Source organism: Macrotis lagotis, chromosome 2, assembly GCF_037893015.1.
Source record: "Macrotis lagotis isolate mMagLag1 chromosome 2, bilby.v1.9.chrom.fasta, whole genome shotgun sequence".
NCBI classification, from domain to species: domain Eukaryota; kingdom Metazoa; phylum Chordata; class Mammalia; order Peramelemorphia; family Peramelidae; genus Macrotis; species Macrotis lagotis.
The window spans coordinates 30,601,163-30,744,950 of NC_133659.1; the positions used below are offsets into that span (position 1 = coordinate 30,601,163).

At 43.7% G+C, this 143,788-nt stretch overlaps 2 protein-coding genes and 1 long non-coding RNA gene across 6 annotated transcripts; 2 read left to right on the plus strand and 1 right to left on the minus strand.

The window, feature by feature from the left end:
- The first annotated feature begins 19,176 nt into the window (after positions 1–19,176).
- On the plus strand, positions 19,177–65,029 carry STIL (STIL centriolar assembly protein). The gene is made up of 17 exons (XM_074221497.1): positions 19,177–19,331; positions 21,110–21,167; positions 25,334–25,441; positions 27,390–27,502; positions 29,856–30,043; positions 31,717–31,964; positions 35,531–35,614; positions 37,509–37,595; positions 39,565–39,715; positions 42,233–42,342; positions 43,789–43,894; positions 44,495–45,499; positions 48,863–49,025; positions 52,273–52,501; positions 60,534–60,756; positions 61,448–61,701; positions 63,449–65,029. Exons 2-17 carry the CDS (start codon positions 21,124–21,126, stop codon positions 64,242–64,244), a joined length of 3,909 nt encoding a protein of 1,302 aa, XP_074077598.1. The 5' UTR covers positions 19,177–19,331; positions 21,110–21,123; the 3' UTR covers positions 64,245–65,029.
- A 33,460-nt stretch (positions 65,030–98,489) lies between these two features.
- TAL1 (TAL bHLH transcription factor 1, erythroid differentiation factor) lies at positions 98,490–118,634 on the plus strand. 3 transcript variants are annotated; one of them, XM_074221498.1, is made up of 5 exons: positions 98,490–98,558; positions 101,394–101,547; positions 107,212–107,685; positions 109,686–109,780; positions 114,264–118,634. In XM_074221498.1, the coding sequence occupies exons 3-5, from the start codon at positions 107,213–107,215 to the stop codon at positions 114,725–114,727; spliced, it is 1,032 nt and encodes a 343-aa protein (XP_074077599.1). In that variant the 5' UTR covers positions 98,490–98,558; positions 101,394–101,547; position 107,212; the 3' UTR covers positions 114,728–118,634. The 3 variants fall into 3 exon arrangements, with proteins under 3 accessions (XP_074077599.1, XP_074077600.1, XP_074077601.1); XM_074221499.1 differs by lacking the exon at positions 98,490–98,558 and adding an exon at positions 98,600–98,679; XM_074221500.1 differs by lacking the exon at positions 98,490–98,558 and adding an exon at positions 98,622–98,687.
- On the minus strand, positions 99,531–101,347 carry LOC141512501 (uncharacterized). 2 transcript variants are annotated; one of them, XR_012475519.1, is made up of 3 exons: positions 100,845–101,347; positions 100,359–100,428; positions 99,531–100,139 (listed from the first exon to the last, which is right to left on the minus strand). It is a non-coding gene; the product is annotated as an uncharacterized LOC141512501 (long non-coding RNA). The 2 variants fall into 2 exon arrangements; XR_012475518.1 differs by having other exon boundaries at positions 100,724–101,347.
- Positions 118,635–143,788: the final 25,154 nt, after the last annotated feature.

Consider the following 143,788-nt stretch of genomic DNA (forward strand, 5'->3'; position numbering starts at 1 on the left):
CCATTTCCGTCCTGACTCTCCCCTGGGGAAGGGGCTGCTCCTCGCTTCCAGCTCCTGGGCCCCCCAAGCCCCACCGTCCTCCCGAAGACTTCGGATGGCCCCCGCCTCCCCCTCGTTGTTCCCTTCTGAGTGTCTGCACATCTTCACATAAAGGACTGGCCTTTTCAGAAATGGACAGGGAGCAAAACCACACATGTCGGAGAAACTATTAGAAAAAGACCTCATGGGGGCGGCTGGGTGGCACAGTGGGTAGAGCACCGGCCCTGGAGGCAGGAGGACCTGGGTTCAAATGTGACCTCAAACACTTAATAATGACCTAGCTGTGTGGCCTTGGGCAAGTCACTTAACCCCACTGCCTTGCAAAAAAAACTAAAAATAAAAAAAGACCTAATTCAAAAGATTCTTGATCCAGTTGGGTCAAGGAAGAGATTGAATTTAGAGCTTGCACTGCCATCTGCTTGGAAGAATAGACTGGAGTCTAAAAAAGTATTCTCTCACCTATTTATTACTTGGAGAAACTGAGAAGGGGGGGAAAAAAAGATTTCACATCTAGAAAAACTGAATGATAGGGGAAACCTAAGCAAAAGAAAAGACCTAGAAGAGCTTGGAAGATTTCCAAACTTTGGGTTTATGCTTTTTTTTCTGAAAAAAAAATATAAATGTAGAGTTGCCTCGGTGGAGAAACCATCAGAGGAGATAGCCAGCACTCACTCAGGAGAGCAAAGACATCCAGGAGAGGAGCCCAACAGTAAATTGATGTTCAGACCATTCCTGAGGGCAGCAAAGTATATCGTGTCCATATTGTGCTGCTTGGGCTCTATAGTTTTCTAAGTGTGTATCCACCATCCCCAGTGAACATGGATGGGAGACTATTTCCTAGTGAAACAGGATAATCTTGCATTGGCTTTTCTTTTGTAAATGTTAACAGATGCCTCAACTCATTTTCTAGAGCTAGAGATTGCAGGTGTTTAGCAACACTTTAACAGAAACATTGTGAGATGATCAACTATGATAATCTCAGCAGTTTAATGATCAAAGACAGTCCTGACAGACCTGTCATGGAAATACCATCCATGTCCCAAGAAAAAACTGTGCAGTCTGAATGCAGAGCAAAGCATATTGAGTTCCCTTTTTTAAAAATTATTTTTCTTTCTCATGTTTTTCCTCTTAGTTCTAATTCATCTTTCACAAAATCACTAATATGGAAATATTAAACATTGTCAACCCACATCAGACCATTCCCTGCCTTGGAGAGGGAGGAGGGAAGAAAGGATAGTAGAAAAATGTGAAACTCAAAAACTTGCCAAAAGATGAATGTTGAAAACAATCTTTGCATGTAAATGGAAAAATAAAATAAAATGGAAGAAAAGGAACATTACATAAGCAGTAAGATGAAGGGGTAGATATTTTCTCTGATCCCAACAATCCTCAAACCTCTCCAAAATATGTCATGCATCACAGATAAAGCAATATCAGTGTCCATGCTATAGGACAGCTGGAATTCAAAAGAAGTTAAAAAAAAAAAAGTCCAAACCCACAAACTGACAGTTATTCATCCAGAGCTCACTTGTGATCTCTCCTCTACCTCTCAAGCCACCAGCTGTAAGGCTGTACCAGCAGATCTAAGGACATGAGACACAACCCTGTAGTATAAGTGGTTGACAGCTGGAACCAGACCAACAACCCTTTAGGACCAATACCTCAAAGCCCCAAGCTGCCAGTGCCAGCCCAAAGAGCTAAGGCACAGAAGAAGCAGGGTAGGACTGCAGGACAGTACACTATTTGGGGAAACATAGTTGTATAAACCCCCCCCCCAAGTCTGAGGGAAAGAGGACAGTATCCAAGTGAAGTCGATTCTGACTGCCCAAAAGTCACTTGGGGTGATCTAGGATGGTGAACAGTGAATTGCTTAGTGTGGAAGAAGACTGAAATACTTTAAGACCCAACCCTTAAGGAAACCACAACTGGGAGGGAATCAGAAAATGAATTATAGGGGAAAGAACAGGAGGGAAAAGATTGAAATTACCAAAGATTTCAGGAAAAAAAGAAAGCATAAAGACCTGTTGTCTCCAGATCAAGTAAATGAGTAGAGACATCTGTTAACAAATACTGCAAAACAAAGGGAAATAATTCAACACTTGATAAGCAGAAGACCCTGTGGAATGTGAGAATATGAAACCTCAACAAATTTCTGAACGTTTCAAAAGAGAAATGAGACTTTTGAGAGTGAAGTTTATGACCTTCACAGCAAAAATAATGGTCAGAAAAGCTAAAACTAGAAGCTGAAATAGCAAGCCTCATCAAAGAAATAGATAATAGACTGAGAAAGTAAATAAACAAAAGTCAAGAACAATCTAGAAGAGAGGCCAAAACTATCACATTAAATGAAAATATGCTCATGATCCAAGTAAAACATACTGATTTCAAAGACAGGATACCTAGAGACAACCTAAGGATTATAGATTTCCCAGAAAATCATGACAGGACAAAAAACCTTAACACTATCATGAAGGAAATGATGATAGAGAGTTAATGCAAAGACTCTATATCAGGGACAGCTAGGTGATGCAGGGATAGAGCACCAGCCCTGGAGTCAAGAGGACCTGAGTTCAAATGCGAACACAGATATTTAAAAATTAGCCACCTGTGTGACCTTGGGCAAGTCACTTAACTCCACTGCCTTGCAAAAACCAAAATAAATAAATAAAAGATTCCATGTTCACCAAATAATTTTAGCAGTGCTTTTTGTGGTAGCAAAGACCTAGAAACCAAGTAGATACCCATTATATGGAGAATTTCTTAAAAGGTTAAGGCATATAAATGTAATGGAATATTATATCATAATGGAATACTGTATCATAAGAAATGATGAGTCCAGTGAATATGGAGAAGTGTGGAAAGACATGAATTGATGCAAAATGTCTTAAGCAACAGTAAGACAATAAGATACACAATAATTGCTATAATGCAAATAGAATAACAACTATAAAATAATTGGAGTTTCATCTAACTTTATGCCCAAAGGGCAGCAAAAATGTGCAGACCCTTTGATCCAGCAATACCACTGCTGGGTCTATACTTGTACAAAAATATTCCTAGCAGCCCTGCTTGTGGTAGGAAAGAATTGGAAATGAAGTAAATGTCCTTCAATTGGGGAATGGCTTAGCAAACTGTGGTATATGTATGTCATGAAACACTATTGTTCTATTAGAAACCAGGAGGGATGGGAATTCAGGGAAGCCTGGAGGGATTTGCATGAACTGATGCTGAGTGAGATGAGCAGAACCAGAAAAACATTGTACACCCTGCAGGTGGCATGGGGGTGGTGATCAACCTTGAAGGACTCGCTCATTCCACCAGTGCAACAATCAGGGACAATTTGGGGCTGTTTGCAATGCAGAATACCATCTGTATCCAGAGAAAGAACTGTGGAGTTTGAACAATGACCAAAGACCTTTAATTAGGGGGAAAAAAAACTGATTTCTTATTGTCTGATCTTGCTACCTCTTATACTTTATGTTTCTTCCTTAAGGATATCATTTCTCTCTCATCACACTCAATTTGGATCAATGTATACCATGGAAACAATGTAAAGACCGGCAAATTGCCTTCTGTGTGGGGTGGGGGGAAGGAAGCAAGATTAGGGGAAAATTTGTAAAACTCAAAAAGAAATAAAATCTTTAAAAAAATAATAATTGAAGATTAATATTGTGAAATTAGAGGGGAAAAATAAACTTGACCCCAAAGAATCACTTCTCTCTACTCCTTTGCAGAGGTCGGGGGCCATTGTATATGACGTTGGTTCTTATCGATGTAGTGATCGGTTTTGCTGAATTTTTTCCCCTCTTCTTTCTTCTTTAGTTTTATTTAAAAAGTTCTTTATTTTAAGCAGGATGGGAGGTCTCAAACCCTCAGGTAGTAGTGGTCCGTCATTGGCAAGGCAACCAGGGCTAGATTCAAAATTCAATAAATCTAGGACATTTTTAGACCTGAATTAATTAAATGTTGGACCAAATATAACCTCAGATGCAGTTATAAATATCCAAATGGCCTTTGGCCCAAAAAAAAGGTTCCCCACTCCTGTTTTAGGAGATGGTTCTCTTGGAGAAGAAGAGAGAGAGAGATACTCAGGGAAATCTAGGTATTAATAGCAAATAGTAGACATTTAATAAATGCTTTTTGATTGTTATGCAGCATTTGCCACCAACTATCTTTCCTTGAACAAATGACTTTTTCTGCAATTTCCTGGTCCTAAAAAAAATCATACTAAGAATTTAATGCAGTTTGGTAAGTAATTTTAGACAACTTTTCAGCCCAGAATAACAACTGCTCTAGGGTAGATGTGTCTAGGAAACTGCTGGTGTGAAAAAGTCCGAAGATTTCTAGTGGTCTGTAACTTGAATTAGCTAGGCAGTGCTAGAGTTAGGAAGACTCATCTTTGTGAGTTTGAATCTAGCCTTAGACCCTGACCAAGTTACTTAAGCCTGGGTGCCTCTATCTCCTCAGCTGTAAAATGATCTGGAGAAGGAAATGACACATCATTCCAATATCTGCCTAGAAAATTCCAAATAGCAGTCACAAAGGATTGGACATAACTAAAAATCACTCAATGGAGTCAGGAGTACCTGAATTACCTAGCGGTGTGGCCTTGGGCAAGCCACTTTTGCCTTGCAAAAAAAAAAAATCACTCAGCAACAACAAAAAATAATTTGAAGGGTCAAAAATGTGCCATGGAAGCCAAGAGAGATTCTATCCCCTTAGGTTCCTGACCAGAGGTGATATGCAAAGGGAGGGCTAGTAAATCACATACTTGAATTCAGAACTTTCTAATTAAACTGAACTCCAGATAGAAGGAAAGGTATAAACAGAGCTATAGGAAGTTAAATAGCAGCCTACTAAAGCATATAAAAATAAATTACACAACTCAAGAGGGGTTAAATCATCAAATTCCAAATTTTATTTTCATGGCGATAACAACTAACCCTTTCATCCTCAGTGTCAAAATATTGGTAAGAACAACCAAGGTCATTTAAGATTTACTTAATAGTACCATAAAAAAGCACTGTACCATCCACTAGGAGAAAGCAGCATTATCTGAAAGGAAGATAGATGCCTGGCTTTCAGTCTTGCCCTTGGTAAATAGTAATCATGGCCTGTTCAGTGTCCCTGAAATAACCACTTTATTACTGTATGGTCACATTATATACATACAGGATATTACCATTCTGTGGTTTGACTGGAGTCTCTGTTTGCTTTGGAGAGATAATGAGATCCTTTCTCCTCAAGTCTACAACTGTCCTAGACCAACTGGTGTCCTGCCCTGTGATTTGTCCATAAATATTTGTCAGACAAAATCTGATTCCATACAGCTGAAAATTCCCTCTAACTTCCCTAATAAATCCTCATAAATTCCATCAGCTTCATTTCCAAAATTCCAGAATTGCCAATCCATTAATGGTGGGACCTACATTTCTCTCCATCCTCACCTTCAGGGAAGAGTCTCTTAACCTTTGTGAGAATAGTTCAGTTGGCAAGTTCCTTTACGAACAAGAACTCTCCAGAGTCAGTTGGATGGGAGATCTATTCTGGTCTGAACAAACTGTATAATTGATAAACTATATAATTACTGATAAACTGTATAATTATTCTCCTTTTACAGCTCAGTAAGCACTTACCCTATGCCTGTTTCTTTGGTAGAGTGAGGGGAAAGGCAGCCACTCCCTAAATTTCCTGCTTAGAGACGACTCTAGCCAGTATATTGTCTTTGGTGAATCTGCGATCCCACAGATGTGAGCCCCACTGCCACCAACCATACTAATCAACCTAGAGCATTTCACATTCTAATCAAGGATGAGATTGGCTTTTGAGTTTTGTAACATGTATTGGAGGTTCCCTATTAGATTTGCTGAATAGCTCTGTTTCTAGAAGCCTCAAATCAGGGTGAGGAAATCACAGGAAACTCATAAAGGAATTTTCCTACCAATTCTATGAATTATTTCAAGTCAAACCCCATGAAATAGTTTTCATTTATCCAACTTCTGTGTGGCATCAGCTTTCTTTATTTGATGGCTTCCTCTTTCTGGTTTCAGTTCCTATCCATGGTAACTGAGTTGTAATTTAAAAAAACAAACAAAAAAACAAAAAACAGAACCACCACCTGCCATCTGTTTATAGCAAAGTCATATAACAGTAAAAAAAAAAATAAACTGAAGAAAACGTGTGTCCATTGGGAGAGTTCAAAGAGTTCAAAGTTCCATTGCATATGGAGTTAGAAGAGCTGAGTCTCTGATCCAGCTCTCCCCATATTGGCTGAGTCTTTTAATGTCTTTGAGCCAAATTATTACTATCAGGAGCTGAATTTTTGCTATGGTAACTACTACAAAGTCAAGGAAGGGTAATAGTGCTCTGTATGGATGAGGGGAGTACCCATGGCGGACTCTGGAAAATTCTGGTTCCTGAAAGTTTTGAAATGAATGCTATTATTATTTACTATAATTAAAGATAATGGCAGTGAGAAACATAATTAGTGGAAAGACCACTTGCCCTGAAAACAGAGGACCTAAGTTTGACATTACCTGTATGACTTGGGGCAAATGATTTAACCTCTCAGGGCCTCATCTGTAAAATGGAAGTGAGGAGTTGTTGCTGATTGTTAAAGATTTAGAGATCAAAGATATAAGATTTAAAACCACTGAAAGGGCAAAGGAATTCACAGCTCTCTGGGATGTTAAAACTGCTCAAGATTTTATCATGGCAAAATACTGTTTCAAAGAACATTGATCAAAATTAGTAAGAAAAGTGGTAAGCACCCTCAGGACAGGACAGGTGAAGTCTGAGCAAGAGAGAGAAAGAGAAAAGGGCAGGCAACCATGGGCTTGGCTTAACCAGGACATTTGGTAAGGCCTACAGGGCTCCACATGGATTAAGGAAGGGCAAGAGAGAGACCCATCCTTCTGGATCGGAGCCAGGAGAGAAGCAAGGAGCTGGAAGGAGCAGTGCTTCCTACTAAATACCCTACTATGGTAGGTTGAACAGAGGTGGTGCTTAGGGAGTGGTCTTATACCTTTGGGCCAGGTAGCTTCCAATGGCAAATTACTTACTGGTCCTTCCTGTTGCAAGGTGCTTGACCCCCAAGTTCAACATATTATTTCCTCTCACACCAGCATCTGGGCCAAAGTTAAAGTGAAGGGGGAAATGGGGGACAAGATCAGTATCAAAGGGAGACAAGTTACAGTCAACAATGAACAAACAAGTTTATATCTGAGGAACAAACAGCCTTCCACAATCAAAAAGATTTTGTCTTTTTTTGTTTTTATTTTATAAGTTTTTGCTAGGCAATGGGGTTAAGTGACTTGCCCAAGGCCACACAGCTAGGTCATTATTAAGTGTCTGAGGCCGGATTTGAACTCAGGTACTCCTGACTCCAGGGCCGGTGCTCTATCCACTGTGCCACCTAGCTGCCCCAATCAAAAAGATTTTAACAGCATTAAGGATACATTCATAATTCTCTACAGTATTTCCCTGCATCAGAGGGATATGACTAGATCCACTTTGTGGTCCTTTCCATCTCTAACTCTGTGATCCTCTTAGATCCTAAATCACTTCCCCTCCATGAGCTTTGGTTTCCTTAGCTATAAAATAAAGGGCTTGAGACCCCTTCCAACTCTTAGATCTATGATCCCAAAATTCCAGTTTATGTGTGGAAAGACACCCTCCCCCTCCACACACACACACACATACACACACACACACACACACACACACACACACACACACGCAAATAATACAAAACAGAAAAAAAGAGAGGTCTAGAAGAATGGTGTACATGCTGACTACAAGTCTATAAAGATCAGCCACTGATAAGTTGTTACTTCTATTTGTGTTTTCTTATAAATTGTTTAAGGGGCAGCTAGGTGGCACAGTGGATAGAGCACCGGCCCTGGAGTCAGGAGTACCTGAGTTCAAATCCGGCCTCAGACACTTAATAATGACCTAGCTGTGTGGCCTTGGGCAAGCCACTTAACCCCATTTGCCTCGCAAAAACCTAAAAAAAAAAAATTGTTTAAGTAAGTTTCTAGTAAATAGAAAAGAATCAAAGAACAAGAAGTGACATAACAAGGGACTGGGCACTTGAGGCCAGGCCTTGGAAGGGGGTGAAGAGGGGGCTGCTGATGCAGTTCCCCATGGGAGAAAGCTTAGAAGTGTGCTTCTGGGAGACACATCATGATGACGTGGAATGAAAGTACCTAAAAGGGATTTGGATCCTTCCCAAGCATCCAGGAACTGGTTACGGGCTGTCAAACACCTAACAAATAGTAGCCTCATTGATTAGCTATGTCTGTATAGCCCAGAACTGGAGCTGGGTTACCATCTTCTTTTCCCCGATTCCTCCCTGGTTCTCCATATCTAATGAAAAACATTTTGACAAGAGCAGAGACCTTGACCCTCTCCTTCTGAGGATGACAGGCCCTGTGCATATGGGTCTCGATTCTTTGCCTTGACATTTGTCCTTTTATTTAAGTGTGTTTGAAACTAAGACCTTTGGAGTTTTTAAAGGTCAAAAGAACAATCCACTTAATAATACCCTAGAGTCTGAGAGTGGATCCACGATGAGTTTTGCAGCCATTTCAGCATCAGGGAGCAAGGTACAAGCTTCTGGACCCAGCCCAGAACAAAAGACTCATTCAACAGAGGAATCACATTTGAAGAAAGGGGAGATAACCATTTAACTCAGATCTTCAGATTGTCTTGGAAATAGCAGGAGATTTTCAGAGCAGATAAATGAGCTTAGACCACATGATTCAAGGAGATTTGGCAGACCATTTCTCATTAGGGAGCCATAGAGTATATTGTGATAAATGAGATAGGCCCCAAAGGGGAGTGGGGAACTACTGATAGATAAAACTGGATAGGCATTATAGTAGGAAAAAACGCTGTGGACTTGGAGCTAGGAGACTTATGCAGACTCTGGGTAAGCTGGACATTTCATTTCAATTGAACATACTTAGTAGGTGTTTGCTATGGTTAAGTCCCTCAATTCTTCAGAAACTGAGTTTCTTCAGCTATAAAATGACTATAGCAATTCGTATACTGGTTAACTCTAAAGGTTGTGATAAAAAGGTTTCATCAGTTCAAAGTGTTCCAGAAATAGGAGAAATTATGAATATTGGTAATACATAGTACAGAACTCCTTAGGAAGTTTAAAACTTACCTTCCTTCACTCAGCACAAGGTCAATTTCTTTCATTCACTCTTTTAAACACCTTTACCTCATACCCTAGTTCTTAATTTATATGTCCTCTTTCCTCATATGCCCTAGAAACACACTCAGGGGTTCTGGGGGGTCTAGGAGAGAACAGAAAAAAAAAAGATGACAGACTTAGGCAACCATTTATGGAAGCAATACCTGGAAAACAGGGAAAATTTCTTGGGGAATCTAGTGCCCAACTGAGTAAGGATCCTTTTGGACTCAGCTATCAGAGCACGTTTAGAAATCAGTCAGTGAGATAGCCCTGACACGGAAGGCAAAGAACCCTTGAACTGTTTCCAAGTGGGGAATCTGGTGCCCTAAGCTGACGTGGCTTGAACCCGGATGCTTTTCAAATTCTTACCTTCCTGAAAGCTGAATAGAAACTTGTTTGTTCTTGGGGCCACCTTGATAGGGAAAATTTCCTAACAGAGATGGCACAAGTAAACTGAGTTACCTCAGTAGCCCAGGACTGCCCTTAGGCACCCATTGGGTTTCATTTTCAATTGTTGCTATTGATGTGACTGTCTGATATCCCACAATAGAATGAAAGATCCATGAGGCAAGAGGTTTGTCAGTGTTTTTAATTTCTACCAGTACCCAATCTAAACAAGGAAACTTGAGTTACAGAGAAAGAAAATAATTATTATTATTATCATTATCATCATTATATTATTATTAATTATTAAGCTCATTTGGGTTACAAGTACAGAAAGGGGATGTGGTATCTAGGTCTTAGGATGCTTTATCTCTTGCATCACAAATGTGGACATTATTATATACATGTCAAAGGCCACCAAACTGGACCTTGCCTGGCTACAGCTATATCCACTCCCCCCTCAGAACAAGCACGTGTGGGGGCACTTGGGTTTTTGAACCCTGGGTTCCATATTTTTCTTGTTTGGTTGGACACACCAGCATTCAGCAGCAATGCCCACCACTCTAGATAGGGCCTTATATAGGAGTCAAAACAAGACCAGGTAAATTCCTAAGATTGTGGGGAAGGATAGAGATGACCACATCCTCCCCACTGGAGTTTCTTCCACCTTAGAGATAAGCTCATTTCTCCCCCTGCTGGTATAGTCACACCCATACACTCACACATAGACTTTCATGCTGATTGTTTTAGAAATGAAATCCTACAACAATCATAATTAGTAAGAAGTCTTAAATCTATGGCAATAAAGTTTTGCAAAGTCTGGAGCAGGTAAGAGCAATATGTGTTCCCTAAAGTGGAGGTCACTCTTCCCGGGTGACAGAGGGCAGACTACTTGTTATATCTGAGCACAAAACTGGTGACAAGGACCCTTCAGGAGTTGAAGAACCATGGAGACCCTGGTCCCTAAGAAGATTATTGTTATTAGAACTTAACAAAGTGGGAGTAAGGAGAAATAATCAAGTGAGTAAATGGGTCTTCCATCTGGTTTGACATCACTAAAGGCAAGATCAGACCCAGAATTCTCTACAGGCTTCCCTTATTGGAGGGGTCCCTTGATCTTCTGTATTGACAGTTTTTATCAATTATTTGGATAAAGGCATAAATGACATCTCTGCAGGATTTGTAGCCAACACACACAAATATGACCATAATTATTCAAATTATTCCATTTCTTTTTCAAGTGGGGAAGAAACTAAGAAGAGAATTTTTTTAAAAATGAAGAAAGGAGGGGAAGCTAGGTGGTAAAGTGGAGAGAGCACTGACCCTGAAGTCAGGAGGACCTGAGTTGAAATCTGGCCTCAGACACTTAATAATTACCTAGCTATATGACCTTGGGCAAGTCACTTAACCCCATTGCCTTGCCAAAAATAAAAAAAATGAAGGGGAAGGTCTCAAAGCTCCGCTGTGACTAAGATGAAGGTGATTAGTCTTACACTTCTTTGATGCTTGGGGGACATGATTGCTCTGATTCTATTGATGGGGGATTAGGCTCACCCCAATACCAGAGTGAACTTGAGCACAACACCAGGGTCTCTGTGGTCCCAGTAAGTTGGTAACCTCTGGCTCCTCACCTTAACCCTCTTGATTCATTAATATTACGGTGAAGCCTATGTGTTTATACACTTAGTCTTTAGAAACATGTAACCCTTCTCCCTTGCAGTATAGTGTGGGCCATGTACTTGGGCTCCTGTTGCAATATCAATCCATAGTCATAGTCCAAAGGTCACAGAAGGTCATGGAACACAACTTTGATTCAAACCTTGCAGGTGAGCTATTATTCCTACTGAACCAGGAAGCATCCCCCATCTGCTTTCTTTTTTGAAATTTTCATTTAATATTTTTTATTCTGAATTTAGCAAATGTTAAAAGAAATGAGTATTTCCATGTTCATTGTAAAACAGGGAAGGATTATACATTAAGTAGCAAATTATATTTTAATTTTCTTTAAGAGTATATATAATAAATTCAACATTTAAGTGTCAGAGCTCACTGCTTTTCCATTATTCCTTCTGACCATTTTTCTCTTCTCTATTTTTGGGGGGGCCATGGTAGGGGCTCTATCTCAAACTTACCTTTCCATCTGATTTCTCCCTCCACAAATTAAAAAAAAAGAATTTGTAATAAAAATGCATAATGAATAAAACATTCTCACATTAATTGTATCCAAAATATGTCTATTCTGCATAACCAATGTGGAAATTTTTTCCTGCTTGACCATATTTGTTCAAAAGATTCCATTTCTTTTTCAACTGGGAAGAGGAATAATAAGAATTTTTTTTTTAGGTTTTTGCAAGGCAAATGGGGTTAAGTGGCTTGCCCAAGGCCACACAGCTAGGTCATTATTTAGTGTTTGAGATGTGATTTGAACCCAGGTACTCCTGACTCCAGGGCCGATGCTTTATCCACTGCGCCACCTAGCCGCCCTGATAAGAATTTCTTTTTAAAAAAGAAGAAAGAAAAGGAAAAAAGGAAAAAGAGTCATCACTGAGATATTTTTAAAAGTGCATAATAGAGAATAGAAGGTCAAAAAGAATCTGACAAGCAGAATAGCCTTGAAATTTGCAAGCTGAATTCATTATATATTTTAGAAGAAAACATAATATGCACTATTTTACATATAATCCCTTCTGTTCCAATTGTCATCACCGTAGAAGATATAAATTTGGTATCAAAGTTCATAATTTTAAAAAAGAAACTTTGATATTGTTATCATATGCAATGTCTAACCTGGTTCTGCTCATTTTACTTTGCATTAATTTATATGTCATATAGCTCATTTGGAAGTGGGCAGGGGAGGAGGGATGTAGGGATAATGTTTCTGAGTCAAGACCAAGAAGAGTTGCTAATTGAAAATGGAGAGTTATTTGGAAAATTCTGAGCCCTTAATAAAGGAAGGCTTTAGGGTAGCTAGGTGGCACAATGGATTGAGCATGAGCCCTGGAATGCAGCCTCAGTCACTTAATAATGACCTAGCTGTGTGACCTTGGGCAAGTCATTTAACCCCATTGCCTTGCAAAAAAAAATAATAAAGGAAGACTTTGAGAAAAGTTTATTATTTTATTCTCCAATCCTCCAATCAGAGGCAAAAGTGGGGTGGAGGAGGATGTAAAGAGAAAAAGAGTCAATAGCATGGTGAAGAGATTTCAAATGATCAGCTTAGGCTGAAGTAGATAGTCTTTATCTTTCATTCTCAAAGAGGAAGATGGTGCCATGATTTGCAAATGAATTGTATTTAAGTGAGGGAGAGTTATGAAAAAGTCCCTGGCTTCATTTTCTCCTCTGGAGCCATTTTGGAGGAGAAGTATAGATCAGAATGATTGGAGATAGACTTGGATGTAGTGAGGGACTCTGGTCTTTGTAAGCTAAAAAGAGATAATGTTTCATGGAGTCTAAACTAACCAGAGCTGTTGATGGAAAATAGAGTTACCTTATATGTGACTTTGGGATACATAGTTCCAAATTGCTTGCCATTGTTTTTCTTTCTTTTAATTCTTAATTTAAGTGCCAAAAAACTCGAACATTTTCATATACATAGTGGAATAAAAGAATAGGATTGTTTATGAAACTACAAATTTCAGTAATGTAGAATCTGCTTTAAAAATAATGATGGTGATGGTGATGATGATGACGATGATGTTTGTTCTTCATTCTCAAAGAAGACCATGACATCAGGAAGTGATGCCATGATAACACATGACCTGGATTTGACTGAGGGGGCCTGTGCTAAGTCCCCAGCCTCACTTTCTCCTCCTGAATCATCTGGTTCCAGTGGTCAGATATGGATCAGGATGACTGGAGCTAGTTCTGGAAGCAAGGTAATCAGGATTAAGTGACTTGCCCAAGGTCATACAGCTAGTAAGTATAAGAATCTGAGACTAGATTTGAATTGAGGACCTACCGACTTCACGCTACTCCTTTTCCCACTGTACTACCTAGTTTCCTTAAAAAAATACACATTAAAAAACTACAATAAAACTACAATTCAACATAAACTTTAAAAGATGTGGTACGTTTATGTTATTCTCTTTTCTATTTTGGAGGTTGAAGGAGAGAAGAGAGAACCCTACACCAAAACCAACTTTCCCTCCTCAACCCAAAATGAAAAAAAAAACCAACCCAAATCTTTGTAACAAATATTTAGAGTCAAAGAAAACAAATTCCCAACTCACAGCAGTAACTCTCCAAAAATGGTGCATTGATGTGATTACTGCAGCCTCACAATACTCCTTTTTTGTATAAGATCTTTGTCCACACGTAGGTTTAAGTGTGCATTGTCCATTATGATGTTGCCTAGGGTGGCACAGATAGATGTTATCCAAAGACTGATTGTCTCTGTGGAGAGTGGGAGAAGCAAAAGCCATTCCTACATTGCCAGCAGGCTAAATTCTGTGAAGGGGAGACAAGTTTCTGTTTCTCCTACAATCAAGAAAAGTACTGACTGGAATTCCTTCTGTTTGCCACGCCCTCCTATCTCTAGTCTAAAGGTACAAGTTCAGCACAAAGACAGATTTCAATAGTTAAAGAAATGTTAATTATTCAATCAAATAAAAATGACAATAATATCTAAACTAATTTAGAAATTTAGTGTCATATCAATTAAACTACCAAGGACTATTTTATAGAATTTGAAGAATCACTAAGAAAATTCCTTTCAAGACATAAAAGGTCAAGAATCTCAAGGGAAATGAAAAAATAGGAGAAAAGAAGAGGGTCTAGCAGATTAGATCTCAGATTATACTACAAAGCAGCAATTCTCAAAACAATTTGGATCTTGTTTAAAAAAAAAGATTGGTCTGTGAAATAGGTAAGTTTATAAGTATACAATATACAGAAATAAATTAGCCTGTTAACCTGGTGTTTGATAAACACAAAACCCCTATTATTATGTTAACTCACTATTTGATTAAAAACTGAAAATTGGACTAGCTAGTATGAAAAAAATTTAGAATTAAATCAAAACCTCAAACCTTATACTGAGATAACTTCCAAATGGATAAATGACATAAATCTAAAAAGTCACATCATAAAAAAAAAATAGAAATAAGAAATTACCTACCAGATCTATAGATAGGGGAAAAATTAATTATCAAGCAAGAAATAGAAAGGATCACAGAAGATAAAAATGGGTAATTTTGATTATAGAATAAATGTAAATGTCTTTGAACAAACAAATCCAATAGACCTAAAATTAGAAAGGGAGCAACTGGGAAAAATTTTTTGAAGTATGCTTTTCTGATAAAGGTTTCAATTTCTAAGATAAGGAACCTATTCAAATTTACAATAATAAGCACCATTCCCAAGTTGTCTCAGATAATTCTGAAGGGAAGAAATATAGACAATCTAAAACTATATGAAAAATACAATTACTAATAATTACAAAAATATAAATTAAAGCAGTTCTAAAGTTTTACTTCATCTCCCAGATTGGCAAAGATGGTAAGAAAAAGAAAGAAACAAAGAAAGAGAAAAAGAAAAAAGAGAAAGAAAGGAAAGAAGGAAGAATATGATACAAAGTATTGGAGAGACTATGGAAAAACAATATTGATCCACTTGTTGATGGAGATGGGAATAAGTTCAGCCCCTGGAGGAAGCAAATTGGAATCATGAACATAAAATTCCTTAACAATAAATGTGCTTTGACTTAACTTTACCACTATTAGAGCTATACCTCAAAGAAATTTTAAAAAGAGGAAAAGATCATATATAGATATAGATATACATAAATAAAGATTTATAGTAATTCTTTTTGTGGTGGGGGAAAAAAAAGAAACCAACCCTGGAAATTAAAAGGTCGCCCATCAATTAGAGAATGACTTGAACTAGTTGTGGTCTATAAATGTGACAGAAAGCTATTGCATTGTAGAAAATGAGGAAAGAGAGATGGAAAGACATGAATGAATTTGTGCAGTTTAAAGTAAGCAAAACCAGAAGAATAACTAGTCCTATTATATCAATGCAATATATAGGAAAAGTTTTGAAACACTCAAGCATTGGATGATCAGTCATGATTTAGAGAACTGATGAAGAAGAATGCTGCTCACCAGAGAAATGATGGACTAATAGGAAAAAAAAAGAATAGTACTTTTGGATATGACCAATGTGGCAATGTGCTTTGCTTGACTATGTTTATAACATACTTGTTCTATTTTCCCTCCTTCCCTCCTTCCCTCCTTCCTTTCCACCTGCTCCTTTCCTTCCAGTACGTAGAGGGAAGTGAAAAGGGAAAAATGAATATTTGAAAACTGAAAAAAAAATTCATTCATAAGGATAAAAGATAGCCATTAGCTTACCGTTTCAAATTTATTCCCTATCAAATGCTATTTACACAGAAGACTATATTCAATTATTAACTGTATGGAAACTCATTTATTCAAGCAAAACAGCAAACAGAAATTGGAGAATTTATATTAGAATAGGAAATGAACTCTCAGTTGAAAATGAGAAAAATCTCAGTTTCTCCAAGGAGAGAGAGGGAATGATGGATCTCATTCAGAAGAGTTCCATTTTGAATAGCCTCTAGAATTTCAAGCACATCTAGGAACATGATGGGGCCAGGTTCCCATGGATGTCTGCCATTTTTAAGTCTCCCTTTCTTTCTCCAAGTATTTCCCCTAAAGAATGTCTGGAACCAGTTTAAATAAGTACATTTTATTTTCTATAGGACAAATCTATTTCAACCAAGAAGTAAATAAATTCTCCCTATCAATTAGGAGCATTTGTAGCACAGCCCAGGGCTATCCCTCCCCACCCAACCTGGGGAGAAGTTGGGCCATATTTTTCACCTTTATTAATCTGATGTTTGAGGTAGAACTCCCAACTGCTGTCCCAATCAATTCCTTTTAGAGGATCAATATCTAGTCAATGTGGAGAATTTGAAATCCAAAGTAGAGATTCAGAAACAAAGACCCTTGTCAAACCTCAATCTGGAATAGCATATTCATTTCTGGAAGGATATTGATAATCTGGTTGTCATGAGGAGGACAGTCTGGATCAAGAAGCTGTCAATTATAATTATTATTAAATTAATATGTTAATATAATATATTATTAAATATTGTTATCATAATATTATTAAATATAGGGTCCCAAAAGAATATTTACTAGATAGTGATATTAAAATCAAATAGAAGAGAGGAACCCTCCAAGAGGATTTTATTAACTATTAGTCACACATTAATTTGGCTTTAAAATGTAATGTTATCTATGTTTTATTGCTTTTATTTGTTTTGTAAAATGTTTTCTGATTACATTTTAATCTAGCTCCAGTTGTCAGTGTGTGTTGTTTGACATCACAAAATTCCAAAGGTGGGTTGGCCAGATGCCTGAGGATCTCTTACTTTTTTTTTTTACTGTTAATCTCTGATCCCTGCTGAATAGACATTACTAATAAATAAATGTAACATATTTATTTTTGTTGGTTTAAAATTTTAGTACTTTTTTGCATATTTTAAAAATAATTTTATTTCCCCAAATAGTTGTAAAGTTAAGTTTTCAACATTCATTTTTTAAGGTTTTAAGTTCCTCCTTCCTTTTCTTCTCTCCTCCCCTTGACAGTGAGTAATCTACTATAGGTTATACTTATTATATAAATATGTTGAACATAGTTTCATATTAATCATAGAGCACATTTAAATTACAAAATAGAGGTAAAGAAAAATTTATTGCAGACAAGCCCTCAATTTGTAACAAGGTGCTACAATAACTAGTTTGCTTTAAGGTTGGGAGGGGAATAGAATGGCTTAGAAATTTGCTTGGTTCCCTCGTCTTTGACTAATTTAGAGTTTGATATTAGATCAAAGGTGAACAAACTGCCTGTCTGCCTTTGTACTGCCCAAGAACTAGGAATGATTTTTACCTTTTTTTTTCCTTTTTGGATTTTTGCAAGACAAAGGGGTTAAATGACTTACCCAAGGTCACACAGCTAGTAAGTATTAAGTGTCTGAGATTGGGCTCTATCCATTGGGTCCCTCACCTAGCTGTTCCATGTTTTTGCTTTAAATAAATAAAGTATCTTAATATTCAATATAAAAGGAAGCAGTGGGCTGGATGGGGGGGAGGGGTTTGCCAAACCTTTGTTACCAGTTAGGAAAATTCCCTAAACCTTAGGCTTTCTGCCCAGCCTCACTGGATACCTGCCTCTCATGGAACCCTGGGGGGGGAGGGGGCTGAGGTCCCAGACAATTTACTGTTACTAGGCAACAGCAGATTCCATGCAGTCTCTGTGAACCCAAGGCATTGATTGGCAGGGAAGCTGGGCTTGGGCCCTCCTCCAAGGGTCCTGTGAGTCTCATGACTGGTCTTCATAGACCCCAATTCTTTCCTCTAAACCTAATCTTCTCTCAGCTCCTCATCTGCAAAGAGAGCTGGAGAAGGAAAAGGCAAAAACCTCCCAGGCCTTTGCCAGGAAAACCCCAAATGGGGTCTTAAGAGTCAGACTTGGACACATATTTTTTCATTCTATTCTTAGGACAAGGAGGGAAGAACCTATTTAATAGCCATTTTAGAATTGAAACAGAGGTCAGGTGACTGGCTCAAACCATTGTCCGGCTCTTCATGACCCCCTTTGAGATTTTCCTGGTAAGGATCTTGGGAGTGTTTTGCCATTTCCTTCTCCAGCTCTTTTTACACATGAGGAAACTGAGGCCAACAGGATTAAGGGACTTTCCCACAGCTAATATTGTGAGGTCAGATTTTTCTTTTTTTTTTAAATTTATTTATTTTGAATTTTACAATTTTCCCCCTAATCTCTCCCTCCCCCCACCCCCACAGAAAGCAGTCAGACTTTACATTGTTTCTTTTTTATTTTAAAGATTTTATTTATTTTGAATTTTACAATTTTCCCCCTAATCTTCCTTCCCTCCCCACCCCCACAGAAGTCAATTTGCCAGTCTTGACGTGGTTTCCACTTTACATTGTTGCCGAAGTCAGATTTGAACTCACAGAGTTGTCTTCAGTGTCCAAGCCTGGGGTGGGTGGGGAGAGGACCAAAACAGACAAAGTCCTTAGGGTGCTTCCTTAGCCTGGCCTGATCCGTAATGTCATTCTTGGGATTCATTGATTCATTGAAAGAAAAGCTGGGAACGCTGGCTCGTCGTCGTGCGCCTGCGCAGGAAAGGGCCCTCCTCTTTGGAACGCTAGGTCGTTTCTAACGCTAGAGTCGTTTCCCTAGCAACACCCAAGCTAGTTTGAACTTCCGGTTCCCTTTGGCTTTTTTAACCTCCCTTCTATCCGCCTCTGCGCACGCGCAAGGCGGCCCGACCGTTGGCAAAGGCCGAGTTTAAAAACTCCCCCCTCCGCGCGCGGGGGCGGAGCCTCGGCTGGAGAGACAGCCCAGGGGGCGGGGCTGGGGGAGAGAAGGGCTCCGGCTGGCGCGCGGACGGAGCGGTCTCCCCGACGGCTTTCGATTGGTCGAGGTCGGGCCTAACTCTAGCGCCGATTGGCCGGCCCTCTCGGGCCCCGCCCCCCGCCGTCTGCGCCGCGTCCGTATCCGGAGCGCCGGAGGCTGCGTCCTCTCCCGCCCGGCGCGGCTTCTCTTTGCCGCTTCGCTTCCCGCCGAGGTCAGAGGTCGCGGCCGGCTCCCAGCCGCCCCGGGTGGTCCAGCCGGGATCGGGGCGCCCCGCAGACCGAGGGGACCAGGGCACTGGCAGGTAGGCGGGGGCCTGCTGCGAGGGGGGCGGCGTGGATGGGGGTGGTCGGGGGGCAGAGCTGGGCGGGGAGGGTACCCCGGACAGGGGCCTTCGGGGGTCTGCGGTCTCGGGGGGTCAGACTCGAAGTCTGACCCGGAGAGGGGGGGCGGCCGGGGCGGGGGCCACGGAGGGAGAAGAAAGCCCTCGGGGCCGCGAGGGTGGGCGAGGCCCCTGGGGAAGTGGGGAGGGGGCACGGCCCCGGCTGGCTCTTTGCCTGGATTGGTGGGGGGCCAGAGGGGCCCCCCCGGAGCGGGTGCCTCCCCCGGGCAGACCCCGCACTGACAGCGGTGTTGTCTGTGCTTTTGCCCCAGGGATCAGGGGGTTCACTTCTCGGGGTCACCCCGCCCGGGCCATCCTCGCAGTTCAGCTCTCTAGAGATCCCCCCGTGTCTCTGCATCACCCACTGCCGCGCCACATTCCCCCCGGATTTCCTTTATCCATCTCAAATTAGTCCCAGTCCCCCCACGGGCACCTAGGACGCTGTCCAGAGTGCCAGCCTCAGTCCACACTCTCAACCTCAGACATCCTTGACGCCCCACTCTTCCTCACCCCACATATCCAGACAGTGATCAGATCATATTCATTTAACCCCAACACTATTGCCATCTCTTGGTTTCCTCAGCCATCATTACCCTTGTTCAGACCCTCATCACTTCTCACCTGAGCCCCTGCAGCAGTGGTCTCTGGGTCTCCCATGCATCTTCCACCGAGCTGGCAAAGTGAGCTTCCTGAAACTCTAGAAGTTTCGGGATCAAATCTGTGATTTCCTTGATAGAAGAAACACTCAGAAGATGACTTCCTCTATCTGGGCCCATTAGTCTTCCTTGGCCTTGAGTGTGGGGGCAGTGTTGTTTATCGCCTTCTCTTGCTGGACCAGCACCTAATGTAGATCATCTATGGCTATTCCCATTGCCCTTTCAAAGCTCACACCCTGAGACCACTCCTGTGCTACTGGTAATAATAACTCCTACATCATAGCCCCCCCCCCCTTCCAAGAGCCTTACTTAATCTCCATTTTAATTGTGGACATCAAGTGATTTGCCCGGCACTTTTCTTTGTGTCCTTTCACTATTAATAACAAGCATTTGAGAAGCTGAGGAGTTTGGCCAACTTTTGCCATGGGGTATCCCTAGAGCCTGCCCTGAATGCAGCCTGTGACTATCCTTGATCACTTCATTGGCCATGTGGAATTGATTGGGGGTTGGAACTCTGAATGTTAGTCTTCAAGTATTTAATTTAGGGGTAATTTATGATACTTTTACAGTGTGGGGGTTCTGTCTCATGGGTTTACCTTATAAAATAGGGTTAACACAAGCATTCTCCATCTCACTGATGTGCTTTGTAAATCTAAGACATGAAAGCTCCTGTTTCTGAGATGATCCTATAAAGTGTGGCTATAAAATGAAACTTCCATAAGCTGGTCATGATAATCATGACCATGGGACATCATGGCTCTTATTCTCTATAGTTACTGGTGATTAGGGTTTAAATAGTATCTCCTATATGAGAAGGAACTTTCCTACTCCTTTGCAGAGAGCATTGTTCTTCGGTCTAGAACCCTGTGAGTTGTTGAAGTTATGGGATTGACAGTTGATTCTACTGATTTTTTTCCTTTTAAAAATTTTGTTACTTAACAAAATAATGACCACAGATAAGGGAAGAGTACCTGTTAAGATACAGCAACAAGAATTTCTTTTAAAATCACAACTCCCATTTGCTCATTTTTGTTTTTTTCTTAGAGTTCAGCCCTATCATGCAGCCGGTATATCTCTCTTCAGGGCTCCAGAAAAATCCCAGGTATGTTTATGTGACCCACATTGCTCCTAGATACTGTTATCATTTGGTCAGTATCTCCAGTGGTGCTTCTATTGCTGTTCTTTTCTCCTGAATCTTGTTCCTGTTACAAGAATTGTTGATTTTTGGATTTGTTTTTTATCATGCTACTTTACAGAAGCTATTAATTGTTCAGTTAGTTCACTTACCTCTTTTCTGAGGTTTCATAAGTAAACCACAGCACCAACTTCAAATAAGGGTAGTTTGATTTCCTTTTTGTCTGTCCATTGTTAGGTCTTTCATTTTTTTTTTCTCTTATTACCATCACTGGCATTTTTAGTACTAGGTCAAATAGCATTGGTAAACAGGATGTTTTTGCCTAACTCTTATCTTGGGAAAGTTTCTTAAGTTTTCAGAGTCAGATCTGGGGTTTGAGCCAACTCTCTGATATGGGGCACCCCTAGAATCAATCCTTGAATTCAGCCTGTGAATGTCTCCACTGGAAATGTATAGTTGGTTGTGGGGTTACTATCTTGGTTGCTCTTCTTAGGGTGTTTACCAGCTTTGGGACTGGAGTTCAAAAGAGAGACAAGGCAAGAATTATAGATCTGGAAGTCATGTGAATATTAAACTCATGGGAATACCATGAAGATCCCAGGTGAGATTATCTATAGAGAAGTCTCAGGATATAGCCTTGCATCATATCTACACTTCTTGTTCATGCTTCATTTAGAAGAAGACCAATGAGATAATGTCTTGACTTCTCAGGAATTGGATTTAAGCAAGGCAGAGTTGTACAAAGTCCTCAGTCTCACTTCTCTGCCAGAATCATTGAAGTCCAGTGGACAGAGGAAAGTCAGGCAGTTGACTATGGCCTGGGATGCAGTAAATAACCTTGGTGTCTTCATTATTTGACCAAACTACCTACTTTAGTTGCCTTTATGGCCACTGGAACAAATTGTTCTCATTTACTCATTCTGCCAGGGAAAGTCTTCACATATTTGAGATAGACATCCCCCTAACTCACTAATGTGTTTGAAGCCTGTCAGTAACCTCCAACCTGGTTTAGCCCATCTGTGGGGATGGTTTTATTGGGATGTGGCCACTGCCCTTGCTCCAGGTTCTTGGAGCCACTTGTGAGAGTTGGGGGAAGATGGACCCCAAAGATAGATGAACAGCCCTGAAAAGGGCTTGGCAGGCTCTCAAACCAAGAGTGTTAGTCTTTCCTGAATACCCCCCATACATCCACAGTTAGGGAAGGAGACTGAGAGGGAGTGATTAAATAGGTAGGTAATCAAGAGAGATATGTATTACCAAAAAACGGAAGTTTTTAGGCAGACAGGATGGACAGTGTCAAATGCTGCAGAAAGATTAAGTAGTGAGTATTTAGAAGAGGCCATTGGATCTACCATTGGAGAGAACAATGATGACTTTAGTGAGAGCAGTTTCATTTGATTGATGAAGTAGAAAGCCATATCGAATGAGGTTGAGAAGTTCATGAGAGGAAGGTGAATCAGAGCCAACATGAGTAGACAGTTTTTCTAGGAATTTGGCTTGGAAAGGTAAGTATGGAATCATGACTCAAAGGAATGATAGAGTCAAGTGAGGGAGATCTGTGCCTCTTTGTAGACAAGGAATGAACTGAAGATTAGGAAGAGAAGAGAGCAAAGACAGAGCTATTGTGGGAACCATTTTTTTTTTAGGTTTTTTTTGCAAGGCAAACAGGGTTAAGTGGCTTGCCCAAGGCCACACAGCTAGGTAATTATTAAGTGTCTGTGTCTGAGATGGATTTGAACCCAGGTACTACTGACTCCAGGGCCGGTGCTTTATCCACTATGCCACCTAGCCACCCCTGTGGGAAACATTTCTAACTAGTTTTCTTAAGGGGATGGGGAGTGAAGGGTACAGGGCAGTTTGTCAAGCCTCATTCCCTATTGCTGACCCTGTCCATGGATTTTCCACGTTACATTTTTTTTTTAGGTTTTTGCAAGGCAAATGGGGTTTGCCCAAGGCCACACAGCTAGGTAATTATTAAGTGTCTGAGGCCAGATTTGAACTCAGGTACTCCTGACTCCAGGGCCAGTGCCTTATCCACTATGCCACCTAGCCACCCCCTCCACATTACATTTTAACCAAAGAAACAAATAAATACACATCCTGGGAGAAATGAGATGCCACTTGACTTTGATGTGAAAAGAAGGGTCAGATTTGTGGAACCAGGCAAGAAATCTCTTTGGACCATCCCAGGAGGAACCCTGCAATTTATAGAGGGAATTTTGGGGGGAGAATAAAAGTTTGGGAACTGTAGAGTGGATTGGGTTTTGTCTATTTTCAGAAAGAGTTCTATCTCTTGGGACTTTATGTTTCTGGGTTTTGTATCTTTAGGTCATTGGTAGAGGAAGAGGGTATCATTGTTTCACTGTACCTAGACTGGGATGGAGCTTTTTCACTATCTCATGTGGTGGGGATGAAATTGACTCTGTCTTTCTGTAGAAGTTCGTTTCTTGGTGGAGGGGTGACCATTATCCATTTAGACCAAGAGAAAGTCAAGAAAATACAAATTCTTCCCATTTTTTCAAAAAATCTGAATCGTGTCATGTATTATATAGCTTAACTCCTAGTGTTCTTAAAAGACAATTATTTCCATATACAGGACAGATAGGAAATTTTTTTCCCCATCTCCTCTTTGTGAGAATTTTTTGACTTGAGTCCAGCTTTGACTCCTTGGATCCCTCTGATGTCCCCGGCCTTCTGGACTCTGCTATTAGCCCTCAATGGGTTGGGAGAAGAAGGAGGAGCATGCCACCTGTCTCTTGATTTTCTCAGTATGTGGGAATAGATGGGGACCAGGTTGATCAGCTGGTTTCTGTCTTTGGATTCTCTTTGTGCCAGATGTTCTTGGTATAAGGTTGCTGAAATGATCCCAGAAGGAGGATCGGTTTTCTTCTGTTCCCCTCAACCTCCATGGGCTTCCTCATTAAAATCCTAATTAGATGTTTTTGGAAGGGCATCTTTGTGCATGCCAGTTTATATCCAACACAAGCTGCTAATTTGTAGAACAATAGATCTGAGCCAGATGAACTCTAAAATTCTGTCCCTTGGGGGCCTGGTGCAGACTAGAGGATGGTCTTCAAATTGTGTTAGAGCAAGGAGTCCTATGTGAGGATGGTCCTTTGTTCCTTGATTCCAACTGGGAAATCCTATGGAAGCCCCCTGCAAGAGAGCCAGCAGTACAGAAGAATTAGGAAACCTAGAACATTCTATCAGTGACCCAGTGTTGAAAGTGGAGATGGAAGACTGCTTCTGGCTTTCCAACCAACTCACTTTTCAGCTCACCTGGTTTTTGTCAAGAAACTTTTTTAGAAATTCTGTTGAAAATTGTCCTACAGACTGAACCTCATTAGGGCTAGCTAAAGACACTTCTGCTGAAAAGTATTAATGCCTCAAATGGGAATTTGACTTGTGGTAAAATGTCCTTTTGACTTGGTCCAGAGAAATTGCCTTCCTTCTTTGTATTTGTCCTTGGTGGTTTTGTCTGTTTTAATGTGAAGAGTTGTTTTTTCTGAGGTTAAACAAAATGATGACATTTGAAGTCCTCCTTGGCAAGCTCTTCTTCACCTGCCCACGATGACAATGGCCCTTGTGGGCCTTCTCCCACCATTCTCCATTGTTTCTGCTGGGAGGGAGGATTTGTCAGGGGATCCAAGACTCGTTCTAAACAATACTTCTAAACAAGTATTGATTAGGGAAAGAAACATGGGAAGGGCAAGGAATACAGACCTCTGTCAGGAGCCTACTATTTTCAAGGACTTACAATTATTACCTCGTTTGAGCTCACAAAATCCTGAGAAGGAGATGCTCTTATTATTGCCCTTTAACAGTCAAGAAAACTGAGATAGGCAGAAGTTAATTGTTTGCCCATTAAACCTCGGAAGTTGCATTTGAACTTAATAACTCTGGGCTTAGGGCTTTATGCACTGTACCATTCAACTACCTATTACAAATCTGCTCTATTTTAGGGGGACTTCAGTAATTTAAACTGTTATTATTTTAGTCTTCCAAGAATTGGTCCTTAGTTGTAGATCAGTACATTTGTTCTATTCATTTTTCTCTTCTTTAGATTAAAAGAAACGTTTAAAAGATAATCATGTCTTAACTAAATCGACATTTATTTGTACTTTGATTATAAGGACTACTTCAGGCAACATGGTACCTTTCAGCTTTCCTCCATCAAAGAGTGTGCTTTGGGATCCAACCCCAATGGGAGATGTCAAATATTTACATCTCAGTTACTACAGGTATGAAACATTATTTTTTGTACTCTTTAATGTAATTTGGAGAAAACCATAATAAAGAGGCCTTCTAAAATTGGTGCATTGGTGCAATCTCTGGCCACTGCTTTCATGTTTCTCCCCTTTTCTGTTTTCAAAGCTCTCAGCTCATTTTCTTCATGTCCCCCCCCAAGAAACACCTCCAGCTCTTCTGTGGCCCCTGCTGCTTGACTCCTGCTTCTTAGACCTCTGCTGGGTTGTTAGTATTGTGTAGACACTATAGAGCCTCTCAAAGCATTAGACATACTCCTTTACCCTCAAGGAACTCAAGGTGTGGAAGGAGGGAAGATGAAAGCTGACCAGGAGGCAACAGAGTATAGTCACAGGTTCATTGTGGGCTTTCTGAAAAGAGGAACAACTGGGAGCATCTCAGAGGGAAGAGTTTGATAGGACTTTAATGAGATCTTCAGGTCATGTGATATGAGGAAGACATTTCTGACAAGAACAGTATTAGCATAGTGCATATGGGACAGTGAGGAGATTTACCTAATTGGAAGGCTAGGGAGTTTGTTTGTTTGGGCTTGGTGAAAGCCCTTTTAAGATCTGGAGGGGTGTGGTAGACCAAGGAGCTTAGATTTGGGAACAGTTTTATAAAATGAAGAGATACTTGCTCATTGAGCAAAGGCTGTGATAAGAGAGCAATATTAGGAAGGTTGGTCTTTTCTGGAGTTGGTAGGCTGGGGGATGGCAGGAAACTGGGCAGGGGATGTTTGGAGTAGTTTAGGCATGAGGTGATTAGATCTGCCCCAGAACTGAGACAATATGGGATGGTGAATGGTGTCAGAGGGGAATGAGGCTATGAGATGCTTCAAGATAACCCTAAGATTTTGAGTCTTAGTCCCTTTTTTTTTCTTGTTTAAACTTTTTTTTAATGTGATTTTGTTTTATTGTTTTCCAGTTACATGCAAAGATAGTTTTCAACATTTGTCTTTTTTGTAAGATTTGGAATTTCATATTTTTCTACTTCTTCCTTTCCACCCCCCCACAACAAGTAATCTGATATAGCTTATAAAATCAAGTTTAATTTATTTCCTAATTAGTCATGTTGTGGAAGAAAAATCATAACTGGAGGGGAAGAAAGTAGGAGAAAATAAAACAAGTTTATTTATTTATTTTTTTTGCAAGGCAAATGGGGTTAAGTGGCTTGCCCAAGCTAGGTAATTATCAAGTGTCTGAGACCTGATTTGAACCCAGGTACTCCTGACTCTAGGGCTGGTGCTTTATCCACTGCACCACCTAGTCGCCCAATAAAACAAGTTTTAAAAAGTGAAAACAGTATGCTTGGACTGCATTCAGGTTCTATAGTTTTTTTTCTCTGAATGTGGATGACATTTCCCATCACAAGGCTTTTTGGATTGCTCTGGGTGAGGTTCCAAATTGCTCTCCGGAATGCTTGGATCCGTTCACAACACTGCCAACAATGCATTAGTGTTCCAGTTTTCCCACATCCTCTCCAACATCGATCATTTTCCCTTTTGGTTATTTTCGACAGTCTGATAGGGAAGATTCTTATTTTTGAATGTTTGGTTTGATAGGTTGAACCCAAGTTGAAATATCCAAATGAAGGGACATGCTAGGTATTTTGGGACAGGAAATAGAGGTTAGAAAAATCATCAGCAGAGAAAGGAAAATGAAGGTCACATGAGAAAGAGCAATAGGAGAAAAATCAAGGTCAGGGCATGAGATACAGTAGGAAAGTCAAAAGGATTGAATTAATGGTTGGATTTGCCATAAGGCCAACTTTGGTCTTCAAGAGAAGATTCTCAGTAAGGATGACCAGAGAAAAATAAGACAAATGAAGGATGGGGAAGGTGAGCTTAATAGTGTCTGAAAATACGTTTCTAATCATGAAGTTAACATCTCATTTAAAATATAAAAAAATCACAGATGGTAAATGCATTTCCATATTTTACAGGAATCCGAAGCTTATGGTGTCTGAGAAGGCTCTGCGGCTTGCTTATCGTCATTCTAAGCAGAATGATCCAAATTTGTCGTGTTTTTTGCTTGGGACTCTCTTAATAGAAGAAGGTAACACACTTAAAATCAATCCAGTGTTTTGGGCTGTGACTGGCATCTTTGATGGGCTTTGATTAACTGCTGAGCTCACTCACAGTCTTTGTCTTTTGCCATCACCTGCACTCATGTTCTGAGAGTACCAGCCGATAACTCCCTCAAGCATGCTACCATCTTAGCTTTTCCACTTTCTCATTCCATGATCCACTTTCCATCCACCTCAGCTTCCACAAAGATGGTCATGCCCTTGAATTTGCTTCCATGAGCAAGGGTTCCATTGTGAATTCTGAGATTGAGCTCCACATCTTCATCTTTTATTATTCTAATTTCCTCTTTGTCTTGTGACCCATTACCCTGTCCTCATCTTCACCATGACCTCCATGCCTTCCATCCCTCAGACCTTTCACAGGTTGTTTCCTCCTGCTCTGGGAATACTCTCCTCTGTTCTCCATCTTGACCACATGATGAGAAAGTCCAGCTGCCACCTTTGCCATCTGTCACCTTAGCTCTTATTGGTTTATTGCTGAGATGGAAAAAAATGATACAATTGTGCTGAATGGTCCTCTGCGATTTATATTACTTCATCTTAGCTCAGCCTTTAGGGTGGTGAAGAGGAATCCTTTTACACCTCCCCCACAGACTGGCCTCCGAGGACTTCTCTCCCCATTCTCTCAGTTGAGAAACTGGTTTCCTTTTTCATTGAAAAAAAAAATGAAGCCATTTGCTGTGATCTCCCTTGGTTCTCCTCCATTCTTTATCACTCAGATGCTTTTCCCCAATATCGTCTTTGTCCCTTTGGCATCTTCTTGCCAAAGCAAACTCCTCCCTAGAACTCAACACCCTGTTTCATCCTAATTTTTTCCAGATATTATTGTCCCTTTTATCCTTTGCATTCTTACTCATTTTCAGTCTCTCCCTGACTATGGGTTTTCTCCACTGCCTACAAACTGGCCCAGGCTGCCCCCATCCTCACAATGCTCTCTTTTGCTCTGTCATCCCCACTATCTCTGTTCTGGAAAGGATGTCTACACCAGGTGACTCTACTTTCCCTTTCCTCATTCCCTTGTCAACCCTTTTCCATCTAACCTCTGATCTCATTTCAAATGAAATGGCTCTTTCCACAGTTCTCATTAATTCCTTAATTGCCAAATCTTAATCTTTTTCCTTATTAACCTCTCTACTTTGAAACTGTTGACTTTCTTCTTTCAAGGTTTTTGTGATACTTCTTGCATGTTCTCTGCTTCCTGGTCTGATCTCTTCTGCTTGTCTACCTTATTGGGTCTTCACCCAAATTATCCTCATAAACCCCGAAGAGTCTGTCCTTAGCTTTCTCTTTTTACTCAAAAGTTTCTTAATTGGAGATCTTATCAGTTTAATTGGGAATTCAAATATAATCTTAGTACAGTTGAGGCTCAGGCTGATCTATAAGCCTAACTTCTCTCCTTATTTCCATTATTGTGTTAGCACTAGTCTATTTGGTTTCTCAAACTGGATGACCCATAGACATCTCCAATATAACATGTCCAAAATAGAAGTTGTTATCCATTCCCCAGACTTTGCTCACCATCATCTCAGTCATCCAGGCTCCCAGTCTTGGTGTCCCAGTCCTTTACTCCTAGTATCCCTCATAGCAATATTCAGTCTGTCCCCAAGGCCTTCATTACCACTTTCCTAATGATGCAACACTTGACTTTCCAGAATTCTTACACCTCACCCACTCGCTGCCCCACCCCTGCCCCCCATTCTGTGGCTGTCACTTGAACATATTACATCATTACATCTCCATTGCTCTATCTCCTGGGTCCTTGGCTGACCCTGAGAACTGAAAAGTTCTCCCTCATTTCTGTCTCCTGACTTCCTTTCAGTTGTAGATATGATCCTAACTTCTGGAAGAGGTTCCCCCTGCCCTCCCCCCCCCAGCTGCTCATACCTTCCCTCTCAACATTCCCTTCCACCTCTCTCCTCTCTTGTATGTACAAGAATTTGTACATGTAATTGGTCCCATGTTATTTCCCCCATTGGACTGTGAGCTCCTTGAGAGCAGGGACTATTTTTGTTTCTTTGCATCCTCAGCACTTGGGACAGGATCTGGTCCACAGTAGGGACTTAAGAAATACTTTTTGAGGAGGATAAGATGACAGTACTCTGGATTACCATTATTTTTTTTAGAAAGATTTTATTTATTTTGAGTTTTACAATTTTCCCCCATTCTTACTTCCCTCCCCCCACTTCCCACAGAAGGCAGTGTGTTAGTCTTTGCATTATTTCCATGGTATGTATTGATCTCAGTTGAATGTGATGACAGAGAAATCATACTGGATTACCATTATAAATAAATATTCTGTATGTTTATATTTGGATTCTTTAGGTGAGGAAGGCATAAAGCTGAAAATAGACCGCTTTGATCCTGGTCGAGAAGTACCTGGATGCCTCAGAAAAGTCCCAACTGCACCTTTGCCTGGAGACTTTGTGATTCCATGTACAGTTAATACAGAGGGGCTGTGCTCCACAGACACAGTCATCCATGATGCTGAAGACTTTAGCTCCATCTTTAAGGTGAGCTGTCCTTGATTAATCTCAGTTCAGAGAGAGAAAAGACCAAAATAGAAACTGTACCAAAAACAAGCTCTACCAAAAACAAGCTCTCTGCCAAACTCATAGCTAGTTAAACTTAAATTGAAGTTGAATTTGATTTCTTAAAAAATTTTCTTAAGTAATCTTCATTGGAAAAGTTGTAGATCTTTGAAAAGCTATTTTCTAAAACTATTTTCTAGAGAGTAAGTCCAGTACTTAGTGTGGCCCTCTGACCCCTGAACCCTGTGAGGTGAGTTCTGGAGTTATTGTCAGCAGTTTTTCAACAAGAACTAGGACTATCCTTGCCCCCCGTCCTTGCCATGCACATCCTGGAACCCAGGGAGCCAGCTAGCTACTCTTTTTTTTTTTATATTTATTTAAGGCAGTGGGGTTAAGTGACTTGCCCAAGGTCATACAGCTAGGTGATTAGTTCAGATTTGAACTCAGGTCCTCCTGACTCCAGGGCCGGTGCTCTGACCACTGCATCACCTAGCTGCTCCCCAGCTACTATTTTTGTAGCTTGACCTTGTCCTTCCTAGCAAATACCTTCATCTTCAACTCAAGATGTTCACTAGTATTCCTTCCTTTCTTGATGCTGATAGCAGCAGCCCTTCTCCCACTTAGCATGTGGTCTTTGTGAGCCACTGTGACTGAGAAGATCTGTGGCTTGGCCCCAGACTTGGCAATGAACCTCTTTCCTAAGAGAGATGTCCTCTGGGAACAACAGAAATGTCCAGTCTCCTACATCTTGATCCACCCCAAAGCCTTGGTTGGATTTGCCTCACTGTGGAATCTGAGACCTCAAGTGGAGTTTAGAATTTCTTTTAAAATGGTGTATGTTCTCAAACTTTGGTAGCTTGGTAAGAATGTGAGATCCCCTGCCCTTTCTATTTCTATTTATTTGTTTATATAGTTATTCCTCCTTCCCCCAAAGAGCTCCTTGAGGGCAAGGACTGCTTTGTTTTTGTTTCTTTATCTCAGCTTGATAAACCCATTCAATCAATGTGTGCAATTGAGCTAGGATTTCTAGGAGATGGGATTTCCTTTGTCTTGGAGGGGGACTATTACAGGCCTAATAACTGCTTGGAGCCAGAAAAAATAGAAGGAAGGTACATTTGGGAAGTGGTTTGTCTTTCTGAAAGAAGACTGTGACATGGGAGAGGTGATACCTTGACATACTTGTGAATTGGATTTGAGTGAGGTGGGTGCTGTACTAAATCTACAGCTATCTGAGTCCAGTGATCAGATATGAAACTGATGATAGCCTTGGATGTGGGGCAGTTAGTGTTATCACACAACCAGTGAGTGTCTGAGGCTGGATTTTAACTCCCGTCCTCCTGACTTCAGGGCTGGTGTTCTCCCCACTTTGTCATCTAGCTGCTAGTGGTGAATAAGACAAAGAACCAGAAGGGGCTCTAGAGGTCAAGTTCAATCTCCAATACTATATAAGGAAAGATTTCCTCTCAGCAGCCTCCCTGACCAGTGATCTGCTTAAACATTTCCATGAATGACATGGTAGGCCCAAATCTCTTGGTGTTTCCTGATTGTGCTGGGAAATCATCCTTTGCAGTCTGGTGGGGAGAGCAACTCCTAAGTTCATGGGGCCATTGTCATCTGTCCTGGTGCAAATGCAATGATGTATTTTTTTCTCATAGGCTCTCCAGCAACACTTATGTAGTAAAGACTCTCTGGACTTCTGCAAGCTGCTCCCCTTGAGAGCTCAAGTTACTTTGAGGGAGCACCTGGACAACCTGCAGTTTGATTTCCACTGGGCAGCAGTGACTCCAGCCAATTCTTTTCGATGCACACCTGTGAAGCCTCTCACCATTATTCCAACAGCTCTGGCAAGAAACTTGAACAGTCACATGAATATTGCTCAAATTCAGGGGACCTGTAAGTGGGGGTGAGTAATAAGTGTATTCATCTGAAATACTACTACTGCTAGGCCTTCGGTATCCAAGAGGACCACACCAACGCACCAAGTAGTGATTGATGGCATGAGTTTTGTGGAGTTACATTTATTATAGTGAGGGGTATGCTGTGCAAGACATCCTTCTCACTTGCCTTTTACCAAAAATTGACCTGATTTGTAGGAAACAGGACTGTTGGAGATGGTCTGACTGCTGTGGACCTCTCTTGGTTTTGCTTCCTCCAGGATCAGGGAGGCATCATGGTGCTACACCAGTGCGGCAATCACCAGCATGTGATAATTTGGTGACAGAATGCTAACCTGTCTCTCAATGGATTATTGTCAGAATGACCATTCCTCCTAGACCTTCCACCTTTAAGCTACTCATCAGTATACCCATAACCTGTCCCTTGATGGACTCCTTATCAATTTGGCCTTAACTTTTTTTTTGTTTGTTTTTTTGCAAGGCACTGGGGTTAAGTGACTTGCTCAAGGTCACACAACTAGGTAATTAAGTGTCCAAAAAATGGATTTGAACTCAGGTCGTCCTGACTCCAGGACTGTTGCTCTATCCATTTCACCATGTAACTGCCCCTCTTTTTTTAAAAAATTAAGCAGTGGGGTTAAGTGACTTGTCCAAGTAGGCAACTATTAAGTGGCTGGGGCAGATTTGCACTCAGATCTTCCCAACCCCAGGACCAGTGCTCTATCTATTGTGCCACCTAGCTGCCTTTGGCCTTAACTCCTAAACTTTCTTAGGTTCTCTTTCTCCTATATCAGCAAGGCGTGGCTCACCCCCAATACTGGACAGGCACCAGTATGTGACATCCAGAAATGTTTGAATTGTGACAGGCTACCAAAATAACTGGGACAATTTTCTTATAGTTTAGGCAACTGTGAAGGGAACTGAAGAGATATTACCTAAATTTGTAATGTGTTTGGTCCTTTTTAACAACTTTGCATTTCATTTTTCCTCCAAGAAAAGTCAGGGAATTTGTATTAAACTATTAAATTTGCATCCAAATAGACACTGCTCATGTTCTGAACATTATAGACTTAGACTAAAAAGCTAGATTTCATTAGTTCATTAGTCCTGAGTTCATTAGTCTAGCACCCTTAGCACCTAAAGGTTTGTGCTGTTGCTCAGTCTACTTGGCTCTGTTCTTGATTGATATATTCAGAGATGCTTGGGCTAGACCAGCCCAGGCTCTAATTTGCTTAGGCCATTTATCTTTTTTTTTTTTTTAAGATTTTTCAAGGTAATGGGGTTAAGTGGCTTGCCCAAGGCCACACGGCTAGGTAATTATTAAGTGTCTGAGGTTGGATTTGAACCCAGGTACTCCTGACTCCAAGGCTGGTGCTCTATCCACTGCGCCACCTAGCCGCTCCTAGGCCACTTATCTTAATAGTCAAACCAATGTCAATGTTTGGGCTTTACTTTGAATTATATGATCATCTGGGGATAGGGATGAGGAGAACACCATCTGCTTGTTCCTTTTTATGGCAGTGAGTAAATTACAGGTAATTTTGATGCCATGAATAAATAATGGGACTGTGTTGTTATTTCTTGAGATCCAGAACTAAAATTAAGATGAGATCATCTTGTTTCTAACTCTCCCTCCCTGAACCCCCCCACCCAGACTCTTTACAGAGACTCCTCTGACCACCAATGGGAGTTCTTTCTACTATGCCTGTTTGACTATATCTGTTTGACTCATCACCCCTGAATTTGTAAACCCCTTCAATCTGATTTATCAGGAAACCAAAGAGAGGCAGGGAACTGGGGAAAAATATGAATAAGTTTCATTTCCATGTTATATAAGCAACTCATTCAAATATATAAGAAGACATATTATCTAGTTTTTAAATGGTCTGAGAAATAAAAGGCAAATTTTCTATGGAAGAAATAAATTCAAGCTCTCAATAGCTATTTGACAAAAATACTCCAAATTATTGGAAATAGAGAAATGCAAATTAAAGCTTTTCTGGAGTTCTGTTTCACAGCAATTGTTTTGGTAAAGTTGTCAAACTTTAAAAACCTAAAAACAAAAATTATTGGAGAGGTGCTAGAAAACCAGCCCTTTTGGTGAAAGCCTTTAACTTTTTCTTTTATCTCTTTGGAATACAGGTCTAGTAGTGGTATTGTTGGATCAAAGGATATTCTAGGTTTGGGCATAGTTCTAAATTATTCTCTGGAATCGTTGGACCAATTCACAGGTCTACCAACAGGGCATTCATGTCCCTATTTTTCCACCTAAATTCCACTATTATGATGATTGTATTATCTAAGATACAAACTTAGAAGAACAGAATGACTCCAAAATGTCTACAATGAAAAACACAATTTGTATACAAATTCAACTAAACTTTCTGTAAAAATGAAGCAAGAGTTTTTTTAAAAAGGGGTGGCTAGGTGGCACAGTGGATAAAACATTGGCCCAGGAGTCAGAAGTACCTGGGTTCAAATTCGGTCTCAGACACTTAATAATTACCGAGCTGTGTGGCCTTGGGCAAGCCACTTAACTCCATTTGCCTTGCAGAAACCTAAAAAAAAAAAAAAAAAGTTTTTTAAAAAGAATTGAAAATTGATTTTATAAAAGAAATGACAGTGTTAAAGGAAAGAACTGGAAAAAGAAATGAGAGTTAGGAAGGAAAGATTGGGAAAATTAAGAACTTAGCACAGGGTACCAAACCAAGACCCACGTGATAGACTCCTGGCCTTTTATGGGCCAGACATAGTATTAAGCCTTTTAAAAATATTCTCTCTTTAGGTCCTTGTAATAAATATGTAAAGCAGGTGTTGTTATTATCTTCATTTTATAGTTGAGGAAACTGAGACAGAGAGAGGTAGAACTAACAAGTATCTGAGGTGGAATTTGAACCAATCTTCCTGCTTTCTCTTATCCACTGCACCCTGGATAATTAGGATAGCCCAAGTGGAAGTTAATAATTTCATAAGAAAAAAGAAATATTAAAGAGAAAAAAATGGAAGAAAACATAGGTATCTGATATTTAAAAACAAACCAAAAACCATAATTTGGAGAACAGATTAAGGAGAAATAATTCAAGATTTATTAGATTACCTGAAAGTCATGACCAAAACCATGACCCAAACATGTTATTTCAAGAAATTGTAAGGGAAAATTGCTTAGATCTTTTAGAATCACAGGACAAAGGAAAAACAGCTGACCTCCCCTGATCAGCTCCTGAAAGAAATCCTAAAATGAAAATCCCCCCAAAAAGAGGAGACTGTAGAGATTAAATGATATTCCAGGGTGAGAAGGCAGTTTGGCATGGTGGAAGCAGAGCTGAGAGAGATCAAAGAAAAAAAATACTAGAAATAGCCAGAAAAAAAGAAGTCAAATACTAAGAAGTTGTAGTGGGGATCACTTAAGATTCAACAACTTATGCATTAAGGGATCAGAGATCTTGGAATACAAGTGTCTGGACTTGGAGTGGCTATTTTATACTCCTCTATAGTTTGTTTCTCTTGTAGATAAAACTAAGTATTCACGGTACAGTAGCTTCCACTAAAAAGGAAATCACTTCTTCTGTTTCAGGTTTCTCACAATGGATGAAACCCGTAAGCTGTTACTGCTGCTTGAATCAGACCCCAAGGTTTCTTCTCTTCCATTAGTGGGAATGTAAGTGCTATGTTATTCATGGAAAGTGTTTTTATGCAGATGGGCTTGCCTCCAATAACGGCTTCAGAAGTGCACCTGAGCTACAGTCAAGTCCCAGTAAGCACATGAACTGGATCTGAGTGAAGGGCACCAGGCTACATTCACTAACAGTCTACCAAAAGATTGCCGTTACCATTTGAATGGTAATTACAAAAACCTACCAAACCCAGAGAGAGAAGTCTTTATCAAAGGTTATTTTAAGGGATGGCTAGGTGGTGAAGTGGATAAAGCACTGGCCCTGGAATCAGGAGTACCTGGGTTCACATCCGGTCTCAGACACTTAATAATTACTTAGCTGTGTGGCCTTGGGCAAGCCACTTAACCCCGATTGCCTTGCAAAAACCTTAAAAAAAAAGGTTATTTTAATCTTCCTCGGTTTTATATTGAGATTGGGGTTAGGGCGAGTCTCACAGAAACATATGTGTTCATTCATTCACTCTTTTTCAGGTCATGTCAGCTTGTGGGAGCATACATAGCATACATACTCACTCCTGTGAGTTTACGTAGAGGAGGATACAAGACACAGTCTTTACTCTTGAAGTGATTTATGGAGGAAAATGAAAAGAGAAAAAGAGGAGACAAGCATGATGTCAGGGGAAGGAGGGTTTAGGTCTTGGAGTCAAGAGACTTGGGTTCAAATTCTGGGCCAACCACAAACTCTTATCTCTCAAAGATGTCTAAATCTCTGCCCTTCTTTTAAAAGATCCTTTTAAAATTATCAGCTTGACAAACATCAACAAATATAAGCATTTCAAGATGAGGAAAAACCAAAAAAGAGGATCATATGTGAAATTGTGAATCTCTATTATGGACGAGTTGGGTTTTTTGAAAGTTTATATTAAATTTAACGTGGTGTTTCTGACACTATCCTTCTTTCTCTGTAGTTTAAGAAATTCCAATGATACCTTTTTTTCCCTTTTCTTTTGTTTTGGAGGCCTATCACTATTGCTTTTTTCTTCTGTCCATAACTCCTCTCCTCCCAGAAAGTTCTCCTGTATAACAAATAAGTATCACTAAGCAAAAACATTCCTTTATTGACGATGTTTGATGGTATATTTGTCCTTCTGATGGTTTTGGAGGAGAAAGTGAGTCTGGTTACTTAGCACAGCATCCCCCTCACTCCAATCCAGTTTGTGTGCTTGTCATGGTATGACCTCACTGAGGTTATGGTCTTCTTTGAGAATGAAGGACAAACATTACATGTGCCTTCCAAGAGTGGAAACCCCAATTTGGGGACTGTTGAAGAATGTGTAGAGCTGCGCCCTCTGGTGGCCCCCTGAGACAGCTCCAGGTACTTCGTTCACAATGTCAAACTGGAACCTGGGCTGGTCAAATTCCATTTCTCTGTCTAGTTCAGCACTTTCTTCTTCATTTGATCCTTGCTCTTTCAACCGTTAGAGGCCCCATACAAAGGCCTCCTGCATCCTCACTGTCCCTTCCTCCCTCTTTCATCAGCAGAAGGAGGTTCTAATATTTTCTTGTGCTGATGGCCTCTGGGTCTTTAGTACTTAAAGATAAGTGGTTTTGTAGTTTGGGGGATTCCATCCATCCCTGAGGGGTTTGAGAATGGCATGACTGAAACTTCATCCCTGGACAGCTAGAGTGAGGAGGCCACTAGACATGGAGTACAAACAGCTCTGTGATGTGATTTTTATTATTGTTATTTATTGCATTTTCTTTTGTATTTATATGTGAGTGATAGCCTTGCCTCACCCCCTACCTCACCTTGCCATGTGGAAAGGGACACTGTAACTGTCTCTGGGGCCCCAGCACAGGGCTTTGCACATTCTTCAACCTTTTTTAAATGTTTATTGTGCCTCCTAGGAATTCTTTTTTGCTCTTTCCCCTTTTGCAGTTGGCTGTCTGGCATCACTCACATCTATAGCCCCCGGGTATGGGCATATTGCCTTCGTTATGTGTTCAGTGCTGCAGTTCAAGAAAGGTAAGGGAGGTTTTTTTCTCTTTGCTTTTAATGACATAATTTGCATTGGTGGTGACCTCAGATCATCTGGTCCACCCTGAGTCACTCCTTTCATCCAGAACTGGTGCTGACAGTCCTATGAATTCCCCACCTTGTTGTTCTTCACTCTAATATGCTAATAACATGTTAAAGGAAATTAGGACAGAAGTTACTAATCTGCTTAGAACTAAAACTTTGGCTTATGTATTGGAAACCAGGTACCCTATCTTTCATGTAATTGTGGGATGGCAAAGCAATGGCTCTGCTGTACAATGTTATTTGCAAAAGCCTGCTGGTCCCTTCTCAGACCTTTGTCCAGCTTGCCTTTGTTGCATACTCAGCCAAGTGGTCATGTGTGCCAACTAGTCACTCTTTCTTTAGATGCTTAGTCTCTGATTAAACTTCCAGGTGACATTATTATTGTCAGCATCCTTTCCCCTATTCATTTTTTCAATTTTGGTCTCAATAACATATTTAAATTGTTTTAATTGTGCCCCCCAATTTTTTCTTATTTTTATTCTAATTTTTTTTAGCAATGTTTAACTTTGCCCTAACAAATTAGCAGTGTATCTACACAGAGAAATGATTGAAGAATGAATCCCATATCAGGACCCAGTTATTTCCCTATCAGTTTTTGGGGTTTGTGTTTGAATTGTTATTCAGTGTTTACCATGTCCATTTCTTTGAATTCATTTTTTTAATTAAATTTTTTGAGAGTTACATTTTAAATTCCAAACTGTCTTAGAGCAGGCCACTGTTTGCTGTGGTCAAAAAATTCCTCACCAAGAGTCCATGCTGTTAAGGATGTGTCTCTTTGGACTTAGCCTGAATAGTCTTTGAGATACAGTTATCTTGTCCCAGGGCCAAATGTTGATTCAGTTCTACTTGAATTTGCCTTATGTATAGTCTGTTATGTGGCATAGTGGCCGACAGTGGGTGGATGACCTGAGATAAGATGCTTCTTTACTGGTAACTGTGTGAGAAAAACTTGGGGAATTTAGTTGACTAAAAGATTGATTGGTTTATAAGTAATTGATCCACCAAGGCAAGCACCAAAGCTCATGTGGTTCTTAAACCAGTTTAAGAGAGCCAGTGTTTCCAGAAGTGGGAGTGCTAGTTCCTTGTTCCTCTGCCCTGGTCAGGCCCCAGCTGGGTGGTTGTGTGCAAGGCCAAGCCCCACTTTCTAGGAAGCTAGAAGAAGGCTACGAGAGAAGTACAACAAGGACTGTTTAGCCTAGAGCAACAAAGACTCAGGTCAGGATGGAATAGCCATCTTCATTGTCTGGGGAAGGGAGACTGGAGTGGGACCACTGGACCCTGGGGGACGAAGTTGGAGAGAGAGATGAGGTTCAGTGTAAGCCAAAGCTCTTAACCCACTTAATTCAAAAAGTGCCCAAAGGAGCTTTGGTTTGTCAATTCATGGGATATGGGAGCTGTGAAAGGACTTAATCCCTCGCATTTTACAGATGAAGGAGCTGAGGCTACAAGAGACTTTGAAAGTAATTTTTATGTTCTTTCAATCACTTTGTTATTGGAAATAAGGAGGTTCAAACTTATTTGTAATATGTCATATGAATGGTATTTCTTCATCATAAGCATCATAGGCCATATTTCTTACTCAATTGAGAAAGATTAGAATTATGGCCGGTTTCTTGGGTTCAGTGTGGGTGTGAGTGGATATTGTCCATGGATGTCCACTAGGCCTTAAGAGGCAAGCTTCAGGATAGGCATTTAAAACAGTTTTAAGTTGCTGTTATTTAGCATATTTTTCAAGGTCTGTTGAATGATGTTGGTTGAATTCCACTCATGAAGAGTGGAATAAGTATAAAAAAATCCACCTTGAGCTTCAAATAAGATAATATTCAATCAGTCTTCTTTTTCAATTGGGCAACTACTTTGGAAGTTTTAAAAGCATATTTTAAATTCTAATCATATAGTATGTTATTTGTAGGGTTTTTTCTGAATCTGGGAGTTTTGTTGTCATTCTCTACTCCCTAACTCACAAAGAGCCTGAATTTTATGAGTGTGTACTCCAGAGTGGCCAGGGAAATGATCTTCGCTTTCAGCTACTCACCAGCAAGGAAACCTTCCATCTTTTCAAAGTAAGTGATTTGGTTACTTACATTGTTGTTCAGTTGATTTCTGTCATATCTGACCTCCCTTGGGGTTTTCTTGGCAGTGATACTGGAGTGGTTTGCCATTTCCTTCTCCAGCTCATTTTCCAGATGAGGAAGCTGAGGCAAACAAGGTAAAGTGATTTGCCCAGGGTCACCATGTCATTTAGTATTTATGGTAGCAGTTTAGCAACTTGAAGCTGATGTTTTGACCTTTTAGAAATCCCTTTGGTATTAAATCAGTATTCTTGACCATTCAGGACTCATTTTAGTATTGCTAAGGCTGTCTGTTGACTGCCATTGATCCCCCATTCTCATCTACTCTTCCTTACCTGCTCTAATTAGACACTGCTTTTGTCTGAGTGGTTTAAATTATGCAAAGTAATACACTGACCTGAGTGGAAAAATTTCAATTCCTTTAATTTGATAAAAGATTCCAAGACTGCCAAAGTCATAAAAGGGCAGGGCAGTAAAGGGCCTGTAGCCTTTCCTCATTCCTCATTCCTCATCACATATACATATCAGTGGCCTGTTTTTTGGAAAAGCCAAGCTAAGGGTCTATGGAGATCTCAAGGATACTCTATTAAATTGACAGCTTTAGCAATAATGAAATGAGTCCTGAAAGGCCAAGAATATCGACTTAAAACCAAAGATATTTCTAAAAGGCTAAAACTCTGAAATTGACTCCCAAACCAATGTGAGGCTGTAACAAGTGACTGTACAGGAAGGCATCAAGCAGTCCATGAGAAATGGATCCCCTCTTTCCAGTCTCTGCTGATGACCTCCTCTGCTCCCATGGGTCTAAGCATCATCTCCATGCTCAGGGCTTTTAGATCTCTGAATCCATCTCTCTTCTCTCTTGGGAGCTTCATCTGTGTTGTCATCTGCCTGATGGAGCTTTCAAACTGCACTATACCACAGGTACCTGAGAGTCACCTGGTCCAAGACAAAACCCATTATCTTTCCTCCAAAATCCACCTCTCCAATGAAGTACCTATTACTCTCAAGTGTGCTGCCATCTTTTGAGACTCAAAACCTTCTGGAGCCATCCTAGATTCCTCCCTCATTCTTCCTCACCTTACATATCCAGTCTGTTGCCAAATATTATAGAAAGTACATTCTCCTGAATCTCTCACAGCTGTCCCCTTGTCAACATACACATACATCTATACCCACACCCATATATATCATTTCCCCCCCAAGTTCAGATCCTTGTATTCTTGCCTGGACTTTTGTATGCACCTGTCAGTCTCCTTATCTCTAATCTTTCCTCTATTTGCCAAAGCCCAGGTCAGACCACATCACTGCCTTGCTCAATAAACCTTAGTGATCTTCTGTTATCTCTAGGATCAAATGCAAACTTTTCACCAAGCATTTAAAACCCTTCCTAACCTGACACCCTGCCATCTGCCTTGCCAGCCTTATTTCTGCTCCTTCTGGCCCAGCCTACTGGGCATGAGCTCTCTGGTTTGGCCTCTCTCTGCTGTGCCTCCCCCATGGCACCCTTCTGCCTGCCCTTGCCTAGGCTGGCCTCCCTCATGCTGGAATGGACTCACTCCTCGCCTCCTTGAAATTATCCCTGCTTTCTGCCAGAGCTCACCTAAGCACCATCCTCTATGTAGGAGGTGCTCAGGGAGCCCCACAGTATTTAGAGCCATCTCCAAGAAATGGTATCATTGTCTTCCTCTTCTTTTTATCTGCAATCCCTAATCCTGTCACAATCCCTGGAGAACTCTATGAAGAGACTTCTGAGGAGATCCCTGGTGTCACCTCATAACTCTTGTAGGAAGAAATTTGGAACCTCTTTGTTGGTCAGGTTCTGGGGGGGATGATCTTGAGTCATGCACAGTAGGCCAACTTGTATTCACATTAATGATTTATTTTAAAATTTGAAGCTATTTTTTCTTAATATGTGTCTTTCTTAATCCTGTGATAGCTAATATATAGCTTTAGAATTAAGCAGATCAGATCAGTTGTCATTTTATTTATTTATTTTTAAGAATTTTATTTATTTAAGGCAATGGGGTTAAGTGACTTGCCCAAGGTCACACAGCTAGACAATGATTAAGTGTCTGAGACCAGATTAGAATTCATGTCCTCCTGACTCCAGGGCCGGTGCTCTATCCACTGAGTCACCTAGCTGCCCCTCAATTGTCATTTTAATGAACTGTATTATATATTGGTGGGGGAGGCTTCCCTCTTGGAACAAATGAATCAAGAAAACAAATGGATGTGCTTACTCATTCTGCTCTCCCTTTAGTTCTCTCCTCTGCCTCTATCTCTCTTCTCTTATTTCTGAGTGGCCAGTACATGGCTACTTTTGATTTCTTGGCCAGATGAAGCCTCAGACACATAATGATGAAGCAGGAAAACTTGTCTCCTTGAATCCTTTTTGTGGGAAAGAATGTCAGTCATTTGTGTGCAGATCAGGAGACTTTAATTTAGAGGAGATATGGATATGACAGCATTCAGTTCCTCTTATCACCTCTGACTTTTCCATTTCAGAATGTTGAACCTTCACAGAAAAGTTCCCTCCAGTTTGAATTGAGCTCTGAAAATCCAACTGCAGAAGCAACATTCTTTAACCAAGTCTCTAGGACTCATGCTATGAAGAGGTAAGAGATGTCTTTTTAGTTACTATAATATTAAAATTTCACATTGAAAAGTCAAAACCCCAATTCCCAATTTTTCCTGTAAACATTTCAGTTGAAAATGTCCCCCATTGGGGCAGCTAGGTGGCACAGTGGATAGAGTACCGGCCCTGGAGTCAGGAGTACCTGAGTTCAAATCCGGCCTCAGACACTTGATAATTGCCTAGCTGTGTGACCTTTGGCAAGTCACTTAATCCCATTGCCTTGCAAAACACAAACAAAAAAAAAACCCAACAGCAAATGGCCCCCATCACCTTGGAACTATTTTGTGAATATTTCATCTATACCTTTGCATGTAAGTAGATTTCTCTTGGGGCTGGGCACTAGTGTCTTTGTGTTGTGTCCACTGCCTTCTGCCACTGTCCCACAGATGCTTAGTGAATGCTAAGTCATGAATGGATAGATGAATGGATTGACTGAAAAAAAATACACATGAAGGAATATTTCTAGACTTAATTTTTTTTTAGCAGTTCCCATTCTAATAGTGCCTTCAAGTTTAAATTTATTTTACTTTAAAAAATTTTTTTTATTTAAGGCAATAGGGTTAAGAGTGACTTGCCCAAGGTCACACAGCTAGGTAATTATTAAGTGTCTGAGGTTAGATCTGAACCCAGGTCCTCCTGACTCCAGGGCTGGTGCTCTATCCACTGTGCTGCCTAGCTGTGAAGGCCCCATGCCTTCAAGTTTACAAAGAATCTTCCTTGCAACAGAAACGTGTATATTGTGTCTTACCTCTGTTTTACAGAGAGGGAAAGTGAGGGTTAAACAGCTTAGTGACTTGTCCGTGGTCACACAGCCAGTAAGAGATAGAGCTGGGATTTGAACCCACCTTATCTCAGTCTCAATTCAAGGTCCAGGTTCTTTCTAAAATAGGTATCTCAATATATCTATATATCTATCAATCAATCTATCTATATCTACTAATATTTATATGTAGATCTGCATATATATTCACATTTACATGTCTATATATTTATATGTAGTTATGTATAAATATATCTCTACTATATATATATCTTTATATATTCCCACTGTATATGTATGTATAGGTGTGTGTGTGTGTTTGCATATTGTGTACATTTGTATGAAATATAGCTTTTCAATTTGACCAGGAAATTAAGGAACTTCCTTTGCCTTTCTTTGTATGTATCTAACACTACCTCTGATATACAGTAAGCACTTAATAAATGTTTGATGACAACTTCTTTAGTAGGTTCTGCAAGTTCAAGTAAGGCCTCTTTCCCAATTCTTTAAACATCACCTACACCTGGTCCTAAGGCCTATTAGTTCCATTATACAACTTGCAATGAACAGTCAACAGAAAAAAGTTTCTTGTAGCTTATTTGATCCATCCAGGAACCCCTGGCCATGTAGGACTGATTGTTCTTTTTCATCCCTTTCTACTGTCAGGGCTTCCCAGAAGTTACCCCCGGGACAGCAGCTCTCCGTGAGTGACCAAGATTCAGGGGTGGAAGATGAAGATTTGTCCCCCAGACCAATCCCCAATCCTCATCCAGTGAGTCAGAAGGCATTCTGGGCAGGACGTGGGCTTGGGCTTCCACAGGGAGCCATCCTTGTTGGAAAGGGCATTAAAGAAGAGTCCAGGTCTTTGTAAGCACAAGCATTAAACACCCTGTGGCCCCTTCTCCTCCTCCTTCTGCTTTGTATGACCTTGGGTAGCTCATTTAGCTTTGTGGTCCTCAGTTTCCTCATCTATAAAATGTCATGAATTATGTCATGTGGTTCTTTGAGAAAAATCCTTAAAAGAAATAAAAGCTAATTAGGTTAGAAAGGGTTCTTTGGAGAAGGCAATGGGGATGGACATCAAGGACTAAATTGCTCCACCAAGAGGTTGGTTATTTCCTCTTTAACAGCTTTGCTTTGTCAGCCACTGTCTTGACCCCGATGAAGGTGGTCCTGGTGCCTAGTAACCCCGTCCTGAGGGAGGACAGGCAGTACAGCACTATTCATTTAAACCATGCCAACCCCAAGCCCTGTGTAGGATTTTTGTGCTTAGCTGCTGTTTAGCTCTAAGTAAAGTGAGGGTTCCTTAAAAAAAATGTTTATTCTGTCTCCACTCCACTATACTCACTCTCCTCTTCTTATTTATTTCCAGGTTTCTTCCATCCATCCTTCAGTTCCTGAGCTCTCTCTGGTTTTGGATGGTAGTTTTATAGACTCCAGCCCACCACCCAGTGATAGGAAAATGGCGAATTGCAAAACCAGCCCTTCTTTGCCACAGTATCCAGGACACATGAGTTCATTTCCTCAGCATTGTGACAAGAAACAGAACCCCATTCCTGAAGCTGAGGACTCTTCTTTGGGGCGACTCCGAAGACCACCATGTCCAGGAGCCACTTCTTTGAAACCACTCAGAAAAAAGCAATTGCCTCCCCACCGACAAGCTGGTCCCCCAACCAGTAGTTCTTCGGGGCTGCTTTGCTCATCTCCACCATCTTCCTCAGGGCTTCCCAAACCGTTGTCTCCTGAGACATCAGTGCAGAAACCAAAACAGTCCCCCGAAAACCATAACACTTATTCAGATGGAGACACATGCCAAGGGGCCCTTCCTGTACCATGCTCCCCAGTGGATTCCAGACAGGCCTCTCCTTCACCCCAGTGGCTCCCCCACAGTTGTGTTCTTTCACCCCGGAATTTTGGCCGGGTCACCGAACTTCAGGTGCCCGCTACCCCAGCCCCATCTTACTTTCCCACTAATGTTTGCAGCTGCTGTCAGCATCATGGGCATCTGCAGTGTGGTCAAATAAATATGTGGCCAGGGATGCCAAAACATGGGCCCTTCCAGGAAAGCCAGGTTAATACTTCTCAGGAGGGTGCCTATCCATTTCATCCAAATGTCTGTCCAAGTAGATGCCAATGTCCAGTAAGTTCTTCAGGTAGCCCTATGATCCTAAGACAGCAAGGGAGTATGGGAAATTGTGGAACAGTAGACCTCCTATCTTCAGGGAGGCTTGCCTCCTATGCCAGCAATCCACAGTCTTGCCCAACATGCATGTCCACACCCAAGATGCAAATTGATGATGGAATGATGGGATTATCTCCAGATGCCTACCGTTTCCTAAAAGAGCAAGACCGACAACTGAAGCTACTTCAGGCTCAGGTTGGTGTTATTTTATAATGAACTTAGAATGTGAATGTGATGTTGACTTTTGGTCCTTATGTTTTTGTTTTTAAGAGATGTCAAACTTTTTGGCATTGCTCAAAAGAGTTTGGGGAATTAAAGGAAAATTGTTTTAAGATTTCTTTCAAATTTTGAATACTCTAGCTTAACATTAACTCTTTTTGAAACATGAACTCCCTCCCTGTTCTGATCACCATATATTAGAAAGAATATTGATAATCTACAGAGTATTGAGAGGAAGACTCCTATGGTAGTCAAGATTCTTGAGCTTGTGTTTTATGGGGATGGGCTGAAAGAACTAGAAAGATTTTCCAGGGAGAAGACCAGGGAGACGGGATCCACATCTTTAAGTATTTCAGCTTCTTTTAAAATGCCTTCATACTCGATGCTGGGGATCTAAATGTAAAAGTCCTTGTCCTGTAGCAGTGTAAAGTGATGTGATGACATTTGTCCTTAATTTTTTTTTTTTAGGTTTCTTTTTTTTTTTTTTTTTGCAAGGCAAACGGGGTTAAGTGGCTTGCCCAAGGCCACACAGCTAGGTAATCATTAAGTGTCTGAGACCGGATTTGAACCCAGGTACTCCTGACTCTAGGGCCAGTGCTTTATCCACTATGCCACCTAGCCACCCCTGTCCTTCATTTTCAAAGAAGACCACGATTATCAGGGAGGTGATGCCATGACAAGCACATAAACTGGATTTGAGTGAGGTGATACTGTACTAAGTCACCAGCCTCACTTTCTCCTCCAGAGTCATCAGGGTTCAGCGATTAGATATGAATCAGGTCAACTGAAGATGGTCCTGGATGTGAGAAAATCAAGGTTAAGTGACTTGCCCAAGGTCACATAGCTAGTTAGAGTATCTGAGTGAGATTGGATTCAAATTCCTGTCCTGACTCCAAGGCTAGACCATCCACTGTGCCACCTGGCTGCCTGCAAAAGGTGATATAGCACCTTGAGGGATGATGACCATCCAAGGGAGCTTTGGTTCATTGACTGAAGGGATTGTAGGGGAAGCCACCATGCCCTTGTCAGTAATGATGGTTGTTTTATTTGATCATTGTTTCCTGAGCAGAAGATGGTGGGGGGAGGGAAGCTTGGTAAAATAGGTGATCATGGGGCAGAATGCAAGATGTCAGAGGTGGATAAGCCCTGCCCTTGAGGGGGACAGCTGGATGGACTGAAGCCTGTCCAAGGGCTGCCTAAAAAGGTCCCTGGTGGAGCAGTTCTGTGGGTGAGTGGAGTGAGTTCCTGGGATGGGCAGGCAGTTTTCTGAGGGTCTTGGTCTTTGAGGATTGCCCTTCCTCGTGGGAAACAACTCAGGCAGTGGTAAAGGCCCATGCCAAGGTTTCCTTCCTGACTAGTGTTTGAAAGACTATGGGATGGAAGGGGGTGGAGATGAGGTCTGCAGGCTCTGAAGACACAGTCAGGAGTGATAGATGAAGAGGAAGGGGACTGGGGCGGTTCTAAGTGCTTTACAAAGATCTGGTTTCAGTGGGAATTGACCAAGTGGTAAATGTAGGTTGGATGTCCAGAAACTCTTGCTGATGATGAAAGCTGTTCCCTCTGCCTTGGGGCATTTGTGTCCTTCTGGGGAGCATAAGGCGAGAAGCTCCTAGATGACCCCCTCACAAGTCTGCATCATTGCTCAGGGATGGATCCACCTGATGGCCACTAGAAATCTCCCCCCAAGCAGGAGATTTGGGCTTCCCTAGATACTTTGACAGCAAAAACACAGTCTCTTCCTTATGGATGTAGTTTTTGGTGGAAGTCCAGAGGGGAAAAAAAATAGAAGATAGCTTATTTAAAGATTTATACTTTAGGGTGGCTAGGTGGCACAGTGGATAGAGCACCAGCCCTGGAGTACCTGAGTTCAAATCCGGCCTCAGACACTTAATAATGACCTAACTGTGTGACCTTGGACAAGCCACTTAACCCCATTGCCTTGCAAAAAATTAAAATAAAAAAAAATATTTATACATGTCAGCTCACATTAGTAATGTATACAGTGCCTGTGGATCTTGGGAAAGAGATGAATCAATGTAACAATCCATTAAAGTTAGTAAATAAAAGTCTTTCCGAATCTAAAAGGTTTTAATGTAAGATGATCCTTCTGTAACCAAATTCATGGTAGTAGTAGGAACCGGCCTTGTTTGGGCAGAAATGCTCATGATTTGGCCAGCTCTCCCCCCTTCTCCCTCTGGCTCTTGGCCCATGGAGACCCCAGGTCTAGGATATGCCCTCTCCTCACTTGCCCCTGGAGGATCCCTGATTGGGCTAAAAGCCTATTCAGGGGCCACGGTCTCCTCAGACTTTTCCTGACATTGCAAAGAACTTAGAATGAATATCAAGATGGGAACTGTTGCAGGAGAGCTGAGCAGCTGGACCAGAGGAAAAGGGAGAAAGGGCTGGCTGTAAGTCTTGGCTGGCGACCACTGGCCAGATATGCTGGAGAGGTAATTCCTTTCAGGGGCTGCTGGGGACCCTTCCCACTCTCTGAATTCTGGGATCCTTCAGGTACATACAGTTATGAAATGACTTTGTGTTTACTTGTCTACCTGGGCTTATTCCTCCAGCAGAATGTAAGCTCCTGGAGGGCAGGCCCCTCTCTGTTTTCCCTGCACAGAGAACAATGAACTGGCATACAGTAGGCACTCAATACATGCTTGTTAAACTGAATTGATTGTGGTCAGTAGTGTTTGTAGAAGACAGAATGTCACACTTGCAGTTGGATGACTCAGGTTCCAATCCCAGGTCTTTGTTGGGATGACCTCACTCCATTTCTAGTTCTAAAGCCTGCCACCCTATGTAAGTGTATCTGGATACTTGCTCACAGTATAAAGGAACAAGAGATTCATTTGGAGACGGCTCCCATGATCCAGGGCCCGTCCATCAGCACCTTGCTCCAGTTAGATGGGCGTCTTCTCTGTAACTGATTTGCTGGGGGATTGAGAAATTAGGGTCTTGAGAGTTAGTATATTGCAGACTCAGGACTGGGCCCCGGGCTTCTGCCCCTGAGGCAGCTCTTTCCTTGGCACCTTTTAGGTTAAATAAGGAAAAATATTAAATTGTTCTTCCAACCTCTCTGTAGAATTGGTTGTGTAGGAACCCCAACATGATCATATTCTCTAGGTTTTGAGTTCATTCTGGGGGAAAAAGAGTTGGGTTCATAGCACTTTGGAGTAGGAGGAGCTCTTGGGGAATCAATGTGTTTCTGGGAGGGTCCCTCTGGAGGTGGGATGCCCATCTTGGAGAAGGGCTTCAAGCTTCAGTTTCTTTTTTGACTCAGACTCATGGAACTGTTTTGCCCCCAGTTAATTCATTTTTGTTTTCTGCTTTGTCCAGATTCAGCGACTGTTAGAAGCACAGGCTCCTTCCTCCTGCCCCAAGACAGCTGGCATGGGGGGTGCCATGCAGGCTGAGCAGCAGGTGGAAGTTGTTTCGATGGAGGCCCAGGCACCTCCTGGCCTGCACCTTAGGAACAGTGTGAGCATCGCTGTGGGCACAGGTAATGACCGCCTCCCTTTATGGCTTGGTGTTTGCCCAAAAATATGATCAGAAAGAACCCAGGTCAGAATTTGTCCCCAGGTCATGATCTGAGTTAATCTTTTCACGTCCAGGTTAAAATTTGGGTTTTGTTTTGTTTTTTTTTTGCCCAAGGTCACACACAGCTAGGTAATTATTAAGTGTCTGAGGCTGGATTTGAACTCAGGCCCTCCTGAACCAGTGCTCTATCCACTGTGCCACCTAACTATCCCACCCCAGCTGAAGGAAGTTCGGACTCCTTGCCAGCTCAGAGAATCCTCTTCCTTTCTTCAGCCTCAGTTTAATTAATAGTAGATGCTTAATAAACGTTTATTGAGACAACTCCTTGGTCCAGAACCCTTTATCTCATGGCCTGTCTGTACCATACAGGAAACTCTTCCTACATCTTCAGCAAGTCAGTGAACTAAGGCCCTGCAGTGTGCCAGGCCCTGGGCTGTGTGCTGAGGAGAAAAAGGAAGTAGTCCCTGTCCTCATGGAACTCACCGTCTAATGGGGAGATAAAATGCCACCAGCTAGGGAGAAGTATGATGATGTGATTCAGTCGTTTCAGTCACATCTGACTCTCTGTGACCCTGTTTGGGATTCTCTTGGCAAAGGTATTGGAGTGTTTTCCGTTTCCATCTCCAGTTCTTTTTCAGATGAGGAGCCTGAGGCAAACAAACAGGGTCAAGTAACTTGCCCAGAATTGCACAGCTAAGAAGTGTCTGAAGCCAATTTTGAAATCGAATCTTCCTGAGTCCAGGCCTGAGGTTCTGTCCACTGAAGCACCACCTAGCTGCCCTAGCAAATGTAGATAGGATAAAGTGGAGATGAGAGGGAAGACAGGAAAAAAGAAGTGAGGGGAGAAGGGAGAAAGGGGGTGACAGACCTTAACTGAATGTGCCTTAGAGGCCTTCAGGGAGGGGGAGGAGACAGTCTATGCTGACCACTCATTCCCCCAGCTCTACTGGTCCTCTTCTCTTGCTTGGCCCCTCAGACTGCTTCTTTCTCTTTTTTGGTTCCTCTTCTTAGTCCTGTCATGGGCATGGTCTCCAAGGTCTGTCACTTTTCCCTCTTTCGGTGCCTACTTTCTCTGCCCTGTCTGTGGTCACCACTTCTGTGCAATATCTAAACCTGGGAGTCCCAAAGCCTTTCTTTTTTTGTTTTGTTTTGTTTACAAGACAGGATGAAATGACTTGCCCAGGGTCATACAGCTAGTAAGTGTCAAGTGTCTGAGGTCAGATTTAAACTCAGGCCCTCCTGATTGCAGGGCTAGTGCTCTGTCTGCTGAGCCACCTAGCTGCTCCTCCCCAACTTCTAGGCCCCTTTGGCTCACCTGAGACTGTGCGGAAGGTGGTTTTCCTCCTGACCGTAGTTCTCTTAGTTCTCCACAGCTCACTTTGGACCTCCTCTAGCTTGTATCTCCCCTCTCCCTTCCCTCTCATGCTCAACACCTGGTAGAGGCTTGGCGAATCTTCTACAAAGCCCCCACTTCTCTCCCCTCCTCTGTTTCTACCCCAGACCCCTCTCCTGTCCGAGGCCTGGGTCAGCCGGCCTTCCTCAAGCATCTCTTTTAGACCCGAGAGAACCAATCCCTTTCTTCCAGGAGATTCCTCTCCTAACAGGGTACACGGCATCGTTTCGACACAAGGAATCAGAATAAATCATTTGAAGAGCACTTTGAGGGGAAGGGTGTGAGATACTGGCAGCATCAGGAGAGGCTGGCAGTTTCCTCATCGAATCTTCTGCTTCCTCCCCTCCCTCCCAGGAATCCTCAAGGTGGTTTTTAATGTATCTGGAGCTGCCACACCACCTGGGCAGATCAGACCCTTCCAGGGCCTCTGGGGCTGCCAGCTAAGGCCAGGGGGCTTTGGAGAGAGTGATGTCTTTGGAGGCAGAATGGTATTTCCTGTTCTGTTTTTTCCTCAATGTGTGTCCTTGGGCAAGTCCTGCTCTTCAGGCCTTGTAAAATGAGGTGGTGGAACCAGAGGACCTCTGAGGGCCTGTGTGCCCATAGTCATCATCTAACTTTCTGTGCTCTAGATGTACTAAATGACCCTCTGCCAGGCAGTAGGAGGGCAGTCCCTGGGATTGGGGAGCAGGGTGGGTTCTGGGTGGGTCTTGTGAATGGACACCTGAGGTGACAGGTTGTCTTGTCATCAGACACCAAGGAACTGTGTCTGGGAGGAGGTATAAGGCCTGTTTTGATGTCTGCTGATCAGGTTGTGGGCTGAAGTGGGACTCAGTGAGAGCCCAGCCCCCAGGACTGTAGGCTCTGCTCTTGGCTTTTGGCCAACTGAGTGGGTCTGGCTCCACAATGGGCAGGACAGGTTTAGGGCCTCATGGCTCAGGCTCAGTTTGTGGCAGATTTTTCTGTTCCTGGCTAAAACTCAGTCTGAGCAGCTGGCATAGGGATAAGGTAGTTGAAGGTGGCACATGGAGCCAGAAGACCCTGATAGCTGAGGCTTGGGTGGTGAGTAGCAGCAGGGAATCTTGTGCCCCTTCCCCACTTCCTCCCTGGATCTGGTGAGTGGACCAGTGGCCCTGGTTCTTCTATTGCTGTCCTGAGCCAGACAAGACTGTTGGTGATGGGCTTTATACTTATTCACTAGGACCTGAGGGGCACTCAGGTACTCTCCCTCCAAGATAGTATATTCAGGAAGGGTAACACAAAGGACACAGTCTTCCTGGACATAGAGCAGGAAGACCCGAGTTCAAATCCAGCCTCAGATAGTAGTGGCTGAGTGACCCTGAGTAAGTCCCTTCACTTCTGCCTGCTTCAGTTTCCCCAACTTTACAGGGATAATACTAGTGGCTCCATCCTAGGGTTGTGAGTAGTTATGAATATTATTATTTGCATATAAGTTTTTATCAAGGTTTTTCAGAATTCGTTAAGAACAGATAAAATAAAAGCAAATGAGTTCAGAAGTGAAAAATCATTGGTCTTTTGTAAACTTTCATTTTCCTTTATGACCACAGGCTGGGCTGTTATTTTCCTGCTTTGGGGGGTAGTGTTCTTTTTAATAGAGTAAGACAGGTAGGACACCCCGAGCCAGCAGGGAGGTGTGAGGATGACCACTGTTAAAAGAGCCTCAACATGAGGTCCTGATGGTATCACTTTGTCCTGGCATGATTTCTATGGCCTCAGTGTAATCGCATCCTAAAGTTGATACATTGAGGAAGATGTTCAGAGAAGCCCTTCTTGGCATTGTCCATGTCTTTGGTTCCAGGCACCAGCTTGTTTTGGGACCCGCCATATGAGAGTCAAGAGTTGGTGGCTCCACCCAAAGAGGATGACTCCAAGCTCTCCAGCGAAGACATCCATTTGTCCGTTGATATCAACAATGAAGTAACAGATCGCACAAGTATTGCGTCGTCATTAAAAGTGGTTGACATTCCAAGTTTTGAGGAGAGCAGTCATGTTGAAGAAGGAACGAGTCCATCCTCAGCTTTCTTCAGGTGAGATCCTGATGAAACATGTCTGTTTGCCTTTCCAGTTGATATTTCTATTTCTTAATCCATTGTTTGGTGTTGGAATACACTTTTTCAATCATTGCTGGCCAAAGGCAGGACCCACCAGGTGGAGGTCTGCTGAGGGAGCGGAAAGAAACCTTAGTTATTTATATTATATTTTATATTTTATGTTATGTTATATCATAATATATTGTTTATAATATTATATATTATATATAACTATATGATATATATTATTATATATTATGTTACTTATATGACCCTGGCTGAGTTACTTTACTTTGTTGTTGACTGCCTCAGTTTCCTCATCTGTAAGATAGCCTCATAGCATTATTGTTTTTTGTTTTTGTTGGGTTTTTTTTGCAAGGCTTAAGTGACTTGTTCAAGGTCACATCGCTAGGTAATTATTAAAGTCTGAGACCGGATCTGAACTCAGGTCCTCCTGACTCCAGGGCGGGTGCTCTATCCACTGCATCACCTAGCCGCCCCCTCATAGCATTATTATGAGGAAAATGATAACTTGGCCCAAATGTGAATTGTTGAAATAAATGAAAAACAACACTCTCTCGCCCCTGTATGTATACAGGACGTATGCAGAAATGTCATAATAATAACTAATATTTAAAGGCATTTTAGAATTGGCAACGTTATGTAAATACATCATCTCATGATCCAGCCCCCTGGGAGGAAGGACACCCCATTTGTAGTTAGATGGGTTGTCTATGGTCACAGAGTGCGTCCTGAGGGTGGGATTTCAACCCAGGACTTTGTGATTTGGAGCCTAATGATCTCTTTACTGCCCTGCTATACCTGGGGACAGCCAAGAGTTCCAGACATAGGGAGATTTCCCTTGGTCAGGGTGTGGAGTGGGGGTGAGTCAGAAGGGCTTCATGGGAAGAGGAGTTCCCAGAGTGACTCTGAAAACCTTGTTTCTGGTGGACTTCTGCCCTTTCTTCCAGACACAACCCCCCCAGAACAGCTTCCTTGGGATTCTTCTGAGAGTGTTCTGTTGATCCTTGGGACCCCCTCCTTCCTTCTCCTCCCCACCCTGCAATGATCTGTCCGCTTATCTGTTGAGGGGGAATGTTCCAGGGTTTCTGTTCAAATGACACAGCCTGGGGAACTTTTGAGGAATTGTATTTATATCAAAAGAAACACAATGGTTTTAAAAATTACTCTCCACATTCTTAATTCTGATTACTCAGAGAGGGTGAGGAACAGCTTGTGTCTGAAAAGGAGGTGAAAGGAAATGCTATTGAGGCTTAATTAGTCCAGTTGTGTTCCTTCTGCCACCAACTCAAAAACACTATCAATTGTGCCTTCCTGCAAGGCCTAGTCTTTGTATGGGATAATTGGGTGGGTTGCCCAGAAGAAAAGATTTCCATGTCTTCCTTCAAAACAAGTGCCAGGCTGAAGGGCAGGAACTCTGATGTTTTGCCTTCTTCAGAGGCCATAGTAGCCAGCCCCCTGATTTTACAAATGGTGAAACTAAGACCCAGGGGCAACAAATACAGAGGCGCTTCTGCCCTGGAGTTCCCCCTTCCCACCACTGCCTTCCTCCATCAGCCTGTAGCCCACAGGACCCAGGAGCAGAGCTGAGAGATGAGGGTTGGGGGCTTTTGTTCTTTTCACATGACCCCATAATAGACTTCCATTTTTTAGAGGCTGCTTGCTTGTGGCAAGAAGCTGCATCTTATCAGATTGGATAGCTGGGAAATGCAACTTAATTATTTCATGAACCTCTGCTGAGAGGTGCCTCCTTTGACCAAGGAGGACAAGTATCAGACTGATACTGGGGTCTCTCTTTATTTGTCATAATATGTGTATGGAGAGACAAGAAAGAGTTCCCATTGGCCTTATTTCTCTTACCTAATTTGATCCAAGAGACTGCAAACCTTTTTTCCAAAGGAGCTAAGTCAACTCATACTGCCTTCAATTTGAATTAAGTGTATGTGTAGTTTTTTACTTAAGATATTTGTTCTGTAGTCCTGTTAAAAGAATACCGTTAATTACTTCTTGGTAGCAATTCATCACCTGTATAGATTTCTAGTGGCACACTTGGTAGGAAATCTAATCGCTCCCAAGTCCAGTGCATTGATGGGGATCTTCAGTGTGAGCCCAGTGTTACCCATGTATGTTTTGGGGCTCCTCAGGGGAGCAGGCCCAGGGCTGCTTGGGTTTCCTCTGTTATGTGTACATAGATGACACCAGGATACGTGAGCCCCTAGTGACCCTCCATAGGCTGACTATGCCCCCTCTGTTTTCCTGGTATGAAAGCATCCAGCCTCAAAGCTTGATTGATTATTGATTGCATTTTCCCAGCGCAGAAAGAGGGCTTAGTGTTTAGAGACCCGTTCTTTCTCGTTTTCCTTTAGAAGCCTTGCTTTGACAAACAGACTAATATTTGCCAGAGTTGGAATTACCTTTTGAATTTTTTTTATCTTGAGTTCTCTTGAGGCTTCAAATATTTTCATTTTCTGATTCTTCTGTCTTTTCAGGCTCTAGCTTTTGTCTGCCCAGTCATACATCAGAATGTATGTTTTGTATGTCCAGAGGGTGTTTTGTTACCACATTCTGAAAAACCTTTGCACGATCTGTACTTGGATTTCTTTTTTTTTCTTTTCTTTTCTTTTTTTTTTTTTAGGTTTTTGCAAGACAAACGGGTTAAAGTGGCTTGCCCAAGGCCACACAGCTGGGTAATTATTAAGTGTCTGAGGCCAGATTTGAACTCAGGGACTCCTGACTCCAGGGCTGGTGCTTTATGCCACTACACCACCTAGCTGCCCCTGATGTCAAAGGTGCTCCTTGTCATTGTCTCATTATGGGTGACAAGCCAGAATTCCCACCCCTGCTGCTCCATGGTTGTAGATTGCTGTGGATTTTGTAGTTTAGAGTAGAACATTAGATTCTCCAGCCCCATGAATGTTTCCTTACTTCTATTGCACAGTTTGTGTTGGGTGATTTAGTTAGTTATCGGTGATTGAGTCAATTGGAAGCATTAGTTGCCACGAGTCTGATTAAAGCACCACAGTTTAGACTTGTGTCCAGGACTTGCTTTGTCATTGTCACCTTCTCCTCCAGGTTAACTAGTTTACTCAACTTAAGATAATATGGAGTCTGGATTATTCAGTCAAAGAAATTCCTAGCTGTAACTGCATTGTCAATCTGGGGATGACTAAAATGGCTAATTCTGCTAATAGTTTCATTTAACTCTTTTTGCACTTATTTTGTTGTCATGAAAACACAACTTTCAGGGGTAAATCGGTAGCAGAATTCTTCAATGACAGGGAAACCCCCTGTGACTCTTAATCCTTAGACTGGCAGATCATTCACTCCCTAAGATGTCTGATCCCCAGGCTCCCAAGCTTAGAATTTATTGAAAGAAAGTTGAATTCCCAAGAGACCTTTATCTTAGTGAATTCTTCTCACTTGATATCTAGGTTTTCTTTGCTTTTCGGTTCACCAGCTGGGATTGAGCTTCTTTAGATTATCTTGGGTAAACTTGGGTCTCTTCTCCATTTATGTGATCTCTTCATGTTCTTGATGCTTATGAGGCCAGGTGGGCAACTCACATCTCAGGACAAAGCCATGGAAAAGTTCAGGGTGTAAATGAGAGGATTGTAGTCTGTGGACCCTGAAAAGACTGGGGAGCATTTGGTCTAGTATTATCATTTTGCAGATGAGGAAGTAGAAGCTTAGGAATCAAGTCTTGTCACAGGAGCCAAGACGAAGTGCCCTGGGTGACCTCCACAGTGGTTGGGCTGCTCTGGAACCGGACCTTCCAGCTCTTGGCTCTGGCCTCCTTGTGGGGCCCAGGCCTTTGTCAGCCAACTGGAGCTTGGGGCATGGCGCCACAACTGCTGGCTGGTTGCTCTGTGGGGGCTGGCCACTGCTGTCACTCAATGACCCACCATCAGCGTTGGGACCCAACATTACCCAACTTCAATCCACCATTCTCTCCGTTAGGCTATGCTGCCACCTTGTGGGGGAAATGGGATTTTTGGGACCGGGTTTTTAATATGCTGAGCCTACATAACTTTGAGAATAAGATTTCAGGCTGGAAGATCCATTTCAGAAAAGAAAAACTTCCATTTTAGGTCAGATCAATGGCCCAGCCAATCAGTCTTCAGTCTTTGACAATGGCTCAGGGGAAGTTTTCTGGACAGGTGTGAATAGTCTTAATTCCTCTTTTTGATGCCTTGTTATGAATCTGTGGCTCCTTCAAAGCCCTTCATGAGCCTTGTTTCCATTTTCAGCTTCTGTAACCTCATTGAACTTATCCCATCTCCAAGGAATTCTTGGTGGGTCATTGACTTTGATGGGTCATTGGGCCAGTTCAGCATACCAATGCCCAGGCCAGGCCCCTGACCTTAGCACTGGAGACACAGGTATACAACCACCATGACCAAGGACGGAGAATGGAATGGGGGCTAAGGGAGGAGCCCGGGTGCCCTGGGACAATCTGAGGGAGGGGCTTGGACAAATTTGGGAAGGCTCACTGAGGTTTCAGGAGGTGGAGACATCCAGGGAGCTTCTTCTGAGGGATGGCTCAGTGGGATGGTCAGAGGAGGCAGAATGAGAAGAGGAAAGGAGCAAACATGTTGGAAGTGCTTCCTGTATGTTTGGCAACTCTGCTACATTTAGCCACACAAATGTCTCATTTGATCCTTACAACAATCTGGGAGGGAAGTACTATTAATAACCTCATTTTAAAGTTGAAGAAACTGAGTTGGCATCAGTTAAGTGACTGGATTGGACTGGAAGCCCTTAGATCTATCCACTCCTCCAGTGTTTGATGGTGTGAGACTGGACAAGTTGCTGTTGCTAAGGCCCTTGAGCTCTCTCTGCCAAGCTCTGAGGAATGATGGCAGTCCAGGTGGCAGTAGGTTGACTTGCCAGACATGAGTTGCATCCTGGCTCCCCTTTAGACTCCTTGTTGCTTCAGCTGGATTGTCCTGGCTGCCCTGTGGGTGACAGTTTGTTGACAGTTGATAGGGATGGGTAGTTCCATTTCTATGGGAGTTGCTCCTCCCTATGATGATTGTGGGACCCGGAGGAGTAGGGGGGGCAGGGTGTCCTTAACTCCCAGGGCTCTCAGTCTATCTGCATATGTTATATATATAGGAGGGAGAAGGAAAGACCTGGTGGTCCTAAAGGGTGAAGGGAAGTAAAGGAGGTAGAGGGCAGGGAGCCCTTAAGAGTGCCTACTTAGAACAGGAGGCTGTGTTCAGTTCTGGAGATTGCAGCCTATAGCCAGGTGGTAAGGATACCATGACAGGGCAGTGAGTAAGGCTTAGAAGGAGAAGGGATTGATTGGTTTGTCTGCCTGGTAGACCCACAAATCTTGGGGTGGGTTTGAGGATTTGAATGGAACTGCATCTCCAGGCTCCCTATCCAAGTGGCAGGAAATTCCTGAAGGGGTTGGGAAGGAAGAAGAGGATTGGGGTGAGGGGAGAGATGAGATGAGAGACTGAGGCCCGATTAGGGACCTGAAATACCGAGCTAAGGAGTTGTCTTTTTCCTATAGATCAGGGCTGTCCAAAATACTGCCTGCCTGTCTTACTAAATGTTTTCATAAAGAAAGTTGAACTACTGAAGAGTTCTCATTAAAATGGCAAATCAAAATATATTGTCTATTGTTTCAATAAAAACTTTTAAAAGTAAGGTTGGATAGGCCTGCTATAGATAATAGAAAGATTTTGAAGACTTTGGAATGGGGAATGAGACTTTACAACTTGGACTTTCACTGATCTTAGAGGCTCAGGATCTGAGTTCAAGTTGAATGGGGAAACTGAGCCCCAGGTTAAATTGGGCTGGGGTGGGGCAGGCATACCAGGGAATCTTCAGGGTCCTTTCCAGCTCTAAATTTTGTATAACTATGAAGAATCTTATCCAATTCTGTGTCTCTCTTACAGGATTAAGTAAAGGCTTCACTTTGGTTTGACTCATGAAGCCCATCTTGATATGTTGTCTCTACTATTTTTTTCTCTACTTTTTTTTCATTAGCTACACCTCCCTTTCTCACCCCCACAGTTACTCAACCTGGATTTCCTGTTCTCCCCAGGGTCTGGAATGCCCCACCTTTCTCACCCCCCCCACCCCTTTTGTGTTTGCCTGTGTTGTGGATGGGGTGTTGCCTCTCCCCCATTGGAATTGAGGGTGGGAACTCTTTCATTTTGTCCTTGTAGACTCATCACCTGGAACTCAGAACAGTTCCTAGCATACATTAGGTGTATAATAAATGCTTTTATTAGCCTGGAACGAGTCAACCCTGTTCTTCGTTTCTCAGGCATTTTTAATTATGTCTGACTCTTCATGGCCCCATCTGGGTTTTTTTTTGGCAAAGATACAGGAGGGGTTTGCTAACTCCTTCAGCTCATTTTTACAGATGAGGAAACCAAAGCAAACGGGGTGAAGCCATTTGTCCAGGGCCACTCAGCTAGTAAATGTCTGAGTGTCTGAGGCTGGATTTGAACTCAGGAAGAGGGGTCTTCCTGACTCCTAGCCCAGGGCTCTATCCACTGTGCCTAGTTCTCATTTTACAGAAGGATTTTTTTTATCGTTTTTGTCTTTTTCCAATTATGTGCAAAAGACAATTTTTAACAATCATTGTTACAAAATTTTTCTCCTTTTCTCCCTTCCCTCTCCTTTTCCTAAAACAGTAAGCAATTTGATTTGAGGTTCTATGTGCAATCAATGTAAAGCACATTTCCATATTAGTCTTAACATGATGAAACATGAAGAAACAGAGCAAAAGAAAAAAAACCAAAAAATTTAAAGTAAGACTATTATTCTTCGATCTCCATTTGGACTCCCATCAGTTTTTTCCTCTGCATTTGGATAGCAGTTGCCATCATGAATCTTTTGGAATTGTCTTAGATCATTGTATTATTGAGAGGGGCTAAGTCATTCATAGTTGATCATCATACAGTCTTGCTGTTAATGTGTACAATGTTCTCCTGGTTCTGTTCACTTCACTCAGTATCAGTTCGTGTAAGTTTTTGCAGGTTCTTTTTTTAAGTTTTTGCAAGGCAGTATCCGTACTATATGGTTATATACTGAGGCCCAGAGCTAGGAAGAGTAATTGGAATAATTCTAATAATAATAACTCTAGTAATAATAAATATAATAACCCAAAACTCAAAATCCAGCTTTTATCAAGCATTTTAGGGTTTACAAAAAGTGTTGGATGCGTGTTTTCACTTGATTCTCCTAGCAATCCTTTCAGGTTGGCCCTATTCTTATTATTATCCTAATTTTATAGATGAAGAATGGAAGTGACTTGCCCAGGTCACTCAGCCAGTAAGTGTCTCAGGCAGGATTTGAACTTAGGTCTTCCTGACTCTATCTCCCACACTCCTGTTCTACCCAAGGCTTCTCACAGGCCTCATGACCTCAGTCTCTAGTCCAGTGCACTTTCTTCAAATGCTATTGACATCTGATGATTTTTCCCTTTCCTGTTCGAATTCCCCCCGACAGCTGGGACCTGAAAAGCTTGCATTTTGTCGACTTCCTCATTGGTTTGTCTCTGAGACCTTAGCAATGATCACTTACCTTCTCATTGCCTTGGGGAAGAAAGCATTTGGGTTGGAGCTGTGTTCTACATTCTGATTTTTGGTCTGGGTCCCTAAAAGTATTTGATGACATTGTGAGAGGTTGAGCTTTTAGCTAAGTTCTCATGCAGACTTTGGCTCCAAGGTAAAGGGGGTGGGGGGGTGGGGGAAAGCTTGAGACCCTTTGGAAATCATCAGGTTAAGTGATGGAAGCGTCAGGTGTAGGTTCCTCAGGTCTTCCTTTAATAGAGGACCTGGGATGTTTGACTGGAACTTCATCTACTCTTTGCTGGGGGCCTAATTGCAAAGGCCTACAAATTGAGGAAGCCAGACAAGTAGCCCCTCAGGGCCCTCCCTGCATTCCAGGGAGCAACCTCAGCTCCAGAACTGCCGCCCTGGGCTGGGCAGGGGGCTGGAGACCACAGGCTTGCTAACATTCCACTCGGGGTTCTCCTTTCAAACAGCATTTCCCCAGCAGTAAGAAAGGAGCCAGATGTACCAGTGTTTCTTCCAAACCCCATGTTGGGAGAAGGTATAAATGGGTGCTTACAGCCTGAACCCACAGAGGAGACTGACAGCCAGTCCTCAGCAGCAGCAGCGGGTGAACCCTTGGCCGAGTCAACCCAAGTGAGAGAGCCCTTGCTACCTCCTCCGTCGGATGATCACAAGTTTTACCAAGATTTATTGGTAAGAATGATCTCAAATGCTGTCCTGTGTGGGATGGCAGGCACTTGTTTTGTCATAGATTAGGTGATGACAGACTTCCCTCGGTTTTGTTGTAGCAACAGACGCCTGTCTGGCATCGAGTCATCATTTACACTTTGCCTATAATATGTACTGGACAGCTAGGGTCAGGAACTTCTTCCCCACAAACTATTTTAATTATCTAAAATGTGAATTTGACTTTTATAAACTGGAACCCAGTTAAACAAAATCCAAAGCCGGGGGGGATCCACACATCTATCAGAAACAAAGCACCCCAGAAACTTGCTTGTAGGGTCTTCTTGACTCTGCTTTTTCAGTTGTGAAATGGGGCAGACAACACAGGCTTCACTGGGAGTTAAGGGAGCACTTGTTACTTTTGCTTTTGGATTGTTGGAAGATAAAATGCTGGCATTCCTACCATGTCACACTCACCAAGTGATGTACAGATTTCTAGGGTTTAGGAGACATGGGTGGAGCAAAGGCCAAGTCTTTGGCTTATGGCTGTGGCTGCTCAGGGCTTCTGCTCCTCAGATCTTTGAGGTCCCTGACTTATTCTCTCAGCCTGTGTGGGCAAATGAGCAAGTGAAGGGGCCACCATTGGGTTTTTTCCTCTTTTTCTGACAGCTCTTTTGAGATAAATTTTTTTGAACTTTGAATCTTTTGTTTTCATTAGAGTCAGGTAAATCACCTGTTGAATACTTCTTCCAAAGACCCTGAGACTGCATCCACAAGAGTAGCAGTGACTCCTAGTAGTGATGGTTCTGGGACACAGAATGGGGCTGATGGAAAAACCAAAAGATCTAACTCCAACCGGATGGACAAGGACAGTGTCCTTCATGCTACTCTTAAGCAGCTGAGAAACCTTGGGGTAAAAATCGACTCTACAAGTAAAATAAAGAAAAATTCACATAAAGTGGACCAAGCTAGGTAATCTTTTTGTGTCTTAAGATGGGAGAGCAATCCTGGGATAAAATTACCAACTTGTCTTTGATTGGAGATATCGGGATATGATGATCATTTTAGAATTTTATAGCCAAGAACTTAGCTTCCTCCTCGGATACTCTTAGGGAAAGGAGGACTGTGAGACCAAGCAGCAACAGTTTGTGGACTGGCTTATTCACTGTCCTCTGATAAGGTTTGTGGGTTGAAAAAATGGCCTTCATTTTGATAATCACCTAACCAATATTTCTCTTCTATTTCCTGGAGGTGTGGTCTTGCTTTTTGGGGAGGAGAAAACAAAATGTAGCAAAACCTCGAAGATGCCTTAGTAAAAGGATTCCAATTCTTTTATTTTATTCTCAGCTCTAGTCTCATAACCCCCAGACTACCTCAAGATCATAGTCAACCCTTCTTCCTTGGGTTCTCTTTAGCAACTAGGGCTGGGAGTGCTCTCCTCATTCAGCTCCATCTCCAGGTGTCCCTTGGCTTACTCCAAGGAGACCACCTCCCCTCTCCACATCTGTTTTTAACTTGTGTCCCTGTTTATTATTCACCTGCTGTCTTCTCCCATCAGAATAGGATATCCGTGAGGGCAGGGATTGTTTTTTGGGGGGCTTGAGGTTTTTTTGGGGGGTTTCTCTTTGTATCCCTAGGACTTTAACATTGTGTCTTGAACAGAGTAATAATGACCAACTGAATTTTACTAAGTTTGAGTTGTCCCTAACTTAGAAGAGGTTGTGTTTCACAGGTTGGTTTGTAGATCATTTCTTTTTCACTTTTGGCAAATTATTTTATCTTAATTATCTTAATGTATCTTAATTTCCTCACCTGTAAAAGGGCATGGACTAGGAAATTATTGAGAGCCCTGCCAGTTCTTATTCTGAAGCTCAGATACATTTCCCTATAAAATAAGATTCTCAGAATCTGGTGGAAGTAGCTTTACCCTGGAGAAGACAAGATGGCTACATTTTTAAAAATTTAATTAATTAATTTGTTTTGAATTTTAAATTAAAGGTCTTTGGTCTTTGTTCAAACTCCACGGCTCTTTCCTCTGGATACAGATGGTATTCTCCATTCCCCAAATTGTCCCTTGTTGTTGCACTGATGGAATGAGCCAGTCCATCAAGGTTAATCATTGCCCCCATGTTGCTGTTAGTGTGTATGGTGTTCTTCTGGTTCTGAAGATGGCAACTATTGGCAGAATAAAACTGGGCACCTCCTTGCCTACCTCTGGGCTGAGGTGTATTAGCAGGGAGAGGGAAATTCCCTCCACTGAATCTTCCGCAGGTGGGGAGGGTCCACCAGTCAGTTCCTTTCCCAGCCTTATGGTCTCCAACCATACCTCAAAATGGAGATTTGATTGGGCAGCTAGGTGGTGTAGTGGATAAAGCACTGGCCCTGGAGTCAGGAGTACCTGGGTTCAAATCCGGTCTCAGACACTTAATAATTACCTAGCTGTGTGGCCTTGGGTAAGCCACTTAACCCCATTTGCCTTGCAAAAACCTAAAAAACAAATGGAGATTTGATCTGAACTGAAACTCTGAAAAAGTGAGCTGAGGCTCTACCCCTGTTTTGTCTAGGTGGTGAAGATCTGGACATTTTGGGGACAGTTTCCCCTCTGCAGAATGAACACATTGAGTTAGGTTTCAAGAAACTCGATGTTCTTCCCAAACATCCTTTTGACCATTAAGCATGAGGTGCAAACTGACTAATGGCTTGGCTTTGTGTCTTTCAGTGTCTTGGCATGCATCAGTCCTGAAGCTGTCATCTCTGGATTAAACTATATGTCCTTTGCTAATGTTGGTATGAGCGGCTTAAGCCCCAATGGCGCAGATCTGAGCATGGAGGCCAATGCTATTGCTCTCAAGTATTTAAATGAAAATCAGTTATCACAGCTTTCCTTCAATCGAGCCAACCAAAATCTTTCTGACTCATCCTTCAGCCTTCTCCACATCAACACAGACAAAAACATGGTGGGGCTTAGTTTGATCTCACCAAACATGTCATTTGCGACCAGAAAATATATGAAGAGGTATGGGCTTATGCAAAGCAGTGATAGTAGTGGGGATGAGGAAGAGATTCCAAATACAACAGAAGTCCTGGAGAGTGAACATTCATTGGATCAATCCTTGGCACCTGGCCCCGAGCAGTTTAGCTGTCAGAAGTCTGACCCTGAAAGAGACTGTGAAATTCTAGATAGGAAATGCTACAATCAGGAACCGGTGGACCACTGGCTACCAAAGCCTGGTGGACCTGTGTTGAGAGACATCACGAATGCAATGGCCCCCTCCTCACCTGAGGATGAGTCCTCTGCCTTCATCCTGAAAGACTTGAAAAAAAATCCCTCAGTCAAGTTACTGACTGGCAGGGCTGAGTTTACTCAGCATCCTGAGAAGGAAAATCAAAGGGACTTTCAGGTGTTTCCTGAAAACTTGCCATCTTCTGACCCTCTCAGAGAGATGAATAGCATGAATTCAGTGGGTACATTCTTAGATGTCAAGCGTCTGAGGCAGTTGTCCAAATTATTTTAGGTATTTAAGTAACTGCCACCCTTCCTGGATTGGGGTGCAGGATTGAGCCGAGGGTTGACCCTTGGTGATAGGGAGGTGGGTCACTGAATTGGGTAGCCAAGGCTGTTCCAGAACCCTCTCAGATCCATCTCTACAGTAGCCAAGGGCAGAGGGCTGAGCTGGTGGCCTTATGGCCCAGAAATGACCCATCGCTGGGGCTGGAGCACTGGCTCTCTGCAACGATTGCTCTGCAGTCACCAGAAGGATGGCTCTTCATGCCTGGAGTTCTGAGGAGTGGATGCTTGGCTGTGCTCTTGGCCTAAATTCATCACATAGATTGGGAAGGAAAACCATTTTATCCAGTGTCTTGGTAAAGGTTGTTTACTGTGTCAATTTGTGTTAAAGTTCACCCAGTCTCAGCTGGCTGCCATCTCCCTGCCCATGCTCAGGGTTACTTTGAAAGCCTCATGGATTAAAGGAATCTGGCCTTAGAGGAGCAGAAGCAACCCTTTTAGAGTTAGAGGATTCAACATTTTTTTCCCCAAAAATACATTTTATTTTAAGGCCCTTCTTTCTATTTCTCCTCTCAAGATGCTTTTTTGTTTAAAAAAACAATCTTGAGGTGATTAAATTATTGGGATTCTGCTTGGCTGAAACTTGTGTGACAGTGTCTCTTCAGTGTGCTGCTGTAACTATCCCAGAACAATTCATTTATGATGCGTGTGCTTTGTGTTTGAATTTAATAAAAATGTGCAGGTTGTCTGCCTTGATCACCTGCTAGAACAGCCTTAGAAATCTTTTTTTCCTTCTTAATTTTAGAAATCTCTTTATTGGCAAATAGCATCCTTCAAATTGGTTTTAAGGAGTATTCAGCATTTTTGAATTGGTTAGTGAAAAAGTCCTTTCTCATGACTTGCATTCTGCTCTGTTTCTTGAGTGTGGGCTCCACCTATGCTGGGCAGGATTGGAAACACCATAAATATAAGTGAACAAACAACCCTTCAGTCCTGTTCTGTCTGATAGAACAAAACCTTTCCAACTTTTTTTGTCAGTCTTGACCAGTGAAAATGGAACTTCAGACTTTACAAGCTTGACTTCATCCAGGGCCTATCATCATCAGATCCAAGAGATTTGGGGACTTAGGACCCTTTCCCCCAAAGTCATGGTATTAAATAGCATGTCCCTGCCCCCAGCCCTACCTTACTGGGGATCATACAAGTGAATAGGACTTGTGTTAAGTGTTTCATCAAAGAATGATTTCTACTGTAGGAAATAGATTGTGATGGGCCACCACTGACCGACCCTTTGGCACCCTAAGAGGAAGCCTGGGAGAACTCTCTGATTGTCCAAGGGCTGGCAAAGGGGAGAGATTAAAATGCTGCCTCTGAGGCACAGCCACCAACCTCAGAGTGTCTGGTGGCTCCCCTGGCCAAATGGAATGGACCTTTCAGGTCACTAAGACCCAGTGACATCATACATGCGCTATCATGTATCACAATATTGAAACATTGCCCTTTACATTCACTAGTCTTTGCCTCAATACCCCAACCTTTTTTTCAGAATCTAGCATACCCTCCCCCATTTTGTATTGGGATACGTGGAAATTTTTTTTGGGGGGGGGTTAGGTTTTCGCAAGGCAAACGGGGTTAAGTGGCTTGCCCAAGGCCACACAGCTAGGTAATTATTGTCTGAGACCAGATTTGAACCTAGGTACTCCTGACTCCAAGGCCAGTGCTTTATCCACTATGCCACCTAGCCACCCTGAAATTGATTTTTTTTTTAATTCCTTTTAGTTTTTGCAAGGCAGTGGGTTGAAGTTTAAGTGGCTTGCCCAAGGCTGAGGCTGGATTTGAACTTGGGTACTCTTGACTGCAGGGCTGGTGCTCTATTCACTGCACCACCTAGCCACCCCAAAATTGATTTTTTAAGCTAAATGTAATCCCCTAATGCTGTCCTCAAATATTTCATAACAATTTCTCACTTTATCAAAGGGTCCGCTACAATTTTCCTAATAAGTAGTGAGACTTCCCCACTTAATGCTTTCTCCTCTACTTACTGAATGTCTCCTTGGATATCCCATTATTACAGAATGTCTCCATTTGAATATACCATTATCAATTCAAACACATATCTAAAATCAAACTCTTCCTTGGTAGTCCCGCCTTTCTGATTTCCCTATCTTTTGATGGCACCACTAGGTTTATTCACAGAGACTTGAAAGCTTGGAGTTATCTTCTAAATCTCCCCAACTTCATCTGTAACATAACTATCACTTATGTAGTATCTTGTAAATGTCTCATTTGATTCTCAAAACAACCCTGGGAGGGGTGGAACAGTATTATCCCCATTTTATAGATGAGGAAATGGACTGAGAGCTGTGGTATCTTATCCAAACTGTCTCCCAGTTCCATTGATGCCTCTTTGCATTCCCATAACCTATCACCTAGTGCCATTTTTTCTCCCTTTTCATCCTGTTCAGACCCCAGACTAATCTTCCTAGATCACTCTTTCCATATCTCTCCAGATCAAGTCCAAATGCCTCACTTTGACTTTCAAAGCCCTTTGTGATCTTGGTTTATCAAACCTTATCTCTCATTGTTCTCCATACAGACCTTCCACCCAGACTAATTTCCTCTTTGTTTTCTATTTCTCTCTCTCTCTCTCTCTCTCTCTCTCTCTCTCTCTCTCTCTCTCTCTCTCTCTCTCTCATTCCTACTTTTCAATATTCTTTGGCATTTCCTTTCACTTAATCTCCCCTCATCCAAATCCACCTCAACTCCAGGAAGTCTTGGCTGATCACCCCAATCCAAAAACAGCTAATTTACCCTTCCAGATTTCTCTCGATCATGTATTTGGGTACTTAACTATCATTTAACACAGCATTCTATTCTGCTTGTTCTCCTTTTTAACTTGTCCAGTCCATTGTACTTGTCTTCAGGGATGCAAATCTCTCCCCAAAGATTCTGAGCTTCATGAGGCCAGGAGTCCCTGGCCTCTTCTTTCCTGTTCAGCAATCCAATTAACATTAACTACCTGCTGGATGGGGATGACTACAAGAGAAGGTGAATTTAGATTATAACAGAGCAAAGCACTTGCCTATGCTAGCCCATTGGAACCCCGCCAACAATCTGGAAGGAGATAGATGTTATCATTATATGCATATATACATACATACATATATATGTATATATATACACATATATGTATAATAGATATATTCAATGTGCTGATGAGAAGGCTTAGAGAATTTGAGTAACTTGTCTGCAGTTAAACAACTGATAAGTGTTCCAGGCAAGACAGGAATTCTAGTAACTAGGTCTCTGGATGTTGCCACTTCTAGTGGGGACATACACAAATGTACTAGAAAATGGCCTAAGAAGAGGCAACCTCAAAAGATCGGGGTTGGAATTCTATTTCTGAAACACACGAACAGTATATTCTTGAGCAAGTCATTGTTGGTAGAACTGTGAACCATCCAACCACATTGGGAATCAATCTGGAATTATGTCCAAAGAAATAAAACTGCCCACACCCTTTGGCCCAGCAATACCACTATTAAGACTATTCCCAAGATGATTAGGTAAAAAGAAAATGAACCTGTATGTTTGAAAATGTTTAAAGTAGCTCTCTTTTTGGTGGAAAGAACTGGAAATTGCGGGGATGCCCATCAATTGGGGAATTGTTGAGCAAGTTTCTAGATTTCTCAATATCCACTTGCCCCCCCCCCCAACTCATTAAGATTAAGGTACAGAACAGTTTAGTTACTGGGAATTCAGACCAGTGAAAAGAGGTCTAGCAAGGAACCAGGGGCATTAGGAAAGGCCTAAGGATGATCTGTCCAATGTGGATTTGAATGAGAATCCCCTGAAATCATAGTTCATAAGTTTGTGACCCTTCAAGGTTTTACTTCACAATCATCTTGTCTGAACTTCCCAACAAACCCAGTGACTGAATATTATGTCCATTTTGAAGATGATGAAACCAAAACTCATGGATGAAATGACTTGCCCAGGGTCATAAAGCTCATAATTCTCCAAAGCAAGTTTCAAACCTAGGTCTCATTCTGAGTCCAGCTGCCTAGACAGAATAGCCCACAAACGGGTAGGCAGGCTCTGCTAGAAGATCTTCACTGATGTCTCTTCCCTCCCACCCCCTTCTTTCCTCAACCCCATTGACCCCAGTCCATTTTTGAACACCTTTGATTTTTTTTGCCATTTTTCTGTCAGAATTGGCCTTTCTGAATTTCTCCCCATCGCTTCTGCTTCTGTTCCCTTACAGTCAAGCAGAACAAGTCTGGACCCCCCCCCCCCCAAAAAAAGAATTAAACAACAGACCTTTAGAACTTGAAGGCAGAAATCCTATCTTCTCCATGTAGAACATCTCCCAGGACCAACAGCAATCCATTAGTTCTAAAAACTAAAGCAACCTCAGATCACATCGAGGCAGCTAGGTGGCACCACAGTGCCCATAGCTCCAGGTCTGGTGGCAAGAAGACTCAGCTTGAGTTCAGGTCGCAGATACTGTGTGACCCTGGGCAAGTCACTTCACTCTGAGTACCTCAGTTTCCTTGTGTGTAAAATGAGCTGGAGAGGGACATGGCAAACCACTCCAGTATCTCTGCAAAAAACCACGAGTGGAGTCACCAAGAGTTGGACACACCTGAAACTGGATAAGAACACATTCACTTTTTTGGTTGCTGAAACTGTCCATTCAAACTCCTCAGAGCTTTTGTGCCAAATTCCTTTCTAGCAAAACCTTCCCCATCTTGGATGTAAGACTTTTACATCTTTCTGCATGAAAACCAGTAGCATAATGATTAAAAGACTGACCTTGGAGGGGCAGCTAGGTGGTGCAGTAGATAAAGGACCTGAGTTCAAATCCAGCCTCAGACACTTAATAATTACCTAGCTGTGTGGCCTTGGGCAAGCCACTTAACCCCATTGCCTTAAAAAGACAAAAAAAATAGTTGCCCTCCAATATCTTTTATTTTTAACACCTTACCTTCCCAATATCCCCCCCTTTTCCAAGATAGTTATTCCCTATAACAAAGAATAAAAAAGAGAAAAAACAGTAAATATGTTAACCAAATCTAAAATTATGTTCAGTGATCCTTCCTCATATTCCCTACCTCTGCAAAGAAGGGAGGGAAGTAGACTCTCCTAACTTCGTTGTTTTTTTTTTGCAAGGCAATGGGGTTAAGTACCTAGCCCAAGGTCACACAGCTAAGGCAAGTATTAAGTGTCTGAGGTTGGATTTGAACTCAGACCCTCCTGACCCTAGGCCTAGTACTCTATGCACTGAGCCACCTAGCTGCCCCAGAATCTCATAACTTTGGAGCCAAATTTGGTCATGATCATTTCATAGCATTCAGTTTCAAAATGTACCTTGTAGATATTGCTTCCCTGATTCTGCTTACTTTACTCAGTATCAGTTCATATAAGTCTTCCCATACTTCTCGATATTCTCCACATTCATCATAACTTATAGGGCAGTAATACTCCATTGCACTCATGGGTCACAATTTGTTTGGTCATTCACAATTCACAATTCTCCCAATAATGGGTTAATGTTCCGTCTTTCCATAACCCCTTCGACAATGATGGTTCATCTCTTTTGTCATTTTGGCCAATCTGGTGGATTTTTCTTATATTATCATTCATCATAATCTGACCCACCCTTTAATTATTATTATGCTTGTTAATTATTAATTGATTGCTCTGTCTGACATCACAGTTTCTCCTTTAATTCAGTGGTTCTTTATCCATGAAAGGCTCCCTAACTGTGGGGTCTCCCAAAGCTCTATCCTGGGTCGACTTCATCGACTTCTTTGGATTCAGTGATCATCTCTGCCATATCAGATTCAACTATTCAGCCCTAGCTTCTGTTCTGAGGTCTTGTGTGGCTTTATCATTGCCTTCTGGATGGCTTGTGTTTTTCTTTTACTACCTCCTTGGAATATAAACTTTGAAGCAAGTCTCTGGGCCAAAGGCTATGGACATTTGAAGGTTTTGTTTTAAAGTCTAATAATTGTGATAGCAAATAGTCATAGTCTCACATTTCTGTAGCACTTTTTAAACAAGTTTATTTTTCCAACTGCAGCAAAGATAGTTTTCAATATTTTTTTGTAAGGTTTTGAGTTTCACATTTTTCTTCTTCCCTTCCTCCCCCCAAAGCAATCTAATATAGATTATACATGTATACACACACACACACACACACACACATACATATATATATACACACACATACACACACACACACACATACACACACACACACACACACACACATATATATATATATATATGTCATTATTAAGTGTCTGAGACTGGATTTGAACCCAGGTACTCCTGACTCCAAGGCCAGTGCTTTATCCATTATGCCACCTAGCTGCCCCTATACATGTATATATTTAAGCATATATATATATTTAAACATATATATTTAATCATATTGAGAAAGAAGAATCAACAAAAAAGGGGAAAAAACAGGAGGGAAAAATCCACAAAACATGAACAAATTTTAAAAACTGAAAATAGTAAGCTTTGGTCTACATTCAGACTCCCAAGTTTCTTCTCCAGATATGGAAGAGATCTATTATTTTACTGCTGAGATGAACAAGTCCATCATGGTTGATCCCACCATGTTATGGACAATGTTATAAAGCTTTTCCAATAACAAAGTGATTTATTTCTAACTATTCAGTCAAGTTTGTTACAATATTATTTTTCAGTTTAACAGATGAGAAAATTGAAGGGAACTGAAGTGATTTGTCCCTTGTCAAAGCACTAGAAAGGAGCAGGGTTGGAACTGAAACCTGTCTTTTGGCTTCTAATACTGACTTTTGGCAATGTCCCCATTATTAAGATGGCAGTAGTAGCAGTGGTCATAGCTGGGGAAATTAGCTGGAACAGTGCCAGATCTGGAGTCTGGAAGAACTGAGTTCAAATTGGACCTCAGTTACTTCCTACTAGCTATGAGACCCTGGAGAAGTCATTTAATCCAGTTAACCTCAATTTCTTCATCTGTAAAATTAGCTGGAGAAGAAAATAGCAAACCATTCTTTTTTTTCCCAGAGTGATTAAAATGGTTTTTATTAAGAAATCTTAAAAAACCAGCACATCTCTCAAGGTGGGAGAGAGGGGCCAGACCATTCTAATGTCTTTGCCAAAAAACTTAGGGTCATGAAGAGTTGGACACAAATGAAAAACAATTTCTATAGTGTTCGGTTGTGAAGCACTTTCCAAATTTGATGTCATTTTTGTTTTGCAAGGCAAACGGGGTTAAGTGGCTTGCCCAAGGCCACACAGCTAGGTCATTATTAAGTGTCTGAGACCGGATTTGAACCCAGGTACTCCTGACTCCAGGGCCGGTGCTTTATCCACTGTGCCACCAGCCACCCCAAATATGATCTCATTTGATCTTCCCAAGAACCCTGGAAGATAGACACTATTATTATCTCTTTTTTTCTAGATGAGGAAACAGAACCAGACAAAGGTGAAGTGACTTGACTAAAATGGGTACAAGGGTAAATACAGGGATAAGAGGGATCTCAGAAATGTTCTAGGAGTAATATGAAGTCAGCTAAATTAAACAAATTTCAGTTTCCTTTTTTGGTAAGAAGACTGGATTATAGGATCTCCTTTTAGCAGCTCTAGTCATTTCTGAGCTTGGCTACACTGATCCAGAGCCAAGGCTCTCCCAGTTTTCTGACTCCAGAATGGAAATGCTTTGATCAACTTCCCCAGGAGATATTTAGTGCTGTAGGAGCTTCAAGGGAAGCAGCTTGTGGACCTTCTTGGAGGAACCAGAGCAAGGATTAGGCTTAGAAGAATGGGTGGCATGTGGAGGAAGGGAGGGGGAAGACACTTGAGAGAGTGGCCTGGCATTGATGAAAGCTACTGCTGCTGCCACCCCCATTTCCTGGCACCCTGAGTTTCTGGTTTAGGATTATGACTCTGTGGTGTTCCTATATTCCTGCCTTTAACTCCCCCCCCATCTCCTGTAGAGGGGCCTAGAGATCACCACTGTGAGGGAGAGGAAAAAGAGGAAGAAAGGATGAGGAGGAGGAGGAGGAGAAGGAAATCCTGTTTTTTCCATTTCCTGACTGGGGCGGGGGGAGTCTGCCAGAATGAAGAGGGGAACAGCACAGTAGGGGGTTAGGATTAGAAGTAAGAGAAATTTGATTCAGATTCCCCCTCCCCTGAGCTTGTCAGGAGGCTGGAGTCCTGAGAGGTGGGGGAGGGAGCAGACTGGAGAAAGTCAGAGCATGATGACATCAGGTCCCTGAAATGTCAGAGCTGGGAAGTGGGGGTGGGGAGGTTGTTAGAACCATTGCCCTTGGGGTCAAGAAAACCGGAATTCAAAATCTGCCTCAGACACTTAGCTTTGTGGCCTTAGTCAAGTCACTAAATATCTCCTCTGTTAAATGAGGATAATAAAAGCATCTACCTCCCAAGGTTGTTGGGAGCATCAAATACGAAAATAGTTGTAAAACACTTTGCCCTTTTTCTAGCTCTAGAAAGTAATTTTGGGGAAGTTTGCTGGGTATGGCACTGAATGGGTAATTTAATTTAGGTACAATTGTCATCTTCATTGTATTCACTTCCCCTAAGTAAAGCACTCTGCAAGGTCATGTCATGTGGGAGTGGAAAGAGGGATTTGAACATAGAATATGGAATAACTGATCTGGGAGAGACTGTGAAATCCTTGTATCAAGCATCTGTGTTTTCTGATGAAGAAAACCAAGGCTCAGAATGGAATTGTTTGCTTAAAGTTACCCAATGACAGGGGAGTGGAGGTGAGATTAGAACCCAGGCCTTGTTTCTCTACCCCTGCAGTGGGGACCTCCATTGAAATCACTTTCTCTGATAGTGTCTGTACCAGCAGTTCTGGGAGATGCAGTTAAAGAGAAAAGATAATCTTGCCTAGGATGGCTCACAAACTCATGTTTTTTATAATACAGTCACATTAGATTTTCATGGATATGTATGATCTAAACACACTAATTCTAAACACATACACACACAGAGTTCTAAGTTTTGGAGTCACAAAATGGCACATCTCAGAGCCCACATGATGGTCAAGGAATGGGACATGAGATCTGAATGGGGGAGGGACAGGTTTACTCAGGAGGTCTCCCTGGAGGTGGGGAAGTTGGAGCCTTAGGGAGCTGTGGTTTGGGCAGAATCCTAATCAGGGTTATGCAATATGAGATCCCTCCACCAAAACTCAGCATAGGGCCTGCTGACCCATTGTAGCTGCTTAATATGGGTTAGTTGTTTGACTCATCCTTTTGATTCAAGGGCAACCTTCCTGAGGCCTCAGCTGCTTCTTTCTGGAAAATTGATCCTTCCTTCTCTTCCCACCTTCCTCCCAAGGACATGAACTCAGAGGGAGCCTGGTCTTGTACCTGGCTAGCCTAATGTTGGGCTGCTCCAGGAAGTTGCAGAGACTCCAAGGTTGTGTAATCAGCTCATGCCACAAACCCTTATCTGCCCTTCACCAAAGCCTTGCAGGATGCGCTCCACAGTCTATACAAGGCTGCCTTAGAGGGGAGGGAGAGTCATCTTTAAGTTTCTCTGTCTCTTTCTCCATCCTTTCTCACTGTCTCCTTTTTATATTTCTTTCTTTTCTTTCTTCTCTCTCTCTCTCTCTCTCTCTCTCTCTCTCTCTCTCTCTCTCTCTCCCTCTCTCTCTTATCACCCCCTCTTTCTGTCTCTGTTTTTCCTCTTTCTGTCTCTGTCTTCTCTACCTCTCTGTTTTACTCTGCCTTCCAGTCTCTTTCAGATACACTAATTCTGTAAGATGGGAGGAAGCGCAGAGGTAATCGAGTCTCACATGTAGCTAAACCTCGAGTCCCTATTCAGCATTCTCAGCATGTAGGTATCCAGTCACTACTTGAAGACCACCAGCGATGGAGTACTCACTCCTTGTTTAAATAGTCCAAAAAGCTCTCATCATAAGGCATCCTTTCCTCTTGCCCCAGGCCTGCCTCTTTATCTCTTTACAATGTCCTCACATCATTTTGGGTTCTGTCCCCTGGAACTGGACAAAACAAAACCAATCCATCCTTTGCATCACAGCCCTTCAAAGACTTCAAAGCCACCCTCATGTCGCTTCTTAGTTCCCCCTTCTTCAGACCACATATCCCTAGCTCCTTCTACTGATCCTTACATCTCTTCCTAAGTTGTATTTGTCTACCTCTCTGTCTCCTATTCTGGGTCAAATAAGGGAATTACAAATACATACACATGCATAAGTGATTAACCTAGTTCCTGATATAGTGGACACAATATAAATGCCTCTTCCATTTCACTTTCCCTGTGTGTGTCTCTGTCTCTTTCTGCCTTTATTCTTTCTTTTTCCTTTGCAAGACAGTGGGGTTAAGTGGCTTGCCCAAGGCCACACAGCTAGGTAATTATTAAGTGTCTGAGGCCGGATTTGAACTCAGGTACTCCTGACTCCAGGACTGGTGCTCTATCCACTGCATCACTTAGCTGCCCTCTGCCTTTCTTTGTATCTATATGTGTATTTCTTTTTCACTCAGTCTTTGTGTGAAGGCCATCTACTTTTTAATTGGGGGGGAGGGATAATCACATATATGTGGGAATCTCTATGAGAGTATAAGGCATGCTCATAAAGAAGATAAGTTTCTTCTGTGGCCTGTGGCCTCAGCCTCCTCCCTTTATAGTCATAGGGCTTCTGTGAAGATATCCTTCCCATGTCCTGTGACTGTGTGTGAATGACATAGACAAGCTCTGCCCATGATTTCAAGGCAAATATTGCCAATGCTCATGAAGTGCCAGTGCTCATAGTTGCTGCTAAACTGATTGGAGGAACAAAGACCATGAGGAAAGATACACAGATGGAGATAGATAGGAAGAGAGGGATAGCAAGGGGAAGTGACATCAAGAAGATGGAGACAGACAAGGAGAGAGAGAGAGACATTGAGATGGAGTCCGAGACCAGAGATAAGACAGATAGGGTTAGAGAGATAGGAGGAGGGACAGAGAGATGAGAAGACATAAAAATGGAGACAGAACCTGCAGATATGCAACAGGGATACACAGAGAGATGGAGGGAAGGAGACAAGTTAGAGGTGAAAAGTGAAGATAGGTAACAAGCATAGATATGTCCTAGAGAGACTGAAAACCATAAAGAGACAAACATGGTGGGAAGTGAAGACAGACAGGAACTTAGAAACGTTTAGAAACCCAACAGAGAGAAAAAGACAAAGAAATGGAGACAAAAACTGGAGACAGGAAATGGAAACAGGAAAAGAAGGAAAGCCAGGAGAAAGACATAAAGAGATGGAGCCAGATAAATGATAAAGAACAATGTTTTTCCTTAATTTTCACACCAAGGTGTTTTCCCATCTCTTGGTTTCTCTGAGACCCAGTCTTCCAGCAAACTTGGAAAATTACAGGATATTTAATATGAGAGCTAGAAAGGACCTTTGAATAGAGAATAGAAAATGTAAAGGATAGGAGGGACTTTAGGACTTGGGGCAGAGATCATCAGAACTGAGAGGGACTTAAAAGACTGAACCTTATTTTTTTTTTAATAAAAGTAAGATTTTATTTATTTTGAATTTTACAATTTTTCCCCTAATCTTGCTCCCCTCCCCCCCCAGAAGGCAGTCTGTTAGTCTTTACATTGTTTCCATGGGATACATTGATCTCAGTTGAATGTGATGAGAGAGAAATCATATCCTTAAGGAAGAAAAATAAAGTGTAAGAAATAGCAAAATTATAATTTTTTTTAAATTAAAGGTAATAGTCTTTGGTCTTTGTTCAAACTCCACAGTTCTTTCTCTGGCTACAGATGGTATTCTGCATTGTAGATAGCCCCAAATTATGCCTGATTGTTGCACTGATGGAATGAGCAAGTCCATTAAGGCTGATCATTGCCCCCATGTTGCTATTAGGGTGTACAATGTTCTTCTGTGAACCTCATTATTTTACAGATGAAAGAACGGAGAAGAGATTTGTTTAAGGTCACTCATATCATTCCAAGCTTTTTATTCCATCAGTGTTGGGAAAAAACTAACCCTATCAGCTCCTATTTAGGGCTGAGCAAACAGTGAATTTTAAGTTTAACATTTTTTTAATTTTTCTCCAGTTAGATGAAAAAACTATTTTAACATTCATTTAAAAAAAAAATCTTGAGTTCCAAATTTTCTCCCTCCCTTTGTCACCTCTCACCTCCTTGGGACAGTAAATAATTTGATTTAGGTTATACATTTTCAATCATGCAAAATATATTACCACAGTCCAGATTGCTCCAGAGAAGAAAACGAGGCTGGAGACTTTGCATAACTCTTCATCATTGAAGTTCACTTGCCTGAGGGCTTCACCTTCCTGATGTCATGGTCTTCTTTGAGAAGAACAACCACTACCATACTAGTTTTGTGAAAGACACAAACCAAAAGAAAACTCCCTCCACAAAAAAATGAAGTAAAAAAAGGTAGTTTATTTAGATCTCCATTCAGATTCCATCATTTCTTTCTCAGGAGGTGGATAAATGCTTCATCATAAGTCCTTTGGAACTCTTGGATCATTGTATTGCCTAGAATAGCTAAGTCATTCACAGTTGATCATCTACAGTATTGCCTTTTCTATTTATATATTCTCTTGGTTCTGCTCACTTCACTTTGCATCAGTTATTTCCAGGTTTTTTCCTGAGATCCATTATAACACAATAATATCCCATCACATTCACATTTGTTCAGTCATTCCCCAACTGAAGGGCAATCCCTCAATTTCCGTTTTTTTACTACACAAAAAAGCTGCTATAACTATTTTTGTACAAACAGATACTTTCCCTTTATTAAGGGACATTTGAAGAATCATAGCAATTCAGTCAGAAGGGTCTTTGAAGGTCATTCAACCTGGGCGTTTCACATAGGAAAAAGTGAGACCTGGGGAGAAGGGACTTGTCCAAAATCAAGCAAGTGGTAAATTAGGAGTTTAAACTAGAGTTTCTTATGGCTTATCCTATGCTTTTCAAAATATGCCAAAGTTTTCCTTACCCCAAGTAACTAAGGAAAAGCTTTAATTTAGACAGATCCATTGTTGTACAGTGAAAAGCTAGCATGTCACCCTCCTTATCATCTGTGCCCAGGACAGAATATCATAGAGGTGGGTGCCTATCTCTACAGCTGTGGTATGAGGCCTTGCTGGCTTAGGGCTCCCTTCCACCATTCTCTGGCTGCTTGATGAATATACACAAATATAACCTGAAACCCAGACTTTTCTAATATATAGATCACTTTTAGCTGATTTTTCTTATTCTCCCCCACCCCCTTTTTGTTCTTATGGCTCTCAGGGATGGGAGGGTGTGATATTGGGAGATATTATGGTGCCATAAAAAGCTAACTAGGTGGCATAGGGGAAGCTAGGTGGTGCAGTGAATGGAGTGCCAGACTTGGAAGATCTGAATTCAAATTTGGTCTCAGTCACTTAGCTGTGTGACCTTGGGCAAGTCACTTCACTTTGTTGACTTGAGTTTCCCCATCTGTAAAATGAGCTGGAGAAGGAAATGGGCAAATCACACCAGTATCTTTGCTAAGAGAGTTCTGGCACTAGTGAAATCCCAAGTCCTTGACTTGCTGGCAGTTGATTCTTTAGAGATAGTATGATTGTAAAATTCTGTGATTCTAAGGTCTGAAGTGAAAGATTGTTACTGGCTGAGGGGAGAGTCCAGGATGAGCTGCCCCAGCACTTCTTCTGCAGGATTGTTGTGAGGATCAGATGAGGTGATACTTGAAAGAATTTAGCACAGGGCCATAGAAATGCTTATTCCCTTTCCCTTCCCCCTTTGTAAGGGGGAAAGCTCCACCTGGATCTCTGAGAGACTGGGGCTGCTATGAATGCTGCCTCCCAAACCTGCAGCTTGGAACAGAGCACAGGAAACCCCCATTGCCCAGAGACTCAAAGATTCCCGGGAGACTGTGACCCAGTCTAGAGAGGCTTTTTAGGGACACTGTGATAATTTGTTAGGAGCTCTCCCAAGAAACACTGAAGGCAAGGATTGCTCATCTGGTTTGGGTCAGAATGCCCAGATGCCAGCACATTGCCTGGCATAGGACAGGATCTTGATAAATGTTTGATGGCCCTCTGTTCACTGGGTGATTCTTGAGGACTGAGAGGTCAACTGCCTTGCCTGAGGTCATCGGAACTGAGGGTGGGAGGGAGGAGACACTGGGAGAATTGGAGAGATCCTGGGGGGACAGCTCCTCAGAAAAGAGATCAGCTACCGGAGAGATGTAGAGGGCTCTGGGTGTCGGACCAGATGGGAGGTTTGACAGGATGGGGCCCTGACCCTCTCTAAACAGTTCCCACTTCCGGCTGGCCTCAGAGATAAAGGCGAGGAGGGGCTGGAGGAGGAGAGGGGAGAATTGGGGCTCTGGTTCCCCCTTACACACACACACACACACACACACACACACACACACACACACACACATACAAACACACAATTAGACTTGCTTCCGTCTGCTGGGTCATGTCCGGGGTCAAGCTGCCCACTGGTATATCCATCCTCTCTCTGTTCCTGTCCTGTGTTTGACTTCCTGTGGTCCACCTGGAGAGGGGCTGGGCTGGGAACAGCTGGCTCTGGGTACCTCCAGGAGCTGAAGGGTGGTGGTAGGCAGGGCCCCATGCCCTCAGACTTTACAGATGGGGTGGGGGAATGGGAGTGGGGAGGTCACCCTTTGTCCCCCTCCACCTCCCCCTGCTCTTCCTCTAACCCTCGCCTCTGTCCAGGGTCCTGTGGAAAAGGGAGAGGGGTTCAGGTTTCCTGGCATGCCCCTGGGTCTCACGTCACAACCCGCTGCCCCCCCTCCTGAGGCTATTTTTGGCTACTCTGCAGGGAACCTGCCGGTGTTTCCTTTTTTCCACTAATAATGGAAAGTGAGGAGGGGATTAGGTGTCGTCACGGGCCCCGGAAATGACTGAGAGAGGAGAGAGATGGACAGAGACCTGGCGGTCAGACTGGGTGGGGGAAGGGGGAGGGGCTGATGTGGGAATTAGCTCCTTAGCAAGGAAGGACTTTGTAAGGCACAAACAGACCTAGGCCTGGGCTGGTCCAGCCCTGCCTTTCCTCTTGTTCCCATCCCCTGCCAGCTTCCTACCTCTCTAGTAAGGATGAAAGGCCATAGAGAGAAGACATGGTTAATCTAAGAGCCATTGCCATCTAGATGTCATTGGCATCCCCTTTGTGCAGAACCTCGGGTAGAGACAGAGAGAGGAGGTAGCCCACGGATCCCTACCAACACATCTGCTTCAAAGTTGCCCTGACCTCCTAGCCCTGCCACAAAGTATGAGAAGAAATGGGGAGGAGTGGTGGGAGTAGCTTTAATCCACAATAATGATTTGAACCCCTGAGGGGGTCAAACCTAGTGCTGAGCAGGATGGGGGAGAAAAGATTATTAGCAGCTGATGGGAGATTCCAGAATGAGCAGCCACTGGAATTAGATTTTAAGGGTTGGAGTTGATGGGAATTTAGCAGACTGAGGGTGGATTAAGGGAAGGCAGGAACACCGCTGAGGTCAGAGATATAACTAGGTGGCACAGTTTGAATCCAGCTTCAGACAATGTATGCTTTACTAGTTGGGTGACCTTGGGCAAGTCACTTGACCCTCACTGCCTCACATCCAGGGCCATCTCCAGTCATCCTGATTCCTATCTGGTCACTGAACCCAGATGGCTCAAGAGGAGAAAGTGAGGCTGGTGACTTACCCCAGTCCCCCTCACTCAAATCTAGTCCATGTGCCTGTCATGGCATCACCTCCCAGATGTCATGGTCTTCTTCGAGAATGAAGGACAAACATCAATATCAAAGCATCAGTGTGACTGGAGGGTGGGGGTGGGAGATAAGCCTGAGAAGATAGGATGGTGCCAACTTCTGTTGGGCCTTCAGAGCTATGCTAATGGCTTGGAACTTTATTCTGAATGAAGAAAGGAGCCACAGGAAGGTTTGTAGCTAAGGGGGAGCATGGAAATTGTGTAAAGGGAATGTTATTGGGACTACATATGTGAAGACTGGGATGTGTGAAGTTTGGAGGGGAAAGGGAGGGAGGGATGATCAGTTACAAAGCTAATGAAGGAGTCTAGGGAGATGGCACTATTAGGTGATGATGAGTGAAATTGAGAGGGGACAGGTGCCAAAGGAATAAGAAGGAATGGCTAGGAACCTTTAAATAAGGGGTGGGGTGAGAAATGAGGGAAAGAGTGAAAAATAACAGTAAGGTTCAGCAGAGGAATGGGTCTCGGACAAAAGGAGAGAAGTCACAAGTGAAGTGCTGGGGGGAAATAAGAGCTCAGGTTAGGGTGGCTTGTTTGAGGTGGTAGAGGTGGCATCCTGGGTAGATAACTCGAGATGGGGGAGAGTAGCATATGGAGCAAAGGAGAGACATTAGGGCTGCGTGTAGCAATTTGTATGAAGTTTGGCTTTGGGGAAGCAGGGAAGTGTACATGAATTTTATATTTCTGTATTTGGGAGAGACTTTCAGAGACCATCTGATCCAAGCACCTCATTTTATAAAGGAGGAAACTGAAGCCTGGGTAGGCTAAGTGTATTGTTCAAGATCACACAGGTTACATAGAATTGGGAAAAGGATGTAAGCTCACTTTTTTTTTTGCAAGGCAAATGGGGTTAAGTGGCTTGCCCAAGGCCACACAGCTAGGTAATTAAGTGTCTGAGGGCAGATTTGAACTCAGGTCTTCCTGACTCCAGGGCTGGTGCTCTATCCACTGCCCCACCTAGCCACCCCAGTTCATTTCTTTTGACTTCAACTAACAGGAGGGGGTATAATTTTTAAAAAAATATTTATTTCATTTTTAATTTATGAAATAAAAAAGCATTTCTATAACATAGTAGAAAAAAAGATGCTTGCATCTGAAACTACAAATCTTTAAATGCAAATTATTAAGAGGCAGTGTATTATACAGGATGGAATGAGTGACTTAGAGTCAGGAAGGTCAGGGGTTAAAGCTCACTTCTCCCACTTGTTAAGGAAAGTGGATAAAGGCTCTTATTAGGATCCAATGAGATAATAGGGAGGGAGTATAATTAGCAACAACTGACATTTAGGCAGCACTTTACAGTTTGCATTATTTACCCTCTCTCCTCTCCTCCTTCTCTCCCTTCTGTCTCTCCCTCTCCCTCCCTCTCCCTCTCTTTCCTCTCCTTTCCCCCTTCTCTTCCTAGATTGCAAAAGGTTGGTGGAAAGGAGGCAGAGTTTTGGATGTCATCCATTTTCCAGGAAGTTTAGTGGAAGGATAATTGGGAAAGAATTCTGTCAGTCTCTAAGGATGGAAAGACCACTTTTTAAGACATTAGGGAATGCTTGTAAACAGATAGGAAGTTTCTAGACCAGAGGAAGAAATTGAAGATAAATGAGAAAGAGGGATTGACTACAGGTAGATATATCAAAATAAGCCTGCAGAAATTTATTAAACAAATAGTTTCTGTGTGTTAAGTAGGCACTGGTGTTACAAGGATGAAAAGAAAAACTGTCCTTGCCTTCAAGGAACAACCTCGAGGGGTTGGAGATAGAGAATGAAATGAATAAAAATCTAGAAGGGTTGTCATGGTAAATTGTGCCACTAATGACCAAAGGGATTTGGAAAGATGGCTAGGAGAGGAGATAGATGAGATGACCCTCAAAGGATCAACTAAAGGTTCTATGAGTTGAAGGTGGGGGCGGGCATATCCTGCAAGGGGAACAGATTGTGCTAAGATATAGAGAAGTGAGAGTTCTGTAAGGGACCAGTCTAGCTGGTCAGTCGCCAAATCTTTATTACGTGCCTACTATTTACCAAACATAGTGCTAATTTCTGGGAATATAAAAAAAAGGCAGAAAACAATGCCAGATGTTAAGAAGGTTGATGACAGACACAACATGCATACAATTATGTACAAAAGAATACAAATAGGAATAAATTAGAAATAATCAATGAAGACAAGACTCTAACATTAGAGGAGAATTTGGAAAAAACTGTGCAAAAGGGAAGATTTTGGCTGACACTTGGGGGAGGACACTTGGGGGAAGTCAATATAGCAGAGAAAAGGAAGAAGAGAATTCCAGGCTTAAGAGACAGACCCTAAAAATGTGCAGAATGGGGATAGAGGGTCTTGTGTGAAGAAGAGTATGAAGGCCAGTGTCACTGGATCAGAGAACTTGGCAGGTGGGAGTGAGTTATAAGAAGTCTGAAAATATAGAAGGAAGCAGGTTAATAAGAGATTTAAAAGCAAAAGCAAAAGATTTATATTTGATCCTGGAAGTAATAGGGAGCCACTGTAGTTTACAGTGGAGGTAGATGATACAATGTGATGTAGGTTTTTATCACTTTTGAAAGCTAAAGGGGGGGAGAGATTGGAATAGAGAGAAATGAAGCAGAGAGATGACCAAAAAGAAGATTATTTCTGTAATAGAGGCAGGATGTGATGACTCAATCAAGGATGATGGAGTGTCAAAGTAAAGAAGTTGGAATATTCAAAAAATGCTGCAAAGGTAGAACTAACAGAACTTGTGAAGAAATTGGCTATGGGTGAGAGAGGTTGTGTGAATCAAGAATGACAGACAGGATGTGAACCTGAATCACTGAGAGGAAAGTGATATACTACAGTCTACGGGGAGATTAACAGGGAGATTAGGAAGAGGGAAAGGTTTGGAGGGAAAGGCAACAAGCTTAGTTTCAGACATGAAGACTTCAAATGTCTATGGGATATTCAATTTGAGATGTCCAATAGGCAGTTGGAGATGCAAGAATGGAATTTAGGAGAGAAGTTAGGGCTGTATAATAGATCTAAGAATCATCTACAAAGAGATGCTAATTGAATTCATAAGAGCTGATGATATCAATAGAGGAGAAAGTAAAGAGGGAGAAGAGATACTGGCCAAAGACAGCCATAAGCAGTAGGTGAGATTTAAATGAATATAAACTAAAGGAGACTGCAAAAGTGTTGTCAGATAGAAGAACCAGGAGAGAGCAGTATCACAAAAAGTGGCTGAAATCAAAGAAATCAGAGAGTTCAAGAAAGATGAAGATTGAAACAAAACTGGATTTGACAATTAATAGATGATTGATAACTCTAGAAAACTGCAAAGTCAAAATGCAAAGAGTTAAGAAGAGAGTGAGAGAAAAGGAAACATCATTCTAAAGAGTTTGACCATGAAAGAGAGAAAAGATATGGAATGATAGGTAGTAGGGAAGGGTGGAGAAAGTAAAAAGTTTTTTTTTTAAAACGTTAGAGGAACATAGGTATGTTTCAGGTGGTAAAGAGGTAGGTAAGAAAGAAACTACTAGGCGAATTTGTGAGGCAATTCTTTTTTTTCCCAAAGATTTTATTTATTTTGAGTTGTACAATTTTCCCCCTAATCTTGCTTCCCTCCTCCCACCCCCCACAGAAGGTAATTTGCCAGTCTATACATTGTTTCCATGATATACACTGAATGTGATGAGAGAGAAACCACATCTCCAAGGAAGAAACACAAAGTAAAAGAGAGCAAGATCAGACAATAAGATAACAGTTTCCCTCCCTAAATTAAAGGTTATAGTCCTTGGTCCTTGTTCAAACTCCACAATTCTTTCTCTGGATACAGATGGTATTCTCCATCGCAGGTACCCCAAATTGTCCCTGATTGTTGCACTGATGGAATGAGCAAGTCCATCAAGGTTGATCATCACCCCCATGTTGCTGTCTGGGGTGTACAATGTTTTTCTGGTTCTGCTCATCTCACTCAGCATCACATGCAAATCCCTCCAGGCTTCCCTGAATTTCCATCCCTCCTGGTTTCTAATAGAACAGTAGTGTTCCATGACATCCATATACCACAGTTTGCCAAGCCATTCCCCAATTGAAGGACATTTACTTGATTTCCAATTCTTTGCCACCACAAACAGGGCTGCTATGAATATTTTTGTACAAGTGATATTTTTGTCCTTTTTCATCATCTCTTCAGGGTATGGACCTAGTAGTGGTATTGCTGGATCAAAGGGTATGAACATTTTTCTTGCCCTTTGGACATAGTTCCAGACTGCTCTCCAGAAAGGTTGGATGAGTTCACAGCTCCACCAACAATCCATTAGTGTCCCAGATTTCCCATATCCCTTCCCACATTGATTATTATCCTTTCTGGTCATATTGACCAGTCTGAAAGGTGTGAGGTGGCACCTTAGAGATGATTTAATTTGAATTTCTCTAATTAGTAATGATTTAGAGCAATTTTTCATATGACTATGGATCGCTTTGATCTCATCTGTAATTTGCCTTTGCATATCCTTTAACCATTTATTAATTGGGAATGGCTTTTTTTTAATTTGACTCAGTTCTCTGTATATTTTAGAAATGAGTCCTTTGTCAGAAATACTAGCTGTAAAGATTGTTTCTCAGTTTACTACATTTCTTTTGATCTTGGTTACAGTGGTTTTGTCTGTGCAAAAGCTTTTTAATTTAATGTAGTCAAAATCATCTAGTTTGTTTTTTACTGATGTTCTCCAACTCTTCCTTAGTCATAAACTGCTCCCCTTTCCATAGATCTGCCAGGTAGACTACTCTTTGATCTTCTAGTTTGCTTATAATATTGTTTTTTATGTCCAGATCCTGTATCCATTTGGATCTTATCTTGGTGTAGGGTGTGAGGTGTTGGTCTCATCTACATTTCTGCCATACTAACTTGTGAGGCAATTCTTAATGACAAATCAGGTGTTCAGAAGTCAGCTGCTACTTATCTTTTCAGAGGCTAGTGGTAGGTAGTCCTGAGGGACTGGAAGTTTTCTTTTTCTTGTTTTCTTCATTTCTTTTTGTTTCTTGTTTGTTTGTTTGTTTGTTTCTTCCTTCTTTCTGTACTCCTTCCATCCCTCCTGTTTTAAGGAATCATTTCCCCTAATTACATGTTACAACAATTAAAATTTTTTTTAGCTCTAAGTTCCAAATTCTATCTTCCTCTCTCTCCCCTCCCATCTTCTCCCAGTAAGCAATCTGATACAGTTTATACATGTGTGATCATTTAAACATTTCTGTATTAGTCATTTATATAAGAAAATTTCAAGAAAGGAAAAAAGGAAGGATAGAAGGAAAAGGGAAAGAAAGGAAAAGAAAGGAAGGAGGAAAGAGTGAGGGAAGGAAAACAGAAGGAAGGGGGAAACAACATGCTTCAGTCTATATTCACTCAATATCATTTCTTTTTTTAGAGACAGATAGCATACTTCATCATGGGATCATCTTGGGACTGATTGGATCACTATATTGTTATTTTTTGTGGGAAATAATATTTTATTTACTTATTTTTTCCAACTACATGCAACAATATTTTTAACGATCTCTTTTTTTGGGAAGATTTTGGGTTTTATATTTTTCTCCCTCCCTCCCTTCCCTCCCCCTGACAGAAAGCACTCTAATATAGGCTAGACATGTATAACCATGCTAAATAGAGATCCATATTAATAATATTGGGATCACTTGCTGTTACTATTATTGTCTTTGTTCTGCTCACTTCATTAGGCATCAGTTCATGTAACTCTTTCCAGGTATTTCTGGAAAATCATCCTGCTTATCATTTTTTATATCACAATAATATTCCATCACAATATATACTAAATTTGTTCAGCTGTTCCCCAGTTAATGGGTATCCCCTTGATTTCCAATTCCAATTCCAACCCAAAAAAGAGTTGCTATAAGTATTATTGCACAAATAAGTCCTTCCCTGCCTTTTTTTAAATTTGAGAGTTGTATTTCTAATATAATTGACAACCTATCAGCTCCCACCAGTGTTCTTTCATTCTCCCCATGATTATCAGTGGATGTCAATGAGTCTGCCAGACTTAATTAGATTTTAAAAAGAGTATTGATAATAGAGAACCATTAAATTATTGTTCCTGAGCCAGAGAGTACTATGGTTAGACATATATTTTAAGAGTAATTGTTTTCACTCTTCAAGAATCTGCCTCCTTTTCCTTCCAACACTTTATCAATTGAGAAGAGAAAATAAAACAGAATATGTAGAGTTACAAATATATACAAAACCAATTTTCTTTTAAATTTAAAATTTAAATTTAAACTTCCAGTCCCTCTTTCTTTTAAAATTAAATTAAAATTTTTTTCAATTTCTTGCAAAGGTAATTTTCAACTTTCATTCATTTGCAAGTTTATAAGTTCCACATTTTCTACCACTCTCTCTTCCCTTGGCAGTGAACAATCTAGAATAAGCTGTACATGTACAGTCATATTTAATATATTTCCATATTAGTCATGTTATAAAGGAGGAATTAGAACTAAGGAAAAACTTAAGAAAGAAAAAACATAAAAGAAATTTTTTTTAATTTTTAAAAAGATTTTATTTATTTTGAGTTTTACAATTTTGCCCCTAATTTTACTTCCCTCCCTCCCTCCGGAAGACATTCTGTTAGTCTTTACATTGTTTCTATGGTATACATTGATCTAGATTGAATGTGATGAGAGAGAAATCATATCCTTAAGGAAGAAAAACAAAGTATAAGAGATAGCAAAATTACATAATAAGATAACGGTTTTTTCCCGTAAATTGAAGGTAATAGTCTTTGGTCTTTGTTCAAACTCCACAATTCTTTCTCTGGATACAGATGGTGTTCTCCATCGCAGGTACCCCAAAATTGTCCCTGATTGTTGCACTGATGGAATGAGTAAGTCCATCAAGGATGATTATCACCCCCATGTTGCTGTTAGGGTGTACAATGTTTTTCTGGTTCTGCTCATCTCACTCAGTATCAGTTCATGCAAATCCCTCCAGGCTTCCCTGAATTCCCATCTCTCCTGGTTTCTAATAGAACAATAGTGTTCCAGGACATCCATATACCACAGTTTGCTAAGCCATTCCCCAATTGAAGGACACTTACTTAATTTCCAATTCTTTGCCACCACAAACAGGGCTGCTATGAATATTTTTGTACAATTGATGTTTTTACCCTTTTTCCTCATCTCTTCAGGGTATAGACCCAATAGTGGCATTGCTGGATCAAAGGGTATGCACATTTTTGTTGCCTTTTGGCATATAAAAGAAAAATTTTAAAGTGAACATGGTATTTTTTTTTAAGGTTTTTGCAAGGCAAATGGGGTTAAGTGGCTTGCCCAAGGCCACACAGCTAGGTCATTATTAAGTGTCTGAGACCAGATTTGAACCCAGGTACTCCTGACTCCAAGGCCGGTGCTTTATCCACTACGCCACCTAGCCGCCCCCATAGTATGTTTTACTCTGCATTCAGACTCCATAGTTTTGTTTTCTTTCTGGATGTGGATATCATTTTTCGTAATAAATATATCAGGATTATTATTGATAACTGTTGAGAAGAGCTAAGTTCATCATAGTTGATCCATCTCACAATATTGCCATTATTGTGTACGGTGTTCTGATTCTGCTCATTTCCCATGCTTTTCTAAAGTTCAGCTGTTCATGAGTTCTTACTAATCAATAGTACTCCATAACATTCATATGACCATAACTTGTTCAACCATTTCTCAATTGATGACCATTGCCTCAATTTCCAATTCTTTGCCATTACAAAAAGAGTTGCTATAAATATTTTTATACAAGTGGGTCTTTCCCTCTTTTTTAATGCCTTCTTTGGGATATAGATATAGTAGTGGTAATTGCTAAATCAAAGGGTATGCACAGTTTTGTTGCCCTTTGAATATAGTTCCAAATTACTTTCCACAATGGTTGGATCAGTTCACAACACCACCCATAGTGCTTTAGTGTCCCTGTTTTCCCATATGCTCTCCAACATTGATCATTTCCCCTTTTTGTCATTTTAGCCAATCTGGTAGTGTGAGATGGTACCTCAGAACTATTTAATTTCCATTTCTCTAATCAATAATGATTTGGAGCATATTTACATATGACTATAGATAGTTTTGATTTCTTCATCTGAAAACTGCCTGTTCATATTCTATGTTCATTTATCAATTCTTATTAGCAAAATCAATTTTCACAATGATTATATTAAAAAAAAACTACCTGTCTCTTCTACAGAGTCATCTTTATCAGGAGGTGGGTAGCATGTTTAATCATTATTCCTCAGGAATTATGATTGGTCATTATACTAATACCACTACTTTCAAAGTAATTTTACTTTACAACATTAATATTTTTGTATATATTATTTTCCAGGTTCTGCTCACTTGATTCTATACCACTTTAAACACATATTCCCAGGTTTCTCTGAAGTTATCTTCATCATTTCTTAAAGCATCATGGTATTCCATTAAGTTTCTATTTCACAACTTTTTTAGCCATTCCTCAACTGATAGGCACATCCTCAGTTTCCAACTGCTTGCCAGTACTAAAGAACTATAAATGTTTTTGTAAATCCTTAGTTGGAATTTGTTTTGCTCAGGAATAATCCCTTCCCTTATTCTACTTACTTTCCCTCTAGTTCTCTCTTCTCCTTGTTCACTATTTCCATATTGAATAAAATGTATTTCTGTATTCAATTCTCTGTGTTTATTCTTTCCTTTGAACCAGTTTAGATGAGAATGTGGTTCAGGCATCATACACTACCCCTCAGTGATGTTTGTTTATATTTCTGCTTATACATCCTAAAAAGGTGAGATAATTTTCTCTCTTTTCCTCTCATTCCTTTCTCTTCTTCTCCTCCTTCAATTTTTAAGATCATTAAGACATAATAGAACTCAGGTCTTCAGTCTAATTAAATTCCTTCTCTGTCCTCAGAGCAAACACATGTATATCTACCCTTAGAATTTAAGCCACTTATTCTTAGTTAATCCCTTATGATTATTCTCCTCTTTACTTTTTTATGCTTCTTTTTTTTAAAGGTTTTTGCAAGACAGTGGGGTTAAGTGGCTTGCCCAAGGCCACACAGCCAGGTAATTATTAAATGTCTGGGGTTGGACTTGAACTCAGATTCTCCTGACTCCAGGGCCAGTGCTCTATCCACTGTGCCACCTAAGCTGCCCCTTTATGCTTCTCTTGAGTCTCGTGTTTGCGATTCAAAATTTCTATGAAACTCTGATCTTTTTATAAGGAGTTCTAGGAAGTCCTCTATTTCATCGAAGATTTACTTTTCTCCCTATAACATTATACTCAGTTTTCCTGGGTAAGTTATTCTATTTTGCTAGCCTATATTTTTTTGTCTTTTAGAATAATGTATTCTGGGGCAGCTAGGTGGTGAAGTAGATAGTGAATTGACCTTGGAGTCACAATCACAAGTACCTGAGTTCAAATTTCACCTCAGACACTTAATAATTACCTAGCTAGGCAATTCACTTAACCCTATTGCCTTGCAAAAAAAAAAGAATATTGCTTTCCAAGCTCTCAAATTTCTTTTTAGTGGTGGCTGCTAAATTGTGTGTGATGTGGCTCCCCAATATTTGAACTTTTTTCTTTCTGGTTGCTTGTATTAATTTTACTTTGCCTCATAACCTCTGGATTTTTGCTATAATATTTTTGTCACTTTTCATTTGGGGGGATTTCTTTCAAGAAGTAACTAATGGCTTTTTTTCTCTTTCCACTTTGGTCTCTAGTTTTGAGAGATGTGGACAGTTTTCTTGTTTCTTGAAATATGATGTCTGAATTCTTTTTTTTTTTTGTTGTTGTTCATGACTTCCAATGATCCTTAAATATTCTCTCCTTGATCTGTTTTCCAGGTCAGCTATTTTTGTGATGAAATATCTTACATTTTCTTCTTTTTTTTTCAGTCTTTCCATTTTACTTTGGTATTTCTTAAGATCTCATAGAACAATTAACTTCTATATGGTTAATTCTTATTTTTGGACTCAATTAGCATGTTCCACTGCATCTCTGAACACACACGTTCTTGAGATTCATTAGCCTTAGCCTCCCTGATAGCTTATGTGTGCCATCATACCAGGTGCCACTTTTTTTTCTCATGCCAAAAGGCACTGATCAGAGTATTTCCTGTAGGAAGTTTCACCAGACCATCCTAAGTCAGCAGGTTGCCTCTGTTCTCTAAATTTTAGCAGTCTTGACTGATCCATTTGTATGGGATACATACTGACAGATGATTCTCATTCCCCACAGTGACTGCCCCAAATCTTGTTCTTTCTTTCACTCCCAACCCCACCCTAAATTTCTCCCTGCCCACTTAAAAAAAGTGACAGTAATCCCTATTTTCCAGGCCATCCAAAAAAGATGTCTTCACCTTCCTGGGAAAGGATCTTTACAACAAGTATCTCTGATTTCTCAGATACTTAGAGAATTGAATTAGATTTTATAAGAATCCAAGTTAGTCCCCAATTATAGTCAAATGATAGAAACAGGTGGTTTTCAGATGAAAAAAATGCTCTAAATAATTTTTGAATAGAAAAAGGCTAATTAAAATAACTCTGAGATTCTACCTCACACCTCTCAGATTGACTAATACAAAATTATTGACTAATACAAAGAAAAGGAAAATGATATATTTTGGAAAGGATGTGGGAAACTTGGGATAATTAATGCATGCTGGTGGAGTTGTGAAGTGATCCAACCATTCTGGAGAACAATTTGAAATTATGTCCAAAAGCCTATCAAGTTGTGCATACCCTTTGACCCAGAGATACCACTACTAGGTCTATATTTCAAAGAGATCATCCATGTGCAAAAAATAATTATAGCAGCACTTTTCATGATGACAAAATACTGGAAATTGAGGAGATATCCATCACTTGGGAAATGACTGAACCAGTAGTGATATATGAACGTAATGAAATCTTATTGTGTAATATGACATGATGTGCCAGCAGATTTCAGAAAAACATGGAAAGGCTTGTACAAATTGGTGCAAAATGAAATGAGCAGAACCAGGAAACAGTTGTACACAGGAACAGTAACTTTGTGTGATGCTCTTTGACTTAACTCTTCTCAGCAACACAATGATACAAGATAGTTACATAGTTACAAAGGACTCATGGAAAATGCTATCCACATCCAGAGAAAGTACTGACAGACTCTGAATGAAAATCAAAACATACTTTTTTTTTTTTACTAATGTGTGTGTTTGTTCCTTTTGTTGCTTTTTTCTTTCATATTTTTGACTCATATGGAATTATATTTTATATGATTGCACACACATATAAATACACACATATACAACATATCAAATTACTTACCATTTTAGAAAGAGGGAAGGAGAGGGAAGGGGAGAGAAGGGGAGGGAAGGGGAGGGAAGAAGGGGAAATATTTGAAACTCAAAATTGTGACAAATGAATGCTAAAGGGCAGTAAGGTGGTGCAGTGGATAAAGCACCTGCCCTGGATTCAGGAGAACCTGAATTCAGAGATGATCTCAGATACTTCATAATCACCTAGCTGTGTGATCTTGTGTAGGTCACTTAACTCCATTATCTTGTGAAACCCCCCCCAAAAAACGTGAATATTAAAAATTGTCTTTACACATAATTATGAAAAAAATAAATTTATTATCTAAAAGTAATTCTTCACTTTCCTTCATCCAGCCCTCAAACTTACTTTCAGTCATCATTTTCCTTCCTTCTTCCTTGCTTGATGTCTTACTGGTTCTCTCTCTCCTTCCTTATAGATGTTTTGGAGTTCTCTTTTTCTGAATGTGTGTGTTTTGAGCCTTCTCTATGACCATGCTTTATGGTATTATTCTAACCCACTTTTTGACTTTGTACATTTTGTGGGAGACCAGGTTTTGTACATTGTGTGTGTGTGTGTGTGTGTGTGTGTGTGTGTGTGTGTGTGTGTGTGTTTGTGTGCATGAGGGCTAAACTTCTGTCTTCTTGGATCATTCTGCTACTTTCTTGGGAATGCTGAATATTGTGATATTTCAGGATCTCAGGAATAGCACAGGTGCAAACTTTCAGTGCTCTCAAAGTGATATGATTTTGGGTAAAGACAGTGATTACTCTCCTAATCTGAACACTGAGTTTTTGACCTATGTTTGCATCTGGGCAACATGACTATGGGCTTACTCCTGGTTGGAAGTTTCAATAAACTACTGCTAGGTCCAGTCATCGTCAGCTACCTGGGAAGTTTAGCTGGTTCAGACTGTAGGCTCCCTTTTGGTTTGGGATTCCAGCCCTGACAATTCCACTGCAGGTCTCGGTCTTGGCTGGAGGACTAGAATCTTTGCTCTGCTCCTGGGACCACAGTCAAGCAACTATTGTTGACTTCTGAATTTGTTCTTTGCTCAGTACATAGCCAGAACCCACAAGCTGCCACTCTTCTCTGCCACCTCGAGCTTCCAGGTATTAATTTCTTCTAGAGTGCACCTTGAATCTGTGACCCAGAACTGGGTAGTGAACAACAAAGTTGCCAGTAGGCATCCGCTTCTGCATTCTGGTCCATGTGGTAGGTTTTTATCCTGACTTTATCCTCTCTGTCTCTCTAGGTTAGCCTGGGCTGGAAAAATGAATCATTGTAATTTTTTCTTGTATTTTTCTATCAGATGTTTTCTGAACTCTACCTCTCTCTACTTTCCCAGTCCAGGAAGACTGAAATTGGAGTTGGGATTGAGCTGGCATTAGGTCTGAAGTCAGATCTGAGTTCCAATCCTGCCTCAAACACTTTCTGGCAGTGTGACCCTGTGCAAGTCACTTAATTTCACTTTGCCTCAGTGTCTTTCATAATAAAATGAAGATAAAAATAGCACCCCTCTCCTGAGATGGTTGTAGCTCTTAAATGAGATTATATTTTTAGATTGCCTTTGCAAACCTTAAAGAACCTAGCTGTTATTACTAGTTGAGGAACAAGAAAACCAGTGTTGCTCGACATGGAATAGAGGGATAGGAATAAAGGGTAAGGCAGCTGAAAAGATAGGAGCAGGAGAAATTGTGAAGGACCTTAAATGGCAACCAAAGGGATTTGTAAATGACCTAGAGGTAATGGCTTTTCTGAAAATGGAGTTTACAGAGTAGGAGAGTGATATAGTCAAATCTCTTTAGGAAGATTGCTTTGGTGGTGGCTAGGTGGCATAGTGGATAGAGCACCGGCCCTGGAGTCAGGAGGACCTAAGTTGAAATCTGGCCTCAGACACTTACTAATTACTTAGCTGTGTGACCTTGGGCAAGTCACTTAACCCCATTTGCCTTGGAAAAAACCTAAAAAAAGAAGAAGATTGCTTTGACAGCTGAGTAGGGGAGGCCGGGAGAGATGAGGTGAGGAGGGCAGTCAGTAGGCTATTTCAGAAATCCTGGTAAAATATGCTAAGGGTTTGCACTAGAATGAGAGCCATCTGAGTGGAGAGAAAGGGATGTATACAAGAGTTGTGGTGAAGATAGAAATACTAAGAGGGAGCAGCAGATTAGATTTGGGGCAAGAGCTTGGGTGACCAGGAGGATGTCGGTGCAGAAGAGAAGTCAGGACTGGACAATACATCTGAGAATCATTATCATGGACATGATAATTGAAACCATGGGAGCTGATAAGATCAAGTGAAATAGTAGAAAGAGAGGAAAGCAGGCCACAAAGTTCTTGAGCATGATCAGGATAAATACCTGGGAAAGGAGAATGAAAAGGAGCAGTCAAAGAAGTAGGAGGAGAACCAAGGGAGAGCACTATCAGGAAAGCCTAGAAATGAGAGAATATATAGGAGGGAAGGATGATCAGCAGTGTCAAAAGCTGAAAGAGAGTTCAGGAAGGATGAGGATTGAGGAAAGGCCATTAGATTTAGCCTCAAAGTGGCTAACTTTGGAAAGGCATTTAGTTGAATGATGAGGTTGGAAATCATATTTCAGAGTTCAGAAGAGCCTAAGAAGGCAGAGAGTGGAGATGTTCTTTTCAGGGAGTTTGGAGAGAGATAGGGTGATACATAGTAGGGATGGTTGGATCAAATGAGAGTGGTTTTTTTTAAGTTTTTAAATTTTTTTTTTCATTAAAGATATTGAGTTTTACAATTTCCCCCCAATCTTACTTCCCTCTCCCACCCCATCCCCCACAGAAAGCAATCTGTCAGTCTTTACTTTGTTTCCATGTTGTACATTGATCCAAATTGAGTGTGATGAGAGAGAAATCATATCCTTAAGGAAGAGACAAGAAGTCTAAGAGGTAACAAGATCAGACAATAAAATATCTGTTTTTTCCCCCCTAAATTAAAGGGAATAGTCCTTGAACTTTGTTCAAACTCCATGGCTCTTTATTTGGATACAGATAGCACCAAATGAGAGTGTTTTAAGCATGAATGAGACATTCCTATTTTTGCAGGCAGCCTAGGAAAAGCTATGGGGAGACTAGGGTTGATAGAGTACACCTGTGGGCGGCTAGGTGGTGTAGTGGATAGAACACTGGTCCTGGAGTCAGGAGTACCTGAGTTCAAATCCAGCCTCAGACACTTAATAATTACCTAGCCATGTGGCCTTGGGCAAGCCACTTAACCCTATTGCCTAGGAAAAAAAAACCCTAAAAACAAAAAAGAGTACACCTACTAGAGAATATGGGATTGAATAAGATTACTTCTGCAATGTATAGAGGCTTGCCTTGGTAAGGAAGACCATCTCTTCATGTTAGATGGGGATAGAGATAGAGATAATAATGGAAACAGTTTAAATAGTTTGGCAATAATTAAAACAAAATGCTGCCTCATGAATTCTTTTACAAGATATCTTTCATCCAATATCCAATCCAGCCTTTTTTCCTCAAAAAGCCTCCAATGGCTCCACCTCCCCCACAGCCTCTCTCACTCATGGGCCTTGCCTCCTACATCACACACACACAATTATTTCGTTAGTCAAGAGATCCCTTTACTCCCCTCTTGCTCAGCTCCCTTTTGAGACTACTTCCACTAATTAGCTAAAAGGGATGGTCAGAAAGACCTGTGTTCAAATCTCACAACTGCCGACTGGTTGTGGTACCCTGGATAAGTAATTTAATCTCTTCGTGTCTCAGGCATATTTTTGAACTCGAAGACCCAGACACAAAGGTGCACTGGAGGGGTTTTATTATTACAAGCTTCCTATGTCAGTGAAGACACAAGTCCAACACCACCCCATCTTCTGGGACTAATAATGGTTGATATTTTCCGACTTCTTCCAGTTTGGCAAAGGACAGAGACCTCTTCTTTAATTGTGTCTAGCTCCTGATACAGATATGAAACAGCCTAAAGCAGATCCACATCCCTCCATCCCCCATGATTCGAGTAGGTGGGGTGCAGAATGAGAAACAGTGCAGTGGAGTAACTGGGACATTGAAGAGACTTGAAATGGAGTCCTGCCTCAAATATTCATTAACTCTGATTCTAAGCAAGGTTCTCAATCTTTCTGATTCTCAGTTTCTTCATTTGTAAAATAAGGTTGCTTCTTTTTTTTTGTTTATACTGAAATGTATGATTTAGGGAAAGTTTTGATTTTGTAAAGTGAAATCGGAAGTGAAGCTTCAGTTCAGAGATAAAGATTTCTTTTTTAATTTTAATTTAGTTATTTTATTTGTTTTTCCAACTACATGCAGCGGTATGAAAACAACCAATCACTTTTTGCAAGTTTTTGATTTTTACATTTTTCTCCCTTCCTTCCCCCCTCTCCCTAAGAGAAAGCAATCGAAATGTAGATCCATATTAATCATGTTCTGAAAGAGGAATCAAATCCAAAATGGAAGGGAAAAAATTAGAGAGAAAAAATGACAATACATTAATGAACTTCTAAAAATTGAAGCTAGTAAGCTTTGGTCTTCATTTAAACTCCACAATTCCTTCTCTGAGTATGGATGGTGTTTTCCATCACAAGCCTTGGTTCCATCATAAGGTTGGTTGGTTCTGGTCCTTATGGAAGAAGACCAAACTGACATCACTATGTTTGAGACAAATGACAGTGGGTCTGACTGTGGCTGATCAGACCAATATGAACTCGGAATGCTCTACCACATATTCCATGTGAACACCTGGGATGGATGCTCTAAACTTACCGATGCCATGTTTCCTTTGAGTTGCTTCAATTCTGCCTTCCTCATAGAGTGCAGCCCCCTCATGCCATGCTGGGCAGTCCTGTGCCAGTGTCTCCCATGCTGTACAATCAGGTCTAAAATTCTTCAATGAGACCTTCAGGGTGTCTTGATATCATCTTTTAGAACTGTCTTTGATTATTATATTACTGAATGAACAAGTCCATCATGGCCCAGTGTTGTTAGTGTGTATAAATGTGCTTCTGGTTCTGCTCCTTTTACTCATCATCTGTTCATGTAAGTCTTGGGCTTTTTTGAAGTCCTGTCCATGAAGTCACTTCTAACTCTAAGTCCTAGTTTGCCAAGGGAGATTGAGCTGGGAAAGGAGACTCGAGAGGAAGACCGGAGTGGGTGAATTGACATAAAGGAACGCGAGAGCGTTGTGTTCAATGGGGAGCCAATTTGAAGCAACAGCTTACTAGTAAATACCAATAAAACAGCTCTAGTAAGTTTCTGGTTAGGTCTTCCGGGTTACCTAATTTTATTTTATCTACATTAGAACTTTGGTTCTACAACATGGGCCCATCCTCAAATGGAGGACAGAGAACAGCTAGCCCCAAGACCGCCTGAAGGAAAAGAAAAGGTCCAAGGGAAGACCTTAGGCCCTTATGGTAGAACTTGGGACACTCCTGGGTGTCCAGAGGGGAGGAACTGGTTGCCTGTTGGGCCCTGTGTCAGCAGCAGGTACTTAACAAATGGACTAGTTTGGTTAGATGGATCAGTGGATGGAGTGGCAAGGTTGGAGTCAGGAGTTCAAATTCAGTTCAAATCCAGTTCAGATCTGACCTCAGACACTTAGTAGCTGAGCAAGGTACAGAATGCTGTTCAGTTTCCTCATCTATAAAATGAGCCAAGAAGGATGCCAGTATCTTTACCAAAAACAAGCAGGAAACAAAACCAAATGGAGTTCTTGAAGTTTGGGTTGGACTGGACAGACTAGCAGCTGGAACAGTATCTGTGGGCAAATTCAGCCTGTTTCCTTGCTTATAGCTGAGCCAGTCTCTCAGACCTTCATGGAACCCCATTTAGGTCTGTGTGGTCTCTCTCAGGACCTGTGAGGACTTCAGGCCCACAAATGATTCAGTGGACAGGGGCTCCTGTGGCAAAATAACCAGCCCACACCCATCAATCCATCAACCCACCTAACCATCAATGTGACAACCAGCCCTTAGTGACTGATGGCTGAGATCGACCAAGGCAGCCATAGAAAAGCCTTGTGGGTCAGAGCTTTCCCAGTCTACTGCCTCAGTCTACTGTGCTGAACACGACCCCTCTGTCTTGTGTGTCCTCCTGAAATTAAAAGTGAGAACTTCACTTTAGAGATCCAATTTCCTTTTTTTTATTTAAATATTTTCTTTATTGGTTTTTCCAATTCCATGCGCGGGTAGTTTTCATCGATCGTTTTTTGGGCAAGGCTTTTTAATGTATTTTCTCCCCTCCCTCCATCAACAGAGAGCAACGTAATATGGACTCTACCTGTGTAACCGTGGTAAACCCAGATGGTCACTTATGTCATGAAAGAAGAAAACTTCCTGAGCTGGTTTGGCTGTCAGTCTCAGCCTGGGTCCCTGGTCTTGACCCGTCCCTCCTTGGGGGCCTACATCTCCACCGTTCCCTCCTTAGGAACCAACGTGAGACAACCTCCCCAGAATGTTCTGGAAGAGTGGGCTTTGAGGATTTGCCCCCCCCCTTGCCCTCGCTTGGCTGCTTTACCCCTGCCGCACTGTCCCGGGGCTGTCCGAGCCGCCACGTCCCGCTCGCCCCAGGCCCCGGAGCTCCTGGGTTGTGGCTTAGCCCCAGGCTGCCCGCCACCGCCCGCCTGGGGTCTGAAAGCCAGAGACGGGGAAGTGAGGCCGGGCCGGCCAGGCTCTCCATCCCTTGATCGCCGTCGGCCCTCCAAAGTCCGGTCCTTGAGACCCCCCCCCCCCCCCCCCGGGGCTCGGGAGCCGTCCCCGGGGCCGCGGTAAGGCGTCTGCGAGGACTCAGGCCGGGGGCCGGGGCGGGAGCGGCGTCGGGGCGCGGGCGGCGGCCAGGCCCGGGACCCCGCGGGGCTGGAGGGTGCGGGGGCGCCGCCGCGGGCCCCCTCCCCAGCCTCCCCGCCCTCCCCCCGCCCCGCAATCATTTTCCGCTCCCCTCGGATGAAATTGCCAGAGTCTAATGAATCATTCGGCCCGTAATGGGCCGCGGCGCTTATCAGGGGCCGGCGGGCCCGCGGCGGCGCCTTATCTCGGCCGCGCACATGGGCCGCCCGCCCGCCCGCTCCGCCCGCCATGCTAAGTAGGAAGGGGACGTGAGGTGGGATTAGAGCGAGTGGGGCTGGGGCCGAGCCACCAGCGCCGCGCGCGGGGGCGGGGGCGGCGGGGGGGCGGCGGGGAGGGCGCCGCCAGGGAGGGGGCGCGCCCGCGAATGGGCCGGAAAATGGCTCCGCCACGCAGGACGGTGAGTAGCCCACCCGTGCCTGGCTTCGTACGGGGAGCCCCGGACCCCGCCGCCGCCCCCCGCCCCTCCTCCTAGTCCTCATTCCGCGCCCGGGCTATTTTCCCAGCTTCCTTGCCATAATGTGAGTGGGTATGTTAACCGCCGCGCCCCTCACCCCCAGCCCCCGGGCCCCCGCCCCCCGGACCCCCTCTTCCTTCCTTCCCCTTTTTTCCTTACGCAACATAGAGGAATGCGCTAGGCGGTGGTTGGTGTTTGCCTCCTCTTAGTTGTGTGCGTGCCGCTGGGTCTGTGCGGGCGTTTGTGTTTGCGGGGTGTCCTCCCGGCGGGCCCTCTCGTAGCCGCCACCCTGGGGCCAGCGTGTGTGCGCGTGGCCGTGTGATCGTCTGGGCTTGTCCTCTAGCCAGAGGAGCTGAGGGCTCGGGGTGTGGGTTCGCGTGGACTCTGGGGGAGTCCAACAGCCCGCGGGGCTGGGCTACCGTAGCTTTGGCCGGACTAGAACCTGGGGCCTCTTTCCTCCGAGGCAGGTTGCAAGTCCATCAGTGGGTGTACGTGTGTGTGTGTGTGCGTGTGCGTGTCCGAGTGGGGGGTGTCCAGGGCACCTCGAGGTGCCCTGCTTTATTCCCGACCCTGCTTTCCTGGGGGGCCGATGGCAGCTCGGAGCGCCGGATGGCCAGTGGAGGGCCAGTATCTTGGGCCCTTCCCGGAGCGGGCGGCTGGTGCCCTGGGCTTGGGGCTGGGGTGGGGCAGATTGGACAGAAGCGGCCCAGGGCCAGGGAGGAGTGCTTCCGACCCCTCCAACCTGGCTTGGCCGGGCCTGGGCTGCGCTTCCTCTCCGGTGGTTCTCGGTCACTACGGCCTGTCCATTTCGGACCTGCCCATCTCAGGGCTTTCCGGCCGGCTGGGCAGGAGCCCGGCTGGGCTAGGGTGGAACGGATGCCCGGACCCACCCACCCATTCTCACCCCATCCCACCCCCAAGCCCGGCCTTCCAGGAAGCCCGAGCCCCGCAATAGAATCATCCGCATCTATCTGGAAGGGATCGCTCTCGGGAGACAGCGGCTCGCCTGCCTAGTCTTTGCCGGGCTTCGGCGGAGATGTGCGTGGCCAGAAGAAAACGAAAGCTTGGGAAGGCTTTGTGTCTTCCCCACCTTCTCCGTCGTCTTGGGGAGCCCGCAGGGAGGGCGGTTCTGGGCCCCTGTCTGGCCAGGAACAAAGCATTTTGTGCAGAGGGTTCGTTCTCCCGGATTCCTTTTCCGCAGTGAAGGGAGGCTCCGCTTCCTCCCGGGCGGCCCGCTCCGGCTGCAGTGGGCACCCCAGCAAGCGGAGAGGGAGGGCTGGGAGCTAATTCTGAGCTAGCTAGCAGAGGCAGAAGTAGGGGGTCAGAAGGGGCGAGCAGACTTTGTTTCCCCAGCCCTGCCCCCCTGTTCTGTGGGAAGTCCGGATGCGAGAGAAAATAAGCTCCTTGGGAAAACCCGGGAAGAAGGAGGCAGATCTGTTCTGTAAGGCCGAGTCTACACAGGTGGAGGGAGGCGAGCCTCTTTATTGCCCCGAGATGCTGGTTCGCAGGAATGCCACTTCCAACCTTCAGTAAAATAAAGACCCTCGACTCTCCGCTGCGGGCCAGCCTCCCCTCTACCCTCAGCACCCCCGCCCCCTTTGCCCGGGATAATGCGGACAATGGTTTCCACTGGGTTAACCCTCCCCTTCTCACTGTAGCAGAAGGCACCCTTGCCTCCTAGGAGGGGTTCTCCGCGGCGAGATTGGGGGGGTCTTTTCGTTTTCGTTTGGGGAATTTTCCTACCTGAGGAAGCGAGGGGCAGGGAGGAAAGGGGAGGTATCCGGAGATGAGCCTCAGTGTTGAGAAGAAAGTGCTGCAGAAAAGGGAGTTATTATTCCTGTTTAAGGCATCACATAGGCACCGACCCGAGAAGCTCGAGTAATGGCAGCCGATGCCCTATTTAAGGCAAGCAACCCCTCGCCGCCCGAAGCGGGTTGGCTCGATTTCGGGTGTAGACCAACCCCAACGCGAGGCTGATGCAGCTCTTATGGAGCTTTGGACTTCAGTGAATCCTCTCCCCCCCTTCCCCATGCCCCCAAAGCCCCCCCAGCCTGCCCTCGTTCCGTTAAACGGGTCCTTCTCCAGAACCCCTTCTGCACCCATCTTACCAGACTGGCAACGAGTAGCCCCCGCCTCGGCCTCCAGTGCCGGGTCTGCCCCGGATCCCTCCCTCCCTTCCCAGTCTGAGCTTGTTCTATCTGCCCCATGGTGTCTAAACTCTGCCCCAACCTTCCGGGCTCCAGGGGCTGTGGCAGGATTTCCCTGGGCCTCCTTCTACTGGTGCCCCCTGGACAGCCCGGGCTGTCTCCCAACCTGGGCAGTCGGACACACAAAGGAGAACCCGCCCCTGGGAGCGGGGCTGGAACCGGGGCTGGAACCGGGGCAGCCCAGGGCCAGACCTAGCTGGGGCCGGGGGCCTCGCAGGGCGCTAAGACTCCTCGTCTGCCCTGGAGCAGGTCGGGGTGTCACTAGGGTGGGAGGTACTTCTGTTTCTGATTGGCGAGGGCTGGCAACTTTTGTGGGGTTCGAGGACCCAGTAACGCCAAAACCCCCCTCCCGTACACACTAGCCCTGGAAGCGGGATTTTGCTCAGTGGGGCGTGTTTTCTATATCCGTCCAGATCCCTGGGGCTCGGAGGGGGACACGTGGATAACCGGCAGAGAAACTGACCTCTCTCTCTCTCTCTCTCTCTCTCTCTCTCTCTCTCTCTCTCTCTCTCTCTCCCTCCTCCCCTCCCCTGATCTTTCCTGGAACCTCCCGGCCCTCCTCGCTTGGCAGGCTTAGCTGGAGTAGGCCGCTGCCATTGCCTTCCACAGAGGGAGGTGGAGACCGAGACCCCGGCTAGCCCTTTCCCTCCTACCAGTCCGTCCCCCGAAGTGGGGAGAGGTGGAGAGGCGGCAGTTAGGAACCTGCCCCTTTAAATATGCCCCAGGTGAGTTTGCTTTTTGGTTGGAGTCGGTGGGGGAGGGGAAGGGACGGTGTGTCTGTGTCTCTGTATGTTGGGAGGGGCAGCCGTTAGACAGAGACGAGAAGCTCTTGGGGACCAGGGAGACCCCAAGGTGGGAGTATTGATGATAGAGGAGGGCAGTGTTCAGGACTACTCGACTTCCTGGTCCTGCAAAGGAAGCGGAGAAGGAATTCTTCCCTCCGCCTCAGGAAGGACCAGGCATTCCATAATAATACAGTATTTACGCAGAGCAGTTTCAGGAGGCGGGTGGTGGCGGCGGTGGTGAGGGTGGTGAGGGTGGTGAGGGTGGGGCATCACCCTGATGAGCAGGAAGGGTCTGACTTCGAAGCAGCGCTGGGATTCAAATAAATTCAATAGATTTCTTTTTTTAGCTCTGACACCGATCTAGGCAATAGAAATACAAAATGAAAAACAATGCCCAACGACCCCTTGTTCTCAAAAATGCTTTCATTTTACTGGGGAATAGAATTCGTCAGTGAAATATGAAATCACGGGTAAATGGAGTAAGAGACCCTTGTCAAGGGGAAGATGAGGAAGGTTTCCCTTAGAGGCTGGCAACTGTGGGGATCTTATCAGAAGCTGAGGAGTCTAAGTATGATGAGGAGAATGGTGGTGGGAATAACCATGCAGAAGTTGGAGAATTAAGGTGCTGGTGCTGTTGAACGAGGAGGGTCATGATGAGCAGGGTTTGGAGGATTTGCTTCTGGCTTTGGTATTGATTCATTGTGTGACTTTGGACAAGTCACTTTCTACTTTAGGTTTCTTCAATTTACTCTTTTGTAAAAATTCAGTCTAATTCAAGAAATAATTATTAAGCATTTAAGTTTCTGTGCTACCTTTGGAGTTATTAAAAAAAATAAGAGGTAATCCAGATCCAGTCCTCGAGATTACACCCTTGGGGGGAGATAGACAAGTATACAAATCACCCTTGCTGAGGAGAAAGTGACATAAGTTAGAAAAAAGGGTTAGGCAACGTGCTGTGGGAGAGGTGTTAGGGTACTGCAACACTTTCACCTAATTGAATTGTCCCTGCATTAGAGAAAGCTTCCTGGGCAGAGGTCCCTGAGAGCTGAGGAGTCTCCAAAGTTTTGGTAGAACCACTTATATTGGCCACATTCTATCCAAAATTCAGATTAACCTGAGGGTGCATGTGTAGAGCCAGAAGAGCAATCTGTGTTAGAAAACCTGGCCCTGGAGGTTAGTGTTAGAAAAGATTCTGCCTTGGGGTAGACAGATATTTGGGGGCTTTCATTACCCCGTCTTCAGAATCATCCAAGTCAATCTGACAAAAGTTGAAGGTTTTAAATGGTTTTCCTCCTCCTTTCTCCTTCTGGGTATTTTATATTAACCACCCAAACAGTTTCCATCAGGTGGGTCCTGTCTCTCTGACAGCTCAAGGGTGGGATGCTCCTCAGGATAGGGAGGACAGGCAATGCAGGTCTCTGTAGAACCCTGTACAGTGCTTGCTTATCTGGGTGAGCTTGGGCAGATCAAGCCACCGAGTGGGAAAGTGGAGGTAAGAACTATGCCCTCCCGCTTACCTGAAAGGAACGTAGTGAAAACAATAGGAACAGGTTCTTTTTTACTTTCTCCTAGTAGTGAAGACATTTTCTAATAGTCTAAACTACTCAGTTGATTAAAACAAAACAAAGACATTGTTTTGAGGGAAGAAGACAAATCAACAAAATCCGACCCTTTCTTAAGAAATGTACCATTTCTTGAGGGTGAGAGAGGAAGAGGCACAATTATTTCTAAGCTCCATCATAGAGATCATATCCAGTCACATTATTTTATAGCTGAGGAATCTGAGACCCGGACTTGAGGAGGCCGGCCACCTGATTAGTAAGTCACTCATTCAACAGGTGTCAGTGGGGTAATGCTGAGCTTCCAGTCCATTCCAGGGGGTGTGTGACAGGGCTGGAATGCATGTATAAGAGCAGCCCCCCTCCTAGTTATGGAAAAGATCAGAGCTTCATGAGACTTTATAGAGACTTTCGAGTCTAAACTCATTTTCTAAACTGAGAAATTGAAGTGAAGGATGTTTGGAAAAGCTTGAATCCTGGGATCACAAAGGCAATATGGCAGAGCTGGGATTTGATCCCAGGTCTCCTGAGGCTGAACCCGATTCCGGAGAGACTAATGCCCATAGAAAACAATGGCCGCGGGAGTGGATGACTGGGATGTCATTAAGGAAGAGCACAAAGGAGGAGATGTGAATAGAAAGAATCCTAGGTTTTTTTCTGGTAATTTGAGTTTAAGACTAGCCCGGATACAGTTTTCAAAATGTCTGTCCAATTGATTAAATTGCTTTCTTCCACTGGAACTCAGTTTCCTCTTCTGTAAAACGGGGTTTATGTACTCAAAGGATTGCGATGAGGAAAGCATTTTAGGACTGCTTCTTTTTATTCTCCTCCTCCTCCTCCTCCTCCTCCTCATTCTCATTCATCGTGCGAACATTCTGATGATCCTTGTGGGGAGTTTTCCCGCACTGTAGCAGCCCTCCTATTTAGAGTCTCACTCCCACTGTCCCTACTCCGCCCCCCCCCATTGTCCCCTTTAAAATAAAAACCAGGAAACGTTTCTCCTTTTCGAGTCTTCAGATTAGAGGCCTTGCACCGGTTTAGGGAGCTTGACCTAACCACCCTCCCGCCTAAGGATAAGGAGGTGGAGAAAGCTGTTCGAGGTGGGGGGAGGTGAGAGGGTGGAAGCCCCTGGCTGGGGGGGGGAGCTAACGGCTCCCCGAGATTACCCTGCCCTGGGCTTGGAGTCTGACTCATTTGGCCAAAGTGGCTGGACACCCACTGGGTCATTCACCCCCTACCGGGAAGGTGCTGCCCAGGCTGGTTTGGGAGGAGATCGAGCTCAGGGTCCCCCTTCTCCTTCTCCTCCCCCTTCTCCGTCTAGGCTCAGGGAGCAGGGCCTGGCTTGGATGATGGCCGGCAGCTTGGGGACCCCTTAGCCTCAGCTGCCTCAGCTCCTATACCCGCCTGGGGTGGGCGCTTCTAGCAGCCATGGGCCATTGTCTGGGAAGCTTCCTAGACAAGCACCGAAGGCCGACCTTTTCTCTCCGGACCTGCCTTATTTTTCGTTTCGTTTCGTTTTGTTTATTTTCTTTAAAAATTTTTTAAAAAAAATTTATTTTACTTTCATCAGAATAAAATTAAACAAATTTAGTTTAGGGCTCAGTTTCTTTAGGAAAGCTTCTCTTCAAATGCAGAATGAGGAGAGCTTTCTGGCCCGGAGCCGTTAAGCCGGAGCCTTGAGAGGGACCCTGTTAGGGAGAAGCTGGGGAGCCAGGCTCAGCTTGCAGCTGGTGTGGCAGGCCCAGGGCCGGAGCTGGGCAGAGCCGAGCTGGATTGGGAGGCCGATCGAGTACCAGTTGTCTCAGGCCACCCCTGACGTCTGAAATCGATCGGCCTTCCTGAGGTTACATCCCCCCCCCCCCCCCAGTCCTGTCACCATCATCAGTCAGTTCCCCTGTGGTGGTCCGATCCACGAACCCTTCCTAGCGGGAACTCTTCTCCCATTTCCATCTCCCTTTCTCTTCGTGTTGACACAATTTCCCCATCTCGACCCTCCCCGTCCCACCTTCCACTCCCTCTGAGGGTGACAGTGCAAGCGATCTTGCCTCCATTTTCTTAAAAACCAGACAGGTCTGATGTCAGGTGGACCACTTGGTGCCAGGACTCACGGCCTGCAAAGGGCAGAGACGGGATTCGAACCCAGGGCTTTCCCGACTCCACCAAGCTCAGTAGCTGAGAGCCAGCCTGGCTTGGATACTTCCCTGGCGATTCCGTTTTTCAGTGGAGATTCCTCACAGGTCGGTTTGGGAAGCGCGGGGCAGTCGTGCGCCTAGGGAATTCCCCAACCTGGGGAGCAGCTATCATTCCCTTGCCAGGGATGCAGGGGCATTTGGCCTCCTGCCTCTCTGGAGTCTGAGCTGGAGCGCCCCGGAGCCCAGAGCATTCTCCTCCGAGTCCAGACCAAGAGCCTGTTCTAGACTTTGGTTGTCAGTCCCCAGTGCTCGTCCGCTCCCGCTTGGTTCGAATCCCCCAGCTCGGCTTCGGGCCTAGCTCCTCCCCTGCCCGCAACCCATGGCCCTGCCCCGCACCTGGGGATAGCGAAGGAATCTGCGTAACGCGGGGGGAACCGGGACAGTCCCTGTCAAGGAGCCTTTTCTCCTCCCGCCATCCAGGCAGGTCTGACTCAGGGCTGACCCGGTCGTAGACATTGTTGGCGCCTTTCGGAACCTCGCTTTGAACGCAGTGTTTCGATGCCTGCCCACTCGGAGCCCGGCCCCTGGGCGCCCTGTGGGTGGGATCTGACTCCGCTGGATCAGCGGGGTGTGGGTGGGCAGGAGGCGAGAAGCAGCATCCATGAGAGGATGGGGAGAGAGAGGGGTTCACAGAGCTGCGGGTTCGGTTGCGCTTGGCACAGTCAGCCGCGCACTCGGATCGCTGGAACCCCCTTAAAATTATATTTGAGTTTGTGGCTGAGTGTTGAAAACCTTTCATGGAGGTGATTAGAAAAATCCAATCAAGCATCACTTAGAATGAGGGTTTGGTTTCCTCCTAGCTCGCCTGGTGCCGCGGCCCTACTCGATGAACAGGCATCATGGAGTAAGACTCTAGATAAAGACGTTTTTCCAAAAAAAAAAAAAAGGGTATTTGAGGGATGAGGAGGCAGGTCTGTAGTTTCCCCAAGGAAGCGAATTGTGAACCAATACTCCTGTCAGCTGAGAAGGGCCCGTGTAGACCAACTGGACTCGTTCTGAAGTCGGACCACTCCTCTCTTTTTCCTCTCCCCTGGTTTATGTTGGAGTCTGGTCTGAATGGGCATAATTGCTCCCCACTCCGCGTTACCCGCATGGCCACGGCCCCAGCCCCTAGCAACATCTCACCTTGCCCCCCACGCGGGGTCGTGTGTTTGGATGGGAGGGAGATGGTAGGCCAAGGGTGGGGAAGGGCCACGGGCGGGAGGGGAAGGGGACAGAGTGGAGGGACCGAGGAGGGGAGACTCCTGCTCTCCCTCCTGTCTTTGGTTTCCTCGGTTCATCCTCCGTGGATTCTCGGACCGATGTCCCCGAGGACTCTGGAAAAGGTGGAGAGCTGGGACCGGGAGAGGAGGGGTGGGAGACAGCGGGGGAAAGGGGGATTAGGGAAGCTGGGGGAGGGGAGGTGGAAGAAGGAGGAAGAGGAGAGCGTGGAGGGGGTGAGAGCAGGCAGGAGGAGGGGAGTGGGGCAAGGGGAACCGGCGGAGAGGCGGGCAGGCAGGCAAAGGAGACTTGTCCCCGGCTTCTGCGCCTCTCTCCCCTTTGCCCTCCAGGGCCCCCCAGAACGGATACTGCGCCTCTCCGGAGAATTCGTCTTTTCCGTTTTTGCCTCCCTCTGTCGGTCCTCTCCTTTCATTCCCGTGAAATAATGAAATAACCCCCCCCCCCTTTCTTCTGGTCGGCTCTTCCCCCCTCCTGGTGTGTCTCCCCCTCCCCGTCTCTGTCCCCCGCCCCCGCCCCCTCCCCGGGTCCCCACGCTTCCTGTCCCCGCCCGCGGGCGCTGCGTGTCCGTCCGTGTGACCGTCCGTCCGTCCGTCCGTCCGCTCGCGTCTGCCTGTCTGTCTGTGTCCCTGCAGGATGATGGAGCGGCAGCCAGCTGAGCTGCCCCCCAGTGACCCCCCGCGGGATGCGGCCCCGGGGACTAGCGGCGGCGGCGGGGGGGGCGGCTCCGAGCCCGAGCCCGAGGCCGAGCCCCGCATGGAGCCTCCGCGGGCCCCCCCCCACCTCCTCCTCCTCAACGGCGTTGCCAAGGAGACCGGCCGGCCGGCCCCCGACCCCCCCGTCATCGAGCTGGCCCCCCGCCGCGGCCCGGGGGGCGGCGCCCGCGACTTAAAGGGCCGCGACGCGGAGGCGCGCCAGAGGGTGCCCACCACGGAGCTGTGTCGGCCCCCCGCCCCCGCCCCGGCCACGGCGCCCGCCCCAGTCGAGCCTCCCAGCGACGGCCGCATGGTGCAGCTGAGCCCCACCGCGCTCCCGGGACAGGCGGCCGCCGCCGCTGCCGGCAGGGCCATGCTCTACGGGCTCGGGCAGCCGCTCGCCTCCCTCAGCAGGTTGGTGCAGACGGCCCCACGCAAGGGGGAGGAGGGCGGAGGGGCCGCCAGGCTGGGGGGGTGGGCACGCGTGTGGAGGAATGGGCACGGAGACTGGGCATGGGGACACGCAAGGAGGAACGGGGGCCAGAATGTGGGCATGGGGACACGCAAGGAGGAACAGGGGCTAGAATGTGGGCATGGGGACACGCATGGAGGAACGGGGGCCAGAATGTGGGCATGGGGACACGCAAGGAGGAACGGGGGCCAGAATGTGGGCATGGGGACACGCAAGGAGGAACAGGGGCTAGAATGTGGGCATGGGGACACGCATGGAGGAACGGGGGCCAGAATGTGGGCATGGGGGCACGCATGGAGGAACGGGGGCCAGAATGTGGGCATGGGGGCACGCAAGGAGGAACGGGGGCCAAGATGAGAAGATGGGAGCCAGAATGTGCGGGTGGGTCCGCGTGTAGAAATGGGGAATGGGGACCAGAATGGGGGAATGACGCTAGGCTGTGGGAGTGGGGGCACAAGTATAGGAATGAGGGCCGAGATATGAGGGGGAAGCCAGGAAGTGGGGGTGGGGGACCAGAATGTGGGGTTGGGGGCCAGGATGTGAGGGTGGGAACCGAAATAGAGGAGAGAAGCCTGCCATGTAGAAGTGGGGGCCAGGATGTGGCCATGGACGATCAGTATGTGAGCCCAGGGATCAGACTACTGCAGAATGGGTCTGTGTGTTTGGGGAGGGGGTGGAGACTAGAGGGAGCATCCAGGAGGGCGCCACCAGGCCAGCGGAGCTCTGCGGACCTTGACCCTTGTAATGCTTCTGAGGTGGTGGGTTGCTACTCTGTTGGGCAACGCGAAGCCCCCACCTATGGGTGATCAGGCTCCCTATTATTACTGTTTACGATAACTACAGCATTACTGTTTTAGGGACCGACCAGTGCATTACACTTGTGTGTTCACATCTGTATTTTATGTCAGTGTGATGTGAATGTGTGGCTGCCTGCAAGGCAAGCAAAGGCTTCGATTCGTCTTCCTGTCCTTGCCCTCCTTCGTTGCACTCTGAGTTTGTATCTAGCCTTTCTCAAACCCTACCCTCGGTCACTCTTCTTTCTCTCCCTCCTTTCTCTCCTCTGTCCAAGTCTACCTTCCTCCTCCTCCTCCTCCTCCTCCTTCTCCTCTTCCTCCTCCTCCTCCCCCTCCTCCTCCTCCTCCTGTTCCCCACCCCCCTCTGCCCGTTTCTGTGTGTGTCTCTGTGTCTTTCTTTTTGCCTTGATCTGATCCTCCAGCTGATCTGTGTGGCTCTCTCTACTCGCCTCTGCCCTTTGCGTGTCTTCCTTTCCATTATGTCCACCCCTCTATCTGTCCGGGTCTCATTTCCCATACTTGTCTGCTATTCGAATAGGTCTCCCTGGCCGCTCCAGGTCGCTCCATCTGAATGATGGAAGAGAGTCAGATGGCAAATCCTGGGGACAGAGAGGCCTCCTCTCCTTCCTCATCTGCCCAGCCGAGCTGTGTAACTGAACTCTGCCTTGATCCCACGCCGGTGTTAGCCCGGGCCTTCTTTTCTTTCAAGGTTCTAAAGTTAATAGATGCCCCCCTTTATGTGGGGGTTCTTCTTCCTTATCCTCCCTACTCAACTTAGCAGGGAGCTTCTTGGGAGCCCTTGCTGACCCTCGACTCATCACAAAGGAGCCCTAGAGAGGAAGATGGGCAAGGGGCATAGGGGCCGCACTTTAATTCGCAGTCTCGACTCCCTGCCCTGTGTACGTGACGACCTCAAGTCGTAGATGATGGAGGCTGGTATAGCTGGGTTGTTTTTTTTTGCAAGGCAGTGAGGTTAAGTGATTTGCCCAAGGCCACACAGCTAGGTAATTATTAAGTGTCTGAGGTCGGATTTGAACTCAGGTCCTCCTGACTCCAGGACCCGTGCTCTATCCACTGCGCCACCTAGCTGCCCCCAAGGCTGGCATATCTGATCCCGCTTCTCCTATCTTTCCTTCTCTTCCCGACAGTGGGTTTTTCGGGGAGCCAGACCCCTTCCCGGTGTTTACCAGCAACAATCGAGTCAAGAGGAGACCCTCGCCCTACGAAGTGGAGATCAATGATGGTAAGTGAGTCCTTCCCTGGGCTTCCTTCTACCCTGCCCCTCCCTCCCCCCCCCAAAAAAAATTCAAAAATTCTACAGGAGTTGAGCTATTTGTTTTATAGTGAGAGTCAGGGAGCAGGTCCTGCTGGCCTCAGAGCCAGGAAAACCCGAGTTCAAGAAACCCCTCAGATCTAGCCTGGGTACAGGGCAGACCCGAGGAGTCCCTCCGCCTGCTAGGGCTCAAGCAGCTCTCTAAAGCCGGAAACTGGAGAAGGTTACTTAATCCCGAATTGATGGAAGTCCAGCTGTGAATTCCCCTCCCCCCAAATCATTTGTAACTCTGGAGTGCCCCCTGTAATACGTATTCATAGCCAGACACATTTATGTAGACAGGTACGCATACAGAATACATCTGTATATGGAAATGGCTTAATAGAATTAATAGAATCACAAGATATAATATTAAGATAATTATAATATAATATAATATAATATAATAATTAATATAATTATTTGCCCAGAGTCAGACAGTTGGTGGGCTTGAGGGAGCATTTGAACTCCGAACTTTATGATTTCAATACATATATAATTATTGTATTCAATATGTATATTCACATCTACATGGAATTACATATATTCCCACATACATATCTATACATGCAAATACATGCATCTCTACACATGTATATATATATATATATATATATATAGCTCTAATATACTATTCATCTATCTATCTGTATTTAAATGTACACACACACACACACACACACAAACACTAGAATTGTTATTTCATTGATGCATTGATGTGGGAAACTATGAATGCAGATGCTCCCTCTGACAAGGAAGACTGGCAACTACTCTGCAACCTGAAGTCTTAGACAGTGATTTCGGGGACCCAGCAATTTTCAGGGTGTCACACAAGCAATAAGTGTCAGACTTGAGCCTAGGTTTTCCTGCCTCCAGGTCTGCTGTCTACCCCTGGTGTCTCTCCTCTCTTCTCCCTTCCCCTTCCCTTTCCTTCTTCCTTCTCCTCTTCCCTCTTCCTCTCTTCCCCTTTTCTCTCCCCCTTTTCCCCACTTCCCTTCTTCTCCTTCGCTCCCCTCCCCTCTTCTTCTCTCCTCTTTTCTCTTCCCTCCTCTCCTCTGCTCCTTAAAAGCACTATATAAACACCAGTTGCTACGATTGTTATCATTAGTAATCCTCACTGGTTCTTACTGGCTGTGTGACTGGCTAAGTCACTGGAAAATGAGGATAATATTCTTCAAACTGTATTTTCTCATAACTATCCAAGTTATGAGGAAGGCACCAAAGCCCTAGAGAATCAAGATCCCCCCCCCTTTGTCTCAGTGTTAAAAGAGAAGAGCTGGTATTTCTATACACCTCTTTTAGACTTAACTGGTACCTTACCTATAGTTCAATCTCACAATAATCATTTGATGTAGGTGGTATTATTTCCCCCCATTTACAGATGAAGAAACTGAGGCTGAATGACCTTTAATAACTTTCCCATTCTCAGACGACAGGTGGTCTTGAGGGAGCATTTGAACTCAGATTTTTCACATCCCAAGCCTTAGACCCTAGCCTTTAAACCATCTCTTTACTTTTGAAGTTTTCCTGATGATCATTCAGTCATGGGGTGAGGTTGTGTGGATTAGTGAAAGTGAGGGCAGAGGGAGGAAATGGGCAGACAGTCTGGAGTTAAACTATTCCTGGTAAACGTTGCCAGATTAATCAAAATTAAACAGACATCAATTAAGGATCTCCAATATATGGGTTTGGTAGAGCTACAAAGCTTAACTGAGACAAATGGAAGGGCAGAAAATTCTTGCATTCAAGACTGGCTTATAATTTAGCTTCCCTTGGTCTATAGTTCGTTCCTTCCCCTATATGGCCCCAATATCATCCATCAGTGCGTCTTCTCGGGGATAGGTCACCCTATCCTACTCTTTACCTTCTCGGGGTGGGGAGCAGAATACTTATGGGGAGATTCCCTCAATTCCCTTGGTTTAATTTACTTAAATTTACTTTTTGCTATTGGAGGAGATTGTCCCAGTTGGTTGTGAAATTGAAGGAGACATTGTTCTGCTAAGAACAACATAGTTGAGTCAGAGAAAAGAGCCCCGGGGGAAGGCTGGGGATGGTGACTTTGTCAAGACCCAGACAGGAGGAGTAGTTTAGGGATGTTTGAAGCCTATGAGGAGACCAGTTTTGCTAGAGGGTAGTGACATAAAAGGACCCTTAGTAGGTTGTAATTTGACTGAAAGGGGAGGGAGGGATCAGGTTGGGGAGGGTCTTGAATGGCAGGTCTAGGACTTTAGACATTGCCTGGTGGGTCATGGCTTAGGGAGGGGAGGGTCAGCGCTGTAGGTGTGTGACTGTGAGTTCCACTTGGGTTTTCATTTACAGAAAATCTAGTGTACTGTTGAATAGGGAGAGTAAAGGGGGGAGGATTAAATTTGAAGGAATTTAAAAAAACCCATCCCTTTAATTCAATAACCAGCCTATTTTGTGCCAACTCTTCCATTTGTGCCACACTCCTCCCAGGGAGACTAAGAGAAGCAGAGAGGAGGAGATATAGGAATCAAGAAACAGGAAAAAGTGGGGACATGGAGAGAAAGAACAAAAAATGGATAGAGAGAATGGGGAGTGAGAGAATAGAGAAGCAAAGGAGGGAAAGAAATGAAAGAAGACACTATAATTTAATTAACCATGCGACTATGGAAAAATTAATCTCCTCAATGTCCACATCTGTAAAAACAAAGCAAAACGAGGGAGTTCTTTTTAAATTCTATTCCTAGACACAACGGACATTTGTGAGATCCCTACTATGCACAGTGCCTTGTTCTCCAGGTCTGGAAAAGATGAGGAGTTTAAATCTTGCACAGCAGATGAAGCTAGGTCTTTGATTCCAAGACTGCCACATCTCTTTTTTCCTGAGGTTTTGGAGATCTGGGCAGTGAGTAGAAAGAGGGGTGTGTGTGTGTGTGTGTGTGTGTGTGTGTGTGTGTGTGTGTGTGTATGTGTGTGTAAATTAGTGTGTTAGGGAAGACTGACAGGTGGAGAGCATAACTGTCTCAGTTGGCTCTAAGTTCCCGTTTCACAGCCAAATGGACCTGTCCTATCCAGGGGTCTGATGCCCTGGGATTAATTTCCATTTCCTTCTGGGGACAGCCCAGCAGGTGTGTTGTGTTTTTCTGTCCTGGGCCTCAGAGAGCAGGAAGTCCAGCTTGATCCCTGTAGGAAGGGCTTTGGAGGAATCCCTCAGGGGCCTTGGTGTGCTGGTCTCACTCCCTGGGGCAGTATTTCATTCATCAGAAAATTTGTTTTCCCACAGTCAGAGGGAATGAGACCAGAGAGAGCTGGAAGAGACTTTAGAACGAGAGTGTCAGACCTAGAAGGGTCTGGAGAACATAGAATGGGATGGAAGGGATCTTAGAATGTAAGATGTTAGAGCTTGGAGGGGTTTTAGGATTCTTTCCCATTGATACTATCTCTGTAATCTTAGGCAAGCGACAGCTTCTCTGGGTTTAGGCTTTCTCATCTATGAACTGAAGAGTTTGGATTGAATGACCTTTAAGGTCCCTTCTAACTCTCAATTTGAGATCCCTGGATTGAATGATCTATAAAGTAACTTGGAGAGACCTTAGACCTGTGAATCCCAACAATGAGAAGAATTCTAGATTAAAAAAATAGACCACCTGAAAGAGGCCTTAGAAAACAAAACAATGACTGTCAGGTCAGGAAGGCACCTGGGAACAGCAGAGTGGAGAGACTCTTCAGAGATCCTTTTCTTTACAAATCACCGATACTAAAGGACAGAGTCTTCAGGACTTTAACCTGAGGGGCTTATGTCGCAGTCCAGAGAGACAGAGAGACAGAGAGAGAGACAGAGGGCAAGAGACAGAGAGACAGACAGAGACAGAGGGACACAGAGAGAGCAACAGAGATACACATATACACACACAGACAGAGACAGACAGAGAAGTAGAGGGAGCTAGATATAAAGAAACCTAGAACCAGAGTAACATATAGAAAAAATTGAGGGAGATAAAGACAAAGAGAAACAGCAAAGAGAGACAGAGACATCTGGAACAAAACAAAGCAAAAAAATCATTAGACATTTTTTGTGATGCTCAGTAACTGTGTGACTTTAGAGCAAGGGGTAGGTACCAACAAGGTCATAGCTCAATCAACTCTTGGAAGATTAGAGAGCTTCTAGTCTAACCCACTAATTTTATTTTAAATATGAAGAAGATGAAACCCAGTGAGATTAATGTGAGGTGGCACAATGGATAGCTCACTTACCTTGCAGTCAGGAAGATAAGAGTTCAAATGCTGCCTCAGATACTTTCTAGCTGTGTGATTCTGAGCAAAAGTCAATTAATTTCTCATTCTCAGTTTTCCCATCAGTAAGATGGAGATATTAATAGCAGCTACCTCCCAGGGTTGACTTGGTAAGATTGAATGGCTCTGTTACCTCTCCCCTTGTACTCCCTACCAGGCCCTCACACCAAGGTCGTTCGTCGCATCTTCACCAATAGTCGGGAGCGGTGGAGGCAACAAAACGTTAATGGGGCATTTGCTGAGCTCCGAAAACTTATCCCGACCCACCCTCCAGATAAGAAGCTCAGCAAAAATGAGATCCTTCGTCTGGCTATGAAATATATCAACTTCTTAGCCAAGCTCCTCAATGACCAAGAGGAGGAAGGCAGCCAGCGGGGCCGAGGGGCCAAGGACCCCGTGGGGACTGGTGGAGCTGGCAGCGGAGGAGCTGGGACAGGACCTGGGACTGGGCCAGCTACTGATGATCTCCTCCATGATGCTCTCTCACCCAACTCCAGCTGTGGCAGCTCCCTGGATGGTGCTGCCAGTCCTGACAGCTACACGGAGGATTCTGAGCCGAAGCACCCAGCTCGAAGCCTCCACACTGCCCTATTGCAAGCTGATGGCACCGGCCCACGATGATGGGCCCTGCCAGAAGGCTGCCCTTGTGGGGTTGGGGATGGTGCAGACTGGGGTTCAGCATAGAGTTAGTGGATAGAGCAGAATTTTGGGGAGTGGGGGAAATGGTCAGTCCAGAGGCTAGGAAAAGACTGGTCTGGAAGTAGGGGGATGGATAGGATGACCTTTCTTAGGCCTGGTTCATCCAACTGAACCTTCTATGTCACATGCCATGGGAATTGTGTATGTATGGTCAGAGGTTGAAGTGATGTCTTTGGTGACTCTCCCCCTCCTGGATCCTTGGATTTTACCTTTGGCCCTGGAGTTGGTATCTCTATGGCATATCATCATGTCTGTGGACAGCAGCATGGTTGGTAGCATATAAGGACGAAGACTCAGCTCTCTTCACTCTCCTGTAGCTCTGTGAACCTCTGGACACCTACCAGCCCCGCCCCCTACCTGATCCCCAGAACCAGGTCTAAGGCCCTAGGAATTCCCTGTCTGCCTGTCCTTCCCCATAACACTGAATTGTGCTGTTTCAGACTCTGGCCTTTGGGATGGCCTAAACCCCAGTCACCCAGACTCCTGGACTTGAGAGTTCTGCCCACTGGTGGTCACTTGAGGAATGGAGGCATGGTGGGGAGAGTGGAAAGTCAACACTTTCCAGATGGGAACTTCTGAGCCCTCCTATGGAAGGAAAGGTACCCAGTGCTCTGTCCCATTCTACCCTGCCCTCCCACCACCATAGTCTGCAGCTGTTAAGTGATCACCTCTGGTCCATTGGTTCCAGAGTTGTGAGTATCCTTCACGATCAGTCATTATCAGAACACTCATGGCATAATCACAATTATGCACAGTCACCAATGTCTTCCCCAGTGGAAGACCTGGATAATTCAAGACTCCAGAACAAAATGCATTTGCCTGGTCTGGGAAAGGAGCTAGTAATTCCTTCATTACTGAATGTTAGCATTTTGGATCTAGACAACATAGAAATTCAAGTAGGAAGGTGGAGTGATTGAAGGAGTTGATTACCCTTGACTGGGAGTCAGGAGACCTGGGTGGTTGATTTAACTGTATTTACTGACTTACTGTGTGGCTTTGGGTTCCCCTTTCAAGGGATTCAGCTCCCTCCTCTGATGGGACTGACTAGGTGGTCTTTCCAAGCTCTCACCTTCCCAGAATCTGCTCCCAGCTCTGCTGCTCATAAGCCCTGTGACCCTGGACAGCTGTCTTCCAATGTAACATGGGGGCCTTAACTCTGACAGTCTTTAAAGGTTCTATCAGTTCTGCTGTTCTCCTGCCCTGACTGGTGATGGGACTTGGGAAACCTGGTCATATATAAGGAGAGCTGGACCTGAAGAGGCTGAGATCTGTATCTATGCCCTTCCAGACATCAAATCCCTCTGTGTCCTTGAACAGGGATGAGTACAGATTAGCTTGGGAATGAATGGGGACTCCCCTGAATGAGCTGATACCTGGCCTGACTTGAAGGCAAGACTCTGAGCTCTTCTACTCTTGGGATATCCACAAACAGCCTTTGAGTGTCCCAAGCCTCCAGCAACTCCCTTTATGTGACAGGCATGCTCCTAAGAAAGTCACATGTACATTGAATTTTTGTAAATCAAATTCTAAAGGACTCTTAAAGTGTCCCTTTTTGTAAAGTGAAGAATTCTTTTTGTAAAGTGAATTATCACTCCCTAATTTGTCTTATGTGTAAGATCGAAAGGTTGGACATCAGGTTTTCATAGAGTGAGGGCTGCCTGTAGCTGTACTGGAGAAAAAGGCCTCCAGTATTTGCAAGAAAACTCCAGTCCCCCTTCTGTCTCCTTCACAAGAGATTTCTTTTCGTGATCAGTGATCAGTGACTAACTACAGTTGGAACAATCAGATTTCTTGAACTCTGACCACATCCTAATACTTTACCTACAGTAGGCATCAAGGTACAGTTGTGTATAGGGAGCTTAGATCACCTGTCCACACTTCAGCATTGCTTGTCTTTGATGGTATGGGAACTTTGACCTGGGCCTGAAGAGTGGTTTTCCCTTTTTTTTGGGGGGGGCAGGTAGCAATATTCTGACTTTGTAGGAGGCACTGAAGTTCTCTCAGTGTTTCTGTGCCAACTCTTTTTTGAGCTCCTGGACCCTCTTTCAATGACTTGTCTTGATCATTTCCATTTTACAGTCTTCAAGGTAGGGCTGATCCTTTGCTATCAGATCGTCTCCCTATTACAGATGAAATTATTTTGCCTATGGTCATATGTCGGTTGGAAGGTGGAAACATGGCCCCAGTCTCTCCTGGGGCTCCCATTTTTCTTGTACTTAATCCCTTAGGCCCTCCTTCTTGGTGAGCTCCTATTTTCCAATGCAAAACTGCTATCTAGAGATTTAGAGAGTAGCTTGGGACTTGGTTCCCAGCTTCAACAAGACAGATTGGCCAACAAAATGGGAGTGGAGATCGGTTAGGCTTCTTAAGGGGAGCAAGAAGATACTTGGTAAACTGGAATCATGTGGATAGCCAGATCATAGACTGAGGCTGTGGACTGGATTCTAATCCATACTTCCCTTCTTAGTTGCTCCTTCCTGGGCCTCAATTCTCCCATGTGACAAATGGGCAGAATCAGAATCAGAATCTCATTTCCCTACCAGGTTGGTCACGAGGGTCACTGGAGGCTATGTATATGAAAACCTATTGGGGAAGATTAAAGCCTAGAATAAGGAGTGTTACTATGAGCATCCCTCCCAAAGGTGGGTTTTTTTCCACCCCAGGCATGTACCCATTGGCTTTTGGTATAGCTAAAACTTCTGAGCAATGGCAAATTCTCTCTTGGTCTCCACACAAGTAAATTACCCAGATAATTTTAGACCCTGAACTATTAGTCCTGCCTGAACTCTCTGGATAAATGGGGTCATTAGATGTTGGTCAAGGGATACGTTTGGACATCTTTGCTCTTTTAGGCTGAGGTGTGTATCTGTGTATGGGGAGGAGAATGGAAAGGGAAAAGGGATTTTCAAAGAATGAATCAGGTTTGGGGGGGAGAGCATGGGAACAGATCATAATCAGTCCAACTTGATCCAGTGTGGGGAGATGGCCAAGGTTTTAATAGAGATTAAGAAGTCATTTGATTTTTCCTTTCTCCTGGTAGAAATAAGAAAATTCTAAGAATAAGACTAAAACAAATAGGAGGACAATTCAGTTCCATAGAACAAGCATCCATTAATTAAGCTGTGTGTCTGACACTGTGTCTATTATTGGGGAAACAGACAAAATGAAACAATGCCTGCCCTCAAGAAGCTTCAATTCTGTTAGGGGAAAATAGAACTGATAATTCAAATCAGTGTTAGCATAAAGAACATTCTAAGGATAATGGAAAAAATGTCATGATAGGAAACATACCACGAACAAAGGCTGATGTGACAATTTGGGGAAATTGTCTATTTTTTCACTAATCTTCTCTCTTTTTCTGTGTGTATGTGTGTGTAGCTGAAAGAAATGATGGTACAATCTTTATAAATTTCTCCAAATGAGACAAAAACCCAGTGACTGTAGTCTATCAGCTACATTTGGTCTCAAGTTTTGGGAATGGGTCTAGTTGTACTTGTGATTTCAATGGTACCTGGTCCCCTGGGAGCCCAGAATTCTTCTGGTTCCTGCCCAATGTCTGTGTACGTACATGGTTCCCCACATTTTCTGGGGTAGCTCCTTGGGTCCATGTACTGGATGGGATGATTTTGGCTGGTCTCTGCATTCTCTTGCAGAGAGGGAGTAATAACCCTTGGTACTGTTGTCTTGGAGGACCACTGAGGCAGGCACTGGGGAGTGCTACTCCAGGAGAGAAAAGGCCTTTTGGTGGTGACAAGTGTGCTTGTACTTGTGTGTGTGTGTGTGTGTGTGTGTGTGTGTGTGTGTGTGTGTGTGTGTATGTGTGTCTGTGTGAATATTCACACAAGCGTTTATGTATGAGGAATATATTGGGGATAAGATTTCTAAATAAAAGTTTTACAGAGTGGCTGTGACTTCTGGTCAGTGGTATCTTTGTGCTGGGAAGGGTGGAAAGAAGGGAATGCTTTGTATGGTTGGGAGAGCTCTTGGGGGGAAGAGAGAGACCACTGGACTGCCTGTCTAAGAGGGGATTCCTATTCCAGGACAAGTCAGAGCAGATTTTTTCCAAGGTCTCTTCCAGTTTCCATATTCTGAGATCCTATCAGTTAGCTCTGAAGGTTAGAAGAAGGGTTAACTTTGTCCTTCTTGGTCCAAGAGGGTGGAACCAGTAGAGAAGGGGGATTTAAGGAAAGCCTGTTACTATCAGAGCTTTTAAACAAAGAATTCCTCATCCTTGGAAAGCACCTGCCAAAGATGAGGGGAATCATGCTCAGGAATGATTTGGAGTGGGACCAGTAGCCCCTGAGGTCCTTTCTTATTCAGAATTCAGTGATTGCTTATTTCTTGGCCAGCCATTCTCCTTTGCTTCCTTCTCTCCAAACAGTAGAAATAGGTTGGGAAACAAGAGGAAGGACCATTTTGGTAGTGCAGTAAAGTTTACAAATTCCTTTTTTGGGGGGGCAGCTAGGTGGGGCAGTGGATAGAGTGCCAGTCCTGGAGCCAGTAGGACCTGAGTTCAAATGTGACCTCAGATACTTACCTAGCTGTGTGACCTTGGGCAAGTCACTTAACTCCATCACCTTGCAAAAACTAAAAAAAAAAAAGAAAAAGGAAAAAATAAAATCCCTTTTTTCACCACCACTTTGCAATGGAGGCAGTTCTAGAAATAGTATCCTCATTTCATAGATGGGGAAACTGAGGCAAATGACTTGCCCAAAGTCATATGACTAATGTGTGTCAGAGCATGGATCTGAACCAGTTCAGAGGACCTGAAGGTCAGAGGTCAGGTCATCGAACCTTTGACAAGAAAGCATATTTCACTATCCCTCTGGGTTACCACCCTGAATGTGGAATGATGGAGGCAAGGGAGTCCATGTTGAACTCTCTCTCTGACTCTGTCTCTATACCATCCTTTGTTCTGCTTGGCTTGAATATCCAAAAGTCATTCTAACTCATAAGCTTTGCTGCTTATTGACTTTGGGGCAAATCTACTTAGAGTCACCAGATTTTAATATTGGAAGAAATCCCAAAGAGCAACTCAACACCACAGAAGGTTGAAAATGCATCCAGGGTGAGTTAAAATTGGCTGCTGAAATCCTTTACAGCTTGTCGATTTGGTCACAAATTCTGCTGCTTTTGTCTGGAGTAGGCCTGCTGGTCCTCTTCCCCTCCCCTTTGCTATACATGAGGTACATGCTCCCTGATTTCATCTCCTACCAGTTCTATGATAACTACTACATTAGACCCTTATTCAGAAAATGTCATATAACCCAGGCCCCCTAGACTCAGGGCCTTTGGCCAGAAAGCATATCCCATGGTCCTTCTGGATTATCACCCAGATTGCAGAATGATGGGGGCAAGGGAGTCCAAATTGAACTCTTGATGACTTTTATCTGCCCACACACTCATCTGTTCTGCTTAGCTATGAATATCAAAAAGCCATTCTAACCTATCCTACCACCCAAATTCTACCCTCATTTTTTTTTGACAAACTCTTGCTTTGTTGATGGGACAATGAGGACCTAGAAAGGGTCAGAATAAATATAGTAGTGAATGGCAGAGCTATTTAAATCCATGTACTTCAGGATTTAATTTCCTTAGCTGTTAAGTAAAAGTACTGCAATTAGTTGGTCTGCAATGACTAATTTGTTAGCTGTTCCTACACTCCCAGTATCACCCATAACCAAAGACCCAGGGTCTCCTAAGGATACCGGATTCATGTGGACTAGGCCTCATCTTGAGGGTCATTTTCTCTCTCCAGCTTGTTGTTCACCCCTGGAGTTTTGTCCTGGGGGAAATCATCACAATATGTTTAGATTTCCTCCCAAAGCTTGTAAAACAGGATCCCCTCTATACATTTTCAGCATTAAGTATGGGTGCTGGGTAAAAACAGCCTTTGTTTTATCCTGAGGAAGACTGACTAAAATGAGGCCTAGTCACTGGAACCCATGAACAGATACAGAAAAATACTCAATCAAGTTGTCCATTGTTTTGAAGGTAAACTATTACTCCAGACCATAAGATCCAGATCTCTTGTCCTGAACAGTGTGCCATTTGGTGTCAGAGCACAACTCTGCCAGGGGTTCTCTGCCTTTTCCCTAAAGTACTTGGTTGAGGAGGAAAGTTCCTGATTAATTCACCTATTTGGAAATTTTTGAACTTGGGTAATCTTAGCCTTGAGTTAACTCAAGTCAATTAAGCCCCAAGTCTCAGGAAGTCCATTTCCAGTTCTTACATTTGGTACCTACACTTAAGAAAGGAAAATCAAAGGTAGAGGGAACCTCAGACCATGTAGGTAAGTACTAACTGCCCCTCACTGTTTCCTTCTCATGTGTGTGTTTGTGTGGTGGTAGTGGAGAAGGAAGGGGGGAATGGGGATAGTAGGGAGGAAGCCCCACCCACAACCCCTTGCTTCATCATAGACTGAAGAAAAGGAAAGGACCACAAGTCATTTCACAGATTTAATTTATTGATTGTATAAATGGAGCAACTTTTCCTACAAAGGCCTGTTCCTCCTGACTGCCAATCATCACAAAGTTACTGGAAACTAATCTGAAAATCCCTCCTTCCAATAATTTGAAACATTTATGCTTCTGAAGTTATTAAAGCTTAGAGACTTTTGGGGAATTTTGTATGAGTGTATACATTTTTTATAAAAAATAAATATAAGGTAATTCTGAGAGATCTCCAGTAGTTGTTAGGCATGGAGAGGTCTAGAAAGATCTCCTGTAGGAGATGGCATCTGAGCAATCTTGAAGGAAGCCAGGGATTTCAAGATGGAAGCAAGGAAGGAAGGTATTCCAGTATGGAGATAGCCAGGGCAAAGACACAGAGATGGGAGATGAAGGATTGTTTGTTTGGAACCACAAGGAGACCTGGTTGACTGCATCAAAGAGTAGAAGGAGGGAGTAATGCATAAGAAGACCAGAAAGTAGGAAGGAACCGGGTTGGGAAGACCTTTAGATGCCAAATAGGAGAGTTTACATATGGTAATAGGTAGCCACAGGAATTTATTGATCATAGGGAGGGGTGGCAGTGGTGGTGACATGGTCAAACCTGTGTTTTAGGAAGATCACTGTGGAGGAGGGACTGGTGTGGGGAGAGACATGCAGCAGGGAGACCCACCTGCAGGTTATTAAATAATCTAGATCTGAAGTGATTGCCTGCATCAGGGTGAATGGAAGTAAAAAAGCATAGGTTTAGAGGTGAAGTAACTTTAAAAGTCTTCTGATCCAACCCCCTTATTTTACAGAAGAAGAAACTGAGCCACCAGGATGGGAGGGACAATTGGAAGTGAACCTGTGGTGGCGAATGGCAAGACTTGCTAACAAATTGGGTAAATGAGAAAGAGGATTCAAGAATGATATTGTGAACTTGGCGGACAGAGAGAATGCCATTCTATTGGCAGAAATAGGGAAGTTTGGGAGAAGGCTGGGTTTTTCAGAGTGGAGAGGGGAATAAGTTCTAATTTGAATATGTTGAACTGGAGATGTCTATAGAACATCATGTTTGAAATATTCCAATGGCTCAGAAGAGAGATTTAGGCCAAATTTAGAGATCTGACAATTATTTACTTGGATATGGTAATTGAATCATTGGGAGCTGATGAGGACACCAAGAGAAAGTACATTGAGAAGGGACCCAGGACCAAACCTTGGGGGACACCCAAAGTTAGTGGGAGTAATATGGATGGTGAACCAGCAAAGGAGACTGAGGATGGGCCAGAAAAGTAGGAGGCAGAGGACCAGGAGAGAACTCAGGAGGAGCTAGAGGTTGGTCAGCTGTGACAGATACTGCAGAAAGTGCAAGGATGGTGAGGATTGAGATAAGATCAGCAGATCTGGCAGTTAAGAGATCTTTGATAACTTTGAAGAGAGCAGTTTCAGTTGAGTGATGAGGTTAGCTAGCCAGATTGTAGGGTTAGTTAAGAAGGCGAGGCGCTGTTGTAGAGGGCTTTATATTTTAAGGAGTTTGATTGAAGAGAAGAGAGAGAAGACAATAGCTGGCAATAACTGGTAGGCTGTTGTCAGGATTTAGAAATGGGGATTTTGCTCTCATGATCTCAGTATAATGCCTACTCCTTCTCTAGTTCTGCATGGAGTCCGCTGTCCTGATGTTTACTTGTTCTCTGTCCTTCCCCAAGTATTGGGGATTCAAGATTAGGTGCTGGCTAGTTTTGGCTCAAACAGAAGTGGCAACTTGGCCTCCCTCTCCTGATGGAGTCGTGTGAGGGAGGAGATCACAGATGGTCAGACTCTGGAATCCAACAAGAAAGCAAGAGCCAAAAGGCTTGTTGGCTACAGTTATTGTGGCCCAAGATCCCTTTTGACATCACAGAGGGGAGGATCTTCAGATGAAGAAATAGCCCTGACTCTGTGAGATTTTGGGATTTCCATTTTCTGGAAGGGCAGGTAGAGCAAGAACCTTCTCTGTGGGGTAGGTGTTTCTCCTAAAAAGGGTCAGAATCCAGAAAATGGAGGCATTGATTGTTGACAGCCTTCTTAAAGATTTTAGCCACAAAAGGCCTAAGAAATATGGAATGGTGACCGGGATGAGGTGGATCGATTAAGAGTGTTTTAAGGATAGGGGAATTGTGGGTAGGTTGATTGGCAGGAGGGAAGCAATCGATTGACATGAAAAGAGTGAAGATAAGTAAGAAAATAGGGATAGACAGAAGGATACAATCTGCTGGAGAAGATGGGATGAAATGGGATCCCATGTCTAAATAAAAGAGTTTGCCTTGGAAAGAAGGGCCTTCCCTTTTTCTGAGAAGGGGCTGAAGGAGGAGGAAGTATCAGAAGGTGTCTTAGTGATGTGAGATGAAGATAATGGAACAGGAGGGAATTTTTCAAATGGCCTCAATTTTTTTTCCAGTGAAATATGAAACTAAGTACTCATTTGAGAGAATGAGGGCAGGGGAGTTATGGAAGCTTTAAGAAAGGATGAGAAAGTTAAGGAGAGCTCATGTGGCGAATGGCATGGTAAGTCAGTTATGAAGTCTGAAACAATTACCTTGCTACATTAAGTAAGTCCAGTAAAGTTAATGTAACAAACTTGTAGTGGAATCAATTCTATATCATAAGGCCTTCCCAGCATTGACATTATGTTCTTTCTTCTAAACTGTCTCCCCAATCTGATATATTGTGTTTACTTGTTGGCGCTGGGGTAAGCTTAGTCAGGTAAAGGTTGGATTAGATACTCTTAATTAAACTTTAAAAATATTTTTATTTAAGGCAATGGGGTTAAGTGACTTCGCCAAGGTCACACAGCTAGGCAATTATCAAGGCTCTGAAACTGGATTTGAACTCAGGTCATCCTGATTCCAGGGCTGGTGCTCTAGCCACTGTGCCACCTAGCTGCCCCTAGATACTCTTTTGAAGTTTCTTCCCCCCTTGATGATTCTCAGTTTCAACTGAGGCCTTTAAAGGGGAAGTGACTTGCTAGGATTCTTGGTGGGTTGGTGCCAGAGTTGGCTCTAGGTAGGATCCATCTTTTCTGCTTCTCACCTTTGAGCTCATCCCCCTTCCTTTCTATTCTTTCCTTCTCAGGAATCCTGCCTTGTTATAGGATAGGATCTTCCTGGTGTGGTACTGGCAGCTATGAGTCTATTTCCCAACCTTGGGGAGAGAGGGAGAGACAGATGGAGAAGAGAGATAGACAGACATATGCACACAACAGAGACACAGAGAGAGACAGAGAGAAGAGAGAAAGAGAGGGAAGAAGAAGGAAGAGAGAGAGAGAGAGAGAGAGAGAGAGAGAGAGAAAGGAAGGCAAGACAGAGAGACAGAAAGACAGACAGATCCAAATATTGTCCAACAGACAGAATAGGGGAGAGAATATGAAATTTATTCCACATGTGTCAACTTAGACCATACAGTGACCTTTGGAGTGTGGCTCAGGCTGATAGTTTCATTTCCCTTCTGACAGGTGTAGCAGAACAAGTTGGTCCTTGTCTTGGCAGCCAAACCTTCTGCTTTGACTTGAGAGGAGATACCCTAACTCCCCAGGGTGAAGAGAGGGATGATTTTGAAGGGACAGAGATACAGTTGGCTGAGTTATCTGCCTGTGGAAGGCTTCAGGGCTTCTAGGACTGGGGCAAATCCTGCCACTCCCCAAGGGAGAGGTGATAGGAGATCTGAGAGCCCCTTATCTAGTCCCTCTCACCCTCATCTTCCCCACTTATCTCCTGCCTACTTTGAAAAACAGTAAACTGTCCTCTAGTTCCATGGGTTTTATAGACTGAGAACCATGAACTCTTAGAGCAGGAAGAGACTTCAGAAATCATTTCGTCTCATTTTTTACAGATGGGGACACTAAGGCCCAGAGAAGTTTTGAGTGACCTGTCCAAGATGATACAAGTAGTCCCTGACAGAGTTGGTGTTTAAAACCAGGTCTCCTAATTATAGCTCCATCGTCCTCTCCAGGACACCTTTGTGTCCTTGTCGTAGTAGTAAATAAAAATAGCTAATATTTGCAAGCTGCGTGCCAGGCTTTTATAATATATTATTTTATTTGATCTTCACGACAATAACATAGAGTAGGGAATTATTTCTCTCTTTTTACAGAGAAGGAAACTAAGAGCAGGAGAAATATAAAAACATTTTATGGTTTCCCACATTACAGCCTTGCCAGGTACATTGATGCTCAGAGATTGAAATGACTTGCCCAAGGTTGCCTGAAGCAAGAGTCTCTCTTGTTGCTGTCTCCTCATCTCTGTCTTCCTGTCTATCTCTCTGTCTCTGTCTCTTTCCCGGCTGTCTGCCAGACGCCCCATTCCCCTCCCTCACTCGTAGCTTCGATCCTCCCCTCTTCAATGTCCACACAATAACAGGATGTGATTCGTTCACAGAAAGGAAACTCAATGAGTCGATGGTGCAGATAGCACATCTCTGACCAAGCCTCCCCACCCCCTCAGACCCCCCCTCCTGCTCCCCCAAGGCTAGTTCCCTTCCCCCCTTTTACAGTTGATGTCTTTTAACTGGGAGCTGAGTGTTCTCTGCCTCTGTCTCTCTTTCTTTCTCTCCCAGTCTCTGTTTCTCTTCCTTCTCCCCCCCTTCCTCTTTCTCTCTGTTCTTTGTTTCCCTCTTTCCTTCCTTCCCTCTGTTTTGATCTCCCTCCCTCTGTCCCTGTCTCTGTGGCTGTCTGCTTCTATCCTCTCCTACTTGTCTCTCTCTCCCTCCATTTCCCCAGCCTGCTCCTGAATAGCAGGATGGAATTTCTCCCCTCAGATCTCCTGCTAACCCCCCTCTCTCACTTCTACCTCTAGTCCAGGACTCCATCCTTCGAAGGTTTTGTAAACCCATGATGAAATGTATGTTGACCACATCTTCCCCAGGACTCCGTTGCCTCCCAGCCTTGGCTTCTCTGCAGTGTGATGACAGACTGACCTTGTCCTCTACAGAGTCCAGGAAGCTGAGGCCCAGCAAGAGAGGCTTGTTGGACAGGCTCCCAGTTCAGGCAGTGAGGTCGGACTCTTGGGCGTGTTCCCTGGTCCTACCAAACTGGTCACAGTGTTGCAGAATTACACCATCTTCATACTAAAAGGGATCTCAGAGACCACCTGGTCAGACTCCCCTTTGATACAGGAATCACCCAGTTTCTGCTTGAAACCCCCCACTGATGGTGAGGGGAAAAAGTATTACTTGTATCTTTTCCCAGCTTCTGGCTTACGTGGTCAACTATACATTAGACACTTCAAAATGGATGTTTCATCAGCATTTTAAACTCAACAGATTCAAAACTAAACTCATTGCATCCCAAAGCCTTGTCGCTTTCAAATTCCTTATTTTGAATCAAAAGTACCACCACTCTCTCCCAGGAATGATCCTGGATTCCTCACTTTTCTTCACCTCACATATACAGTTGGTTGTCAAATCTTGACCTTTCTAGATGATCAAAATAGACTTCTGATTGGTCTTCTGTCCCATTGAACTCATTGTCCACATTGCTGCTGAAATAATTTTCCTCAAGTCCTGATCTGACTCCCCTATCTTCCTAGTCCAGGGGTTCCCTATTGCCTCTAGCATAAGCAATAAGAATAATATTAAATAGTATTTATATTGGAAGATAAGTGCTATTATCATCATTTTACAGAGAAGGAAAGAGAGGCAGACAGAGATTAAGAGACTTGTCTGGGATCAAACAGATAGCAAGTATCCAAGGCTAGATTTGAACTCAAATCTTCCTGATTCCAAAATCTAATGTTGCACCATCTAGATAAAATAGAAATTCCTCTGTTTAGCTTTTAAAACCCTTTGCAATTTGACGCTAACCTATCTTCTAGCCTCCTCGGGCATTACTCTTCATTCTCTTTTCTGCATACTAGTCACCTCATCTCCTGCCTCCAGGCCTGTCCTGGAATACACCTCCTCAGTCTCTCCACCTCATAGAGTCTCTCCCCTGCTTAAAAGATATTGCCCAGGCTTCATCTTCTCCATGAAGCCTTTCCTCATCTCTAGGCCTTACTGTTTGACCCCTTCCCTCCCAAACCAAGGACTTAGTACATATTTAAAATTGTTCATTTCCCATTTTTGCTTCACTCTTCCATTAGAATGTCAACTCCTTGAGAATAGGAATTGTTTCATTTTTTCTTTTAACTTTCTTTTTTTTTAAACCACCTTTTCGTTTTTTTGGTCTCTATTCTCTTTTGCAACATTTCCTTCTTTTCACTTGCAGCCTCTGTACCTGGGCTCCCCATAGATTCTAAATAGATTACTTGTTGCTTGGTCGATTGATTTCCTGCTCTTTTCGAAGTAGAAGCTGGAGAAGTGATCTCACATAGAACCAGATGGCAAAACTGAGGCTTGGCTCTATGCTGTCTGACTCACATGGAGCTGAATATGTTGATGGACACTTTAGTGATTATTAAAAATCTCACCTTCCACAGGAAGTATTTCCTGCTCTCCCCACGTGCTAGTGCCATCCCTTTGTCATGATCTTCTCCTAATAGGGTTGCACTGAATTATGTGCATGTTGGCTCCCCTTGTTAGACTGGAGATTGGGAGTTGTCTTTTCCTTGGTAGATACCAGGTGCCTAATACATTCTTGGTTCCTTGACTTGTTTTAAAATGAATTCACCTGAAAGTCTGAGTGGACCCAGAAAGCTTAGGTTTTGTAGAATCACAGAGAGAACTAAAAGATTCTCAGAAATGAAGTCCTTCATTTTCCTGATGGGGAAACTGAGGTCCAGTGACTTCCTAAAGGTATAAAAGAGTAAGCACCAGATTTAGAATCTGTACCTAGCTCCTCCGTCTCCAGACTCCTTTTCTCCATCTATCTCAACACCTCTAACATAGTCAGAAATAAGAAGGCCTTCTATTTCAGTAGTACCTTACTCAGTCCTTTCTCCTGGAACAGCCTTTGTAGAATAGATAATGGGGGTGGGGGGGTTATTGTCCCTGTATGCATATAAGGACACTGAGGCAGGGAGAGGGGAGTCATAAAACTCAAGCAAAGTCAAGAATTAAAGCTGTGTCTTAGAGAGACCACAGGATAATAGAATTTAGCAGTAGGAGGGATATTAGAAATGATATGTTCAATGTCCAATGTCCACATCTGAGGGGGCATAGGACAGATGTCACAGCCAAGATTGAGATGACAGTTTTCTGACTTCCAAGAAGTGTTCTCTCTGTACCAGCTGGCTGGGTCAGGGGAGGTTTCCTGGAGATTGGGTGGGGGAGGGGGCTTAGGTGAGATCCAGGGTTTGGGGGAGGTCATTCTAGGAAGAGGAAATAGCAATTAACTAGCTGGGTCCTCCTCCTGTCCCTGGAGCCTGCTATTTCTGAAGGGGACCTGGTGTGGGGCCTGTCCTGCCCAGCCTTTCCCAGCCCCAAGGCCTGCTGATGCCTGGGAGTCTGACCAGCTGAGGCCTGTGAGAGCACCGCGCCAGCAGTTCTTCCAGCCGGGGGTCCCAGGCCCTGCCCTATCTCTCCCAGAGCCAGGCCTTCTGTCCTGGTGGCTGGTTCTCACACAGGTCTAAGGCTCGGCCTCCCAGGGGAGCCCCCAGCTCAATAGACTATCAAGCGTCCTCATCTCTCTCACGGCCTTGCAGGCTGAGGTGGGTGGGGGGAGTGGATGGAGGGGGACATACTGCCACCCAGCCCCTGTTCCTCAATCTTAACCCCCCTCCCCTCCCCCAGGGCAGCTCCCAGTCACTCATCTCTCCCCTTCGCTCTGTGATATGTGGAAGAGATGGATGGGGGTCAGTGAGAGAATGAGCTTGTGGGGGGTCCTGGGACTGGAGGTCTCTCCAGAAGTCACATCTGCTCTGTTGGGGCTGAGCCAAGCCCCTCACGGACTGGGCTGGGCTGGCCTGGGCCAGCCTGTGGCAAGTCCTTTCCTTTGGTTTTGGGAAAGGATGGAGCCCTTGCTTCTGGCTCCTAACTAGGCCCTGCCTGGCTGGGCTCCCATTCTAAAGGTCTGTATCATGGAAATGAGGACAGATGCACTAAAACGGAGAAGGAAGAGGAGGTGGGGGTGGTGGGGAGCAAGGCCTTTGTCCAGCCCTTGCCTTCATGGAGAGCCCTCCGAGGGAGACAAGAGGGGCCTGCCAGAGGCTGAGTGGAATCAGTCAGTGGCTCATCACTGTCACTCAGGGAGGGTGCTGTCATTAGTGCAGAGAGGCCCCAACGGTGAGGACGCTTCCTGGGTTAGAACCTTGGCTGCAGCCCAGCCAGGAGCCAAACTTTCCTGCACCCACTGAGGAGACACTGGCGAGGTGAGCCTGCGCTAACTCATCCCAGAAACCATGGGGATGGGAGGTTCACCTTGACATCAGACCTGAACCTGTTTTGCTGCATCTTCTCTCTGTGCTCCCTGATTCTTTCTGGGGGCACAAGCAGCCCAAGGCTCCTTCCTCCTTCACATTGCTCATCGACCTTCCTGGGACTCCTGCTCCTACTAGGCCTGCCCCTTTCTTCTGTGCATCCTCCCTCCCTCTGCTCCTGTATAGGTCTCCTACCTGGAAGGTCTCAGGTCAGAGTGTTGGGTCCATTCCCTCATTTCACAATTAAAGAGACATTAGTAACATCCTCCCCTTGGCCTAGAGGGAAGACACTCTCCCCCTGCCCTGCTTCCAGGTTCAGAACAAGAAACATAAAACATAAAACATAAAAGCCTGGATCAAAGGAACTAGAAACAACCTGGGGAAGAGATTGTGTATTTATACATATGCATAAAGGGGGGCCTCAGTTTCCCCATCCACCAAATTCAGACATTGGACCAGATCATCCCCCCCCCCCCCCCCAGTCAGAGAAGAGAAATAGCTTTAAATCTTTCAAGGGCTATTATGGGGAAGAGTATTGTCCTCATTTTGTTCCAGAGTACTGGGTCCAGTCCTTTATTTCACAAGGAAAGATGCCTTCATAGTATCCTCTTTTGGGCCTAGAGGGAAGATATTCCTATGTGACAAGCACAATTTGCCTCAATGTAAGAAAAGCTTCTCTATCATGACAACGTGTTTCAAAATGGAATGGGCTATTTTGGGAAGGTAGTGAGTTCTCCATCACTGGGGGTCTTCAAACAGAGAATGGACTTGATTGATTCTGAGGTCCTTCTGAAAGGGGCATTTTGTAAAGTTAATGAGACTCCATGAAAATGAGTGTAATTACTAACTTCTGGGTCCGAATGTCCTCATCTACAAAATGGGGATAATTCTTCACTTTTCTACCTCAAAGATTTCTGTGAGGAAAGTGCTTTCCAAACTTTAAAATATCACAGAAATGGGAACAGTGTTTATTCTTATTCATAGGGGTGTGTGTATGTGTGTGCGCGTGCGCGTGCGTGCACATGTGCCGTGAGTAGTGTAAATACTAAGAATCCTAGAAGTCATAGTAGGATGCCGAGGACTTGCCCAGGGCCAGAGCCATCCCAGGACCCTCTCTATGTCCTTGGGAATAGGGTGATCTGGTCAAATTTTTGGGCTCAAAGTCTGACCTTGTGTGGGACAGGGGAGACCAGAAGGCCATCTAATCCAAGCCTTCCATTTTTTAGATATGGAAGCTGAGGTCCAGAGTAAGTGCTTAGTTTGTCCAAGGTTGCTCCGATAACTCACAATTAGGATTTCAACTCAGGTTTCGATTTGAACTATACGGTTCTTTCTATGACATCAGACTGTTGGGTCAGGGATAGCTTTCGGGAACCGGAAAAGACCATCTAGTACCTGGGGCAGGTGGGGGAGGGGTGGTCCTTCCTTGGTTATGGGTAGAGGTGGTTTAATAGGGGGTTCCTGGGGCAGTAGTGTTCCTGAAGCCTGGGACTTCTGGTCAGAAAGGCAGAAATCTCCAGCGGTTATGGTTGAAGCTGGGCCAATGCACCACATTTTCTCTCTGTTTTGGAAGCTGGGTGAGGGCCAGGAGGTGGTTGCCATTAATTGGGTTTATTCTGTTTCATTCAGGAGGTCAGTGATAAATCTTACAGACTCCACTGGGGTCTCCTAGGACTCATCACCAGCGGCAAATGCATTCCTTGAGTGAATCCTGGCTGCCTTTCTCTCCTGCTCCCACTGCCAAGAGACTCTGGGAATGGCTGCTCAGCCTGCCCACAAGTCCCCTGAATGCCCCTCTGGACTTCTATCCCCACCCCCCCCACCCCCGCCTCCATACTCCTTTAGGAGAGGAAGCACTCTCATATCCACACCAGAGATGACTGCTTAGGTCACTTCTACCCAACAGTGTCTCAGGTATGGCATCTCCCAACCTTCCTCCATATTGCTTGCTCAGGAAGCTGATCTCTTCCTTGCCCTGGCCTCACTCACAGATTCAGAGAGCTCTGAGTCCAGGTAGAAAAAGATCAGGTCACAGGGCAAGGGAGTGAGGGAAGAGAGCCATGAGACTCTCATTTATTGAATTTGGATTAAAGTTTGTTGGTGCCATTTAAAAAGTATTTATCTTTTTCAATTACATGCAAAGATAGTTTTCACCATTCCTTCTTCTGCAAGGAGTTCTACATGTGAGTTCCACATTTTTCTACCCTCCCCTCCCTCCCACCTCCCTCCCCTTGATATAGGCTATGCTCATACAAGGGTGTTTAGGATATTTCCATATGTTGGTATCATCTTTTAGGACACTAAGCATTATTCTCTTGAGACGCCTGCCACCTCAGATGACCCTCTCCTTGCAGCACTTGATTGTCCAGCCATAAAGACCTTCATGTTGATCCTGGTACATTAACACTGCACCTCTCACCTTGGAATAGCCTTTATAGATAGGAATGGCCCAGAAGTCTAGTACCCATTGCCTCTGCAACTCCACCTCTCAGGATCCCAAATTTCCTTCCAAGCTCAGTTCACTCAGCACTTCCTATGTGAAACCTTTCCTGATGCCCCCTAGCTGCTAGTGCCCATCCCTAATTCATTTTGGATTTTTCTTGTATTTGTATTGTACACACTCATTTGTGCATAGTGCAGGGATATTGTCCTGAATCTTCTGTGCAATGCCAACATGATGGAATCACTTAGGAAATGTTTGCTGACTGACTAGAAACAGCATTTAAACATACCAGTAGATGGTTAATATTCTATGGGGAAGGAATGTTTTGTCATGGGTTTAAAAAAAAGGACACAGTTTTCCAGACTATGGTTGATCATTACAATCAGTCAGACTGTGCTGCCTGTTTGGTGGTTGCTGTTGTTGTATTTATTTTTTTAGGGTTTTTTTGGCAAGGTAAATGGGATTAAATGGTGCTCCCAAAGCCACACAGCTGGGTAATTAGTAAGTGTCTGAGGTCGAATTTGAACTCAGGTCCTCTTGATGCCAGGGCCCGTGCTCTATCCACTGCGCCACCTAGCTGCCCCTTGTTGTATTTTTGACATTACGGTAGAGATTATTTCTTTTACTCTCTTAGTTCTCCTGCTTCTTCTTTCTTCCTTCTGCATCACCTTATAAAATCTTCCCATGCTTTCTTACATTCTTTGTAATAGCATTCCATTTTATTCCAGGACTATAGTTTGTTCAGCCATTGTGCAGTTAATAGGCAGTTATCTTATTGCTAATCTTTTGCTGTTATGAATATTTTGGTATAAGGAGTCCTTATTCTTTCCCCTTGATTTTGGCCTCCTTGGGTTTTAACCTGAATCTAGTTTCTTGCTATCAATGTGACCTTGGGTGAATCATTCATTTTTATGAACCTTAGTTTCCTTATCTGTAAAATGAGAGAACTGGAACGGTTATCCCTGAGCCAACAGTCTGATGTCACGGAAAGATGACCCTTCCCATCACTCAGTCACATAGTAGATGCTTGATAAATGTTTCTTTACTATTGGAGGAGATATGTCCAGTACTCCATCTCCCGTCACCTTTCTGTTGGCTGGGCCTCATATTTCACCTGTCCTTTCTCCTCCTTTTCACCTCCCGCTTAAACTCTGCCTTCAGTATAAATCCTTTTCAGATTCCCCTAGCTAGCAGGGCCTACCTGATTTAATCCCTTATTTACTTCCTGTGGTTCTTTAGTCATTATCAGTCATGTCTGACTCTTTGTGACCCCATTTCAAAATGAGATCCTTCTCCAGTGCATTTTACAGGTGAGGAAACTGAGGCAACAGGGTTACGTGGCTTGTAAGCTAGTAAGTAGCTGAGACCAGATGTGAACTCAGGAAAATGAGTTTTTCTGACTCCAGACCTGGCATTCAGTGCGTAATTGTGTCCCCTAACTGGAATTGTGCTATATTTGAGGACTCCCTTGTTATTCTCTTATTGTACAGTGAGCTTCTCTAAGAGTACTGATAGAAGATTTCTAGGCCCTGCTCCAATGCACCCTCCACTTAGCTATCAAACTGACCTTCCTAAATTTTGTATTTGCTCATCTATGAATATGGCTCTCACCAGTAGAATGTAAGCTCTTTGTGGGCAGCTAGGACTGCCTTGCTTTTGTCTTTGTCTTTCTAGTACCTAGAAAGATGCCCAGTATATCAGAAGACCTGATTCCTCTATCATAAACCTGAGCAAAATCACTGTTTTGGGGGCCTCAGTTTCCTTCCTTGTCAAAAGATTCACTAGTGTCTACAGGAGTGATTTGTGACACCTCCTTTAGGACGGTGTCACATTAGGAGTGATTATAACTTATTAGGAGCAATTAGATATTATTCCCAGGGTCATTCACCTGGCAGGGCTCAGCCACGATCCAAACTGAGCTAGGTCGGTTTTCTTGTCCTGACAAATCATTGCCTCTTGCAAACCTGTGTTAGTCTTTTTCCTCCGAAGGGTTGTCTACATAGGTGGATTCAATGTTAGCTTGAGACTAGGATTTTGCTTTTGGTGACTGTTTGTTGTCTGAAATCTGGGGGTCATGGTTTTGGATTTGTAAATCTCTGGTTGTAAAGGGAGGATTGATTTGGAGAGAATTCAGTTGTGGCAGTGGATTGAAAAGAGTCCTAGCCAGATCCACAGCCTCAGCTCTGAGACTGGATGTGTGACTGTGGAAAGACCATTTTATATCTCTGCCCTCTAGTTAAGTGGAAATAATGACTGCTGGGAGGTAAGTGTTCCAAAATGTGTGAAGAAAGGGGGCTTTATTGAGCTTGGCTGCCTGGGAGCAGATGCTGTTTTTTGGCTGAGGACTGGAGATGCTTCCAGTGCTGGCCAGTGACAATGGAACAGACCATTAAGAACAGAACATCTTGGACCCCTCCCAGTGAGGAGGACTTGGGTTCCAAGTTCTATCTCCAGTAGTGGAGAAGGATTTGCATTGAATCATCTTTTCTAACTTGGTCCTTTTCAGGACCAAGGACAACCATCTACAAGAAAGATGAAACTAGAACTCTGTCCTGAGACTGGGCTAAGATCTGAGCGTGTTCCTCCATTCCCCTGTTCACCTGACTGAGCCTCAGTTTCTCTTTGTATCCAAGAAGCAACTGTACTAGATGATTTCTAGGCTCTCTCCTGGATCTCCAGCTTTGTGATCTTCTGTCTGGGGCTGACATTAACATTTGAAAGATGAGGTTTCCAGAATCATTACACAGAGGGAGTCACCTCATAATACAGGGGTGACCGGCTTGATTACAAGGAAGGGGCGTTAGTTCTTGTTCCCAGGAAAGCTTCTGGGGCTTCCAGAATGAGGTTCAATTCCCAGGGCTCTTCTCAGGTGTCAGTCAAAGTGATGGATGGCTAGGGGAGGTACTAATCCTGCAGGCTGAGCCTCCCTGGAGAAAAGATTCTTAGAAGCCAGAGGATAGCTGGAAAGGCTGGGAATATGGCTGGGAGACTGTTCCCTCCACACCTTAGTGGATCCTAGGGCTCTGAGAGACCTGTATAATCACCCAAGGGCAGACTGGAAGGTGCTCATTGGCCATCTACTGCAGACCTAGCCTAGTGTCCCTTTGCAACACACCCACAAATGTGTACCTAACCTCAGCTCCAGGGATCAGGAGGGAGCCCCCTTCCACCAAAGGCAGCCCACTGGCCTTGCTGTGGGATGTCAGTCAGGAAGCATTTCCTAACTTTGATGCTCACTGGTGTTTGTACTGACAGCAGTTTAAAACATGTCTGGCTCATGCTCTTGGACTCTCTCTGTATGTCTATATCTGTCTCTCTTGTCTCCTCCATAAGAAAGTTCTCAAATACTTTGAGGATTCAGGGAATGGGTCCTACCCTTGATTTTATCATCCCTACAGTCACCCCCCAAATCTAGAACTCCAAACTCTTTTCTTTATTTTATTTTTGTTTTTGTAAGATAATAGGGTTAAGTGACTTGCCTAAGGTCACACAGCTAGTTCAGTATTATGTGTCTGAGGCTGGATTGAACTCAAGTCCTTTTGACTCCAGGGTTGGTGCTCTATCCCAGCACCCGAATCACCTAGCTGCCCTGAACTCTCATCTTTATAACCCAGACTTCCTTATCATCCTGCTTTTCCTGGGACTCACCATTCCTAAATCTATTCTGACTTTGCTAAAACTTGCAGGTGCTCCGGGTCATCCCCTCTGCTTTGTTCTGTCTTTCAAAACTTAGTACCTAGATCCTCTCAGGTAATTTTGCACTGGCCTCTACTGGCAACTTCCTTACTTCCTGGGCCTAGAGATACACACTCCTTTCAAAAATCTAATCCTGGATCATCCCCGCCATCCACTTTTAGAGTTTCTAGGAGAATTTTGCTTAAGGGGGTCATTAGAAAATGAAATCATCCAACCTCCATTAGGCCCTCACTCCTAGAGGGCAATCCCTTTTTCGTTTTTCTTGATCTACTCTCTAGCCCACTCCCCACAATGGCTGTTAGGAATCTTCTCTCATCCTTCCTTTTGATAAAGTCACTTGCTAAAGAAGTTTCCTTTGGTTCTCAATCTCCTTTAGGATACAGAGAAAACAAATGAAAAATTTAGAGAAGATAGAACCAAAAAAACTCTTTGTCTTTCTGTCTGTCTCCTCTTTCCTTTCTCTCCTTTCTTTCTCTACTTTCTCTTCCCTCTTTCTCTTTCTTCCCAACTTCTGCCACTGTGGGACCTTGAGCAAATTCTTTTACCTCTCTAGGTATGCCTCAGTTTCTTCATCTGTAGAATGATGATGTTATGTATCTGGCCTTTGAGATCTCTCCCAATTCCCAAACGATGTCCCAAGACACTTGTTCCTTCCCTCAGGCAGTTTCCAAGCTTTGGGAGGTAGGGGTGGAATAAGACCTTGAGACTACTTAAAGATCAAGTCATTAGAAGAAATGCTTCTTTAGGACCACCAGAATGCTGTTCATCAGCACAGGGACACCCAGTGTGGAAACTCCCTTCCTTCACTGAAATTGATAGCACCTTTCCTGCCACTTACACTGAAAGGGGGAGGAACTTGCCCAGGGTCCCTCATGTGAGTCTTTGGACTCAGTTTTTTCTGAGGCCAAAGTAAGTGCTACCCACTATACTATACTATCTCTGAGACAAATCAATCCTGATTGAAATCCATTCTTCTATAATGGAAGTTGAGAGTTCTCCCTGAAACATAGAAGAATCCAGAAATCTAGAGTGCTTGGAGCAGCCTTCAGAAGAGGTCTTGGAAAGAAATCCCTCTCCCACTTCCTTCATCAGGAGGTTTGTTATTAACTCAATAAGGAACTTTAACATAAACTCTTGGACTATCTGAATCTCTATTTCCTCATCTGCAAAATAGCAAGATAGTTTCTCATGACTGGGAGTCAAGGAGTCTTGGGTTCAAATTTTGCCTCAGACGTTTATTAGCCGAGTTTAATTATTCTCCCCAGTTTTTGAGAGAAGAAAAAGGAGGGCCAAAACGGTTAACTGCCTTGCCTAGGGTCACAGGACTGGCTGGTGTCAGAGGCTGTATTTGAGCACAGGTTTTCTTGATTTTAATTCCAGGATGTTATCACTGTGTCAGAATGTCTTATCGTCTCAGAGATTCAGTTTTCCTGTATGAAAAAAGAGCATGATAATTGCAGTCACCCCTACTACCCCAAACTACCTGAGGTGTGTGTGAAGGGCAAGTGATAGGCTGTCTATTAAAAAGGTAAACATGAAAGACCATAGAAACGTCAGCTCTCATTAATAGATGGTCTGAGGATTAAATCCTGGTCACTTATCCAGTGGGGGGCATTAGGCCAATCTCTTCTTTTTTATGAGATTCAATTTCCCCATCTGTAAAACGAGGGAGGTGGGCTCATTCCCTAATCCCTAAGGCTTCTCTCATCCTGGAGAAAAGGAGGGAGAACTGGTTTCCCAGTCTGGGGCCCCTTGCAGTTACTCAGTATGGCCACAGGGGGGAGGCCAGCACTCATTCAGCCTTGGACATAGCTTGATGCTGTAAGTGATGGGGACTATCTAAAAGGTGACTATAGGTCACTTGATGGTGCTGGGGCTTGGGCTCTGACTCTCTGATCTTTTGACAGGAAGACCTGGATTGGAATCCTGGCTGTATGACCCTAGGAAGATACTTTCCCTTTCTGAGTCTGTTTTCTCCAAAAGGGAAAAAAAATCTGCATAAGACTGAATTTTTTTTTCTGTGTGGGGTCCATACTTTTGCAGGTGACATGGCTCCTTCACACCCAAGTAGATGTCACCTTGAGTCACTGTGATTAAAAAAACTTTATCTCTTATTTGGCAATTCCTGGTGAAGGTGGGCCTTTCTTGAACTTTGGAGCACAATCATATGGTCTTACCACTGGACCTGCTTTGAAGGTTTTCAACCCATGGAGACTCTTAGAGTTCACCAGTATAGGAGAGAGGAGATTTCAGCCTGAGAGGCAGACATGATCTCTGACTCTCTGGGATCCTTTTGTCTGGGGGGGGGTTGGAAAAGGAGTAGAGACAGGATTTTATGACATCAAAGGAAAATCTTCATAAGGGAGGTAATATGATTCTATAGAAAAGAGTTGATTTAAGGTTGATTTTGGGTTTACTTGTGTGACCTTGGGCAAGTTACTTCCTTTCTCTAGTTCTTCTTTCTGGTCACTACTAGTTCTAAATCCTACCAATTCCCAAGAGTCTAGCTCTCCCCCTAATCCCTGCCTCAAGTCCAAGCCCTGTTGAACCAGACTTGTGTGAATCATTAGGATCTTTTTAGCCCCATTGATTCAGTTGATCTCCTTTGATCGCCTATGTCTACAGACTTGGGCGAGGCCTACCTTCTGGGAATTCCAGGGGATCAGCCGTCCCCTGGATGGTGGGTATGGGTAGCATTAGTTTTCAGCATTGAGCTGAGACATCAGGGAAACCAATCTTTTCTGCCAGAACTGGATTAAGGTGGGTATGATTATCATTGAGTATCACTAGTCCAGCTTTCAAGGATTTCTCCATCCCTCTTCTTCCCCTCTAAGGAAGGAGGAGGAAGGGAGAGTCCTTATAGGGATGGAACCACTAAAGTCAGGCCCCTTAGACACAGAATACCAACTTAATATGGGAAGGTTGCATCTCTTGCTCCTGCCCCAATTCTTTTTTTTTTTTTTTAAGGATTTTGCAAGGCAAATGGAGTTAAGTGGCTTGCCCAAGGCCACACAGCTAGGTAATTAATAAGTGTCTGAGGCTGGATTTGAGGTCGGTGCTCTATCCACTGCACCACCTAGCCGCCCCTGCCCCAGTTGGAAAAGTAACTGAAGTCAACAGCTCCATGGTTTTTCTTGTAAATTCCTTGGGAAAAGACTGATTCCATGGTTAGGCTCTCCCCTTTCTTCTCTCTATCAACAGGGCTCCCTGGGGCCTCCCCTTTTTATAACAAAGGCTCTTTAAAGGTAGGGCTGGGAGACACTTGGAGATTAGGGCCCTTGAGTCATTAAGTATTGCTTCAAAGAGATTTTTGTTGCCATTGGGTTTGAGCAATATTTATTAGGCTCCTACAGTCTGCCTACCCTATATTCAATGCTGGAAAGAGAACAATGAAAAAGGTCATAGTTCTTGATCTCAAGGAATTTGCAATCTATAGTACCTTGGGTTCCAGTTGCTCAATCCCAGATCTTTGGAGCTGAAGGGTAAATGGGTGATCTCCATCCCTTGCCTAGGAACCCCCATTTTCATTGCATATCCCTGACCAAGCTAGAACAAAGCAGATAACATCATAGTAAAATCAAAGATAATAATAATAGTTGTTCTTTGAATTTCAAAGAAGATAGTGCCAACCAAGTTAATGGTGGCATGACAGAACATTATGTTTAAAATAGTGTGAGGTATATTGTGCCAAAGACATCTTTCTCACTTATCATTTCCAGAATCAATTCACTCCATGATCTGATTGATAGGAAACAGGACGTCTGGTGATAGCCTGGATACTGGAGGAGTCCTTGACCTTTGAGTAAGATTTCTTCAAAAAATAAAATAATTAACAAAGGCATAAGCTAAGCATCAAAGTGGTGAAGAGGTTATTAGGCCTTGTGTGACCATAGGCAAGTCATTTAACCCTGGTTGCCTCAAATCCAGGGCTATCTCTAATTGTCCTGATTCATATCTGGCCACTGGACCCAGATGGCTGCAGAAGAAAGTAAGTGAAGAAGTGAAGCTGGTGACTTTACACAGCACCCCCCCCCCCACTCAAATCCAATTCACAGTCATGGCACCACCTCACCTGATGTCATGGTGTCTTCGAGAATGAGGGATAAATATCATATTTCCTAAAGCGAACACTTCCCAAGCCTCTAAGGAAGGGTTTACTGAGGGTTTACCTCCAGTCTGTATTTTCCCTTCTCTGGCTTCTTAGCAGAGCCCTGAAGGCTAGGAACAGTACAAGAATTTAGGGAAAGGCTAAGACCTTAGAGTCTTGCTGGACTGATTCAAGGTCCCTCTATGTTTTATCTCCACCTCTGGCTTCCATGGCCTCCTTCAAATATCACTCAAATTCCATCTTCTGTAGAAGACCTTTCACCATCCCCAAACTGGGAATGCCTTCCCCATGAAGTTCCCTTCCATGGTCACTATATATCTTGTGTTGTGATACTTAAGAGTTCACTCTGTAAGAGAGGGTCTGACTACATGGACTCCCTGAGTCAGTCTTTTAAGGGTATGCCTGAGGGATTGGGGAAAATCTCTTCTCTAATGTCAACTCCCTTCATGTGTGTTCCCCTCTCCCAGACTTTTAACTCACTGATTAAATCACTGAGTTCCATGTAACCAATTAGTATCCACTAATTTTTTCAAAGGGATGTTTAATTTTCAGATATAGCAAGAAAAGAAATGCAGCACTTGTGGGATTGTGGGAAAGATGAGAATCAGTGAATGTTATCTGAACAGTGGTGTAAAGGACAGAATGAGATGGCGAATAAACAAAGATGGGGAAAGTTGGAATTTTGCATGAGAGATGGGAAAGTACTGTTGGATATTTAGTTTGGCTGAAACCAGGTGTGTTTTGGTAAACAATCAGCTCTCTCCAAAAATGTATGTACAACACACTTTTAAAAAATTTATGTAAGGCAATGGGGTTAAGTGACTTGCCCAAGGTCACACAACTAGGCAATTATTAAGTGTCTGAGGACAGATTTGAACTCAGGTCCTCCTAAATCCAGGGCTGGTTCTCTATCCACTGCACCACCTAGCTGCCCTATACATAACAAACTTTTAAATTTAATCTGTATTATTAAAATTTTATCCATCACTTTAAGTCTAGACATTCAACAAAACAACAAGCCTTCATATATAATGTTTGCTAATTTTCAAGGTGTAAATTTTCTTGCTGAAACTTTAACAATCAGCTCTTGAAAGGTCAAAGTGGTTCCAGCACATCCCTGATGAGCATATACTATGCTTGAAGGAAAATGGTAAGCCCAGAAAGGCGGATGGGAGTCAAACTGGGAAAGGACTTGAATGCCAAGTTAAGGGGTCTGCATTTTATTGTAAGGACAGGAGAGAGCTGCATGAAGAAGAGGTGATTTCTGGATATTCTGGATTTCTCCTCCTGGATATGTTTTTCTTTTTGAGTTTTTATTTCTCTTTCCTTGTTTTCCACCTCTCTGACTGCGTACTCATGCAATCTATATGACTATATGGCTTTCATTGTAGTAAGAGCATTACAAATATTGTCTCATTTGCTCTTCACAACCGCCCTTTGAGGTGAATGCTGTTATCACCATTTTCAGTTGAGAAAACTGAGGCAGAGGTTGGCTTTTTCAGAGTTATATAGGGAAGTTTATACTTTGTGGGATCATCATCCCTAATTGAGACGCTTACAAGTCTTTGTCCCACTCCCACTTTCCCTTAGTCTCTACACCCACTCTTGGAGATCTTATCAGTTTCTATGGGTTCTCTTGCCATCGGTATCCAGATGACTTCCAAAGCTATGTGACCAGCTTTAGACTCTCTGCTAAGCCCCATTCCAGAAACACCAACTGATCGATGGGCATCTCTAATTAAATGTTCCCCAAGCATCTCAAACTCAATATGTCTCAAATGAACTCATTAGCCTTCCGCCAAGTCCAGTCCTTTCCCAGAATTCTATCTGTCGAGGGCCTCACTGTCCTGCCACTTCCCCCAGGTCCCCTGCCTTATCAGCACATTCTATGCTTTCTTCTTCTTCTCCCACCACATCCAATTGACTACTGAGTCTTGGTAATTCTACCGCCACTCTCTTACCTCTTTCCCCTTCTCTCCACCTCCACAGCTGTCATGCTGCTACTCAATTTCTCATTACCTCTTCCCTAGATAATTGCAATAACCTCATTGGAAAGTTGACTTTCAGGCATCCATCTACACAGCTACCAAAAAATAATCTCCTAATAGCCCAAGACTGACCATATTGCTCCTTTCTTCAAGAATTTTCAATGACTCCCTATTACCTCTAAGATGAAATGTAAACTTCTTAGGCTGTCACTTAAAACCTTTACAAACTGGTTCTTGTCTACTGATGTAGACTTAACTGATTTTCATTTTTTCTTCTACTTTTCTACCACACTCAGCTCCTTGCAGTGATTCCTAGACATTCCATTCCATCTCCTGTCTATGCTTTTGTTTAGGTTCTATGTCTGGAATGTTCTCCTTCCTACATCCACTTTTAGAATCCCTAGCTTCCTTCTAGGCTTAGAACATGGTCCAGAGATCATATTTTAAATCATAGGAGCAGATGAGTCATCAAATAAGAGTTTATAGAGAGAAGAGAGAGGATTCAAAGCTCTGTTGGCCTGCTCTTGTGTACTGATGGTAGCTCTGTGCTAGATACTACGGGTGTTGGACTTTGGAAGCTCTTAATTTGTTTTAGGGCCAGAGATTCAGACCAAGGGATAGTTAGATGGTTGGGTGTGAGTTTGGGACAGGCATGTTGCTGGAGGGAGAGAGAAATAGGAGGAGCTAGAACTGGAGAAATGTCACAGAGAGAGGGAGAGAGTTTGGGAAGGTGAGGTGGTCATCTTGGGAGAGGTGGAAGGTGATTGTAAGGGGAAGAGGAGGGTGTGGCTGGCTCCCAGAACAATCTGTCCTGGAGATGGCTGTTCAGAGGCCTTACAGTAGTGATCATTGGGACTGGAGCCAGGAGGGATAGTGTTCAGAGCTAGGGCTTTCTAGTATCTCATCACTCTACCTTGGGCAGATCACATCTGGAATACTGTCTTTGTTTAGGAAGGATAAGAGTTGATGAGCTGGAAAGCATTCAGAAGAGAAATTAGGATGGGGATGGGCCAGAATGTTCCTCACTTGAAGGAACTGGGCATGCTTAGTCTGGAGAAAAGACATGGGTTGGGAGTGGGATGGGAACACTGCGTTCTTGAGTCTGAAGGTCTACAACTCAGAAGTATTAGACTTGTTCTGCTTGGCTTCCCTTAGAAGGAAGAACCAGGAGAGCTAGGCAGCAGTCAGAAAGAATTGAATGTAAGAAGTTTCCTCAGAATGAGAGCTGTTCTACATTGGTGTGGCTGCTTTGGGAGGAAGAGAGCCCACCCGCATTGGACATCTCCAAGTCTGGGTTAGGTGACTATGTAGGAGATAGTCTACAAAGGGTTTCTTATTCAGCATTGACAGGTTTGTGATTCTGTGGCTCTGGGTCACTTTATTACTGTAAATCTCAGTTGCTGCATCTGTGAAATAGGAGAAGTAATCCCTTTCCACACTCGTACATTGGCCGTGAGGAGGGGGCTTCATCAGTTTGAATACCTACAGAAATAGGAGCTACTTCCATTATTTAGAACCCTTTAAGGATGGCTGCAGACAATATTCACAGGTTTAGACAACACCTATAATGACATGATCTGAATGTGAGGATCCAGGGGCCAGAAGTGGGAACTTTTGGCTTCAAATCCAATGGGGAGCTAAGGTCATTTAAGGTCAGGAGAGGACTCCTGTGGAAGACCCCCAGAGGAAGAAACTGGCCTCAGACATTTACTATCTCCTCCCATGTACTTCACTTATCTTCCAGTGTTATCATCTCTAGCCCCCTCCTCACTCTGGTTGACCTCTCTGGCATCAGGAAGACCTGAGTTCAAATGTGACCTTAGACAATCCTTAGGTAGGTCACTCTACCTCAGTCTCCTCACCTGTGTGTACAATGGGAGTATTAACAGGACCCAAGGTTGTTGTTAGGATCAGATGAGATAATATTTGTAAAGTGCTTGTCATGGAGCTTGATCCCTTCTCCCTCTGGTCACCTCCAAGGGCTCAG

Coding starts and splice junctions, on each gene's coding strand:
- TAL1 (XM_074221498.1), top strand. CDS start 107,213: ATGATGGAGCGGCAGCCAGCTGAGCTGCCCCCCAGTGACCCCCCGCGG. Junction 107,686..109,685: donor CCGCTCGCCTCCCTCAGCAG/GTTGGTGCAGAC, acceptor TCTTCCCGACAG/TGGGTTTTTCGGGGAGCCAG. Junction 109,781..114,263: donor CGAAGTGGAGATCAATGATG/GTAAGTGAGTCC, acceptor ACTCCCTACCAG/GCCCTCACACCAAGGTCGTT.
- STIL (XM_074221497.1), top strand. CDS start 21,124: ATGCAGCCGGTATATCTCTCTTCAGGGCTCCAGAAAAATCCCAG. Junction 25,442..27,389: donor TTACATCTCAGTTACTACAG/GTATGAAACATT, acceptor CATATTTTACAG/GAATCCGAAGCTTATGGTGT. Junction 45,500..48,862: donor TGAAGCTACTTCAGGCTCAG/GTTGGTGTTATT, acceptor TGCTTTGTCCAG/ATTCAGCGACTGTTAGAAGC.